The following is a 141,296-nucleotide window of genomic DNA, read 5'->3' as shown; positions in this document are numbered from 1 at the left end:
TCAATGAATGAAAACACACAAGAGAAAAATTTAAAAGCATCATCTGCCCTTGGATTAGAGTTTATTGATTAGTGACACCACATGGAAAAGAAAGTCTGATGCACAATCTTGTTCTGTGGGTCAGCAGGCTGATGTTGTAGTAGCCAGGGAGATTCTGGCTTCCAACCTTCAAGGTGCTTCCAGCTGTATTTAGTACACAGCCATCTTGCACAGATAAGCCAGTTTCATCTCACAAAACTGGTCATTCCATACTTTATAGTCTAGAAGAAATCAAATAATTGATTAGACTTTTGTTGCAATTTTTGTAACAATCTTATAATTTGTATCTAAGAAGACAATATTTTGTCACAAAAGGATTAACTTTTTTGGATAGGAACATTTAAACATATACCTTTGCCATTATAGTTTACAGGTAGTTCTTAACTTACAACCATTCATTTAGCGACCGTTCAAAATTACAACAGCACTGAAAAACATTGATTTATGACTGGTTTGACATGACTGTTGCAGTACTCTTATGATCAAGTTAACAAAATTTGGACATGTGACTACTGGCATATATTTATGACTTGCAGTGTCCTGAGGTCATGTGATCCTTTTTGTAACCTTCTGACAAGAAAAGGAAATGGGGAAGCCAGATTTGCTTAACAACCTGAGACAGCTGATGCATCTCACGGGATGGCACTGCTTGGTTTCTATTCCTCTGAGTTCCATCCCTGCGTTCCTGCCCTCCAGTTACTGATGACAGGCTGTCAGCTTGCAACATGCAGCTTAGCAAAAGAGCAGCCATGACACGAGTGTTGTTGAGATCTTCAGAGAAAGGAGTGAGGAAGGACAATAGGTGGCATTACACCAAGGGCAAAATGAATATGTCCCATTCTGATGATCTTGGAATTGAGATCATCAATGAGCTTCATTGAGCTTAACTGGGTTCAGCTTCTTTCAAGGCCTCAATACAGGTTTTATGAGTTTCCCTTCTCACACCTAAAAAACAACGCCATCACTTCAGTCGTGATGCTGTTGGGAATATTGAACTCTCCAGGGTCAGGACTTGGAAGAGGGGGTAAAGTAAAAGTAAGCTAGATGATAAAAGTAGGAAAAACGTATCTCTGCATCCCATTGTGGCTGGGTGAGCTTTTTTTGCTCAGTCAATTAAGGTCTTAACTGGATTTGTGCAATAAACTTCATGCATATTGGCTGTGGAAGATTGGAAGGTTGTACTTTTTCACACATCTGGAGAACTCATGCTTGAGAAGTCTGATATACTAGAACAAAAAATCTCCTTACCGTTGGAATATAACTCGACACAATTCTGCCTCTCTTGGCAGTTAGAAGGTTGATTTTGTGCCCAAGGCATGTAATCTGCCACGGATGCGTCTACCCATCTCATTCGTATCTGTAGGGAGAGAAAGCAGTGTCATCTCCCCAAGTGTTTTTCTGAATCTTGCAGAAAAGAGGATATTTGTTCTCAAATGTACTTCTTAACAGCCGTAGGGTCAAATGTAAGAGGGATCAAGTTGTCCTAGGGGACAACAGGTTAAGTATAAGCCAGCAGTGCGCTTCAGCTACCCCCCCAAAAATAAATAAATAAAACACCAAGATAGGCTCAAGATCAGAAAAGGTTGATAGCATTGCTTAACACTGCACTAGTGGGGCCACAATTAGAATACTTAGAATCCAGTTCTGGCCACCATGATACAAAAAAAAATGTTGAGACTCTGAAAAGAGTGCAGAGAAGAGCTAGAAAGATTAGAGGGTGGGAGGCTGAAACATGATGATCACTTGCAGGAACTGAGTATGTCTATCTAACGAAGAGAAGGAATGGGGTGATGTGATAGCAGTCTTCCAATATTCGGGGGACTGCCACAGAGCAGAGGTGACTATTCTTCAAAGCACCTCTAGGTAGGACAAGTAGTAATGGGTGGAAGATTATCAAAAAGTAATCCACCCTAGTGTGAAATTTTCTGACAGAACAATGAATCAATAGAACGGCTTGCCTCCAGAAGCTGTGTGTACTCCATCGCTGGAGGCTTTCAAAAATAGACTGAACAACCAATTGACTGGGCTTCTACTGGGCTTCAACCAATTGATAGGGCTTCTACTTTGAGCAGGAGGTTGTACTAGAAGACCTGAGATCCCTTCTATCCCTAGGGTTCTATATTCTACATTCTGTTCTAAAACATGAGAGAATAAATTCAGGCTCAGGTGATTACATGCATACAGAGTTTCAGGAAAACTGAAAAATATAAGTCCAGTCCAGGACAATACCACTGAAAAAGAAAAAAAAAAATCCAAGAAGAAACCAGCATGGTTACATGAATATCTCTTCAATAAACTGAATGTTAAAAGGGACAGTACAAAAAATGTAAAGAGGGACACATAACTAAGGCAGAATATCAGCAGGTAGCCCGAATCTGCAAAGATAAACTCAGTAAAGTAAAGACTCAAGAATCTGATTGATTATATCCCACAGTTCTGAAGCTGCTGTCTTATTGTTATTTCAGAACCATTGTACCATATCTTTCAAAAATTCTGGAGCACTGGGAAACTACCAGTGGATTGAAAAAGAGCTGATGTGGTTCCCATCTTCGAGAAAGGAAAAAAACAGATCCAAGAAATTACAGATCAATCAGCCGAGGATCAATATCTGGGAAGACACTGGAAAAAATAAGAAGAAAACAGATCTCCAAACATTAAGAAACAAAGTTATAACTAGAAGCCAGCATGGGTTTGTTAAAAACATGTCATGCCAAATCAATCTTATTTTATTCTTTGACTAAATTAGCAGAGCAGCAAAATGCTCTGAACATGGTATATTTAGACTTCAGTAAGGCATTTGACAAAGTAGACCACAACCTACTTCTTGGAAAGCTAGAAAAATGTGGGATAGACAGCATCACCCCCAGATGGATTTGTATCTGGCTGACAAACCTTACTCAATGAGTAGTCTTTAATGGTACCATATCCACATGGAAAGAAGAAAGCAGTGATTCCATCTTATGCTCAGTACTTTTCAGTATTTTCATAAATGATTTAAATGAGGGAATAGAAGGAGAACTCATCAGTTTTACAGATGTCACTAAGTTGGCAGGAATATCCAACATCCAGAAGAGAAGCACAGGATCCAAAAAGATCTTGACAGACTTGAATAATGGGCCCTATCCAACAAAATGAATTTTAATGTGGAGAAAAGCAAAGATTTACACCTAGGCAAAAGAACCCCAAAGGTAGAAGTACAAATTATGGTTCAAAAACAATAACTGTGAGACGGACCATCCTTTAGTCAGATCTCATCTGGAATCCTACATTCAGTTTGGGTTACCACATTACAAAAAAGATGTTGAGACTGGAAAAAGTGCAAAGAAGAGCAACAGATGATTAAAGGCATGGAGATAAAAATATATGAAAAACGGTTACAGGAATTGGGTATGGTCAGCCTAGAGAAAAGAAGGACTGGGGTGACATGATAGCAGTATTTGAGGGGCTGTCACAAAGAAGATGGGGCCAACCTATTCTCCAAAGCTCCCGAAGGCAAGACAAGAAGCACCAGATGGAAACTAATCAAAGAAAGAAGCAATCTGGAATTAAGGAGAAACTTCCTAACAGTGAGAACAATTAAGTAGTGGAACGGATTGCCTACAAAGTTCTGGATGCTTCATCACTGGAGGATTTTAAGAAGAAACTGGACAATCATTTGACTAAAATGGTATACCGCAGTGATGGCTAACCTTTTTGCTATCACGTGCCAAAAGTGGGGGGGGGAGCTCGGAGTGGTCATGCGCGCGCGTACCCATACCCATAATTCGATGTGCCCCCCCCCGCATGTGCGTGCGAAACCCCCCCCCGTGCTTTCCCCACTTTTGGCATGTGATGGCACGGTGGGCCCAGGAGGCCCATTTTTCACTCTTTCCAGGCTCCAGAGCCTTTCTAGGAGCCTGGGGAGGGCGAAAACGGCCTTCCCCACCTCCCGAAGGCCCTCCAGAGGCCGAAAACAGCCTGTTTGCCAACTTCCGCTTGGCCCGGAAGGCCCGAAAATCAGCTGGTGGAGCTGAGCTCGCGTGCCCACTGATATGGCTCTGCGTGCCACCTGTGGCTCGTGTGCCATAGGTTCGCCATCACGGGTATAGGGTCTCATGGTTGAACAGGGGTTCAGACTAGAAGACCTCCAAGATCTCTGCCAACTGTGTTATTCTATTAACTAAGTATGGTAGCCATTGGTTTTTGGAGCTTCGTACAGTAGGTAATAAAGGGCAGATTCAAAGCTGTTTTTTGGTTCTTCAATGGGCCAATTATTTCCATTTCCATTTTCTGCGAGACATGAGCCCTCCATGACACTTAGATAGATCTTGGATCAAGTTAGTTCAGGGCTAGAAGCATGATTATCATAATTTAATCATCACTAGAAAGTTGCATGTTTCCATTTTCCAAATGGATCTCACTCAAAACGTCTTAAGAGATCTCCCCGAAAGGAAGAGACATAGAAGAGAAAGCCACAGAGGTCTGGAAATACCTCCAAAAGATCCCACTTCACTTAAGGGCCTTCTTTCCAGTCATAGCTGTTGATCAGCATCCAAACACAGGTGATGTTAATGAAAGTTCCTATGTTGAACTGTGTGAATTGGGACACGGGTGCCCTGGGTATGCAAAGACTATGAGGGAGTTTGGAATTGTGACAGAGTTTGTTAAAAATGCTTATACTCACTGATGAGGGGAAACGATACAGATATTTTTGTAATTCCTCTGTTTATCTACTCTTGAGCAATCAGCTTGTGTTTCCTTACTTATTCTACGTGGTTCCTAGCCAGCCTTGTGAGAGTACCAAAAGGACACTATTGCTCAGATCTGAAGAAACGTGTCATTTAGAGAGAATTGGGATCTGTCCCTTTGTCCATTCCGGGCTCAATCTAGACTGTGTGTAACATAGCCATGGTCAACTTCTTAAGATCCCAAAGTTGCACTGAGATCCAAAACTGAATGTGTTGAAGGCTCTCCAAGGAACCCCCCACATACTAGGATTGCTATCATGCTGTTGTTAAGTCCTTATGGAATTGTGCCGTGTAAATCCATTGACAGATTGGCCTATTCTTGTCACTTCCCCCCTCCCTCCCCCCAAGCTTTTCATTGTCTTCAGATATACCACTCGCTCCCTTTTCTCCCAAACGTCTACTCACCTTCCCGCCCCTGACTTTGTACATTCCAATCCAGGTTCTATATGCCTCTCCGTAATTAGTGAGTATAGCAGAAGCTATGCTGTTCATTTCCCGTTCGCTGAGGATGGAAGCAAGGTGGGCATGTTTGCCATGGGAACTGCATTCTGTCTGGGAGACACCAAGCAGACACAGGTTTGGGCTTCCTGCTTTAGATGCTGACCCTGTCCTTTAGACCAGGATCTTCAAACCTGGCCACTTTAAGACTTGTGGACTTCAACTTCCAGAATTCCCCAGTCAGCATGGCGGAGTGTCGTCAGTTTGGTGACCCTTGCTTTAGAGCCCTCCCTCAGTTCCACCAGTCTATCCTTGTCCTTCCTGATTCCCCAACTCCATCACCCAGCGCCTGTCTTCACGACATCTAAAATCTATAGCATGGAATCAAAAGCAGGACCTAAAAAGCAATCACCCAGGCTCACTGCAGTATTTATCCCTTCTAACTCTGTGATTCTGTATTTTAAACTGCATAAATATGCGTAATCAGCAAATACCTAGCTACTTCCCTTCCCATCTACTGTTACTATCCTCAAGAAAGAGTCTTAATAAAGAGAAACATATCAGTTATGCTGGAAAAGATAAACCATAGAGAACTGAGGACTTCAAGGTTGCCTCACTTAGCACATTCCTTTTTTGTTTCTGTTTTGAAACAAAATTCCTCCAGTAATTTGTTTCCCTCACAGTAGAAGCTTCGTCTGGCAACATCCTTTCTCTGCTGTGCCCCTATGATGTTACTTTCATTGCTCCTCAGTCCTACCATTAGACAACCCTAAGCTATGCTTTTCTATACTGAGGCTTAACTATATGAGGGGTCCTTGGTGGTCTCAGAGCTTGTTGCCGATGATATTACCTAGTTTGAGCGATGCAGGAAAATAACCAAGCTCAGAGAGCACCAAGACCCCTCATTTCAACCATGATCGCATTATTGTGGCCACCAAATTGCCTTATTTTTTACCATAATCTTTGGACAACTCTGCTCACTCCTCCCTCCCACCTTCCCTTCCATCCATCCTCCCTCCCTCCCTCCCTCCCTCCATTCCCACAGGAAAGCATTATGCTCAGAAAGCAATCCAATAGTCTGAGCTGGAACCGGACATCCAAACATGGAGGTGGATGGGGCTCCTCTTACCTCTGCATCGTTCCAGCTCAGTTTATTCTCGAAAAATCCGTAGCAATGCTGCTCATAAAGAAACCAGTTCAGGGGACAAGATACTGCTTCCAGGCCTGTTGGTGGAAAGAGAAGGCGTTGTCAAAGAGGAGGAGATGGGGGTCACCCACCCTGAACCCATAGATTCAAACTGAAAAGAGGGGGAGGAGAAGGGACTTGAAAAAGGGGAAGAAAAGAGACACCCTAGAAATAAGGGCAGGACGGTGCCCAGCTGGAGGGAAGCCAGGACGTGGATGGGGTGCAAAGTACGGCGAGAGGCTGGGAAGACAGGTGGGGGCAGCCTCCCCTCAAGTAACAGGGTCAGAAGAAGAAAAGAGAAGAGCAACTCAACAAGGACCGATATCTGGACCAATGGGCTGGGAAGGGTCTCAGGACACCCTTTGCTTAAATACCAATGGATGGTTGGGTGGATTTTCTGCTCTTCGGTTTCACAAATTCCTTGACCCATTGTTTACTAATTCATTGTTGGTCTACTATTAATCTTGGTTAATCTTTGTTTACCTGTTGTTGATTGCTGGCAAGGGAGTATTTGGGGTTTTTTGTCTCCTTTTTGGCTTTCTGATTGTCTCTCTTGAATGGTGTGTAAATGTTGTTTGTGCTTAGCTGAATGTTGGTGCCCAAACCCTTTGGTTAATTTGGGGTTCCTTTAACCCACATAATGTCACAACACATATCTGCCAGAATATGGCTTTGATTGCATGGTTGGGCCCACATTCTGGCTCTGACTCCCATTCCTGTGAACCCCACAATTTGTCCAGGGTGAATAACATTGCCTCTAGAGCTTTTCCTGACCTTCGTCATCTCAATACTTGAAGATCTGAGGAGAGAGCTTAGCTTACATTCCATTTTGTGATGGCAATCTTTATATTTTCCTGCCATGACGGGGCATTTTCTCCCCAATTAGTATGGCTGGAACTACAACCATTTTTTGAATTGTCCATCAGAGAATCCTAGGGCTGGAAGGGACATCGGAGGTTTTCTAGTCCAATCTTGTGTTCAAGGTAGGACACTTTATAGCATCCCAATCAAATGGTTGTCCTGTATATGGGTGTTTTCATAAAAGAGAACCTGAGCTGAGGCACTCACATTGCAGCCCTGGTCAAAAGGGCCCAGCAGAGATTATACTATCTGAGACTTCTCAGGAAACAACAACTGAATGGAAAACTGCTGGTGACCTTCTACCGCTGCACCATAGAGAGTGTTTTAACTTACTGTACCTGTCTATGGTTTGCCAATGGCACAGTGGCAGATAGGATAGCACTCCAGAGGGTCAACGTCATTGCCCAGAGGATCATTGGTTGCCCTCTCCCCTCTTTGGAAGAGCTTTATAGCTCCTGCTGCCTTAAGAAAGTTCATTCTTAAAGATCCATCTCATCCTGGGCACTCTTTTTTTGAACTATTACCATCTGGCAGATGTTACAGGATAATAAAAACAAGGACAAATAGGTTGAAAAACAGCTTCTATCCCAGGGCAGTAACTATATTGAATTCTACTGTATAGTGCAATATTAATGCAATATCTGGTTTTTAATTGAATTGTATAGAATGTGAAGGATGTATGTTTGTGTTTTATTTTTATAGATATAATGTACACTGAAGATGGCATTTAATTTCATTGTATGAGGTGCAATGACAATAAAATAAAGTAAACTATTTTTGAAAACCTCCAGTGATGGAGCATCCACAACTCCAGGAGGCAAACTATTCATTTATTAATTGTTCCCACCGTCAAGAAACTTTTTATGAGTTTTCACCCATTGGTTCTTCTTCTGCCTTCTATGCTTTGTAGAATAAGTCAACTTCCTCTTTTCTGTAACAACCCCTCAAGAACTGGAAGGCTGTTATCATGTCACTCGTAGTCCTCTTTGCTAGACTATACATATCTAATTCTCTTAGTCTTTCATCATAGAATTTAGCCTCCAGACCTCATACCATCTTTGTGGCTCTTCTCTGCCCTTCTTCAGTATTTTTTTGCATCAACAAAGACCTACCTTGTATGAAGAAAGAGGCCACCAGGAAGCCCAAGAAGGGCACACGAAAAGAGGCAAACCCCATCTGGAAGGGAAAAGAAAGAGCAAGCTAACTCAAGGAGCTGCTGTTACCAGATGTATTGATGTCCTCCAGCTGTGTTGATTTCAGAAGGAGATTGGATAAATTCTAGGAGGAGGATGGGATCTCATCGACTCCTAGTCTTTCTGGCTGTTTATCCCCTCCTGAGTCAAGACTGTTGGGCGAGCAGGCACAGAAACAGCCAGGGAAGTGATTGAAACCTGGGAAACGGCCCCCTCCTCAGTCAACAAGAGTGCTGATTTACCACCAGTTGGTCAAATACTTGGGAGGCGAGGGCTTGGCAGCACAAACTTCAGCTAATGACTTAATAGCCAGCCATCAATACCCCAATCAACATCTAACAAGCCACATACAATATGCACCATATAAATACCACAAACAGAACAACCCAAAGCCCACCCTCTGCTAGAGAGAAGTTCCCTGAAGATGGGCTCCAGCACAAGTCCAAAAGCTCAGGAGGCAAAACCTCTGGTCCCACTGACTGACCCAAATTAGTTCCCACAACATTATCCTGGAACACATAGATTCACCTTCATTTGAATATCAATAAATTACAGTAGGATCCTTAACTGTCCAACAGCTTGCCACCCTCTTCTTGCTACTGAATTGCCTAAAGACTCTTGGGTTGACCTCTGTGGGACTTAGAATGGTGGCCTGGATGGACTCCACTCTGTCCTTCCATCTTTCTGTTTTTAGATAATAAAAAAGAAATCTAGATGTCCCTGAGAAACAGTTTTTCCTTTTGTTGGCCTTTTGGTAAATTGCAGAAACATAAAAAGCCACACATGAGGAGAACTTCAGGAGAACCTGAACAAGTCAATCCCCCACCTGTAATACCTTAACTGGCACTGGTTTAGCTGCTTTTAAAAAAAGGAACCTGTGGTTAGCATCTCGTTATTAAATGCTATGGACCAGCCAGACGTGTCCCCTCTATCAATCGGTGGCTCCCCCTTGAAATATCCTAGAGACTGCTTTCGGATGGAGGCTACTTACAGATCAGTCTTTGTATGCTGTAGGAGAATTGTGAGCTTTTGCTCCTTCTGGGTCAATGATGGTTCTTTCTGAACTATTTATTTATGAGCGGGTTTGGGAGTGGTGTGTAGGTGTGGCAAACAGGCACTACAAGGACAAATATCTACTGAAGCCAGAAGCACATCGAGATCATTTTTTATGTGGAAATGCCACGGCTGAGCAATGATCCAGGCAATGGGAAATAAATGATGCTGGAAAGAGGAAAACATGCACCAGCAGATCCCAAAGAGTTGAGGAAAATCTTCTCTAGAAGAAGATAAGACATAGGAGGAGAGTGATAGTCTATGGTAGGAAAAGGAGGCTGATGTGAGAAAGGGACAAACGTTGTGCGGACAAATTAATGGACAGGAAATTGACATAACATCATGGACAAAGTCAGATCAGAGCATTTTAATCCCCCTCTATGACAGACCCAAAGTGACCATTTTGGAAAAAGGAGATTTTAGAATAAAGAATCCTAGGTCTGGAAGGGACCTTGGAGGTCTTCTAGTAGTTCAACCTCTCCCCTCAAGTGACGAGACCATACGCCATTCCAGTCAAATGGTTGTGCAATCTATTTTTCAAAACCTCCAGTGATGGAACACCACAACTTTAGAATGAATTGTTCTCACTGTCAGGAAATTTCTCCTTACTTCTAAGTTGAATCTCTATCAACCTTCCATGCACTTCTTCTTGTCCTGCCCTCTTGCTCTGGAGAATAAATCAATCTCCTCTCCTCTATGATAGCCCTTCAAGTACTGGAAGGCAGTTACCATGCTATCCCCAAGCCTTCTAAAAACAAAAATCATGTAAACATACAGTGGAAGGACTGTAACAGCCATTATGTAGGACAAAGAACACCAACTAGCAGTCCGACATGATGAAATCTCCTCAGTTGCACAACAGACTTCACCAATTGGGAAAGTGAGCATCCAAGTCAAGTCCAAAAATGTCAAGAGAATTCCTGGAAGTTTGGCACTCAATCAAATCAGCCATCAACAGGCACACAGAGATAACCAACACATGCACACCATTCAAAAGAGATAACCAAAAGGCCAAAAAGGAAACCAAAAGACAAAACACCACCTCACCAGCAATCAATAATAAGCAGATAAGCAGACCTTAACCATGATTAATACCAGATCAACAATAAAGCAATAAGGAATACCCCAATCAAGGAACTAACAATACAAACAATGAAACAGTTAACAATAGCTTAAATCAAAGAACTACCAAGAATGCTCCCACCCACACTACCAAGCAAGCCCCTAGTATATAAACAGAGAGTAAATCTCACTTCTTTCTAGCACTGATGATGTTTCCTAGTTGGGTCATGTCTGCAAGTAAACAACCAAGCTGAGAAAGCACCAAGGAACCCAAGAGACTTCAACATCTCCACTTAGTGATAAATGGCTAAACTCATACAATCTAATGCAGAGATGACAAACTCATGCCCACTCCCAGTTTAGTGAAGGGGAGGAAAATCACGATATGTCACCATGATGATGACGTGAGTTTGACACCCCTGGTTTCAAGACATCGCAGATGGTCTCAACAATCACAATGGATTTTTCAGTTTCTTAACTGATAAAGTGATGATGATGTTACATTCAATCATGTTCAACTATTGGTGAGTCTATGTGCCAGGTCTCTCCACATCTTCCAATCTTGCAATACTTCCTTGAGTTTTTCTATGCTCTGGTTGGTTGTGTCTTAAAAATGCTTTTTCCACAAAAAAGCAACTGGGCTTTCTTGTCTTTTTCCCCCCTTTGAAAATATTTCATTTCTCATCCAACCTAAAAGTAAGGAGAGATTTCCTGGCAGTGAGAAAGATTACTGGAGGTTTTCAAGAAAAGATTGGACAACCATTTGACCAGGTTGGTATAAAGACTCTGCCTTGCTCAGGAGGCTTCGACTCGGACCTTCAAGGTCCCTTCCAACTCTGGGCTGGGACAATCACATTTCCACCAGACTTGTTTAAAAAGGGCTACAAAGAGAAAGGACCTGTTCCTTGCTAAATCTTGGGCATTTTCCAAATCATCTTTATTATACCACATCAGCCTTCGAACCTGTGTTGTGTCAAGCATTGGGATGGGGACTCCCAGCATTCCTAGCTGAAGGAGAAGAGGATTGGAATTATGGGGGCTGCAGTCCCAATGCACATCACAAGCATTTGGTTAGGGCAGACTGTCCCAGATCACAGCAATGTCTTCTGTTCCGGACATTGCTGATCAATTGACCAAGAATATCAGTCAATATATCTATGACTTGCCTTTCTTGTTCAGTAGTTTTATTTCAGGAGGAAATATCTCCATGATTCAGCCGGCAGAAGGAAGCCTCCAATCTTTTGTACTGTGATAAGGATTTCCTGAAGTAATTAGTTTCATCAGAATGAACTTCATGTCTTCAGCATCTCTACTGCTCAAATGCTTTTGTCTCACTTTGGAAGGGCACTTTTGATCACTGGTTGTCGAGCTGCTTCTTTAATAGAATAACAGAGTTGAGAGGGACCTTGGAGGGCTTCTAGCCCAACCCTCTGCTGAAGCAGCAGACACTGTGCCATTTCAGACAAACGATTGTCCCATCTGTTCTTGAAAACCTCCAGTGATGGAGCACCCACAACTTCTGGAGACCAGTCGTTCCGCTGGTTAATTGTTATCACTATCAAGAAATTTGTTAAGTGAGTTTTGCCCCATTTAGGACCTTTCTTCCCATAGTTCTTAAGTGAATCACTGCAATTGTTAATAACATGGTTGTTAAGTGAATCTGGTGTCTCCATTGACTTTGCTCATGAGAAGGTTGCAAAAGGGGATCACGTAACCCCAGGACACTGCAACCATTGTAAATGTGAGCCAGTTGCCAAGCATGTGAATTTTGATCCAGTGACCATGGGAATGCTGCTGTGGTTGTTAAATATGAAAAACGGCCCTCTATCACTATTTTCAGTGCTGTCGTAACTTTGAATTGTCATTAAATGAAGAGTTGTAAGTTGAGGACTACCTGTGGTACATTTTTTTAAAAGGATTTGACAAGCTGCTCTAATATCTCAGGTGTCTTAGAAGCCCAAAATGTTGCTGGTCCAAAACAGTCTTGTTAACAAAGGTTGTGGAGGTAATGATAGGTCATTTAAAGACTGTTCAAAACAATGACCGACACCTCAACTCTCATTTCAAAGTTATGACAAATTTGTCCTAAGTTCAGATAGAGGGGTACTGCAGCATACACCCCCCCCCCCCGCCTTCCCCCCGAATCCCCTGGAGGACTTCATCTTGCTTCCCATTCCTTCTGGCAGCATCTGCCCTTTTCAGCACCCCGACAATTGTAAAGCCGATCGTACAAAATTCAATTTTGTAACAGAATTGTCTGGAATATCTTATCTGATTCAGTTGTCTCAGAAACTAACTTTCACAATTTTAATTGTAACTTAACTTCTCTGGACCTCACTCCATAATTTAAGAGATCCCTAAGGGAGGGAGTCCATAATTGCACTGCTGTGCCTAAATCACAACTTGATTTTGAATTGTTGGCTTCCAATGTTTAATATTTGGCAATCAGTAAGCACACTGATAAAAGCTTTAGATCAGAAAACTGAGTCCTCTCTCATTAATTGGTAATTGCATTTTTGGTAAAGATATTTTCAGAATCAAAGAACCCTTAAAAAATTTCTAAACAAAGAATTTTCTGAAGATAATTTCCAGTACTGAAGAATTTATCTCAGAATATAACCTAACCTAGAAATAATATTCATTCTGAAATGAAAAGATGAGGCTTAATATCTCCCATCTATCAATATCTGAAGAATAACAGAATATAAGATAGTTGGAAGGGATCTTGGAGATCTTCTAGTCCAGAGGTCTCCAACCATGGCAACTTTAAGCCTGGAGGACTTCAACTCCCAGAAAGTTGCCAAGGTTGGAGACCAGTGGTGAGTTGCCCCCAGTTTGGACCAGTTCGCAAGAACTGGTAGTAAAACCGGAGGGAGGCTCTGCCCACTGACCTGGACGTCATCATAGGCAGAAGCTGAAATGCGGGCAGGATGCGAACCAGCAGTTAAGGTAAGTAGAACCCACCCCAGTTGGAGACTCTGTTATAGTCCAACCCCTGCTTGAGCAGGAAACCCTATACCATTTCAGACAAATGGTTGTCCAATCTCTTCTTAAAAACAATCAGTGATGGACAACTTCTGTTCCATTGATTAATTGTTTTCACTGTCAGGAAATTTCTCCTTAATTCTCCTAAATTGAACATAGAATCATAAAATTGGAGGGGGCCTTGGGCATTGTCTAGTGGTCCAACTCCTGCTCAAGCAGGAGACCCTATACCAGTGGTGGCGAACCTTTTACTTACTGAGTGCTGAACAGGAACACACTTTGCGTGTTGCGCACACATGCATGCCATCCACAGTAACGCACTGCTCCCCATGTGCTGCGCGTGCAACTGCACCATCTGCATATGCGAGCAGCTTTTGCGCATGCGCACTAGTGGGTGCTGTGCGCAATCTCACCATATGTGCATGCGCACAGCTTTTGCGCACGCAATGCACACACGCAAATGCTGTCTGCATATGCATGCATTGCGCACCAGTCATCCCGTGCACATGCTCAGGAGAGCTCCGAAGACCAAGCTGGGTCCCCTGAATTGCACACATGCGCCCTAGAGGCCTAAACACTAGTTGGGGCGTGCGCATGCGCAGTTTCAGGTGAGCTTGGCGACAGCTCGTATGGCCGGAAAAATGGCTCTGCGTGCCACTTCCGGCATGCGTGCCATAGGTTCGCCAACACGGCCCTATACCATTCCGGACAAGTGGCTGTGTAGTCTCTTCTTGAAAAGCTCCAGTGATGGAGCACCCAGAACAGCCTCCATGGAGATATGACTCCACTGCTGTGCAGATCTTATCTCCAGGAAGTATTCTCTTACAGTTAAGTGAAATCTCTGAAGCTGGAAATTGTACCCATTATTTCTGATTCACTAATTTGGGGTCATCTCACAAACAACACCGTTTATGTACCTTAACAGGAATATCTCCCCTTGATCTGCTTCTGGCTTCAATGGGTAGCACATTGTAGTCCTGCTGTGAACATTGAGTTGCAGGTTGTCCATTTGTTCTGCTCAATATCCATCAAGAGCCCCTTTGCCTCAGAAGCTTTTTCCTGGAAAAGAAGCCACTAGTTCAGACAAGTCTAATGGTAGAAACTGAAGAAAAACTAAAGAGCTTCTTGATGAGTGCAAAAGTTGACTTGAAACTCAGCATTGGAAAAAAAATAAGATCATGGCATCCGATCCCATCACCTCCTGGCAAATAGAAGGAGAAGAAATGGAAGCAGTGACAGATTTTATTTCCTTGGGCTCCAAGATCACCGCAGAAAGCGACTGTAGCCATGAGATTAAGAGATGCTTGCGCCTTGGGAAGAAAGCTATGAGAAACCTAGACAGCATGTTAAAAAGCAGAGACATCACCTTGTTGACAAAGGTCCATATAGGCAAATCTATGGTTTTCCCAGTAACAATGTATGGCTGTGAGAGTTGGACCATAAGGAAGGCTGAGAACCAAAGAATTGATGCTATTAAGAGTTGTGGTGGCGCAGTATTAGAATGCAGTATTGCAGGCTAATTCTGCTGACTGCAGACTGCCACCTGTTTGATAGTTCAATCCTGACTGGTTCAAGGTGGACTCCACTTTCCATCCTTCCGAGGTTGGTAAAATGAGGACCCAGATTGTTGGGTGAAAGATGCTGACTCTATAAACCACTTAGAGAGAGCTGAAATGGTATATAAGTATAAATGCTATTGCTGTTGCTTTCAAGTTGGGAACTCTTGAAAATCCCTTGGATTTCAGGGAGATCCTATCAGTCAATCCTCAAGGAAAGCAACCCTGGCTGTTCTTTTGAAGGACAGATAATGAAGCTGAAGCTCAAATACTTTGGCCACCTAATGAGAAGAGAGGATTCCTGGGAAAACACCTGATGTTGGGAAAGGCACCAGAGAAGGGGATGGCAGAGGATGAGAGGGTTAGATAGTGTCATCAAAGCAATGAACAAGGAAACTCTGGGATACAGTGGACAAAGACCTGGCATGCTACAGTCCATGGGTTGTGAAGAGTCAGACACAACTTAACAACTGCTCAGACAAGAGGGAACATGTTGGCTTGGCCAAGTCTGAGAAGGCCACCTAGACACTCTGCAACCGACAGAATTGAATGTTGAAAAGGTCCAGTCATACAAAAAGATGTTATTGTCCTTACACATCTATGATGATTATTTAAGAGAAGTAAACATATTCACACAATCCATGTAACTATATACAACACCTCTTAGGGGGTACAGCAATGGCCTCATAACTGGACATCCAGGCGATCACCTCTGGTGTGGCTTCATGCAGATTTTCTAGGGAATCAGAGAATGCACCTGGTGGGGACATCTTACACAATATGTTTAATAGTTTGCATATCCACCCTGTACGTTGGTTATCAGTACTTAACAATAACATATTGCCCCAGATTAAAAGACGAGCTCTTGTTCAGCTATGGTCAATGATGTTGAAAAACAAGCTCCTCCATATTCACCATCAATGTGCAGTCCATCCAAAGATTGAAATTCCAGAGGCCAGCATGTCTATGATGACATGGGCACTTTCCACCTTGCTCATAAATGATCTTGACTTCAGTGATCTTGACACCGAGTTGGCCAGATTTGCAAATGGTGCTAAATGAATCAGGGCGATGAATAAAAGGAAAGGGCTCCAGAAGAGTTTGGAGGAAAAGACAACCAAGTGGTGATCTTGTTAGAAGGGTAGGGAGGCTGTTCAACCTATGTAATGCTAAAGTAAGGCGCATTTAGTAGAACCTTTACATTTCCATGCTGGCAATCAATCTCTCGTGCTCTCTCTCTCTGTTTCTCTCTCTCTCTCCCTCCCTTCCCCCCTCTCTCTATCACTGTATAGCTATATATAGATATATGGATATATAGATTAGGTACCTATATCTATTTGTATCTATACAAAGTATTTATATAGCCACCCATCTTTTATCCAACTCTGGGCACTCCGAATCAAAAGTAAAAAGACTTACAAAATTGTTTTAAAAACTATGAAAGACTATTTAAAATAAAAATCATTAACAGCAACAAAACACGGGTGAAAATGTGTTCTAATGCATGATCCTCTAATCTTCTCCCAATGCTTGGGGAGAAAGCCAGGTCTTTCTTATGGAAGACTAAAAGGGTGGAGGTCTGCCAAACCTCAGAGTGTATAGTTCAGCTCCTGCCCCAAGGTGTTCCATGGGGCAGGAGTTGCCACCAAAAAGGCACCCTTCCTAGTTCCCATCAGATGGCAATATTTAGGGGAAAGGATCAGGAGCCTGCCCACCCTATCTGATCTGGTAGGATGGGTAGATGTCCTGCAGGTCACCTGTCTCTCTGCCCTGGGGGGCTTTAAAGGTGAGGACCTGCATCCTGAGTGGCACCTGGAAAGAAGCTGGAAGCCAGTGCCGTTTGTACAACAGAGTGTTACATGAGCAAACTTTTTGTTGTTAGTTGCAAAGCCGTGTCCAACCCATCACGACCCCCATGGACAATGTTCCTCCAGACCTTCCTGTCCTCTACCATCCCCCGGAGTCCATTTAAGCTCACGGCCGACTGCTTCAGGGACTCCATCCAGGAACCTCGTTCTCTGCCGTCCCCTTCTTCTTTTGCCCTCCATCGTTCCCAGCATTCGGCTCTTCTCCAGGAAGTCCTTCCTTCTCATTAGGTGGCCAAAGTATTTGAGTTTCCTCTTCAGGATCTGGCCTCCTCAAGAGCAGTCAGGGTTGATCTCCTCTAGGACTGACCAGTTGGATCGCCTTGCAGTCCAAGGGATTGCAAACTTAGGGGCCCTCATTACTGTGCATGCTGCTGCATTCTGGACCAATTAAAGGTTACAGATGGTCTTCGAAGGTTAACTCTGACCCCATGTAGAGCACTTTGAGCTAATCAAAAGTTGTCTATAACTAACCACGGGGAAAAAATAATGGGGCCATCCTCAAAAGCTATAGAAGAGATGGCTGGGAAGATAATATTCAACACTCAGGAAAACAAGACTGTGTGAAAAAAACTCGAGATGGCTCTGCTTTGACTTTCTTTGGTATAAGAGGGAAGGAAAGGGGAATGTGCTTTCAAGATTCTATTATTATAGCCTAGATTTTGAAAAGCTGAGTTTTAGTGTGTCTGTTTTCTGACTTAGCCTACCTCAAAGGGCCAAGAGAAGCACAGTGAAGATGCTTGTCTCGGTATGCAGAAGTTGTGGGGGGAAAGCAAATCCTTGCTCAGAATCATTAGGAAAGAGATGTTAAGGCTACAACGGGACTCATGCTTATAGCTTTGATTGCCATGTTGGAGAAAAGACAGAACAGATCTGGGAAAAGTGCTGAAGAGAACATCCAGAAGCATCAGGGGTAGACTATAATACTGCACCAGACAATTCTAGTATGTAATCTGAGGGTCCTCCTAGACACAACTCCTGCTTGAGGAACAGGTAACTAGGAGGGGCTTTGCTCAATTCAAGGTTGTGCACCAGTTATACCTCTTCCTGGATCTGCTATCATGTCACTCTAGTCCTTCTCTTCATTAGACTTGACATACCGAGTTCCTGCAACAGTTCATTGTATGTTTTAGCCTCCAGTACCGTAATCATCTTTGTAGCTCTTCTCTGCATTCTTTCTGGAGTCTCAATATCCTTTTTGTATCATAATGACCAAGCTGGATGTAGTATTCCAAGTGTGGTCTTACCAGTACAGTATAACGTAGTACTAACACTTCATATGATTTTGATTCTATCCCTCTGTTAATGCAACCAAGGACTGCATTGGCCTTTTTGGCTGCTGCCACACACTGCTGGCTCATATTTAAGTGATTGTCCACTAGGACTCCAAGATTCTTCTCACAATTACTACTACTGAACCAGATACTACCTATTCTATACCTGCGCATTTGGTTTTACTTGCCTAAATGTAGAACCTTACTTTTTCACCATTGAATTTCATATATCTTCCTATATCTTGAGCTTATCTTCTGGAGTGTTGGCTATTCCTGCCAGCTTGGTGTTGTCTGCAAATTTGATGAGTTCACCACCTATCTCCTCATCTAATTCATTTATGAAGATATTGAAGAGTACTGGGCCTAAGACAGAGCCTTGAGGTACCCCGCTATGTATTTCTCTCCATGTAGATTCAGCTCCATTGAGGACCACATGTTGAGTGTGGTTGGTCAGCTAGTTATAAATCTATCTGATGGTGATGTTGTCTATCCCACATTTTTCCATTTTACCAAGAATAAGGTTGCGGTCTATTTTATCAAATGCCTTACTGAAATCCAAGTATACAATGTCCTCAGCATTTTGCTGGTCCGTGAATTTAGTCACTTTGTCAAGAATGCAAATGGTTTGTCTGGCATAATATGTTTTTGACAAACCCATGTGGGCTTCTAGTAATAGCTTTGCTTGTTTGTAGGTGTTCGCAGATCAGTTGCTTATCTTTTCTACGATCTTCCCAAGTATTGATGTCAGGCTGATTGATCTGCAGTTTCCTGGATCCATTTATTTCTTTTTGAAAATAGGAACCACATCAGCTGGAAGGAAGGAAGGAAGGAAGGAAGGAAGGAAGGAAGGTTGGTTATGTGTCTGTGAAACTGTGACTTATCACTGGTTGCTTTGTAACTATTCGTACTTATGACAGATTCCCTTATACTTATGCTACTTACAGTCTGATTTCAAAATTACAATGGGTGTGCCTCCTCTGCCCGCCCAACTCATGTGATTGCATTTTGGTTGTTCGGTAACCAGCTCACTTTGAACAGGTTACTTTGCAACATCCCATAATCGTTTGCATTTTTTGCTAACTTCTGACATTTACTTCCAATTTCTAGCAAAACATGCTGGCTGGGGAATTCTGGCAGTTGAGGTCCACATGCTTAAAGTTGAAGATGCTGAGGAATACTGAATCAGATGTCATTTCTGCCTCCCGGTTGTAGCTTGTGTGTTCCTTGTACTCAGTCCCAGCCTTCTGAAGAACAGGTCCCCATCTTCTATTAAAGGAAGCCTAACTCCCATCAGAGCCATGTCTGGAATTGTTTTCCTTGAGGAAAAGACCAAGGCAGATGCCCCAGATGTCTACCTGCTGGGTACATCTTCTCTAAAGAGGCAAACTCAGAGTCACAAGTGTTATTTGGAAGGGTGTTTTATTCAACAGTATCACAGCCAAGAAAAAGGTCAATCAGATATACAACAGAGCTGCAAACATGGACTGGATTGAACTGGAGGCCCTGGAAAGAAAAAGCTACCATTCAAGTCAGTGCCATTTGCCTTTGGAAGAACAGCTGCAATCCTTCGGGGTCACATTTCACACACATAGTTGAATGGAAGGGAACAATTTTCAGCATACCACTTCAGGGCACCTAGAAGAAGAGAGAGGGGTGGGGTTGGTCAGACTTTCCTAATTGTTCTTTCCTACTTACTTCCCAAATAGTGGAAACCCAGTGAGATGGAAAATGCAGCTCTCACCTCCTAAAAATGTGTTTATTCAAGGAGTGGACATCTTGCTTTTGTACGAAGCCCGATCTAGAACTGAAACCGGCTGCAATATTTATTGCATTTTTCTAAGAAGTGGAGTTGAGTTGGATACATCTCTTCCTCTCTAGTTGGTTATAAAAAGATGTTGAAGACTTTTGCCTTCAGCTCCTCTGGCATTCTGAAATTTTGCCATATTTTCTAACTGTTTCATCAAGGATGGGTTCTTTTAATGTTTGTGGTTAAGCACCACAGGCTGAAGTGGTGACTGGGAATTGATGGTTATAAGTATGACTGGAAAGTTGAAGAGGACTCACCATGTGGGGGCTTCACCTCACTTTTTCTGCTACAGGATCAGTTTCCCTCCACCTCCGCCCCCCATTCCCCAGTTTCCCCTGCATCAAAGTTTGGAGACATCCCTCTTGCCTACATCTGCAAGACTTTCACCCTCAATTCAGGAAGACCCTGAAGGTACGTTCCTTCTGGACTTGGAGTTTGCCCTGAAGGCTGCCATGCCAGGCCCAACCAAGACAAGACAAGCCAAGCCATATCAAACCAAGACAAAACAAATCAAGCCGTGCCCTGTTCCCTGCCTTGCACCTCTCCTTTTCCTCAGCCATCCCAACCCAATCAGGAAATCCTGATAAATACATTGGACAAAATATGCAGACAAAAGGCAGGGTTCGGGCGATCCCCTAGTCAAGGATCGCTGGGGTTCGGCAAACCCCCAAATGCCACTCCTGCTGGCCACGCCCACCCTGCCCCTCCCCTCCCAGGAGTCTTCACGGGACTTGTTCATCATTCTAGGTAAGTGCAGGGGCTGTGCAGAGGGTCATCATTCTAGGTAAGTGCCTAGGGGTCGTGGGAGGGCAAAAAACGGAGGTTCCGGTAGTCCAGAAATGGGCCTGTTTCCGGCCTCCGGACCCCGGGGAAGCTGTTTTTGCCCTCCCGGAGGTTCAAGAAAAGCCTCCGGAGCCTGGGGAGGGTGAAAAATACCCCCCCCCCTGCTGTGGTGCAGGTGCCCAACTAGGCCATGCCTACCATGACCACACCCGCCCAGCAACGGGGCAGCTGAAGGTTCTGAAGCTCACCCCTGCACTGACCCAATTCACCCTAGAGAGGGGCAGACTTGGTTTAGCCTTCTTGGCCAAATAATAGAATAACAGAGTTGGAAGGGACCTTCTAGTCCAACCCTTCTCAAGCAGGAAGCCTTATACCATTCTGGATAAATGACTGTCCAATCTCTTCTTGAAAATCTCCAGTGATGGAGCACCCACAACTTCTGAAGGCAAGCCGTTCTACTGATTAATCGTTTTCACTATTGGGAAATCTCTCCTTGTTTCTAAATTGCTTCTCTCCTTGATTAGTTCCCATCCATTCCTTCTTGTCTTGCCCTCAGGTGTTTTGGAAAACAGATTGATTCCCCAAAAATGTTTCTCAAAGTTAGGACTCACCATTAGCTCAGCGAATTGCCCTGCTACTGAAAAGGAGAGTTTCCTCCAGAGATCTTCCTTAGGGCAGAAGGTGGGAAAAGATGATGCACTGGAGAACAGACCCTAACTCTTAGCTACGTGGAGTCTAAAAAAAGGCCAGATGCCTGCCTTCCATCTGGGACAAAATCATGGGATTCTTCTCTTTAGAGAAAGCTAATTCTCTTACATCAGACTCAATGAGAACAGATAAGAAAAATATGAGGAAAAGGGTTTCTCTCTCTGGCCCTGAGGCACCACTTAGATGGGATCTTGATAATTCTGATCCCATTTCAAAATCAAGCACCATCCCACACAATTCCCTCCCTTAAAATGTCCTTCTCTGAACCAGCCCACTCCGAATGTTTAGGAATTGCTGCAACCACCCATTTTTTTGGCTCCAGGAGCAGAGAATAGCAAGGAATTCTGGGAGGGGGCACGGCCACATGTCTGTAAAACCCAAGCTCTTTCACTTCTTGGAAAGGTGGCCTTACCTGCAGTGTAGGCCATCATGACACAATTCTTGTCCCTATTATTATTGGCGTCCTTTAAGTTGTTCCAGTTTCTGTAAATTGATGTAGACATATCTGTCCATCGCCAACGTCGCTGCAAAGAACAAAGGTGGGGAGAAAATTGCTATGCCTTCAGCTGCCTTTCTGGCCCCCAGAATCAGGGAGTGGTTGGGAAGCTTCTGTGCTCAAAAGTAGTTTTTGGGGAGACTCCTCCCCGAGATGGCTGCTACTGGGTAGGAAGAATTTCTTTTCCTTACCATGATCATCTGTTTTTGCTGCCAGAGCTGGTTTTCTGGCAATCTTGCTCCCTGGAATTGAATGGCGCAACAAGGAATGGCCTAAGATGAATTTTGGATCATTGTGGACACACCCAGAAGGGGCAACCTTGAAGATTGCAGCTACCTATGGAAGCAGCTGGAAAGTCATTTTTTTTTCCTATCAGCCAAACGTTCTTGTAAACAATGAAACCTTCTGAATGTTTGTTTTGTTTTCTATCTTTAAATGTTAATTGGCTGGTGCTGATTTATTTCAATCCCCTGCTGGATTTTATCTATTTTTTTTTCTGCTCTTGCTTTTTGATCTATTTGACTGTTTTTATCAGCTTCTGCTGAAAAAACACGGCACCTACCTCTGAATGATGAAAGTGCTTCTATTTGAATTATACTTTATTGAATATTCACTGCAGGGAATTTGTATTTTATCAACTTGCAAAAAGGTTATGGATTAAAATGTTCACAATTATCTATGGTTTTTAAGGAAATTTCTGCTTTCTGGAATGTGCTTTCCAACACAGGGACAAATCTGTACCATTTTGCAGCTGCTCCCTGACCTTTTTTGAGAGACTCTTCTGGCAGCTGAACCCGTACTGACCCCCCACCACCACCACCACCACTGGGCACTGCCAGTCATGACAGCCCCTACTGACCTTCCCTCCTTTGAGGTTGTACAGTCCGATCCAAATGGGCTGTGAGATTTGAATAGGAAGAAGCCACTCGTTTATTTTGCTCATCACTGTTTCATCGGGGATAGAGAGAAGATGGCTGTTCCTTTCAGAAACTATGCAGTCTACCTGCAGGAGACCAAAAACAAGGAGAGGATTTCATCCTGAAGAACTGGTGGGAGGATTTGTCATCTCTCCACGAGCTTTAGCAGGCTTCATCAACATCCACTGGCTGTGTTGGCCAACCTTATACCAACATCTCTAGACAGTGCTTCCCAGCTTCGATTGTGACTTGGAATCTACCAGAGAGAAATAAATGGAAGAAGTCAATGTAGAATGATATCTACTGCTGATGAGCTGAAAGCAATGGGCATGGGGTCCTTGAGAAAGAGGTTCAAGAGTCTTTGGGTGCTAAAGGAATTGAAGACAAAAGGGGGGGGCTAGAAGAAAGAAAGAGTGTAGGACAGGAACATCAAACTCAAGACCTGGGGGCCAGATCTGGCCCGGGGAGTGCTTAGATCTGGCTCGTGGGGCCACCCTGGAAGCAGCGAAGGACCCGCAGTGCTTCTGCCAGCAAAAATGGAGCTTGGGAGGGCCATATGCACACACACACACACACACGAGCTCCATTTTCACTGGCAGAGGGTTGCAGGAAGCTGTCACAGCCGGAAATGGAGCTTGGGAGACCGTTTTTACTGGTAGAGCTCTTGGGCCACTAAAGGCGTCCCTGACACGCATGACGTCAAGCTGGCCATGCCCAACCTGGCCACACCCATCCCGGCCTCCCAAGGTCAAACACAACCCTGATGCGGCCCTCAATGAAATCAGGTTTGACACCCCTGGGGAAGGAGGATATAAATGAGGTTTGCAAGGAAGAGATAGCAGAATGGATCAAGAAGCAAAGAAGACCAAGAGAATGGTGATTGGGTGGAGATGGCCAGTAAGAAGTTGAAAGAAGCAAAGACAGCATTTGATGCACCTGCTAATGTTTGCTTTTTTTTTTCTTTTTTTCTCCCATCCTTCCTTCCATATTTATAATTTACATTTATAAGGCTATTCAACCCAACACGGACTCTGGGTGGCGATTTCCATCTGTAATTTTTTAGCTAGAACGATGTTTCTCAACCTCAGCAACTTCAAGATGGGCAGGGTTGAATTCCCAGAATTCCCTCAACCAGACATGAGAATTCTGGAAGTTGAAGTCCACCCATCTTCAAGTTGCTGTGGTTGAGAAACACTGGCCTAGAATGTTTCAGGACCTGTATGAAGAAAAGCTTCTCTTTGTCCACCTGCTCTGATTATCCCTGATGTTCCGGTTCCATCATGACCATCCTTCATTATTTTCTCTTTCAGTTGCTACATCTCAGGTGCTCCAAAGGATCTCTTGTCATTTTGGTGAAATTGTTTTGTCTTCAGATGATGGCCTGTCGGCTGTCGGCCCCTCCAACAGCCGAATCAGAGGAGGAGGAGGTGTGGGAATCAGGGTCAGCATCAAGGCAACCTGAGAGCTCCAAGAGGGAAGAGGGAGAGAGAAGGAGACAGAGGCGGAGCCTGGGCCATCCGTCAGCCCTCAGGTGGAGAGTCAACAGCCCTCAGGTCTGGAGGTGTCTGATGAGGAAGAGGAGAAACAGCTGAGTCCAGTGCCTGACGCACGGATGCGCAGAAGGCAGAGGAGAGGAGAGCAGTGGAAATCTATGGGCCAGTCCTTGAGATGGAAGAGCCACCGCTGCTAGCGAAGCCCCACCCTTGCTCTTGGTGTAAAAGGCAGGGGGCGGAGATGAATAGGTGTGGTAGACAACTATTCATCTCCCTGCCAAACAGACTTTTTATCCTGCAGTGAAAGAGAAATTTTTTGCTGGTGCTGCTGGTGCTCCTAATAAAGGAATCTTTTGAGTTCACTTCAGAAGGTTTGTCCTGTTTGGGGAGCTGGGTCAGAACAATGGGTCAACACCTGGTTAGTACTGACCTTATCAAGGACAATGGGATAGAAATCAACTGCCAAAAGACCTCCTCCATAATTTGCATTGGAGTGGAACGAGATCTTTTATTTTTAAGCAGCATCCAAAACCTACTTAGAACTTTCCTCCCAGTCAACAAAGTTCTCCCAAGTTTGATTTCTCACTAGAGAACAAGCATGAAATCAAATTTACTGGAACGATCATTGAACCACAATTGCAAATTTTAGCTTTTTCTGGGCTTTAACTTTCGTATTTCAATTCAGTAGAAGGTGCCATAGCAAGACTGGGTCCCTTAAAAGAAACCACCCGGTCACTACCCAGTGTTTTGTTGATCATGTATAATTTATCAGCCAAAAGCTATCTGTACGGCTTCGAAATTCGTTGTTTTTTAAAATCATATTATTTTAAAATTTAGAAATGAAAAAAAATGACATCTAATAATATATTGAAGTGTTCACCTGAAACCTCAAGACATTTTTATATTGCTCCCAATAATTCTCTGGTTTCAATATTCTACCTCAAACTTGATATTCAGCAAGAATGTGAGATTTGGACAACAGGTAGTCCTCAACTTATGACCATAATTGAGCCTGGCAAGTACAATTGCAAGTCATCAGGTTGTAAAGTGAATCATCACTTTATTTTAATGTTATGACTTTTTTTTACAGCAGATGTTAAGCGAACACCACAGTCGTTAAGAGAATTTGTGTTCATTGTGGGGCAGTTTTTGCTGAAAACCAGAAGTAAACACCGGTTTCCACCAAAAATTTTGTAAATTCTGGTCACATGACTGGGATTCTGCAAATGGCTGCAAATGAGCCACGGTGGTGCAGTGGTTAGAGTACAGTACTGCAGGCTACTTCTGCTGATCACTGGCTGCCAGCAGTTTGGCAGATCGAATCTTACCAGGCTCAAGGTTGACTCAGCCTTCCATCCTTCCGAGGTCGGTAAAACGAGGGCCCAGATTGTTGGGGGCAAGAGGCTGACTCTGTAAACTGCTTAGAGAGAGCTATAAAGCTCTATGAAGTGGTATATATGTCTTAGTGCTATTGCTATTGCTAAATGCATGACTGCTGGATGGAAATGTCCACCCATCTTAAAACATGCTGGCAGGGAAATTCTGGGAGTTGAAAGTCACCCATCTTAAAGTTGCTGAGGTTGAAAAATATGTTTATCGATCTGGTGAAGCTTCTCCCTGTCTCACCATGTTCATGCTCGGCCTTCTACCTAAACTCAAATTCAGAACCAGCCAAAGGAAAAACTTTCTCACACAGCACTGGGTTTAAATGCAGGATTGGCAGGCAGCAGTTAGGATAATAGCAGCCAGTTAAGGGGGATCTGGGAAGAGGACAGGAGAGATTTATGGGGGTGCAGACTCTCAACAGCCACCACATATGAATGTGGATGTCCTGTTCTAGAGCAAGGGTGTCAAACTCAATTTCATTGAAGGCCGCATCGGGATTATGTTTGACCTTGGGGGGGCCTGGTGGCTGTGACCAGCTCGACATCACTCATGTCGGGGGTGCCTGTGATGGTCTGGGCGGGGCTGAGGGGATCCATTGTCTCCAGCAGAGGAAGGTGAGACCAGGGAGACACAGGCTGTCCAGAGCCCTAGGCAGCGGAGGACAAGCAAGTTTATTTTGCTAGCATTCTGCCAGCAAAAACGGAGCTCGGGAGGGCCATGCACGCCCCTCCTGTGCTCCATTTTCAGCTGCAATGGCCTCCTGCAGCACTCTACAAACAAAAACGGCCACCACCAGGTTGTAGATCAGTGCCTGATCAGCCTGGGCCGGGCGGAGAAACCACGAGCTGGCCATTTGCTGTTTCCAGGATGGCCCAGCAGGCCAGATTTAAGTACCCTGTGGGCCAAATTCAGCCCCCAGGCCAAATCCGGCCCCCGGGCCTTGAGTTTGACACCCCTGTTCTAGAGAAAAAAAAGGACTAAGGGTGATATGTTATCAGTATTCCAGTATTTGAGGAGCTGCCACAAAGAAGAGGGCAGGACAAGCTTGGCTCTCCAACCACTCACAACCATCACTTACCTCTGCCTGAAGCCAAGGTAGAAAGTCTTCAAAGAATTTATAGCAATGGTCTTTATAGGGCATCCAGTCTTCAGGGCAATGGAACACAAATGCTGCAAAGAATGGAACAATGGAACAATTCAAGATGGATGGAACTTCCTGAAAGATTTCAAGATCTTAAGAGAACATCCACACCTTGAGGAAAAGAAAAAGGAGTGAAGGGCAGTGGAAAGAGAATGCAAGGAACAAGTTGGAAGGGTGGACAGAGCAGACACGGAGAACAATGGCAACCATAGTCCAATGTCCAATATCTACAGAGCTACCACAAAGAAGAGAGGGGCTCACCAGAACACAGAAAGGCAGAACAAGAAGCAATGGATGGAAATTAATCCAGGAGAGAACCAATCTAGAAGTAAGAAGAAATTTCCTGACAGGGAGAACAATTAATCTGTGGAATGACCTGCCTCCAGAAGTTGTGGGTGCTCCATCACTGGAGGTTCTTAAGAGGAGGTTTGTCTGGAATAATATAGTATTCTCCTGCTTGAACAAGGGGTTGGACTAGAAGACTTCCAAGTTCCCTTGCAACTCTGTTATTCTGTTACGTTAACCTCCAAGATCCCTTCCAGCCCTGTTACTCTATACTCTAGGGTGAGGCCGGCAGGAACCCTGGAAATTGGAGTTCAACGTGAGAGGAACAAAGGGTCTCAAAGTGAGTCTCAAGGAGTATGCTGGGGGTGGTGAGATCCATGAAACTGAGGCAACATGTATTACGAAGTCTGGGTGGGTGTATCTCAACGATAGATCAAAATTGAGGTCAAACTCATGGACATACTGGAAACCAACATCTCAAGAACCTGGCTGTTTGAAGGAATAGCGGTTGTTATGTTGTTATCTGAGATGGTATTGAGCAGGGAGTTGGATCAGAAGATGAGAAGTAGCTGGAGCAGTGAGGTTGTGCAGTGAGCCAGAACACACAATTGTGGTTGAGTGAAGAGAGCTGGCTCCTGCATGAGGCAATCTGCGCTGTGATTGGTTGCTGTGGATGTGGAGGAGGAGTTTCCCTTTTCCTCCCCACCTTTTTCTTCTGTGTGCCTTGTGTGCCCTGTGATTTATCTCATGATGCTCCTGTTCGCCTGACTGTCTAGTTTGCTGTTCGCCTGACTATAGCTTGCTATACATAGATGTAAAATAAATTTATGTATATAAAACTGCTGGTTCGTACCAGTGTCTCTGACCATTTGGATACGTGCTGCGCAATTCCCTGACATCATGCCACCAGTTTTGTTTTTTTATATTTTTAAAAAACATTTTTATTAAGTTATAAAGTATTATAAAATGTAAAACTTTGAGTCCATTCATATAGCTGGAGGCTTCTTGTTTAGCCCTTTTCAACCGACCACAAAACAATGTTTTATTTCCATCAAAAAAAAGATACTGTTTTTAAGTATTCCTGGTTCTCTCTGACTTCACAGTTTACCAGTATTTTTCCACGTACACTTTATAAAATATTGGGGGGGGGGGGTGTTTCTATCTCTTGTGTGCATTTTCCCATCCCCTTCCTTATTTTATCATTCCACCAGATACTCCCCATGCTTCTGTAGAGAATAATAATTACATACTTCCAAGTATGTTCACTTCCCTTCTCCCTTCCCTTTCTCCGTGGTATTGTAGCCTCCTCTGCCATACTGGTAGTCCTCAACTTACAATTACTTGTTTAGCAACTATTCAAGGTTACAACACTGGAAAAAGTGACTTAGGACCAGTTCTCACACATACAATTGTCATAACATCCCCACAGTCATGTGATTAAAATTTGGGCTCTTGGCAACTGGCATGTATTTTTCATGATTGCAGCATCCTGGGGTCATGTAATCACCATTTGTGATCTTCCCAGCTGGTTTCTGACCAGCAAAGTCAATGGCCGAAGTAGATTTGCTTAACAACCATGTGATTCACTTAACAACTGCAGCGGTTTGCTTAACAGCCATGGCAAAAAAAAGATCATAAAAATCAGACGTGACTCATTTAATAGCAGAAGTTCTGGTCCCTATTGCGGTCATAAGTTGAGGGCCACCTGTCTTGCTACTAGAGCCGTGGTGGCACAGTGATTAAAGTGCGGTATTGCAGAATAACTCTGCCGACTGCCAGCAGTTCGATCCTGACCGGCTCAAGGTTGACTCAGCCTTCCTTCTTTTCAAGGTCAATTGTGCTTCCAGATGCCTAAGCTCAGTGGGCAACTTGCTTTCCATGAAGCCAGGACTGCGTTTTCAGAAACCTGCTGGCGTCTTACCATGTTAAGATGGCCTTGCATGTCTGCAGAGCTCAGCTGCCAGAACCTACCTTGCAAAATGGAGGAGAAAATCAGAAGAACCAAGCAGCCATGGAAGAAGGAAGTCACTCCCATCTGAGGAGAAAGCACAGAGAAAGAAGACGCTCGGGAGAAGGGAAGGGAAGGAGCTGAAAGAAGAACCAAGGCTGAGCCAAGGATCATCTGACATGGCTGCAGGATTTGAGCTGAAATGCAAATGAAGGGTTGCAAAATGAACTACCGTAATTTGAGGACGACCTATATCTTAATTTTTCCCACACTGAAAGTTCAAGCCTGTTTATTTCATCTTCCCAAAGGGAGGTTCATGCAATAATTTTCAAACGGAGTTGGGAAAACGCAGAGCGACCCAAAGTCTCTCCAGAACTGAACCAGGAGCCCAAAGTGAACGTGGCTCACCTGCCTGGATTCGGATGGGGTGTTTTGGTATGACGGCAGCCTCCCTTCCTTCTGGGCAGGACACGGCCTGCTCCTGCCCCATTTATAAGTCAACTGGTCAGAAGGAGGTGTGGACATAGGGTGCAGATTGGCCCACAACCGTCTTTCCTAGCAAAGAGTTTATGGACATAGAACGGCGATGCATTGGGATGTTGCAAGGGAGAACAGCAGGTGCATGGGAGCAAATTAGATGTTGGTGCACATCAGTTTGTAAATAGAGTAAAGTACAGTAGAGTACAGTAGAGTAGAATTCTTTATTGGCCAAGTGTGATTGGACGCACAAGGAATTTGTCTTTGGTGCATATGCTCTCAGTGTACATAAAAGAAAAATAAAATATATTCATCAAGAATCATAAGACACAACACTTAGTGATAGCCATGGGTTACTAATAAGCAATCAAATCATACGAGGAAACAAAACAATATAAATTGCAAAGATGCAAGCAACACGGTTATAGTCATTAGTGGGAGGAGATAGGTACTAGGAAGGATGAGAAGAATAGTAATGCAGTCTTAGTAAATAATTTGACAGTGTTGGGAATTAGTTGTTGGGAATTAGTTGTGTATATGTAAGTGGTGTGTGTGTGTGTTTGTCTAAGAAGGGAATGCATTTTCCCAGAATTGCAAGGAAGCCTTCAGGTTCTGTTATCCTCGAGGGTTAATCTTTCTGCTTACATCAACAAACTCAGGTTTGGTTCCACAGAAGGGAAAATAAACACTAATCCACAGCTGGCTGGGTTTGTCCAACTCCTAAATCCAGGTTAAGAAAACCCATGGCCTGTAGTCATGGATGATTTCATCCACAGGCCCAAACCAATAAACTAGCGTGATTTAAGACGAAAACATGGTTCACACAACCTGTGAAGACAATAGTTGAGTTCCTAGACGACACTTGCCCCTAACAATGCTTGCAACTGTTTTGACCCAAACTGGCCCACATCTGTTTGGATCACTTGTGTGATGGCATTGTGGTGGATGCAAAGCCTTTGTGTCTTGCACCCAATGCCTACGCATTTGTCTAATGATGTCATTACACATATGACATTACTCCCCCCCACCCAAAAAATCCCAAACATGCTAGACTAATTTTATTTTTTCCTAACATTTGCAATTCCTTCCTTCCTTTCTCCCTTCTTTCCTGCCCCCTCCCTCTCCTTCCTCCCTCCCTCCCTCCCTCTCCTTTCTCCCTCCTCTCTTCTTTCCTTCCTTCCTCTCCTTCCTTCCTTCCTTCCTCCCTCCCTCCCTCCCTCTTTCTTTCTTTTTAAAAAAAATGCTGAACAACCCACTAGAGGCAAAATATCACTTTCCCTCCTTTTAATGCACCAACCAAATATTTTAATTCTGTACATTCCTCTGCTCTTTTTTCCCCCCCTCCTCTGCACTCCAGTTTTATAAACCCTCATCTAAGTTTTGCAGGCTAAGAAAGCCTCTGCTGAATTTCTACTCTTTCTACTCACCCTTTGGCCCTTTTTCTTTAAAGGGTTGTCATCTCTTTCTTTTGGGAGTTCTTGATGTTACTTTTGGGGGAGGCAGGACCACTTTTCCCTCTGGCTTTCTGACATTCAAACTGTCCCCCAATTCCTGAACTGAGTGTCCACTGGATGAAACTGTCGCTCTAATGAATTGGGGAAGAGAGCAGCCAGCCTCAAATAAATGTTGACTGTTTGTACCATAGCAAGGGACAAACATTTCTAATTTCATTAATTGCTGGATGTCCACTTCATTATGGGAACATTTGTGTGTCCATTAACCAGAATGGCTGCCTTAGCAGGAAATTTCTGCATTCCCCCGTGGGCATAAACAGATGATTAATTCGGTTTGCCCAAAGATTATAAACCATGTTAAGTTGTTGAACACTTCAATAGGTTTATATAAAGCTTCACCTAAATTTAGCCTAACTTCCTTGGTTTAATAGGCATCAGGAAATGGACAGTGTGTTCTTCATATTTATCTTTAATTCTGACGCTCGACGGACTAAAGGCAATCCTCTATTTACAACCATAATTGAGCCCCAAATTTTCTGTTGCTAAGCAAGACAGTTGCCTCCGTTTTACAACCTTTCTTGCCGCAGCTGTTATAGGAATCACTGTGGTGGTTAAGTGAATAACGTGGTTTTATTAAGCGAATCTGGATCCCCCCACTGACTTTGCCTGTCAGACAGTCACAAGAGGGGATCACGTGATCCCGGGACCTTCCAACCGTCATAAATACGAGTCAATTGCCAAGTGTCTGAATTTTGATTACATGACCATGGGGATGCTGCCATGGTCATAAATGTGGAAAAAAATGGTTGAAGCCAGGTATTTCAGTGCCCTGGTAACTTTGAATTGTCACCAAATGATCTGTTGTAAGCAGGCCAATTTGGCTATCCAAATAGAAGCAAAAAGTTTGGTTAGGTCCCCTTCCTAAGTCTCTTAATTTGACTTCTGACATTTAAGACTTTTTCCAGACCAGGAATCTGATAAGGAAACCGTTTTAGTAGTTCATAATCCCTAATTAAGTCATTCCCTAATGACAATGCCAGAAATTTCCCTTCCATCAAATGGTTCAAAAGCAACTTTCATGTAGGTGTCAAATCTCATTGGGACTCGTAAGTACTTGGAAAGGGGTCCATCCTAACTTGAATGGCCAACACCTTTTACTGTTAACAGAAGCACCAGAGATGGCTGAATCGATTGATAGCCGATTCTGACTCCTTCGGAGGGTTTGGATAGAAGATACGCCTTGAATTGGAGTCAGAATCAAATGGGAAGTCGGGATAGTTTGAAGAGAGATCAGTATTGATGGATTACGTCAAGGTTTCTTAACCATGGCCACTTTTGTGGTATGTATGGACCAGGGGTGGGTTCTACTTACTTTTACTACTGGTTCACAATGGGGCTGCGCGCATGCACAGAAATTTCTGCACATGCACAGAAGTGTTCTGATGACGTCGGGCTCGGTGGGCGGAGCCTCCCTCTGGTTTTACTACTGGTTCTATAGAACCGGTCCGAACCAGGGGCAACCCACCACTGGTATGGACTTAAGGCAGGTTAGCAAAATGATGCCTGAACTGAGACAGGGTGTGACATTGTGTCTCTCCATTTTTTCAACCAAGTCAGCAACTTGGGGGGGGAGGGAAACGCTCCTATAGTCAAAATCCTTGGGTGATCTCCCAGTGAAGGTCTCCACCTCTGAGTTGAGCAACTGGGAGACTCCTTTGACTTTCAGACCCAGGAATTCCAGACAAATTTTTTTTAAAAAAAAAAAATGGATGAAAGAGCAGCACAGCTTTCTCCAACAGACAGTGGATCAACAGAGAAAAGTTGGACCATCCCAACACAACGATCCATCAGTTAGAGCCAAAAAACAAATCTTTGGGAGAGAGATACATTGAAGAACTCCACAAAGAAATGCACATGGTCCCTGGCCAAGGAGTCTTCCCCCAATGTGAGAAGGGCTGCCTTTCAGAAAGCCCTTGGAGAGGTCTGGAACCTTCTGAAGAACTTAAGAATCCCCTCCAGAGTCCACAGTATGAACTGGCTGAGATGGACCATAGTTACCATGTGGAGAAAAGCCACTCCAGCCAACTGAAGGAGAAAGTCACCTCTCTTCAAAATGTGAGGGAAAACAAGAAGCATAATTAAAAATCTGTATCATCGTCATCATCGTCATCATCATCACGACCATCAACAGCAACAGAAGACCTGTTCTACATAGCCACAGAGAAGGATTGGACATGTACAGTGGTCCAATTCTTCCCCCTGTACAGTGGGATAGGCCCATATTCAATCAAGCTGATTTGCAGCGATCCCCAAATCTTACATTTGCATCAGAGCATGGAAGAACAACAAATAGTACGAGCTGGAAGGAGAAACCTGGGCCAGAGAGCTAAAAGTACTAAGGTGTCAAAATGGACAAAGGTCTTTTGTTTTCCTTATCTCATACCAAAGCCCTGCTTATATGATTGCTTCGGTTGAGGAGAACTTCAAGCCATCTCAGAAGTCCTTTCCTCAAGGGCCAACTAATATGCAGACTAGTTTTGAGAAGATCCCTCAAGTTCAGGAGTGTGCAGCTTTCCCTGAAGGCCACCCTTGGACCTGCCTGAGTTCATCTCATGGAAGTAGGTGGAGACAAGGCAATGAATATGAGAATCCTTCCATGTGATTCCATTTACCTAGAAGTGTAGCTAAAAAGGCCTGTGATAGAGTTGACTGTTCCTCATGCAGGGAATACTTTCCTCAGATAAAGGAACAGATACCAGATCTATATCCCTCATTAATGGGACCCACAATGTGCCCTGCCTTCCCATCCTGATGGACCAGGTGGATGAAATAGGGGAGAAGTGGTCCTTCAAATAGCCTGACCCCAAGCCATGTGTTCTCAGAAGTCTATATTTTGCTACAGAGCTGTTGTGTTGCCGGTTAGACCCGGTGCCTTCTCCTATTTGCCACAGAGCTGTCTCTTTCGCCCATAGGTTAAACCCAGTGCCCTCTCCAACCATGACCCTGTGCCAGTCCTGGTCTTCAGTACACACAGAAGTGGTGGTAATGCTATGGAAGAACATCTCAAAAAGAACACCTCAAGATGTTGTATCAACCGCTTTCTCCTTGTGAGCAAGAGGATGGAGGTTACCTTCATCACTATGTTTTGAGATCTGTGGTGGCCGCCTTATGAATATCTTAACAGAACGAGAGACAAATCCGGAGCACATTCATAGTTGGAATAGAATTGATTCATTCATGATGCAGCAGAGAGAAAAGGAAGTTGGGCCCATATATTCATGGAGGAGATGTCCCACTGGTATGCAGTGGAGAGAAACATTTGTGTGACAGACAGCTTGCTTCCATTCCTTGAACTGCTGGGAATTATGGGAGAACCTCCTTTACGCTTCATATTTCAAATTTACACAGGTAGGGAAGATAATTGTTACACCATCGAGTAACCCACAGTTTGTAATCTAGAAGATAACAGGTAAAGTTATCGACAAGTCCACATAACTGTTCACAGTTAAACAATAGCCCGATAAGGAACTACCAACTAAACAAACAAAATAAGCAACCACCAAATACATTCCCACCAAGACTGACAAGGCAGGCAACTTGTGTATAAACGGTGCAAATCCCACTCCCTTCTGGGAACTGATCATGTTACCTAGTTGGGTCATGAAATGTCCGCATGAAAACAAACTAGCTCAAAGAGCACCAAGGACCCCACAGTCCCCCTCTGCTTCCTCCTCCTCCTCCTCCTCTCTTCAAACCCCACTCCCTTCTGGCACTGATGATGTTCCCTAGTTTGGTCATGAAACGTCTGCAAGAAACCAACCAAAGTCTGAGAGCATGAAGGATCCCTAAATCCATAAGCATCCAGCATTTACCATATTCTTGATGTTCCTCTGTTGATGTTGCTCTTCAACTGAGATAACAGCTGAAGTCAGATCAAGGTATCTATTGAGAGATGCTGGAAAATTGACTTTATATTTGACAAATTACACAGCTTGAGTTTACACTGGCTAAGATGACTTAAATGTCTGGACACAGCTCCTTTGTGTGCGGTGGATGGTTGCTTGATTGTAGTTACTCTAAACCATCAAGAGTGTCATGACTTCAACAGGTATAAAAAGAATGGGTAGATAGGTGAATGAGCTATGACCAGTGGTGAAATCTAAAATTTGTTACTACCGGTTCTGTGGGCGTGGCTTGGTGGTGGTGGGGGTAATGTGGCTGGGTGGGCATGGCCAATTTTTTTTTTTTTTTTTTAAACTATTCGGCAAAGAGGTTGTAAAAAAATGCTTTCAAAAGGCTCTGACGATGCCAGCTGAGTTGCCTGATCGGCAGAGAGTTTTTTTCTTTTAAATGCCTCTGACGATCAAGCAACTCAGCTTGGATCGTCAGAGGCATTTAAAAGAACCCCCCCCCTTTTTTTTTCTTTTAAATGCCTCTGACGATCCAAGCTGAGTTGCCTGATCGTTAGAGGCATTTAAAAGAAAAAAAGTCTCTGCCGATCAGGCAACTCAGCTTGGATCATCAGAGGCATTTAAAAGAAAAAAAGGGTTTTTTTCTTTTAAAAGCCTTTGATGATCCCAGCTGAGCCGCGCGATCATCAGAGGCTTTTTTTTTTTTACTTTTAAAAGCATTTTTTCGTCCGAAGAGGTTGTAGAAAAAATGCTTTTAAAAGTAAAAAAAAAAAAAAAGCCTCTGATGATTGTGCAGCTCAGCTGGGCATGGGGGGAGGGCAGGGATTTTTGCTACCGGTTCTCAGAACCACCCGCCTCCATCGCTACCGGATCGGGTGATCCGGTCCGAACCGGAAGCATTTCACCCCTGGCTATGACTATCATTAAGTGTTGTACCTTATGATTCTTGATGAACGTATTTTTTCTTTTATGTACACTGAGAGCATATGCACCAAAGACAAATTCCTTGTGTGTCCAATCACACTTGGCCAATAAAAAGTTCTATTCTATTCTATTCTATTCTATTCTATTCTATTCTATTCTATTCTATTCTATTCTATTCGATAGATAGATAGATAGATAGATAGATAGATAGATAGATAGATAGATAGATAGATAGATAGATAGATATGAGAGAGATGATGGATGGATGGATGGATGGATGGATGAATGGATGGAGAACAGGGAGAGGGAGATAAAGGTAATAAAAGTACTGCAAACTCAGCCAGCATGGAGTTAGCTTTTCAGGGGCTTTATGATCCCATCCCTGCTGGATGCCTTAGAATGGAGGTTATTTAGTTTGGACTGGGAGCTTCCCACCGGCATCACCTGATCAACGAACTGAACACCCCATCAACACTCTTCCAATTTGTGCCCCTGTGTGAACAGTCAAGACCCTTCAGCTGGTCTTGTCAAAACCATTTCTCTGGAACTAAGGATTATCCTGGAATGATCCTAACTTCCCCTCTGATATTTCAGTTTTCCAGGTGTACATGTTAAAAGATCTTCTGCTCACCTGGTTTGCCCAGGACGGCACAATGTTTCTTTAAGTGGTGCGGTTCTCCTGGTGCCCAGGATGTATAATCGACGGAGGTCCCATCCATCCACTCAAAGTACCTCTTCTGAAGAAAGTGAATGTTGGAAAGAATCATCAGAGGGGGTCAAGGCAGATTATATGATACCTTTCTGATCCTGAGTTGGTCCCTGACGTTTTCATCCTTCTCATCCTTCCTATTAGCTATCTCCTTTTCTACTTATGACTATAAACTTTGTTGCTTGTATCTTTATGATCTATATTGTTTTATTTAATTTCCTAGTATGATTCATTGCTTATGTTGATTATCATTCATAATCATTGATTATGTTGATTGCTTATTTAGTATGCTATGTATTACAACTAAGTGTTGTATTTTATGATTTATGATGAATGTATTTATGTTGACTACGATCATGATTTACCACTTATATCTTTTATGTACACTGAGAGCTTATGCACTGAAGACAAATTCCTTGTGTGTCTAATTACACTTGGCCAATAAAGAATAAAGAATTTTATTTTGGAATCCTGGTACTCATAACTGCATTCAGGATCCCAAATTGGGTCTAGTCAAAGCAGAACAGAGCAAAGGATAACCATGTCTTCTCGTGAGGAGGACTCTATGTTTCTACTCATCCACTTACTTAGAAGGGTTGATGGCCATCACCTTATTTTGGGGACTTCAATTCAAAATCTCAAGACTTCTTTTATAATGGAAATCAACAGAATAATTAGTGTAATTTTGGACGGATCGTTCGCATTAGATACACAGGTGCTTCTTGGCATGGAGAAGCTATCAAGCCAGAAAGGCTCCCAGATTGGGGCTGAAAGGCGAAAGCGGAAGCAGGATGCTCCGTCCCATATTTGGGTAGACCAGGTAGCCCTGATAGACTGGTCTCACAGGAAAAAACAATCTCTCACCTGGTATAGCTGACAAAGCGAGGAGAGCCCATGGCTTAGAGGTTAACACATCTACCTAATATGCAAGGAGCCCAGGGTTTGAATCCCAGAAAGGGTATGGATAGCTGATGAGAGCTAACTAGCTTGAAATAGATCTATACTATAACAGAACAGAATAACAGAGTTGGAAGGGACCTTGGAGGTCTTCTAGTCCAACCCCCTGCCTAGGCAGAAAACCCTATACCACTTCACACAAATGGTTATCCAATATCATCTTAAAAACCTCCAGTGTTGGAGCATTTACAACTTCTGGAGCCAAGTTCCACTGATTAATTGTTCTGACTGTCAGGAAATTTCTCCTTAGTTCTCCTTAGTTGCTTCTTGTCCTGCCCTCAGGTGCTTTGGAGAATAGCTTGACTCCCTCTTCTTTGGGGCAGCCCCTGAGATATTGGAAGGCTGCTATCCTGTCTCCCCTAGTCCAGGGGTGGGTTCTACTTACCTTTACTACTGGTTCACAATGGGGCCGCGCGCATGCTCTTCTACACATGCGCAGAAGCATTTTGATGACGTCGGGGTCGGTGGGCGGAGCCTCCTGCTGGTTTTACTACCGGTTCTATAGAACCGGTGCGAACCGGGGGCAACCACCACTGCCCTAGTCCTTTTTATTAAACTAGACATACTCATTTGGGTATGTCTAGTTTAATGAAAAGAAGACTAGTATAGTCTTCTATATAAGAAGACATATACTTCTATATAAGACTGTACTTCTATATAAGAAGTATAGTCTCCTATATAAGAAGACAGTTCCTGGGCATGCTAGTCTGCCTTTATTTCTTTGTCGGTAAAATATAAATTCAACACAAAAAATATCAAGCCAGAAATCACGGTGTTTCTAGGGCCTGGCCAAAATAGTGGTGGCACTTCCCAAAGTTGCTTTTTTTTTCAAAAGGCAACTGAACTTGAGAAGCGAAACATTTTCAAAAGAAGAAAAAATAACAAGAAAGTCCAGTTACTTTTTTGGGTGAGTGGGGGGAAGCACCTTGTTTATCATTAATCAATATCACACTGGAGGCAACTTCCGGCACAGGTGTACCTTTGATACAGTGGTGGGTTTCAATTTTTTTTACTACCGGTTCTGTGGCCGTGGCTCGGTGGCCGTGGCATGGTTTGGTGAGCATGGCCTGGTGGGTGTGGCATGGGAAGAATACTATAAAATCTTCATTCCGTCCCCACTCCAGGGGAAGGATACTGCAAAATCCCCATTCACTCTGGATCAACTGGGAGGCAGAGACTAGATGGGGGCGGGGCCAGTCAGAATTTTTACTACCAGTTCTCCGAACTACTCAAAATTTCCCCTACCGGTTCTCCAGAACTGGTCAGAACCTGCTGAAACCCACCTCTGCTTTGATATGTTGTTGGTCTTCTGTGAGTTGGCCTGACTCACTTTTTTTCAGTGCCGTTGTAACTTTGAACAGTCACTAAACAAGCTGTTGTAATTTGAAGACTGCCTGTAGTTTCCTTAAAGTAACTTTGCTGAAGTTGCTTATGTTCATTAATGGGAGGAAACAAGAAGGATATTTTAATAATTTCTTCGTTTCACAGGAAATAATGTCTTTCTTCTGAAATTAGCTTGTATTTCCTTAGTGATATAACTCATAAAGTAGAAATATCTGCCGGAAGATTATACGGGGTCCCTTCCGAGTCTCATGGGAGGACCCCGCCTTTACAGGCAGTCTTTGACTTACAACAGTTCATTTAGTGACCTTTCAAAGTTACAACACCGCTGAAAAAAAGTGACTTATGACCATTTTTCACACTTACGACTGTTGCAGCATTCCCACAGTCAAGATCAAAATTCAGAAATTTGGCAGTTGGTGCTTATTTATGGCGATTGCAACATCCCGGGGTCACATGATCCCCCTCTTGCAACCTTCTGCCAAGCTAAGTCAATGGGGAAGCCGGATTCACTTAACAACCGGATTACTCACTTAACAACTGCAGTCATTCACTGAACAACTGTGGCAAGAAAGTTCGTAAAATGGGGCAAAACTCGCTTAACAAATGTCTCGGTTGGCAGCAGAAATGTTGCGCTCAAGTGTAAGTTATGAGTCAAGGGCTCCCTTACTTTGATTGGAGGTTTCTTTCCTACGCGGGGCTTGGCTGGATGGCCTCAAGGGACTCTTCCAACCATAGAGGTCAAAGTCAAGACCCTTGGGCTAAGCAACCTCCCCAAAGTGGACATCTCTGCACACAACAGATCAGTCAGAAATAGGGCTATCAGGCACCTCCTGATCACTTGCTCACAAGGATGAGACCCTCCCTCTTGGAACGGACCACCAAAGCCTCCAAAGCCAGCGGCAGTCTACCTGAAGACCCAGCAATATTTGTTTAACAAATGTCTCAGCAAAAGAAATTTTGGGCTCAATTCTGGTCGTAAGTGGAGGAACCTATGGTAAATACTTGCCGGAAGATTATACGGGGTCCCTTCCCATCCTCATGGGAGGGCCCGCCTTTACTCGGATCCAATCAAATGGGTTATTTTAAAGAGAATCTGTCGCTTTCTCCATGCCAGGCCTGACCCGGAGAGCGTGCAAGACAAATTATCCCTAAGAGAAGGAGGGAATTTCCAAACTCGCCTCTGGAGTCCCGATTTTGTTCTCGTACATCCCAATCCAGACCGATGACTGTTGAGTGTAGGTTTCATCAAGGTACTTGGCCAGTAGCTCTGCCTCTTCCGCATTGACGATAGAAGCAAGGTGGCTGTTTGACATTAAGGACTGGCATTCCAGCTGAGGGAGATCAAAATGAAGAGGTTTCATCCTACAGAACAGGTGTCCCCAACCTTCGGGCCACAGCCCGGCTCCCCAAACACGACAAACCCTCTATAGTTGAAGCAATGATTCCTTTATTAGGAGCGCCGGCAGCCCCAGCAAAAAGTTTCTCTCCCATGTCCGTCCAGCTGGGAGATGAATAGTTGTCTGCCACATCTATTCATCTCCACCCCCTGCCTTTTATCCCCAGAGCTAGCGTGGGGCTTCGCTAGCAGCAGTGGCTCTTCTGTCCCGAGGACCAGCCCATAGATTTCCACTGCTCTCCTCTCCTCTGCCTTCTGCGCATCAGGCACTAGACCCAGCTGCTGCTCCTCTTCCTCATCAGCCACCTCCAGACCTGGGGACTGTTGACTCTCCATCTGACGGCTGACGGACGGCCCAGGCTCTGCCTCTGTCTCCTTCTCTCTCCCTCTTCCCTCTTGGAGCTCTCAGGTTGCCTTGATGCTGACCCTGACTCCCACGCCTCCTCCTCTGATTTGGCTGCTGGAGGAGCCAGCGTCCAACAGGCCACAACATGCAGCCTGTTCAGAACCGGGCCGCATGAGTGGCAGGTAAGCACTTGCGCCGGTCCATTTGTGCAAGTGTCGCTGCTCACACAATCGGAGCTATGTGTGTGTGTGTTCACCGCTCACGTGGAACTATTTCCGCTTTCCCCCCCCCACCCTTGGCGGTCTGCACTGGAAAAAGTTGGGGACCACTGTCCCAGAAGACTGGACTTCGCTTGGATCAAGAAGAGCTCCTGATTTGATCTTGCCTTCTCTGTCATTTCTTTTTCAGATGGCCATTGCTTCTTCCTGACCAAGCATGGCCCAGCATGGCCGACACAAGACATTTCAGTAGCGCAGGCCACGTGTGGTATCAGCGAGTCAAGGAAGAGGCAGCAGGTGTCCATGTCAGTCCCAGAATCCCCTGCCACACCATTGATGACTGCAGGGTTTCATGTGGGAAGTAGGTGTACATATTACACCTGTCCTGCTATTCCCTTTCTGGGTAGGTGAAACAACCAAGCTCAGAGAGTAAGCCCCACTCCATTCTAGCACTGATGGTGTTCCCTAGTTGGGTCATGAAACATGTTCAAGAAAACAATCAAGCTCAGAGATCACAAGGACCCCACAGTCATCGTCCTCATCCTCCTTTTCCTCCTCCACAAACTCCACTCCCTTCTAGCACTGATGATGTTCCCTAGTTGGGTCATAAAACGATTGTAAGAAAACTACGAAGCTCAAAGAGTGCCAAGGATCCCATAGTCATCATCTACTTCTTCCTCCTCTTCCTCCTCTCTGCAAACCCGACTCCCTTCTACCACTGATGATGTTCCCTAGTTGGGTCATGAAACGTCTGCAAGAAAACCACCAAGCTCAGGAAGCACCAAGGACCACAAATTCATCATCATCATCCTCTCCATGTACTCCACTTTCTTCTACCGCTGATGATGTTCCCTAGATGGGTCATGAAACGTCTGCAAGAAAACCACCAAGCTCAGAGAGCATCAAGGACCCCTTATTTCAACCCTAAACTACAAATATCGAATAGTTGTAAATACCTGTACCTGGGATTAAGCAGTTTGGGAACCGTGCCTACCTGTTCAGCCTGGCCTTTTCCTTACCTCCGCTCTCATCCAAGTTACTTTCAGGTTGAAGAAGCCATAGCAGTATCCTTTGAGCTGCCTCCATCCTCCGGGACACTCGGGGGCTTCGGCACCTGTAAGCAGAGGACAGAAGCTCGATCTGGGCTGAAAGCAGACGGGGCTGATGAAGAAGCAAAGGGGTGAAGGAAATTCACTCAGGCCATGTTCAGGGTGGGGCAGGGGTGAAGTGCTCCCGGTTCGAACTGGATCTCCCGATCCGGTAGCGATGGAGGCGGGTGGTTCGGAGAACCGGTAGCAAAAATCCCTGCCCCCCTCCCATGCCCAGCTGAGCCGCACGATCATCAGAGGCTTTTTTTTTTTACTTTTAAAAGCATTTTTTCTACAACTTCTTCGGCCGAAAAAATGCTTTTAAAATTAAAAAAAAAGCCTCTGATGATCACGCAGCTCAGCTGGGATCCTCAGAGGCTTTTCAAAGCATTTTTTTTCTGCAACCTCTTGGCCGAAGAGGTGGTAAAAAAAATGCTTTGAAAAGTCTCTGGCAATTCCCAGCTGAGTTGCCTGATCGGCAGAGGCTTTTCAAAGCATTAGAAAAAATGCTTTGAAAAGTTAAAAAAAAGTTGGCCACGCCCACCCAGTCACATTACACCCCCCCCCCACCAAGCCATGCCCAAAGAACTGGTAGTAACAAATTTTACATTTTCATCCCTGGGGTGGGGTTACCCGCATTCCCAGCATTAGCTTATGGTCCCAGCCCAAGTGAACAGCCACACTCGGATCAGATTTTTTTTTTTTAATTTGATTTATATGCCGCCCTTCTCCGGAGACTCAGGGTGGCTTACAATGCGCTCAGCAATAGCCTTCATCCTTTTGTATATTTATACAAAGTCAGCTTATTGCCCCCACAAACTGGGTCCTCAATTTACCCACTTTAGAAAGGATGGAAGGCAGAATGATAGAATAACAGAATGACAGACTGACAGGCAGGATAACGGTATGACAGAATGTTAGATTAGAATGACAAAATAACAATCAGAACAGAATAACAACGGAATAAGAAAATGACAGAATAACAACTGAATGGCAGAATGGCGGAATGTTAGGTTAGAATAACAGAATGGTAGAATAATAGGATGATAAAATAATAGAATGACAGAAAACCGGTCCTTGAATTGCGACCACAGGTGAGCCTAAATATCTCCATTGTTAAGCGAGACACTTGTTAAGGAAGTTTTGCCTTATTTTACAATCTTTCTTGCCACAGTGATTAAGCGAATCACGGCAATTGTTAAGTTAGTAACCCTGTTGTTAAGTGAATCTGGCTTCCCCACTGACATTGCTTGGCAAAGGGTCACAAAAGGGGGCACCTGACCCCGGGACCCTGCCACCCTCTTAAATATGAGCGAGTTGTTTTTGATCACAGGCCAGTGGGGAGGCTGCAATGGTTGGAAGGGGGGAGAATGGTCCTAAATCACTTTTTTGTGTGTGCCATTGTAACTTGGAAGGGTCACTAAACAAATGTTTGTAAACTAAGGATTACCTGTAATCTCATCCTGCAACTAGACTGATGATCATGCTCCCTTCTCTAACTTCTCTTAACTCCTTAAGCACGCACTCATATTCAGATGAATAGAATAGAATAGAATAGAATAGAATAGAATAGAATAGAATAGAATAGAATAGGATAGGATAGGATAGGATAGGATAGGATAGGATAGGATAGGATAGGATAGGATAGGATAGAATAGGATGGGGGATAGGATAGAATAGAATAGAATAGAATAGAATAGAATAGAATAGAATAGAATAGAATAGAATAGAATAGAATAGAATAGAATTAGAATAGAGTAGAATAGAATAGAATAGAATAGAATAGAATTAGAATAGAGTAGAATAGAATAGAATAGAATAGAATAGAGAATAAAAGAATAGAACAGAACAGAATAAAATATAGAATAGAACAGAACAGAACAATAATAGAGAATAGGATGGGGGATAGAGGAGAATAGAATAGAATAGAACAACAGAACAGAACAGAATAGAATAGAATGGAGAATAAAGATTAGAATAGAATGGAGGATAAAGAAGAATAGAATAGAATAGAATAGAATAGAATAGAATAGAATAGAATAGAATAGAATAGAATAGAATAGAATAGAATATGTTGGAAGGGACCTTGGCAGTCTTCTAGTCCAACCCCCTGCTTGGCAAGAAACCCTATAAGATTTCAGACAAATGGTTGTCCAATCTCTTCTTAAAAACTTCCAGTGTTGGAGCATTCACAACTTCTGGTGGTGAGCTGTTCCACTGGTTAATTGTTTTCACTGTCAGTAAATTTCTCCTTAGTTCTAGGTTGCTTCTCTCCTTGAATAGTATTAATGAAGTATTTCTGTAGATGCTTCTTAAGTTACGCCGAGGATCTAATGACCAGCGACATCCCTACTTTCTCTGTCCTCCACCCCAGGAAGTTTATTCTGATTTCAGAACTTTGCCATTGTAAGGGCAAGAAAAATATTCCTCCCATCTCTCATCCTAACCTCCCTGACCAATATTTACTTTTGGGGCTTTGTGCTTCATCTCACAGTTTACAATGTTAAAAGCCCACTGAGCAACAATCCCGTTTCAGCGGTGCTTTTATGCGGCTCGGTCTTCTACCAGAATTCGGGGAGGTGGGCAGAAGGACCTACCTGGTGGAAGGGAGACGGCCAGCAGGAAGCCACCTAAGAAGAGACGGAAAGTCGAGAGGGCCTCCATCTGCAGGGAGCAAAGAAAGAGAAAAGGAATTTTAGGAGGAGAAATTGTATTTTTGCCTCTGAATCAACCAATTGCAGGCCAATAACAGAGTTGGAAGCTTTGCTGGCTGAGGAACTCTGGGAGTTGAAGTCCACAAGTCATAAAGTTGCCAAGGTTTGAGCCCCCTGTTCTAGTCCAACCCCCCCAAAGAGGATTGCTTTGACTTAAATGGGAACAGCTGCTGGACTGTCCTGTGAGATCCATATCCAAATAGACCAACTGACATCTCCATTTGAATTACAATAATTTACAGGTAGTCCTCAATTTAGGGCCACAACAGAGACTACAATTTCAGTCACTAAGGAAGGCAGTCAGTAAGCAAGCCATCGTATCTGATTTTGCAGCCATTTTTACCATGGTCGTTAAGCAAAACTGGCTTCCTGAAATTGCTTGTTGCAAACCAGCTAAGAAGGTCACAAATGGTGATAATGTGTCTTGCTTAGCAAAGAGATACTTTGGACTTAATTGTAGTCGTTAAGTTGAGGACAACCAGTATAGATTTCCCTTTCTGCTCAGCACGATGTTCCAAACTTCCGCCTTATGACATGCTCAGAAACTGCACACACCAGGAGCTGTGGTGGCACAGTGGCCAGCATGCAGTATTGCAAGCCAATTCTTCAGTCTGCCAGCAGTTCGATCCTGATCGGTTCAGGGTTGACTCAGCCTTCCATCCTTCCGAGGTGAATAAAATGAGGACCCAGATGGTTGGAGGCAAGAGGCTGGCTTGGTAAACTGCCGTGAGCAGGCTGCAAAGTACTGTGAAGTGGTATAGAAGTCCAAGTGCTATTGCTAAGTGGGAAGGAAGGAAGGAAGGAAGAGCGGTGGTGGCGCAGTGGTTAGAACGCAGTATCTAACTGGCTGTTCCTTCCGCCTAAAAGGCTCAAGGTTGACTCAGCCTTCTGTCCTTCCGAGGTTGGTCAAATGTGGACCCAGATGGTTGGGGGCAAGATGCTGGCTCTATAAACCGCTTAGAGGGAGCTTTAAAGGACTCTGAAGCAGTATAGGCTATTGCTATTAGCAGGGAAGACCCTTAAACAGAGCATCAAGGATCTCAGCAAGCCAACCTGGGCAGGTGGCCGAAGAAGACTCAATCTCTGCTTCTCCTAGCAAGGTGGTATGAATTTGCTCCCCCAAAGACCAAACTTTGAAAGCCACTCACTTGTTCCTCTGCTTGGTGATCTCTGGTTGACTCCTTTGAAGTGACGCCACCTCTCTTCTTCCTCTGCTAACCCTCCTGGAAACCTATATAACCTGGCTAGTCAGAGAGGAACATGTCCTACTGCGAGTTTCAAAAACTAGGTGGAATCTGAGAAATTACGTTCACCTGAAATTACCCCGGGTTGTGGGCGAGCAGAGTCCTTTCTGAGAAACAAATCAGTAAGGAATTGCTGGAGAGGGTGGGTGGAATAGATGGCCGGCGCCTTTGTTCCTGCTGGCTTTTGAAGGACATGTTCCTATCAATCTTCTTGAAGAGAAGGCTTCACCCACAACTGGGTAACATAAATGGTGTTTCCCCATTTATTTTATGTTATTTTTATTTAATTAGTAAATGTATATGGCACCCATCTAGACGCCTTTATTAAATATGCCACCCATCTTTGTTTTACTTTTTCTTATTTATTAAAAGTATTTGCCACCCATCTAGAACCAATTTAGTCTGTTGGTAAAGGCACCAGGCTAGAAACCAGGAGATGGCGAGTTCTAGTCCTGCCTCAGGCATGAAAGCCTACTGGGTGACTTTGGGCAAATCACCAGGGGACTGTGAGTTCTAGTTCCCCCTCAGAGATGAAAGCCACCTGGGAGACTTTGGGCCAATCCCCAGGAGACTGGGAGTTCTAGCCCTGTCTTAAGCATGAAAGGCAGCGGGGTGACTTCCTGCCAGTCCGTCCTTCTTAGCCCAAACCCCCTCACAGAGTTGTCATTGTGGGGAAAATAAGAGGAAGGTATGTTGTATATGTTTGCCACCTTGAGTTATTTGTAAAAAAAAATATGTGGGATACAAGTAGATAAATAAGTAAAATTTAACTCTGAAAAGTGATTCTGGGCAGCTTGCATCATTCCAATTGGTGTGTCCAATAAACAATTTGTATCTCAAGAGATAATATTGAGATATGAGTGAGATGGGCAGCATATGTTTAATGAATCTATATACAGTATATAAAAACAAAAACCACTCACGCCGTAATCACGAAATCTCCAGAACCGTAAAGCCTACAAACTTGAAATTTGCCACATATGTTCCTCTTAACTTCTAGGTGCTCACTAAGAAAGGATTTTTCAAAATGACCATCAGAGCATTAGTATTTCCTCTATTATTATTATTAACAGGCTCTGATGCTAAGGAGTTCTACTCCCCCTCCCACCTGAAAAGAAATCTGTTCCAAATGCAAAACACAAGCAGAGGAGAGGAGTTTCACTTTCAGTTTTACTTTCATAGCAGGAAGCAGCTTTACTACAGAACAGTTGAACTAAGCCACAGCCAGGCTCCTTTCTGTTTCCTTGCTCAAATACTGTTTCACTTTCCAAACAGCCCTCTGATGCTAAGGAGTTCTACTCCCCCTCCCCACCTGAAAAGAAATGCAAAACACAAGCAGAGGAGAGGAGTTTCACTTTCACAGCAGCAACCAGGGGATAGGATAGAGGAGGCATCTGTGGGGCAAGTCTGAGGATGAGAAGGGGAGAGGAGAGACCGATTGTAACTACTCATTAATTTTCAAGCTGTGTCAATTTATCAAGCCCCATCACATAGTTTCATAGTGAAGCATGGGCATCCAGCTAATAATAACAACAAAAACATAGGAAGACAAAGCATTACATGGTGAGTACATTTTAAAAAAATAGCAGGGAAAGCATATAGTAACAGTACCTGGCAATGGCTAAGAGCAGGAAAGTTAAAGAAAGAGACCAAGGGATTAATTCTGGCTGCTTAATTAGACCAAACCTTAAGGACAAATGTATACAAAGCCAGAATTGAGAAGACAGTAACGGATAGTAAGTGCCGCCTATGCAAAGAAGCTGAGGAAACGGGGGAACACCTGGTAATCTGCTGCCAGAAGATCGCCCAGACTGACTACAAGCAGCAGCATGACAAAGTAGCAACAATGGGGCACTGGAAGATCTGCAAGAAATATCACTTGCCTGCAAGCAAGGACTGTTGGGACCATAAAATAGAGAAAGTCATAGAAAATGAAGAAGTTAAATTGCTCTGAGGGACTTTAGAATTCAGACAAACAGGCACCTGCCACATAACACCCCATCGGACTTAACAATTGTCGATAAGAAAGACAACGAGTCTGTGGATAGAGGATGTGGCATGTCTGGAGACAGCAGAAGAGAAGAGAAAGAACTGAAGATCACAAAATACAAAGACCTACAAATAGAAATAGAATGACTGTGGCAAAGGCAAGCAAGGGTAGTACCATTAGTAATAGGCACCTTGGGTGCAACCCCAAAACATCTGGAGCACCACTTGAACACCATCATTGGCATTGACAAATTCGCCATCAGTCAATTGCAGAAGGCGGCTTTACTTGGAACAACTTCCATCCTGCAACGAGATCTGTAACACCATCAAACATCCAGATTAGAACTCCCCATCTCCTGGTGATTGGCCCAAAATCACCCAGCTGCCTTTCATGCCTAAGATGGGACTAGAACTCACAGCCTCCTGGTGATTGGCCCAAAGTTACCCAGCCGGCTTTCATGCCTAAGGCGGGACTAGAACTCACTGTCTCCTGGTGATTGGCCCAAAGTCACCCAGTTGCCTTTCATGCCTAAGGCGGGACTAGAACTCACTGTCTCCTGGTGATTGGCCCAAAGTCACCCAGTTGCCTTTCATGCCTAAGGCAGAACTAGAACTCACCGTCTCCTGGTTTCAAATCTGTTGCTTTAAGCATCGGATCAAACTGGCTCTAGATGGATGGCATATACATTTAATAATCAAATAAAACTAAAATAAATGATAAAACACTATTTTATTTCTTCCCTTTGGACTAGCTTATGGTTTGCTTTAGGAAAAAAAATGCCCAGAAACTCGTTGGCCAAGAAATGAGTCTATGTTCCTTGGGTTGGGATGTTACCCAGTTGTGGGTGAAGCCTTCTCTTCAAGAAGATTGATAGGAACATGTCCTTCAAAAGCCAGCAGGAACAAAGGCGCCGGCCATCTATTCCACCCACCCTCTCCAGCAATTCCTTACTGATTTGTTTCTCAGAAAGGACTCTCTTCGCCCACAACCCGGGGTAATTTCGGGTGAACGTAATTTCTCAGAGTCACCAAGTTTTTGAAACTCGCAATAGGACATGTTCCTCTCTGACTAGCCAGGTTATATAGGTTTCCAGGAGGGTTAGCAGAGGAAGAAGAGAGGTGGCGTCACTTCAAAGGAGTCAACCAGAGATCACCAAGCAGAGGAACAAGTGAGTGGCTTTCAAAGTTTGGTCTTTGGGGGAGCAAATTCATACCACCTTGCTAGGAGAAGCAGAGATTGGGTCTTCTTCGGCCACCTGCCCAGGTTGGCTTGCTGAGATCCTTGATGCTCCGTTTAAGGGTCCTCCCTGCTAATAGCAGTAGCAGTTAGACATATATACCACTTCGTAGTGCTTCTGCAGCCCTCTCTAAGCAGTTTACAGAGTCAGCCTCTTGTCCCCAACCATCTGAGTCCTCATTTGACCCGCCTCGGAAGGATGGAAGGCTGAGTCCACCTTGAGCCGGTCAGGATCGAACTGATAGCAGTCGGAAAAATTAGCTTGCAGTACTGCATTCTGACCACCGTGCTACCACAGCTCCTGATGTGTGCAGTTTCTGAGCATGTCATAAGGCCTAACTTTGGAATACTGTACCATGCTTAGCAGGAAGGGAAATCTATACCAGTTGTCCTCAACGTATGACTACCATTAAGCCCAAAATATGCCTTGCTTAGTCAGACAGTTGTTCAGTAAGTGTTGCAACATTTTACGTCCTTTTTTTTTTTGCTATAGTGGCTAAGTGAATCACTGCACTTGTTAAGTTAGTAACTTAACTTGTCCCAGCTTGGGCTTTTAGGAAAGAAAGAGCCTCGACTCCATTTGTAGGGAAAGGTATAGTTTGACTAAAGCCAAGTGTTTACAGGATAAGCAAAGCTGGATCTGGATATTTCCATGAAAAGCCTTTCCCCCTTTTCCCTTCTTCCGGATCCTCCCCCCTTCAGTGCGGTGTCTAATAGTATTCAAATTTGGTGTTTTGGTAACAGCTTTTAAGGTTGGTGGTTTTTTGCTTGAGTTTCTCATTCCATTCTCACGCTCGCGTGTGTCCTTGGAGCCACTGGTCTGTTCCGGATTGGCACCTCTGGTTCCTGTCAACCCTTCCCCCCCTACATTCCCATTCTCCCCACCTCCCCACATTTCATGGCAGGATGCCAGATAAGCGAAGTCAGGATGAAGCATTTACGATGGAAGACCTGACATTCCGCCCCCCTCAAAAAGAAATGGTTGGAAGAGAAAAGAGAGAGGGTTAGAGACAGTGGTGGGTTTCAAAAAATTTTACTACCGGTTCTCTGGCTGTGGCTTGGTGGACATGGCATGGCTTGGTGGATGTGGCATGGGAAGGATACTGTAAAATCTCCATTCCCACCCCAATCCAGGGGAAGGTTACTGCAAAATCCCCATTTCCTCCCGATCAGCTGGGACTCAGGAGGTAGAGAATAGATGGGGGCGGGGCCAGTCAGAATTTTTACCACCGGTTCTCCAAACTACTCAAAATTTCCGCTACCAGTTCTCCAGAACTGGTCAGAACCTGTTGAATACCACCTCTGGTTAGAGATTGGAAATGTTTCAATGGGGTTTGAGTGCAGTTTGTCAGCCAGTTACAAATCCATCTGTTGGTGATGCTGTCTATCCCACATTTCTTTAGCTTGTCAGGCACTAGCTAGAATTGTGTTTCAATCCTCCGCAACTATAAGTGATGTGGACTTCAACTCCCAGAATTCCCCAGCAGGAATGCTTTAAGATGGGTGTCAAGGGCTGTAAAGGCACATAGACTGGTGAAATAGTTTCACAATGAGTATCCCCAGAAACCTAAGGGGCCCCAGTGGGAGGAAGGGGAGATTAGACTGAGCCTTGGGTAACATACATTTTTTTCCCCTTTGCAGGAATTCCTTTTCAATTAAGGGGGGCCGCCTGTCAACCCTGAAGCTGACCAAGGCCATTTTGATGCTTCAGTGCTGCCACACTGGAGTTGGGGGATAGGGAGGGGGGGATATTTGGGGTTTGTAGCCAAAACAATATACTTTCTCCCAAGGGTGAAAACTACATACCTTCCCTACTGGTTCAGAAGTGCATGTGCTCCGCGTGCGCATATGATGCGCCTATCTGACCCTATGCACATGCGCAAACCCTTCTGCGCATGTACAGTAGGTAAAAAACAGGTTACTTCCTGGTTAAAAATAGGAAGCAACGACGACCGGGTGGGTGGGCAGAGCTTTGAGTGCCATCGCTACCAGTTCTCCGAACCACCAGCTGTCATCGCTACCAGTTCAGCTGAGCCGGGCCGAACTGGGAGCATTTCACCCCTGCTTTCTCCTGGGAACCAAGGACATTCCCAGCCAACTTCTAGTTTAATGAAGAGAGGGACTAGAGGTGACATGATCTTCCAATATTTGAGGGACTGCCACAAAGAAGAGGGGGGGCATCTATTCTTCAAAGCACCTGAAGGCAGGACAAGGAGCAATGGATGGAAACTCATCAAGGAGAAAAGCAACTTAGAATTAAGGTCCTCACTTCCTAACAGTGAGAACGGTGGAACGACTTGCCTCCAGAAGTTGTGGGTGCTTCATCACTAGAGGTTTCCAAGAAGAGATTGGACAACCATTGGCCTGAAATGTTGTAGGGTCTCCTGCCTGAGCAGGGAGTTGGACTAGAAGACCTCCGAGGTCCCTTCCAACTTCTATTCTTGCTGCAGCCAACTTGCCCTGGCCAACTCACCACAGAACAAGAGTTACACTAATATCGAAGAAATCGCGGAATAGGAGCATTAAGGGAAGGATGCCAAAGGAAGAGGCAAAAATGAAACGTGAATGTCCACAATCAAAATAATTATTTTAATTATTTTAAATCATTAAATTGAATTGTTGAATTGTTCCACACCGAATTGGCTGTGGCAAGTTGTCCCATTCCGTCTCAATCGAGGCTTCTGAGGAGCGCCAAGAAGGATCAGCGACGTTGATACTTCAGCTCATACTTGCAAAGGTAAGCCAAGTCTCTGATGCAGTCCGTTTCTTTCCAGTATTTATAATCTGAAAGGCAGAGAAAAGGGGGCCTTAACAGACCTCGATGTTCTAGTTCGGCCTTCGCACCCCAAGGTCCAGTTTTGAGGGTCTGCACCTACAAGGTTCTGCAGCTACAATAAAGAGCCTTGGTGGCGCAGCAGACTAAAGCACTGTTAAGTAACACCAGCTGCCTGCAACTACTGCGAGTTCAAATCTCACCAGGCTCAAGGTTGACTCAGCCTTCTATCCTTCCGAGGTAGGTAAAATGAGGACCCGGATTGTGGGGGCCATAAGCTGACTTTGTATAAAAAAGAACACCGCTGGGGGGGGGGGGGCGTGAAAGCCCTACTAAGCAGGTACAGTATATACAAAAGTATGAAGGCTATTGCTTAACGCATTGTAAGCCACCCTGAGTCTCCGGAGAAGGGCGGCATATAAATCGAACCAATAAACAATAAATAAATCATTAGAATGTCCCCTCCTGTAATCAGCCAGACCTTCCAGTATTCACCACAATGAGCTTTGACACCTGAGTGAAAATTGTTGTTTGAATCGTGGTGGAAGGGGGATTTTGGGCACCTTCAACTTAGGGAAATTGGCTTACTAAGACGGTTTATGTAGTGTAGATTGTTTATGTAGTGTATACTGTATATTAGAGGTGGTGATCCTTTGAGAGCTGTATGCAAAGAAATTTCATTTTAATGTATGCCAATTAGTGTACATTCAAAGTGACAAGTTAGTAGTCTAGTCTTAATTCTTTATTCTGTTTTGTTCTGCTCTTTTCTATTGCTATATTTTATTCCTATTTTCTATCCTATCCATTTTCTCTGTTCTATTCTATTCTATTCCCATTTTCCTATCCTATCCTATCCTATCCTATCCTATCCTATCCTATCCTATCCTATCCTATCCTATCCTATCCTATCCTATCCTATTTATTCTATTCCATTCCATTCCATTTTCCTTTCCATTTCCATCATTCTATTCTATTCCGTTCCGTTCCATTCCGTTCCGTTCCGTTCTATTCTATCCCATGTTCTGTTCTGTTCTGTTCTGTTCTGTTCCTTATCAGAATCCTGGACTGGAGAAATCTTAAATGCCGGAGGTCAAATTAAGAGAATTAGGAAGGGGACCTAACCAAGATTTTTATATACAGGTAATCCTCAACTTACAACCACAATGGAGCCCAAAATCTCTGTTGCTAAGTGAGACATTTGTTAAGTGAGTTTTGCCCCATTTTACGACCTCTCTTGCCACCGTTGTTAAGTGAATCCCTGCACTTGTTAAACTAGGGACAGGATTGTTAAGTGGATCTGGGTTCCCCGTCCAAAGTTACGACAGCACTGAAAAATGTAGCTTATGGCCATTTTTCAGACTTATGACCTCCCCAGGGTCACGTGATCCAAAGTCAGCCGCTTGACAGCTGACTCACATTTATGACAGTCGCAGCATCCCAGGGTCAAGCGATCCCCTTTTGCGACCTCATGATAAGCAAAATCCGTGGGGGAAGCTGGATTCCACTTAACGACCGTGTGACTCATTTAATAACTGCGGTGATTCCCGGAGCAACTGTGGCAAGAAAGGTCAAACTCACGTAACAAACCATCTCACTAAACAATGGGGATTTTGGGCCCGAGGATGGTCATAAGTCGAGGACTACCTGTAGTAGCTGAGCGGCCATCTTTATGGGAGACGCCTTACCGTATTCCTCTAAGTAGACACAGTACTTTCCGTACGATATTTTCGGTAAGCCTTTTATCCAATTGGAATAAAGAATTTTGTAGGAGTCTATCCACCACCAATCTCCCTGAGGGGAATTCTGGAAAATAAGAAGATCTCCTTTTACATAATGGGGAGTCTCCCTGCCCGCTCGCCTGCCCAAAATCAGATTATTATTTTTTTTTAATGATTCAGCAAAACAAAAAAGGTAGATTGAGACAATCTCTCCACAGGTGTGGCTCTCGAGTGTCTCTCAGCTCCCCTCAGTCTACGGGGATGGTTCCCATGAGCTCCAGAAGGCTCCGCCATTTTGCTGGGCCTTTGAAGTTGCAGGTTTTTATGGGTCTTGCTGAGTCTTCTACCTCTCCTGACTCACCATCTGTGGTCAGTTGGTTGTTGCTGGCCTTCTGAGGATGAACATTTTGGGAGATCTGCCTGGATGAGGGAACTTCCATAAGATGGCTTCTTTTTCCTTCTTTCTTGCTCTCCTTCCTTCCTTCCTTCCTCACCCTCATTTTCCGTTCTCTTCTTTTCTTTTTCTCTTCCTTTCTTCTCCTTTCTCTTCTTTCACTTATTTCTTTCCTCCCTCCCTTCCTCCCTCACTCTTATTCTTTGTTTTCCTTCCTTCCTCTGTCACTCATTCTTTCTTTCCTTCCTTCCTTGCTCTCTTTCTTTCCTTCCTTTCTCTTTCCTTACTTTTCTCCTTCCTTCCCTCTATCCTTTCTTCTTTCTCCTGCCTTCCTTCCTTGCTTGCTCTCCTTCCTTTCTTCTTTCCTTTCTCCTTCCTTCCTTCCTTCCTCCCTCTCTCTTTTTTTCTTTTTCTTCCTCACTGACTCTGATTCTCCCCTTCCTCCTTCCTCCCTCCCTCCCTTCTTTTCATCTTTCTTTCTTTCTCTCTCTCTCTCTTCTTTCTTTCTTTCTTTTTCCTTCCTTCCTTCCTTCCTTCCTTCCTTCCTTCCTTCCTTCCTTCCCCACTATCTCTACAAGAAGTCTGACCTGTAGCCTGGCAGGTATGTAGCCTAGCCCACTGTATACACATGTGGACCTTTAATAGTGTTTTTTCCAGTGTTCGAGAGACAGATCCAACAGTCTGACCAGCAAACGGATTCCTGACTTGTCCAAGCAAAACTCAGAAAGGCCTGAAAATCCCTCCATTTATTTGTTCAATCTCCGGTGGGACCTTCATAATCAGGTCCGGCCTCCAGAAACAGGAGTCCTTCCAATTCTCCTGAACAACGCTCATTTCTGACTTTGCCTTCGCACAAAATGCTTAATCTGAGTCCAGAATTCACCCACAATCTGGGTTTGCACCAGCCATTTCATCATCAATTAGTGATCTAGGCTTGCAGAAAATAAGCCAGGATTGGAACTAATCACATGTGGCCTGCTATTTCTCAACACCCCCACGGGGTTAAAAATGAAAGGAAAAGAATATTGACCTTTCCCTTGTAAAACATTCCGATCCAAACGGGCCCCAGGTCCTTATTTGGGGATGAGGTAATGTAGAGGGCCACGTCCTTTGTTTCTTCTGCATCGAGAATGGAGGCCAGGTGGCCACGTACACCAAGGCTACGGCACTCTCTCTGTGGGGAATCAGAAGGGGCTGTGTTACTCTGATCACTCCCAGCAAGGGGGCTCCTGCCTTGCCTTGATCTCGTGAGAAAAGGGAAGAGCAGAAGAGCATTGCGGAATCCATTCCTCCTCCTCTTCCTTCACTCCATGAAGCCCTTTCTCCTAGCACTGAGGATGTTCCCTAGTTGGGTCATGAAATGTTGACAAGAAAACGACGACCCTCAGAGAGCATCAAGGACCCCACAGCCCTCCTCCTCCTCCCTTCCTCCTCCTCCTCTATTCCACCAACCCCTCTCTCCTAGCACTGATGATGTTCCCTAGTTGGGTCATGAAACATCTGCAGGGAAACCAGCTGACAGAGCACCATGGACCCCACAGTCCTCCTCCTCCCCCCTCCTTCTCCTTCGCCTCCTCCTCTCCTGCTCCTTTTCCTCCCCTCCTGCTCTTCCTCCTCCTCCCCTCCTGCTCCTCCTGCCTTTCTCCTCCTCCTCCACTCCACCAGCCCCTCACTGATGATGTTCCCTAATTGGGTCAGGGTCTGCAGGGAAACCATCCAGCTCAGAGAGCACCAAGGACCCCACAGTCCTCCTTCTCTTCCTTCCTCTTCTTCCTCCTCCTCTTCCTCGCCCTCCTCCCTTCCCCCCCTCCTCCTCCTCCTCCTTTCCAGCACTGATGCTGTTCCCTAGTTGGCTCACAAAATGTCAGCAAGGAAACCATCCAGCTCACAGAGCACCACTGATGGAAAGCATCCAGCCCACCGTTCCAACCCTGAGCGACTGATATTCTCTTCCACCGATTTAAATGTGTGGGTTCCAGGTTGGCTCCTTGGCACCTGCGGTTTGCAGTTCACATTGAAGGAGCGTGACCCTCAAGGGCTCCACCTTACCTCTGCCGCTTTCCACGTCCGTTTCTCTTGGAAGATTCTATAGCAAGCTCCCCCGGAGGTCATCCATCCCTGAGGGCATCTTTCCCTGCCAGCATCACCTATCGCAGAAGAGAACCTGGATCAGAGGCCAAGCAACGCCTAGCATCTAAATATAGAGAGTCTTCAACTCGTACAACCCCCACAGCCATTCCCTGAGGGAGAAGGGCGGTTCAGAAATGTGAAAAAATGAATGGATGGGTGAATTACAGAATAACAGACCTGGAAGGGACCTCAGAGGTCATCTATTCCAACCCCCACTCAAGCAGGAGACCCTATACCAGTGATGGTTAACCTTTTGGGTGCCCAAGTGCCCAAAGTGCGCACATGTGTGCATGCCATAGGTTCCCCATCACGGCCCTATACCATTTCAGAGAAATGGCTGTCCAGTCTCTTCTTTAAAAATCTCCAGTGTTGGAGCAGACTTCTGCTTCTCCAAAGCACCGGAAGGCAGGAGAAGAAGCAATGGGTAGAAACTAATCAAGGAGAGAAGCAACTTAGAACTAAGGAGGAATTTCCTGACTGTGAGAACTACTTGCCACCAGAAGTTGTGGGTGCTCCAACACTGGAAATTTTTTGAGATTGGCAACCATTTGTCTGAAATGGGAGAGGGTTTCCTGCCTGAGCAGGGAGTTGGACTAGAAGACCTCCAAGGTCCCTTCCAACTCTGTTACTCTCAATCTCAATCTTTATTTATTGATTAGCCCTTGGGCCACATCAAAGCGCAGAGTTCCAGAAACAAATTATTACTCAAATTTGATAAAAGCAATTTAAAATGGAATTGGATAAAATTTAAAATAAAATTGGAATAAAATATGATTTAAAATGAAATTGGAATAAAATACAGTCTAAAATGAAATTGGAATAAAATACAATAATTTAAGATTTAGATAAAATATGATCAAATTATATTTTGGTGTCACCCCTGCAATCTACGCCAATTAGTCCCACGTATGCAGATCTCAGCTGAACCATTTTGCTTAAGTACTGTGCTGGGTTAAATGTTATTTTCAGATATTGGCCGCACATAAGTTGTTTCGATATGGGGACCCCAATGTCATTCGTTTGGTATATAATTCTGTTATTCTATTATCAACTCTTCCTGGCAGGTTTGCATCCAGAACCTGCATTCCCCCCACCCATTTCCTCAACTCAGACCCAGTGTCCGCCATGTGCTAAGTTTCGGGTGTGGTCCTTCACGCATTGTGCACAGGATGATGGTTTTAGCACATCATGCAAAACTGGCTTGTGACTTCGCAGCTCCCTTCAGGCAGCATCAAAGCTGCTAGCAGGAACTCACATCTGTGCAATGGATGGATGGAAACCAGTGGTGGGTTTCAAAATTTTTTACTACCAGTTCTGTGGGCGTGGCTTGGTGGGCGTGGCAGGGGAAGGATACTGTAAAATCTCCATTCCCTTCCCACTCCTGGGAGAACGATACTGCAAAAATCCCCATTTCCTCCCGATCAGCTGGGACTCGGGAGGCAGAGAATAGATGGGGGCGGGGCCCATTTTTACTACTATTTTACTACTATTTTTTTACTACTATTTTACTATTTACTCTGAACTACTCAAAATTTCCACTACCGGTTCTCCAGAACTGGTCAGAACCTGCTGAAACCCACCTCTGATGGAAACCAAAAGGCCGAGGCACCCGAGAAGGACGGTCCACATCTGGATGGAGAAACAGCAAAAAGCAATTTTAAAATGGAGAAATTGAAGGACGCCATTATGGAGGCCCTCACACAAACAGAGAGAAAGGCCCAAGGAATCTCGTGTCCAAAACAAACATTTCCCTGAGCCTACAGATAGTCCTCGACTTACGATGACAATTGGGGCCAGAATTTCCGTTGCTAAGCAAAGCATAAGTGAGTCATGCCCAATTTTGCAACCTGTTTTGTCCCGGTGTTAAACAAATCACTGTAGTTGTTAAGCGAATCACACAGTCATTAAGTGAACTTGGCTCCTCCCCACGGACTTGGCTTGTCGGAAGCCGGCTGGGAAGGCTGCAAATGGGGGTCACGTGACCCAGGGATCCTTCAACCGTCATCAATCCACGCCAGTTGCCAAACGCCCAATTTTGATCATGTGATTGTGGGGGACGCTGTGATCTGTGGTCTTGAGTCACTTTTTTTAGTGTAACTTCGTAACTTTGAAAACTTTTAGTTTGATTTTTTTAAAAAAAAAAAATCATGACAAGAACATTCGCCTGTCCCACGTGTCCAATTTTTCAACTTTCAATTTCCAAAGGTTTGAGGCGCTCAAAAGTTTGTGACCTGCCATATAAAAGATGTTTTGGTTACTTTATTTTTATTTTTTAAAAATATTTTTTATTGAGTATTTTACATTTTAAAACCAAACACACAATAGCAAAAGAAATCAAGAGACAAAAACAAAAACACAAGTACACCAGATGTTAAAATACAATACAACATCTCTGGTTTAAAATCTATCTTTTGGAGTGTATTCTCTTCCAACCACCCTTTAATTTTATACCAAAATTTCCTCACCTTAGGGCACATCCACCACATGTGGTAGTATGTCCCTAGTTTGTGACCACATCTCCAACATTGGGGTAATAAATTGGAGTACATTTTTGCCAGTCTCGCTGGTGCTAAATGCCACCTATAAAACATTTTATAGCTGTTTCCTTTGTATGATACTGCCATGGTCAATTTGTAATTTTTCTCCCACAATTTTTCCCATTTATCCAATTCTACGTTTTGGTTACTTTAATATAATTTAGATGTGCTTGGTAAGGAATTACATAAACATCATAACTTTTTAACACTTTCTTTGTTTCGTTATCCCAGGTCCTTGGAAAGGACTCGATAGGCAGAGAGAAATGCCAAATGCAGTCTGAACATCTGGATGACTGTCTGATGAACCGATGATGATGATGATAATAATAATGGAAATTTTGAAATGATTAGACCTGAATATTCTGGCTTTGCAAAAAAAAATACCACCCTCCTCAGAGCCGCCTATGGCATTACTTCAACAATTCTTAGGTCTTTGGTTAGGACTTGAACTGTTAAATTTTTACCAGTTCCAGACTGTGAATCAAATCGAAGATTTAATGAAGTGCAAAAGTCTCTTTTCGTAGTCAAGTTTATTTATTTCGTAGATGTATATAGATAGACCACCTCCTGTATGTGACTCTGGGCAGACCCCCACGAAAAGAGAATTTTAAAAAGTACGAAGCAAGCAGAGTTCCAAAGAACAAAAATCAGATTAAAAATAGCAGCTGAGAAAATTCACCGGCACTTCAAACAAGCCAAGTTGTGGGTTCCCTCACATTCTCAGGGCCCCCAGTTCAACAACCAAGCCAGGTTCTGAATGCTTCGAGACACACTAAAAACTGGTTTCGAATTGGAGTAGCATTTAAAGCCAGATCAAGGGCCGTTTGCACACCCCCGAGGAGTAACGCAAGGGAGAATCGAGATGGAGAGTGTACATTGCGAGTGTGTGGGAATGCACGGTGTGTTAAGCTAGGAAAAACAGATGGCCAAAAATACAAGGATCGCACAAGCGTGAGTAATTGGAGCGTACAGCAGGGGTGAAATCCAACAGGTTCTAGAGAACTGGTAGCAGAAATTTTGAGTAGTTCGGAGAACTGGCAAATACCACCTCTGGCTGGCCCCAAGAGTGGGGTGGGAATGGAGCTTTTGCAGTATCCTTCCCCTGCCACGCCCACCAAGCCACGCCCACAGAACCAGTAATAAAAAATTTTGGATTTCACCACTGGCGTACAGGTAACCCTCAACTTAAAAGCATTTGTCTAGTGACTTCAAAGTTACAACGGCATCGAAAAAAGTAACTTGCAATCAGACCTTGTACTTACAACGGTCGCTATTTGTGACCTCCCCAGCTGGCTTCCAACTGGCAAAGTCAAGGGGGGGGCGGATTCGCTTAACGACTGCAGCCATTTGCTTAACCATGACAAAAAAAAGGCCGTAAAATCGGGTGTGATGCACTTACAAGCAGCTCACTTAACAACAGAAATGCTGGTCAAGACTGTTGTAAATTGAGGACTATCTGGATTCCAGATGTTTGCAAGACTTTGCTCTCAAAAGGGTGGGTTTTTCAGCCATGAAATCTGGAAGGTAAGGAGGCTAAAGGTAGAAATGTCTTACCTGCCTCTTTTCTGACATTTTTCTTTCTTTTTCTTTTTTCTTTTCTAAAATGCTGCTCCTTGGGGGGCATTTATACCCCAATCAACAGGAAGCATCCTGAACTGTGGAGAGGTTTGAGAATTTATTGGCAGCACCAGGAAACCGTACTTCCCATTAGAAAGAGGCACTCAAGCAAAGGAACCGAAAGCAAGAAAGAGCCAGAAGGCCCATTGGAACTCCGAGAAACCCCAAAAGATTTTAAAAAATAAAAACCAAGCACAGATAAAATAAAATAAATAAAAACCAGCATTTCTGTTGCTAAGCAAGGTGGCGGTTAAGCAACCCGCATCCAGTTTTAGGACCTTCCTGCCGTGTTAAATTTTGGGTTCGATTTTGTCAAATTTGTTGATAATAAAATTCTGCGTTTCATTGCCACATCAGACTTGCAGCCTGTTTGCAGACAATTTTTATTTTATTTTATTTTATTTTTTTCCCCCAACAGCTTCCTCCATAATATTGGCTATGAATTTCCAAGAAAATACCAGCAGCACCAATAATAATACCAACGTGTTCCCATGTTCCTGAGCCTCCTGAAACGAAAACAAGTCGGGGGCTGATTGAGAGATGGTGAAGCCTGATACCAGGCCCCTGGGACGTGGAGAAATTTCCTGGTGACTTTTGATGAAGTGGATTAGATGAATTAGTACCGCCTTGTAAAGCCTGAGTCGGGCCAGACCTGGAATGCTGCATCCAGTTTTGGTCGCCACTTTACAAAAAAGATGTTGAGGCTTTGGAAAAAGGGCAGAGAAGAGCAACTGAGATTATCAAAAGGCCTGGAAACTAAAACTTATGAAGAACGGTTGCAGGAACCGGGCATGGCCAGTCTAGAGAAAAGAAGATCAGGGGGAACATGAGTATTTAGTATTTGAGGGGCTGCCACAAAGAGGAGGGGAGTCAGTTTATTTTCCAAAGCACCAAAAGGGCAGGACGAGAAACAAAGAATGGAAACATACCAAGGAGAGAAGCAACCTGGAATTAAGGAGAAACTTCCTAACAGGATAATTAGCCAGTGGAACAGCTAGCCACCAGAAGTGGGTGCTCCAACACTGGAGGTTTTTAAGAAGAGACTGGAGAGCCACTTGTCTCAAATTGTATAGTCTCCTGCTCGAGCAGGGGGTTGGACTAGAAGACCTCCAAGGTCCCTATCTATTTTGATTCTGGAACTCAGTGCCTGCTGGATGCCCCTCAGCTCCATTGCCGAGCCATGCCTGCGCTGCAGAGACGGCAGTTGTGTTTCCTTAATGCATTGTGGAGTTTGTTGTGTGTTGTGTGTGTGTGTGCCTCTGAAGAGACCTCACAGGCACATAACAGTCTTGGAGACAAATCAGCCCCAATGAAGTCCTAAACTTCCCCTTCTTTCTGAGCTGGTCACTTGTGTGTGTGTGGGGGGTGTCTTCAGTTAAAATCCTCCAGGAATTTCCACTTCCTTTGGACAAAAAAATGCAGGGAAATTAGATTAGGTTGAGAGAGTCCAGCTGGCCCCCTTCATGCTTCACCAGGACCCTTCCAGCTGAAGATGCCTCTGAAATTCTGGAGGCGGAATGAGAAGATCTGGAGAACCTTCAGTCCCACCTCCCACGCAGACCAGGAGAAGAACTTCATGTGAATGCAGCCCTTGAGAAACCCCGGGGCCAAGAACCATCCACTGGAAACGCCTGCAGGGGTGGACTAGATGATCTACAAGGTCCCTTCCAATTCTGCTATTCTAAGTACTCCTATATTTTCCACAACAACAACCCTGTGAGGTAGTTTGGCCTGAGAGAGAGAGACTGTTCCAAAGTCACCCAGCTGGTTTCCACGCCTAAGGCAAGATTAGAACTCACTATCTCCTAGCTATTGGTCCAAAGTCACCCAACCAACTTTCATATCTAAGGGCAGGACTAGAACTCACTATCTCCTGGTGATTGGCTCAAAGTCACCCAGCCGGCTTTCATATCTAAGGCAGGACTAGAAGTCACAGTCTCCTGGCGATTGGTCCACAATCACCCAGCCAACTTTCATATCTAAGGGCAGGACTAGAACTCACCATCTCCTGGTGATTGGCTCAAAGTCACCCAGCCGGCTTTCATATCTAAGGCAGGACTAGAAGTCACAGTCTCCTGGTGATTGGTCCAAAGTCACCCAGCCGGCTTTCATATGTAAGGCCGGACTAGAACTCACAGTCTCCTGGCGATTGGTCCACAGTCACCCAGCCGGCTTTCATATCTAAGGGCAGGACTAGAACTCACAGTCTCCTGGCGATTAGTCCACAATTACCCAGCCAACTTTCATATCTAAGGCCGGACTAGAAGTCACAGTCTCCTGGCGATTGGTCCACAATCATTCAATTGGCTTTCAGGCCCAAGGCAGAACTAGAACTCACCATCTCCTGATGATTCACCCAAGATCAGCCAGCCCAGGACTAGAACTCCCTTAAATTCATAGCCTGGCATGCTTAGGCGTGTGGGATCTGTAGCATGGGTTGTGAAACTCCTCCAATCAAAGACACCCCCCCCCAAACCAAGAATAAGGTACAGGGATACATAGCTGATTTTTAGGTTTTGCATATACAGGACCCTGCAAAGTGTATTTTTGGTGCAACTTACAACAGGGTTCCTCTCAATTAGGGACGGGCCAAGCCTATCCTGTGTTTTCCCAGATTTGATTTGATTTTTTTTACATTTTCTGGTGTTCTGAATAACGGCTGGTTTCAATTAACCCTCCTGAGGTGGAGCCGCGCCTAGTTAAGTGCCTTGCCGCCGTTCGGCCAGCAGATGTCGCTAAAGCCTTTCTTTCCTGGGCATCTTTCGCTCCCTTCTCGCCTCCCTCGCCAGGTGAGGTCCGGGGGAACAGGTGAAGCCCTCACCTGCAGGACAGGTGGCGGCGGCAGCAGCAGACGGAGGGGCGGGGCGTGTATCCCAAGGGGGCTTCGGGGAACGGGCCTCCCCACCTTTCCCCCTCTGGGGCTCAACCGCGCCGCCACATCCCCTTTGGCCGAAGAGCCCAAGCGGGGTCCGAGGGAGCGTCGGAAGACCCCCAAAGAGGCGTCGGGGCGCCCCATCAACCAAATTGGGTGGGTGGGGGCTACTGGGCAGAGGGAGGGCAAGCGAGGTGGAATGGCAGCTTGCAAAGACTTCTCTTCGGGAAAGAGAGACCCCCCCTCACCTGCTTATGGGGAGGGGGATCCCGGGAGGGGCATGAGCCAGCCCCCGTTTCAGCCTCTCCGCGCGCCTCCCCGCCCGCCCCTTCCCCCGCGATCCGTCCCGGGACTTCGCTCCTCCCGCCTGGGCTCGCCTCGCCCGCCCACCCCTCTCCTGGCAGCCAGGGGGGCGCCGGGGTCTCCCTCCGAGACCGCCCCCTGGACGAGGCAGACCAGCCATCCCGGCGAGCGGAGCGCCGGAGCAGAGCGGGCATCCCTGGCTGGGCATCATGCGGGGCTGCTGGCAGCTGTTGGCGCTGCCCTGGGCGGCGCTGGCCCTGCAGGGACCCTGGACGGGCGCCGAGACCACCGCCGGGACCGACTCGGAGCGCCGCGACTTCGGAGACGACGGTGAGCGCCGGGCAGCGGTGACATCCAGATTTTTTTACTACCAGTTCTATAGGCGTGGCATGGGGTGGTTTGGTGGGCGTGGCAGGAGAAGGATACTGCAGAATCTCCATTCCCGCCCCACTCCAGGGGAAGGATATTGCAAAATCTCCATTCCCACCTCACTCGGGGGCCAGCCAGAGGTGATATTCGCCGGTTCTCCGAACTGCTCAAATTTTCCTCTACCGGTTCTCCAGAACCTGCTGGATTTCACCCCTGGCACCAGGACTTTGGGGTTGTGGGCCACGGAGACTGGCAGGGGGGGGTCTGTCAGGAGGGCAGGAGGAATGCCCCATGCATGCAGCCCACCCCGCTTGGTTTGGGTTGCTTTGCGCTCAGCTTGAGCCCAGCTTGTTCCGTGGAGATAGGGCTTCGGGTTGGAGGGTCTTCAGGTAGACTGCCGCGGGCTGTGGAGGCTCCGGTGGTCTATTCCAAGAGGGAGGGTCGCAGCCTTGTAAGCCAGTGACCAGGAGGCACCTGTTTCTGACCCATCTGTTGGGTGTGGAGAGGTCCTCTTTGGGGAGGTTGCTTAGCTCAAGGCTCTTGACTTTTGACCCCTAATGTTGGAAGAGGCCCTTGAGGTCATCCAGCCAAACCCTGTGTAGGAAAGGACCCTCCAGTCAAAGTAAGGAAGTCAGGGTTAGGGTTGACTTACAACGCACAACAATTCTGTTGCTAAGCGAGACAGGTATTAAGTGAGTTTTGCCCCATTTTACAACCTGGCTTGTCAGCGTTGTTACGCGAATCACTGCTGTTGTTAAGTTAGTCACACAGTTGTTAAGTGAATCCGGCTTCCCCCTTGACTTTGCTTGTCGGGGGTGGGGGTCGCTCAAGGGGATCATGTGACCCCGGGACAGTGCAACCGTCATAAATATGAGCCAGTTGCCGAGCATCTGAATTTCGATCACGTGACCATGAGGAGGTTGGCAACGGTCGTAAGTGTGAAAAATGATCATAAGTCACTTTTTTCAGTGCCGTTGCAACTTTGAACACTAAACGAACTTTTGTAAGTAAAAGGTTTATCTGGATATTGATGACAACTTACTGAATATGGATTTTGAGTCAGCTACAAGCCCATTTAATCATCATCTCATCCAAACCACACTTAACCAGTTTGCTAATCCAAATATCATGATTTACTTTGCCAGAGTCCAACTGCCTAACGGTGTAAATGTCCCTGCCAATGAAATCAAGATATACAGTATTATGTCTACAGCAGTAGTGAAAGCCAATTTTTTTTACTACTGGTTCTGTGGGCGTGGCTTGGTGGGCGTGGCTTGGTAGGCTTGGCAGGGGAAAGAGAAATTTGTTAAGTGAATGTTGTCCAATTTTCTGACTGTTCTTGCTGCATTGGTTCAGTGGATCACTGCAGTTGTTAAATGAGTAATACGGTTGCTAAGTGAATCTGGTTTCCCCCTTGACTTTGTTTGTCAGAAGGTCGCAAAAGGGGATCAGGTGACCGCGGGATGTTGCAACCGTCATAAATATGAACCAGTGGTCAAGCATCTGAAAATAAATCACATGACCCTGGGGATGCGGCAACGGTCGTAAGTGTGAAAAATGGTCCTAACTCACTTTTTTCCATGCCGTTGTAACTTTGAATGCTCACTGTACAAATGTTTTTGTTTGTTTGCAAAAAAATATTTGTAAATTGAAGATTGCCTGTAACCTGACTATGCCCTTGCCAATGAAATCAAGATATATTATGTCGACAGCATTCCCACAATCTACTAAGAACTTCCTCCAGTTGAACAATAAGGAAAAGCAAACTAAGTAGATCTTTTTTTTTTCCTTGGCCAAGCCAATGTTGACTTTGGCTTCCTAGGACAGTGATGGCTAACCTTTTTGCTGTCGTGTGCCAAAAGCAAGGAGAGCGTGTGGGAATTGGGCGCACACATGCCCGCATCCATAATTAAATGCGCCCCACCCCGCGCATTCATGCGCGATCCCCTGCGATCCCCCTGCTTTTGGCATGCGATGGCATGATGGGCCCAGTAGGCCCATTTTTCACCCTCCCCAGGCTCCAGAGACTTTCTTGGAGCCTGGGGAGGGTTAATACAGCCTTCCTCACTCCCCCCCTCCCCCGAGGCCCTCCGGAGGCCATTAACAGCCCGTTTCCTGATTTCTGGTGGGCCTGGAAGGCCCGAAAATTAGCTGGCCGGCACGCACATGCGCACTGAAGCTGAATTAGGGCAATGCTCGTGTGCCCACAGATATGGCTCCGTGTGCCAGTTCGCCAACACGGTCCTAGGACATGGCTTTCCCTGTGCTAACACTCTTGGCCTCTTGACAATTTGTGGAAAATTACTCCCAGATGTTGATGCCACACTGACTGCTGGGTAATTTATCTGATCCTCCTTGTAGCAGACAAGGACAATATTTGCTCTCCTGGCGTTTGACGGGCCCACCGGGATTTCTCAAAAAAAAAACCGACACAACTTTTCATCCAGCAAGTTCTTTTGAAACTTTGGGGTGTCATTTCATCATCCAGAGAAAATCTGTTTCTTCAATAAATCTCGTCTGAAGCTGCCTTCTCCTCCTGCCCTTCACAATGTCCACTTTTGTGTCCGAGGAGACCAGACGAAAATGCGTCCGCCTTTTCTCGGCTCGCTGAACGGCTGGTCAATTTGGTTAACTTTTCACAACACTTTTTTTTAAAAAAAGAATATTTTTAGCATTCTTCACGGATGCTGAGGATTAGGGGTCAGGCCTTGTCCTGAGAATATAAGGTAGTCTTCGATTTACAGCAGTTCGTTTAGTTTGAAGTTGACAAAAAAAAATTAGCGACCATTTTAAAGTTAGAACGTCATTGGAAAAAAGTGACCTAGAACCAGGGGTGAAATGTAAAATTTGTTACCACCGATTCTGTGGGCGTGGCTTGGTGGGGGAGAGGGGGGGTAATGTGACTGAGTGGGCGTGACCAACTTTTTTTTTTTTTTTACTTTTAAAACCATTTTTTCTACAACCTCTTCGGCTGAAGAGGTTGTAAAAAAAATGCTTGTAAAATCCTCTGACGATCAGGCAACTCAGCTGGGATCGTCAGAGGCTTTTAAAAGCATTTTTTTTCTACGATCTCTTTGGCTGAAGAGGTTATAGAAAAAAAATGCTTTTAAAAGCATTTTAAAAAGCATTCTGATGATCCTAGCTGAGCCACGAGATCAGTAGAGCTTTTTTTTTTTACTTTTAAAAGCATTTTTTCGGCCGAAGAGGTTGTAGAAAAAATGCTTTTAAAAATTTAAAAAGAAAAAGCCTCTGATGATTGTGCGGCTCAGCTGGGCATGGGGGGTGGGTGGGGCAGGGATTTTTGCTACCGATTCTCCGAACCACCCACCTCCATCACTACCGGTTCAGGCGATCCGATCCGAACCGGGAGCATTTCACCCCTGGGGTGGGGACATTTCTCAACCCTCCCATTGGATCCAAATCAAGAGAAGGGGACTCAGGGTGGGGCTGTGGGGGTCCTTGGTGCTCTCTGAGCTGGGTGATTTCCTTGCAGCCGTTTCATGACCCAACTAGGGAACATTAACAGGGCTGGGCCTGGGAGGTTGTGGGGTTTGCAAGGAGGAGGAGGAGGAGGAGGAGGAGGAGGAGGAGGAGGAATGTAGGTTCCTTGGATGTGGGGGTCCTTGGTGCTCTCTGAGCTTGGTTGTTTTCTTGCAGACATTTCATGACCCAGCTAGGGAACATCATCAGTGCTAGAAGGGAGGAGGATTTGCAGAAAAGAGGAGGGGGGGAGGCGGCAGGGCTGCCTTAACGCATGGGCACATAAGCATAGGGTCCCCATACTAATCTGTGTATATTAACCCTTCAATGTACCTTGTATCATATAAATACAGCAACGTATTTTATTACATTTTACCGCATTTCTTTATTAATACTAACATGCAAATTTATGTTTTAATTTTATCGACCATTTACATTTTTATTCCTGTGAGTAGTTGTCGTAGAGGCCCCAGTACACTGCTTTGCCCAGGGCCCATAATGCTGTTAAGACAGCCCTGGGAGGAGGAGGAGGAGGAGGAGGAGGAGGAGGAGGAGGAGGAGGAGGAGGAGGAGGAGGAGAAATGTGGGTTCCTTGGTGCTCTCTGAGCTTAGTTGTTTTCTTGCCAACATTTCGTGACCCAACTAGGTAACAACAGCAGTATGGAGTTTGCTCTCTGTTTATATTCTAGAGGCTTACCCTGTCACTGTTGGTAGGAGTAGTCCTGACAGTTCCTCGATTAGGGCATTGTTTACTCGGCGTCTGAAGCCAACCAGCAAAGCCAAGTTTAATCCCCTTCCAGAAGGCCAAAAGCATGGGAGCCATGTTCCACGGGGCAGGGGCCACAGCCGAAAAGGCCCTTCTCCTGGACCCCACCCACCAGAACTCCTCAAAGAACGGGCTCCCTGCGAGGCCTCTTCTGCTGGCGCGAGTGGGGCAAGCTAATCCCATTGGGGTGAGATGGCTCCTCAACATATTATTACATATTATATCTAAGCAAACACAATGGGATAGTCTGCAAACTTCCCAGGGGCTAAACGCCAACTCCGCCCCCCCCAAAAAAATTCTCTCCTGAGCTTCCAGCCCTGTTGTGGCCTGTCAGCAGCCTGTGCAGCTAGTAGCTGATTCCAACAGCGAGGAGGCTGGTGTGGTGCTGCGCCAGGAGTCTGTGCAGCTGGCGCTTGAGTCAGACAGTGAGGAGGCTGGAGAAGATGTGGTGCCAGAGGTGGGGATTCAGGGCCTTCAGAACCTCCAGAAGCTCCGTTAAGTGAAGAGGACGAAGAGGAGGAGCCTCTTCTCGATGGACGGGTGTGCAGAGCTGCCAAAAGGCAGGAGTGGCGCCTCAGGAGGAGGTCTCCTCGAGAGTAAGGCTTGGGGCTAATTGGCCACTCCCTTAGCCTATTTAAGGAGGAAGGCCGATTGCAGCAAGCTGTAGGGAACAACTTTAGTTCACTCTCCTTCGCGTTTGGATTCTCTGTAAAATTGCTTCTGGGCTTTCTGCCAACCCTAGTAAGATTGTGATTACCTTATCTTAGGATTCTTGTAGGCTGTTAAGAAAGTTTATTAACAGCCTTTGTTTGAAAAAGACTGAGTTATTTTAGTAAATTAAGTTTCATACAGATTTTGCGTGTGCTGTGTTCTTTGGGGTCCGTAGCTGGGGCAGAACAAGCCCTGGGACTCGTGGAGATGCGACCCAGCCTCTAACCCTCCTGCTCTTCCATTACAGTCCTTGATCTGCTGGAAGCCCTCAACATCAGCCGCTCGGTGCCAGGGGTCAGCAAGATCAAGGGCCCCGATCCGGGCATCCCGGCCTGGAAGTTCCGCCGGCGGGTGCCCATCCTCACCCTGCCTTGGGACTACTCCATCTACCTGCTGTCCACGGTGCAAGCCGCCCTTGGCTTCCACTTCGTGGCCCGCCAGAGCCCCGGCTCAGAGGGGACCCTCATTTCCCTGGCCTCCCCGGCGGCCTCCAAGCGGGACGGGCACCCCCTCCTGCAGCTGGCATCCAGCACCCAGGAGAACCAGCTCCGGCTGGCATACCGGGCAGTGCATAACATGGAACCAGCCTCGCTGGTCTTTCCCGGGAGCACCCCTTTCGCCCACGGCCGCTGGGCACAGCTGGCCCTCAACCTGGAGCCACGGCGCATCTCCCTCTACGTGGACTGCCAAGAACCCTTCGTCTTTGAGAACGGCCGTGGGGAGGACCTGCTCAGCCTCCTGCTGCCCCTCGACCTGCAAATCACTTTTGCCAGTCTAGCCGGAGATGAATCTAGCAAGTTCCTGGTAAGTCCAGCCAAGGGGCACTTAGCTGTGCCCTACATCCAGGACATTCCCAAACAAACCCACTTTGTGATTACCCTTAAACCCCAATCCTCAGTCCATTTCACCAGGCCGGTTGGGGTTCCTTCATGCCAGGGGCAGGACTTGGTTAATGCCAACTTTTCTTTCACATTTCTAGAACTGTGTTAGAACTACAGGTAGAGCTCGGCTTACAACCACAGTTGAGCCCAAAATTTATGTTGTTAAGGGAGGCATTTGTTAAGCGAGTTTGGCCTCATTTTGCGACCTTTATTGGCACGGTTGTTAAGTGAATGGCAAGCTCAGGATCCGAAAAGATCATGACAGACTTGAACAATGGACCCCATCCAACAACATGAAATTTAATGCGGAGAAAAGCAAAGTTTTACACTTATGCAGGAAAAGCCAAAGGGAGAAGTACAGGCTCCAGAACAGGAACTGCGAGAGGGACCTTGGAGTCTTAGTGGACGATCCTTTAAACGTGAGCCAGCCGTGTGCAGCAGCAGCCAAATAAGTTGATACGATCCTTGGTTGTACAAACAGAGGCAGAGAATCAAGATCATGTGAAGGAGAGAAGCAACTTGGAACTAAGGAGAAATTTCCTGACAGTTAGAACAATTCCTCAGTGGAACGACTTGCCTCCAGAAGTTGTGAATGCTCCAACACTGGAAGTTTTTAAGAAGAGGTTGGATAACCATTTGTCTGAAGCAGTGATGGGTTTCCTGCCTAAGCCGGGAGTTGGATTAGATGACCTCCCAGGTCCCTTCCAACTCTTCTCTTCTCTTCTCTTCTCTTCTCTTCTCTTCTCTTCCTATTCTATTCTATTCTATTCTATTCTATTCTATTCTATTCTATTCTATTCTATTCTATTCTATTCTATTAGTACTGCTTTATAAAACCTTAGTAAGGCCACATCTGGAAACCTCCGTCCATTTTTGGTCATTACAAAAAAGGATGTTGAGACTTTGGAAAAAGTGCAAAGAAGAGCAATGAAGATGATCAAAGGCCTGGAGACTAAAACATATGAAGAATGGCTGCAGGATTTGGGTTTGGCTAGTCTAGAGAAAATAAAGACTAGGGGAGACATATAGAATATATATAAATATATATATATATATATATATATATATATATATATATATATATATATATATATATATTTGTTTATATATATTTCGCGGGTGTTTGTATGTAGGTCTTTGGTTATTCGGGTCTTCTCCCACGTAAAATTGGAAGTGTCTTGGCGATGTTTCGACGAAAACGGAAGCACGAAGCCGAGAACACCAGCCTGAAGATGACGAATGAGACTTCGTCGAAACGTCGCCAAGACATTTCCAATTTTACGTGGGAGAAGACCCGAATAACCAAAGACCTACATATATATATATATGTATATATAATATATATATTATATTGGAAGAAATATAGGTCTTCCAATATTTGAGGGGCTGCCCCAAAGAAAAGGGTATCAACTTATTTTCCAAAGCCCCTGAAGGCAGGACAAGAAACAATGGATGGAAACTCATCAAGGAGAGAAGCAACCTGGAATTAAGCAGAAACTTCCCAACAGTGAGGACAATTAACCAGTGGAACTCCTTGCCACCAGAAGTTGTGGGTGCTTCAATACTGGAGGGTTTTAAGGAGGCCCTGGACAGTCTCCTTGCCTGAAATGGTCTAGGACCTCCGTCTTTAAGTAATACTGCTTCCTCCTCCTATTCTCCCCACAACAACAACCCTGTGAGGTGGGCTGGGCTGAGTGACAGTGATTGGCCCAAAGTCACCCAGCTGGCTTTCATGCCTAAGGCAGGACTAGAACTTCCCGTCTCCTGGTGATTGGCCCAAAGTCACCTAGTTGGCTTTCTCGTCTAAAGAAGGGCTAGAACTCACCATCACCTGGTTTGTAACCTGATTCCTTAACCATTAGACATTTATGACGATGATGCTTCTTTTATTTATGTATTTTGCAGGGCTCCTGGCAGACGGCCGAGATCTCCCCCCATGGCTTCCCCCATCGCCCCTGGCACTGTGAGAACCTGCCAGGTAAGGTCTCCACCCAAACTGCACATCAGCATTCCCTGGGCTGGCAGGGTGTGTGTGTGTGTGTGTGTGTGTGTGTGTGTGTGTATGTGTGTGTGTGTGTGAGAGAGAGAGAGAGAGAGAGGGAGAGTAGGTAGTTGCCTAGTGTTGCAGTTCGGCAAGATCGCTTCCCCGGCCACCCACCGACCCAGAGCTGGGGAGGGTCACCCGGAGGGGACCAAGTCAGAGGGGGCAGCTGAGAGGCAGAGATCAAAGGAGTCCCAGCAGTGGGAAAGGTTTTCTTCCCACCCGACCCCCGGACGTCTGTGCTGTGGGCCAGATGTTCCCCCTCAGGGGCGGCTAAGAGCCGTGGGCCTCAGCTGGGCTCCCGCCAGACAGGAGGCAACAGCTGTTGGGGGGGCAGGCTGGACCCCCACCGGTGCCAGGGTGGCACGATGCCAGGGAGGGGAGGAGGAAGGGAGCCCTCCGGAACGAGCACGCCAGGGGAATATTTTGGGCTGGTCCAGTTCTGAGCCACATTTGAGTAGTGGACATTTGGACCGGATATGGAAGGATATCAATCATTCTGGCAAGCGACAAGGGCTCTCTCTCCTGGCTTCACACTCCCGTGGGGTGGCATTTTGGTGTAGGTGCATTTCCTAGATATATAGATGAGAGCGAAGGGACGGGGGGAAGAAGCGACAGATAGATAGATAGATAGATAGATAGATAGATAGATAGATAGATAGATAGATAGATGATAGAATAGGATAGATAGAGTAGATAGGTAGGTAGATAGGTAAGTAGATAGATATGTAGGTAGGTAGGTAGGTAGATAGATAGATAGATAGATAGATAGATAGATAGATAGATAGATATGGATGGATGGATGGATGGATGGATGGTGGGTGGGTGGGTGGAGGGAGGGAGGGAGGGAGGGAGGGAGGGATCGATCAATCAATGGAGGGAGGGAGGGAGGGAGGTAGGGAGATATGTAGGTAGATAGGTAGGTAGATAGATAAATAGATAGATAGATAGATAGATAGATAGATAGATAGATAGATAGATAGATATGGATGGATGGATGGATGGATGGATGGATGGATGGATGGATGGATGGATGATGGGTGGGTGGGTGGGTGAGTGGAGGGAGGGAGGGAGGGATGGAGGGATGGATCGATCAATCAATGGAGGGAGGGAGGGAGGGATGATGGATGGACGGACGGACAGACAAAGAGATAGATAGAGATAGATATTCCCTTTCTCCTTTCTTTCCTTCCTCCTTCTCCTCATCCATCTCTTCCCCTCCTCCTTTCCTTCTCCCTCTACTTTTCCTCTACTTCACCTCCATCCTTTCCCCTTCTCATCCTCCTCTATCGTCGTCTTCTTCCTTTCCTCTTCTCTTTCCCCCTTCTCCTTTCCTTCGTCTCCTCTTTCTCCTCCTCCTCCTCCTCCATCTCTCCTCCTCCTTCTTCTCCCCCCCCCTTTTCTCAGCCCTCCCCACAGTGAAGGGGCTGCCTGGGAAGAGCGCTCTCTCTGCCAGTGGCCCAGGCGGGAGGGTTGAGTTGTGGGGAGGGGGCTTTGTGGCCCTGGAGCAGCCCAGGTCTCTCTGCCAGAGCAATTCCTTCCCATCTCCCCCGGGGGACCACCGAGGGTGAGCCTCGATGGCGGAATCTTCTGGTTGAGATCCAGGATCCCGAGCTGGAAATAAACAAAACAAGACATCCAAAAGAAATCAGGCGTAGGAACAACTTTCGCACAAGGGGTCCCTTTGTTGTGGTTTGCATAATTTGGCCTGGTTCTGCTGAAATCAATTAGATTCAGATTGCGCAAAGGCCGTCTGTCTGGGAGAAGCCGGGGGGGGGGCGGGGGGGGGGAGTTTCTGGCTGCACAGCCCTTGGCGCTTCCATCTGACTCCTCGCAAATGTGCAAAAGTGCAAATACACATTTTTCCATCGGACAAACAGCTTGCTCAGTCGGTTTCTCAGGAAGTGGGTTTCGGTAACGTAAGAGCCAGTTTGGTCTGGTGATTAGTGCTGGTTTAGAAAGCAGGAGGCTCCAAGTTCTAGTCCCACCTTAACCATGAAAGCCAGCTGGGTGACTTTGGGCCAATCACCAGGAGACGGTGAGTTCTAGTTCCATCTTAGGCACGAAAGCCAGCTGGGTGACTTTGGGCCAATCACCAGGAGATGGTGAGTTCTAGTTCCTCCTTAGGCATGAAAGCCGGCTGGGTGACTTTAGCCCAATCACTAGGAGAGGGTGAGTTCTAGCTCCATCTTAACCATGAAAGCCAGCTGGGTGACTTTCAGCCAATCACCAGAAGATGGTGAGTTCTAGTTCCACCTTAGGCATGAAAGCCGGCTGGTGACTTTGGACCAATCACCAGGAGGCGGTGAGTTCTAGTTCTGCCCTGGGCATGAAAGCCAACTGGGGGACTTTGGGCCAATCACCAGGAGATGGGGAGTTCTAGTCCCTCCTTAGTCATGAAAACCGGTTGAGTGACTTCTAGTCCCACCTGAGGCATGAAAGCTGGCTGGGTGACTTTCAGCCAATCACCAGAAGATGGTGAGTTCTAGTTCCATTTTAGGCATGAAAGCCGGCTGGTGACTTTGGGCTAATCACTAGGAGACGGTGAGTTCTAGTTCCCTCTTAGGCATGAAAGCCGGCTGGATGACTGGGCCAATCACTAGGAGATGGTGAGTTCTAGCTCCATCTTAACCATGACAGTCAGCTGGGTGACTTTCAGCCAATAACCAGGAGATGGGGAGTTCTACTCCCCCCTTAGGCACAAAAGACAGCTGGGTGACTTTGGACCAATCACCAGGAGATGGTGAGTTCTAGTTCCTCCTTAGGCATGAAAGCCGGCTGGGTGACTTTAGCCCAATCACTAGGAGAGGGTGAGTTCTAGCTCCATCTTAACCATGAAAGCCAGCTGGGTGACTTTCAGCCAATCACCAGAAGATGGTGAGTTCTAGTTCCACTTTAGGCATAAAAGCCGGCTGGTGACTTTGGACCAATCACCAGGAGGCGGTGAGTTCTAGTCCCGCCTTAGGCATGAGAGCTGGCTGGGTGACTTTCAACCACTCCTTCTCTCTAAGTCCAGCCTACCTCACAGGGTTGTTGCTGTGGGGAAAAGAGGATAAGGAAAGAATATTAAGGATGCTCGTTGGCTTGAGTTACTTCCAAAGCAATAAAGGCAGGATAAAAATCTAAAATAAATTAAAGGTTTACCGCAGAAAGCCTAAACATGAAAGGCCTGAGCAGTCCATCCCTGGAAAATTGAAAGAAAATGTTGCATGGCCAACCAACATCCCATCCTGGACATTCCACTGCATTGATCTTCATTGGCCTGGCCTGCTGAAAGAATGAGGGGCCCCAATAAACACCCACCCACCCCATTAATGGGCCCAGGAAACGAGGGACGGGGACTTATGGAGATTCCTCCTCACCTGTATCAGGTAGTTCTGACCTCATGTGTTGCTGATCCACAGAGTTGGACCTCTTCTCTCTGCCCTACGGTCTGTCTGAGGACCAGTATCTTGATCTCCCAGAAGAATCTTCTCTGGATCTGGGGTCCTTGCCACCCTTTGGGCCGTTAGCCCTGGCAGAAACTCACCGCTACCAGCAAGAGCCCAGCCAACCAGATTTGCCACCCCTGGGATCTTCACGCTCTGGCGTGGCCAGCCTGGAAGACCAGATCCAGAGACTGGAGGAGCTGGTGGAAGGATTGGGAATCATGCTGGATATGGTGAAGGAACAGGTGAGGACTGTACTGTACCAGCCAATTCCTTCTAATGGTTGTTCTGGAGACAGAGCTGACTGACTGGAAAGCAGGTTGGCAATCCATCCCTCTAGTACCGAAGGCGAGACCCATCAAGATAGACGTGCCATTCAGAGGACTTACTTTTATTCTGACCTCGGCTTCCTGAGAAAGCATAAATCACAAGTTTAATCCCAAAAAAACTCTTTTATTGAAACGGCTGTGAATTACGGTCATTCACAGCCCGTGCAGATTCCGACAGATGTCTGTTCGAGTTGACACAGTCGTTTAGGGTAATGTGGATAAGCACCCACCTTTATCTCCCTTGAAATGCACCAGAGACCTAATTGCCAATTAGTTTTGCAAGGCCGAACGGAGCACAGAGTCAAACAGGACTTCTCAGAACTTGAATTGACTATATGAACTAATTGCTTCCTGCAAAGGCTCACATCCGTTTGCTCCTCTTTTTATGTCTTATGGGAGGGACCAATCAACTCCAAGCCTTACTCCTGAGTTGTCCCTTTTTTTTTCTTAATTGTTATTGTCTTCTGGCAGCTCTGCGCATGCGCACACTGGGAACAGGCTCACACTGTTCTTCTGCCTTGCTGATGTCAGATTCCAGAGGCTCCAGAGGCAGCACTTAACTACCAGATGGCTCTGGCCCCCTCCCTGCCTCTGATGCAGAGTCCTCACCCGAGCCTTCCCCAGAGTCCAGGACTGGCCCACGTTCCTTCCCAGCCTCCTCACTGTCCGACTCTCCTGCCAGCTCCGTAGGCCGGCAGCAGACCACAACAACTTTGGCCAAGAAAGGTTTAGTCCAAGGGATCCTGGATTCAGTACAATTTAGTCCAACTGTTTTCAAACTCTGGTGACTAAAGATGCTTTTTTCAAAAGGCAATTGGACTTCCTTGGTTTTTTTCTTGAAGACGTTTCGCTTCTCATCTAAGAAGCTTCTTCAGTTCCGACTGAATGGTGGGGAAGGGAGGGCTTTATATTCCTTGCAGTCATCTGGTTATTTGCACTCTCTTTGAGAGTCGTTGAGGCCACTTGGGAGTAGGGTTTGCTGAGTGGAGGAGGAAGAGGAGGATTGTGGAGTCCTTGGGGGTCTCTGAGCTTGGTTGTTTTCTTGCAGACATTTCATGACCCAAGTAGGGAACATCATCAGTGCTAGAAGGGAGGAGGGTTTGCAGAGAGGAGGAGGAGGATTATGGGATCCTTGGTGCTCTCTGAGTTTGGTTGATTTCTCGCAGACATTTCATAATCAAACTAGGGAACATCATCAGTGCTAGAAGGGAGTGTTTCTCTCGGTTTATGTACAAGTGGTTTGCCCTATCAGCGTGAGTGTTCTTGGTGATTCCTTGATCAAACCAAGTCCAAAAACTTGAGAAAATTCCTAGAAGCCTGGCACGCAGACAAATCAGTCATCACCGGGCACATAGAGATAAGCAACATCTACACACCATTCAAAAGAGAGAATCAAAAAGCTATAAAGGAAACAGAAAGACTGAAACAGCTCTTCACCAGCAAACAACACCAGATAAACAGAGATTAACACCAAGATTAATACTAGACCAACAATCAAGTAAACCGTGCCCAATCAAGGAACTACCAAGTCAGAGAAGCAGTCAAAGAGTAAACCACAGCCTAATCAGAGCCACCAAGAACGTGCCCACAAACCCTCAAACAGCAAGCCTATATAAGCACAGAGTGAACCCCATTTCCTTTTAGTACTGATGACGTTCCCTAGTTGGGTCATGAAATGTCTCCACGAAAACCACCAAGCTCAGAGACCACCACCAACCCCACTGTTGTTCTCCTCCTCCCCCTCCTCCTCCTCCTCCTCCTCCTCCTCCTCCTCCTCCTCCTCCTCCTTTCCCCAAACCCCATTGCCTTTTGGCACTGACAATGTTACCTAGTTGGGTCATGAAATGTCTCCAAGAAAACCACCAAGCTCAGAGACCACCAAGGACCCCACAGCTCAACCCCGAATATTCTCTTCTATTGGTGATTCTGTTGTTTTGCTCCCAGGCACCCTGAGCTGAAGGAAACTTGCCATGGATCACTAAACACAAAGCAATTGGCAAGGACGATTTTGATAGTCCTCCTTTGTCTGTTTTTACGAGGGTCCGTCCATGGAATTTGCACACAGTTGTGCTCTGTAACCACGAGGACTAGAAACCTGTTCCCAAAAGAGTAGAGAAGCAGCCTTACCACCTTAATAGTTAGTTCTGGGGGGGAGATGACCCAATTGTGTGTTGACGTACAATCCTGATTCTACAACTCTGTCTCCCCCACCCACCCACCCACCCCTCCCCCCACCCCTCCCCCGACAGAATTCCGACCTGCTGGGCCGGGTGAAGACTCTTGAACAATGCGAGTGTCGGCGAGCGACCTGCTTTGCAGATGGGCGGCACTACGAGGTGGGGGCTTCCTGGGACCAAGACCCCTGCACTTCCTGCATGTGCGTGCAGGGCAAGGCCGAGTGCCAACTGCAGCCCTGCCAGGGTGAGGAAATGCCCGAGGTTCGAGACTCACCATGCCAAGTGCCCTTTGAGGGAATTGGGCCCAGGGAAGCAGGGGGCATGGGATGGTGGCCGTTTTTCCCTTTCAGCTCTTGCCAAGATCAACCTAGAAATCAAGAGTGCGTGATCTACAGAGTGGATTTCTGGATTTCCACCAGTCAGGACTGTCCACAAGTTGGAAGAAGTCAAAAACGTCAAGATGGCAGCCTCAGGTCTGCCCGAGGCCACCATCTTGACGTTTTTGACCTCGAAGTCTTGGGCCACGATACACAAGAGCCACACTGCCTCTTCTCTTGCATGCCCTGCCTTGCCCCAATTGCCCTTCTCCCTTTGATCGCTTCTCGGCAGGCAGAAATCCAACAGGTGCGCTTCCCCCCTGTCCTACCTGCAGGCTGCGCTGACGGCAGGAAAGATGGCGAGAGCTGGAAGCCAGATCCTTGTCGGAGATGCCAGTGCGAGGTGAGCGGGCGGGCGGCCGTGCCAGTACAGATGCCAGCTTCCTGATTTGGAAAAATGGTGCCCTTCCCTTGGCAAGAAACGGTAGCAAAAAAAAATCTCATGGAATTGGGGTCTCTTTGCACCCACCCAGGATGGCAGAGTGACTTGTGAAGTGGAGGATTGTCCCCCCGTGCTGTGCCAGCATCCTGCCACCCCTGAGGATAGGTGTTGCCCCGAATGTGGGGGTTGCAGGTACAAGGGACACCTGCTGAAGGACAGAGATGGTTTCCTGGAGGATCCGTGCACCCACTGCACCTGTGAGGTGAGGGGGGGGCAGGTCCCGTGCTGTTCCACTCACTCGCGCACACCCACACATGTAATTTGCCTTCGGAAGTTGTGGGAGCTTCATCCCTGGAGGCTTTCAAGAAGAGGTTGGACTGCCATTTGTCAGAAATGGTGCAGGATCTCCTGCTTGGGCGGGGGGTTGGACTAGATGACCTCCAAGGTCCCTTCCAACTCTGTTAATCCATAATGAAGATTTAGTGGGTTTTATTATTATTCCCCAGCAATAGTGGACAACCATTTAAATATTGAGCCAGCTGCCTGCAGCAGCTGCCAAAAAAGCCAACGCAATTCTGGACTGCACAAACAGAGGGATAGAATCAGGATCACCTGAAGTGTTGATACCACTTTATAAGGCCTTGGTAAGGCCACACTTGGAATCCGGCATCCAGTTTTGGTCACCACGATGTAAAAAAGACGTTGAGACTCTAGAAAGAGTGCAGAGAAGAGCAACAGAGATGATTAGGGGACTGGAGGCTAAAACATATGAAGAACGGTTGCAGGAACTGGGTATGTCTATTGTGATGAAGAGAAGGACTAGGGGAGACATGATAGCAGTCTTCCAATATCTCAGGGGCTGCCCCAAAGAAGAGGGAGTCAAGCTATTCTCCAAAGCACCCAAAGGCAGGACAAGAAGCAACGGATGGAAACTCATCAAGGAGACAAGCAATTTAGAACTAAGGAGAAGTTTCCTCACAGTCAGAACAATTAACCAGTGGAACAACTTACCTCCGGAAGTTGGACTAGAACAGGGGTCTCCAACCTTGGCAACTTTAAGACTTGTGGACTTCAACTGCCAGAGTTGAAGTTGCAAAGCTGGCTGAGGAACTCCGGCAGTTGAAGTCCACAAGTCTTAAAGTTGCCAAGGTTGGAGACCCCTGGAGTAGAAGACCTCCAAGGTCCCTTATCAACTCTGTTGCTCTGCTCTGCTCTAAATTCCCTTCATCAAAAACCCAGAACTGTCCCAATGAAATCCAGCCAAAAGCAGACCAAGGCTAGTCCGCAGAGCAATGGCCAGTGGAGACTTGTAACTTGTAAGATCCTTGTAAGTTCCCCAAACAAGATAAATCCAGCAGGCAAAATTAAACCCACGATACGAAAGGGTTCACGAGGCACGATCCAAAGTCAAGGCTTGGAATCACAACGACCAGGAAACACACAGCTAGGAAATGTACACATTGTTCCCACTGTGAGAATTGGAAATGCCAGTCCTGCAGCTGGGTGCCCCCCCCCCAGTGATGCCAGGGAAGAGCGCCCTTAGCCCCTCCTTTCTGTTCAGGTGCCACTCTAGATCAATCTTCTTTTATCTCTCCAACGGTGCCAGGCAGGCACAGTCCGGTGCCAAGTGACCGAATGCCCCCAGCTTTTGTGCCAGGACCGCTATACGCCACCTGGGCAGTGCTGCCCCGACTGCCGTCAAGGTAAGAGGTTTTGTGCAATACGTGGGAAAGCCGCGGAGTTGTGTTTGTGTGTCAAATCTGATGTTTGAAGCTGCGTTTGTGTTCCCATAGGCGGGTTTGGGCAATTCGCACACAGAACCCATTATCTACTGGTTTGAGCATAGCAGGATATGGGGAAGTGTTTTCTTAACCCAGTCTGGAGCTTTAAAAAATGGTGGGTGGGCAGCTGTTGATGAATTCATTCATTGATTGATTCATTGTTTCAATCATTCATTGATTCATTCATTGATTCATTTATCATGTCAATCATTTGATTCTCATTGATTGATTGGGTCAATCATTGTTTGATTCATTCATTCGTCAATTCATTGAGTCAATCGTTCATTGATTGATTGATTCAATCATTTATTCATTTATCAGGTCAATCATTGACTCATTGATTGATTGGGTCAATCATTGATTCATTGAGTCATTCATTGACAATTGTTCATTCATTCATTCATTCAAACAATCAATCATTTATTCTTTTATCATGTCAATCGTACAGTACCTCATCGATTGATTGGGTCATTCATTCATTCATTCATTGAGTCAATCGTTCGTTCATTCATTCATTCATTCATTGGTCCAATCATTTATTCATTCATTCATTGGCTCATTGATTGATTGGATCAATCATTGTTTCATTCATTGATCAAGTCCCATCACGTTCAGGTCAATGCTTAGAGACCTAATAGATAAGAGTTCCTCCATGCCAGCCTGTCCCCATCCTGGTCTTTCCCCATCTTCCAAGAAGAGAGAAGGGAAGGAAGGGATCCTCCTGCCCCATGGGCTAGCATTGGGCAGCATTCCTGGTCCCAAGAATCTCAGCCCCCTTCAGAGGACCATAGAGGGAAGTTTCTGTAGCCCTTCTCTGCCACCTGATGGTCATCCGGATTTTTGCAGGTGACACACACACACACAGAGAGACAATCAGAAACTTTATCTCCAAGTTGGCCTTTTCTTTTCCGATCTCATCCCTCTGCAGCTTGTGAGCTGGATGGCCGCCCGGTGCAACCTGGGCAGGAGGCGACCTCGGCCGACGGATGCCAGCGCTGCTCCTGTTCTGTGAGTGACAGGAGGGGAGAGGAAGGGGGGTGGGCTTCAGGGCTGTGCACCTTTGCAATGGAAAAGGGGGCAGCTGTAGGGCGTGGGGCACATGCAGATGCCTCCGGGTTCTGTGGGTAAGTTTTCCCATGCTTGGGAGTGCCTGCACAGAGTGGTCAAAAAATTCAACATGGCGTCCTTGATGGTGCGATCAGAGCTCCTCCTGGTTGTTTTTTTTTTTAAATGTATGTCAGACTATAAAATAATTCATCAGGTAAACGGGATCAACCAAATCCAATTTAGGTTTAAGCATAGAAGAAAATATCATGTTGATGATTCCAAGTAGATGCATCTGTGATGTTGTTTGATTATAGATGTTGTTTTAATCGTTGCTTGGTAGCTGCCCAGAGTTCGATGTAAGCTATATAAATGTTTTTGGTGCATAAATATTTATTTATTATTTAAGGAAATAAATAAAGGGTTTGATGAAGGATTTCTAATTGCACTCTTCAAAATAAGACATCTCATCCTTCCTTCCTTCCTTCCTTTCTCTCTCTCTCTCTCTCCTTTCTTTCTTTTTTCCTTCCTTTCTTTCTCTGTTTCTCTTTGTCTTTGTCTTTCTTTCTTTCTTTCCTTCCTTCTTTCCTTCCTTCCTTCCTTCCTCTTTCTCTTTCTCACTCTCTCTTTCTTTCTGTTTCTCTTTGTCTTTCTCTCTTTCTTTCTTTCTCTCCTTTCTTCCTTCCATCCTTCCTTCCTTTCCCTTTCCCTTTCCTTTTCTCTTTCTCTCTCTCTCTCTTTCTTTCTCTTTCTCTGTTTCTCTTTCTCTGTTTCTTTCTTTCTCTCCTTCCTTCCTTCCATCCTTCCTTCCTTCCTTTCTGTTTCTCTTTGTCTTTCTCTATTTTTTCTTTCTTTCTTTCTTTCTCTCCCTCCTTCCTTCTTTCTTTCATTTCCTCTTTCCTTTCCCACAGGATGGAAAACTTCTCTGCTCCCAGATTCCTTGCCCAGAGCTGGACTGTTCCAATCCAGAGAAGGTGCCCGGAGAATGTTGCCCCCGGTGCCAGGGTGAGTCTCTCATGCCTCTGTTAGATTTCTCTCCCATTTCTCCTCTCGGGACCCAAGTGGCCTACGGAGCATTTTTGCCCAGAACAACAACCCTACAGGGTAGGCTGACCTGAGAAAGAATGACAGGCCGGAGACACCCAATTTGTGGGTCTGGGATGGGGTGAAGGGCAGTTATGCTCCAGGCCTGAGTAATTGAGATGGGGGGGGGGCTTTTCATCCTTTATTCTCCCTTTATAACAATCCCCTCCCCTAAGCATACAGACTAAGAAGGCAGACAGGGTATCCAGATATCCCTGGCCAGCTCCTCAACTTTACGATGGGCGGACTTCAACTCCCAGAATTCCCCAGCCAGCTCAGTGACTTTAGGACGGGAGGACTTCAAGGCTTCTGGGAGTTGAAGTCCACCCATCTTAAAATTGCCAAGGCTGCAGAAACACAGCTCTAAGAAAGAAGGGGCTTCTGGGAAGTGTTGCATCTTCTTCCAGGTGGTCCCCTGTCCTCAGCTCTTAAAGAGACAGGCGTCTCCATCAGCAAGGGGGAGGGGCCTTTTCAGAAATGAAAATCTCTGAGTCCTGCCTTCCTCCTAGCCCCCCCCCTTACTGGTACCGAATGTACTTTCCCACCTGAGGGTAAGGTTCCCCCTCGACTTACGACCACAATTGAGCCCAACATTTCTGTTGCTAAGCGAGACGTTTGTACAGTTTGTCCCATTGTACGACTTTCCTTGGCCACGGTTGTTAAGCGAATCACTACGGTGGTTAAGTAAGTCGCACAGTTGTTAAATGAATCCGGCTTCCCCATTGACTTTGCTCGTCAGAAGGGGAATCACGTGACCCAGGGACACTTGCGACCGTCATAAATACGAGCCAGTTGCCAAGCGTCCGAATTTTGATCACGTGACCGTGGGGATCCTGCAACGGTCATAAGTCATAAGTCCCTTTGTTTCAGTGCCGTTTTAATTTCAAATGGCCACTAAGCGAACCGTTGTAAGTCGAGGACTGCCTGTGTTGAATGCCTTTTCCTACCGCCGGGTGGGCTTCCCCGCATTCAGTCCTCCCTCCCTCCCTCCCTCCTCCACGGCGCAGGTTGTGCGAATGGAACCGCCAGGCACGAACACGGGGAAGAGTGGACGCCTCCCACGGAGCCCTGCCTGAGATGTAAGTGCCAGGTGAGTCCCGGAAGTGGCCGGCTGTCCACCTGTAGCTTTCAGACCTTCACTAAAGGTTCTGGGACCGGGTCCCTGAAAGTCCTAGCACAGGGATGGCTAACCTTTTTCTTGCGGTGGGCCAAAAGTGCGCACAGCAGCTCATGCATGTGCCAGCACCCATAATGCATTGTGGGGGGGGGGGGCTGCTCATGCATGCACGATCCCCTCTCCCCCCCCCCCCACACATGCATGTGCATCTCCTGCATGCACCCCTCCCTCCCCACACATCCCAAAAATCAGCTGGCCGGCAGGAGGCACGCTGGAGCTGGGCTGGGGGATGGCTCACGTGCCCCTCAGAAAGGGCTCTGCGTGCCAGCTGTGGCACAGGTGCCATCATGGTCCTAGCATGATATCTATGGAGATTCTCAGTCCTCCAGGCCCTGGTTGTCAACTGGACTTTCTGGGTTTTTCTTTGAAGACGTTTCGCTTCTCATCCAAGAAGCTTCCTCAGTTCTGGCTGAATGGGTGGGGAATGGAAGGATTGAGACTCCTTGCAGAGAGCTGGTCATTTGCGTCCTTTTAGAGCACGGGTGTCAAAGTCGATTTCATTGAAGGATGCATTAGGATTATGTTTGACCTCGGAGGGCCGGGGGGTGGGGTAGCCAAGAGAGGGTGGGGGTGGTCATGCCGGGCGTTTGACACAGGCTCAAAGATGCGTTTTTTCCCACGCTTTCTTTCCATAGCAGTCCCCGGCCTCCAGAAGCACGTTGCCGGCCAAATACGGCAGAGGCCAAAAATGTTTTCAGGGAGGCTGAAAATGGGTCATGCAGGGGTTGCAGCCCCCCCCTCCCCGGCAGACCGTTTTGGCACCCCAGGGAGGTCCTTTGATATTTTCAGGCTGGCCTCGCGGGCCAGATTTAAGCACTCCGCTTAAGGGCCAAGTTACAGGTCCCAATGACAGTCAGTAAATGAAAAAAAAACCAACAAGTGGAGTTTATGACTCCATCTTGACTTTTTTGACCATCTTCTGAGTCAAGGACAAAATTCGGTGAATTTTCTATGGGCCTTTTTTTCTCGATGGCCGATGGTGCCCGCATCTCGGATCTCTTTGGTTTCTGGACCAAGGAAGCTCCAGTAGCCTCTTTAAATCTGGGGAGGGGGGGGAAGCTGCAGGAATCCCCCTCCCAGAAGTCCCTCCTTCTACACACAGCCCAAGGAACCCCCTTCTCTCCCCTTCTCCTGCAGGAGGGCAACGCCATCTGCCAACGGAGGCAGTGCGCCAGTCTGTGCCGCCACCCTGCCCGCCCTCGGCCGGGGACCTGCTGCCCCGCCTGTGATGGTGAGTCTTGGGGGGAGGGCTCTGGACTGAAAGGGGGGCACTAGGCATCCCAGACAAGCCACGATGATGTCATTGGCCAGAATGGGGTTTAGGCGTCTCAGACAAACCATGATCGTGTCATTGAGCGGAAAGGGGGTGGGCTCTGCATCCCAGACAAACCACGTTGATGCCATCGAGCAGAAAGGAAAGCTAGGCATCCCAGATAAACCACAGTGACGTCATCGGAGAGAAAGAGGGAATAGGCGTCCCAGACAAACCACGATGACTTCATTGAACAAGGGGTGCAGATTTCAAAATGCTTTGGGCCACCATTCCTTGACCCTCTTCCAGGCACCTGATTTCGCAGTAATAATTGGAGGTCGAAAAAGTCAAGATGGCATCCTATCTATGCAACAAAAGCTCTAAATCTTTATTTTTTACGGAGGTGCCGCCGTACGATGCACTTTAAAAGGGTTCAGGGGTTTTAAACTGCTGCCATCTTGATTCCCTTCACTACGTGCCTCATCCTTGGCAGGGAGGGTTGATTTAATAACAGAATCATAGAACGAATTGGAAGGGACCTTGGAGGTCTTCTAGTCCAACCCCCTGCTCAAGCATACCATTTCAGACAAATGGCTCTCCAATCTCTTCTTAAAAGCCTCCAGTAATGGAGCACGCACAACTTCCGGTGGCAAGGAGTTCCACTGATCAATTGTTCTCAGGAAATTTCTCCTTATTTCTAGCTTGCTTCTCTCTCGATGTATTTCCTGGACCAGCTTCCAGAATATTCTGGAGCCGGTCCAACAAACCCCCCTTCCCGTCTCAATCACGGAGAGGGAAAGCAGAGGAAAGCAACGGAGCCTAGCACTCCAAACCCCATCGCCCCCCATCAGCACCGCAGTGGGAAGCCTCCCTCCCCTTGGGGTGGGGCGGCAAATCTGCCAACACAGCTCTGCTGCCCCCTGCTGGCGGCTTCCAAAGGAGCCCGGGCAGCTTTGGCAGGGTAGAACATTTGCAATCTGTGCTTCGCCCCCTGCAGGCTGCCTCTGGGAAGGACGCGAGTACCGGAGCGGCCACACCGTGCAGACCGCGGACCTCTGCAAACGCTGCCGTTGTGTGGTGAGTCTGCTTGGCAGGGTAGGTAGGTGGGTGGGGGCTGAGTCTGTCCCAGGTGGGCACACAGCCACCCCCCACAGTGACCTGCTTGTCCCCACACAGGCTGGCGAGGTCTCTTGCAGACAATTGAGCTGCCCACCTGCCCACTGCAGCCATCCTGGCAAGCGCCCAGAGGAGTGTTGCCCCACCTGTGATGGTGAGTTGCTCCCCCTCCCCCCAGCAGTTTCCCATTCTCTCCATCCCCTCCCCCCCCCCGGCAGGGATGTCAACTCAAGGACTGGCTTCCTTGAGGCCCTGATAGGTGTATTGAAGGTCTGGCAGTGAGAGGTAGATGTAGAGACAGAGGAAATATTTAGATCAAATCAGTGGTGGGTTCCTCCCGGTTCAGCCCGGTTCGGCCAAGCCGGTAGCGGTGACGATATGACGTCACCGAAACGGTTCTCTTTGTTCGGGAGCTGGGCCCTCCTGCCCCGCCCCCCCATGTTATTCTTACCTTTTATTTGGTCCCGCCCCCAATCTATTTGCTGCCTCCTGAGTCCCAGCTGATTGGCTAGAAGGAAAAAAACTGTTTAAACTCTTGCCGTGGGGCTTCAAAGGGCCACCCTACAGCTGATCAGTGTTAAAAGGCAGTGTGGTGGTAGACCGGTGCCTCCAAAAACAAATGAGTAGACCGGTGCCTCCAAAAACAAATGGGTAGACCGGTGCCTCCAAAAATAAATGCGTAGACCGGTGCCTCCAAAAACAAATGGATAGACCGGTGCCTCCAAAAACAAATGAGTAGACCGGTGCCTCCAAAAACAAATGGATAGACCGGTGCCTTCAAAAACAAATGAGTAGACCGGTGCCTCCAAAAACAAATTAGTAGACCGGTGCCTCCAAAAACAAATGGGTAGACCGGTGCCTCCGAAAACAAATGGGTAGACCGGTGCCTCCGAAAACAAATGAGTAGACCGGTGCCTCCAAAAACAAATGAGTAGACCGGTGCCTCCAAAAACAAATGGATAGACCGGTGCCTCCAAAAACAAATGAGTAGACCGGTGCCTCCAAAAACAAATGAGTAGACCGGTGCCTCCAAAAACAAATGGGTAGACCGCTGCCTCCGAAAACAAATGGGTAGACCGGTGCCTCCAAAAACAAATGGATAGACCGGTGCCTCCAAAAACAAATGGATAGACCGGTGCCTCCAAAAACAAATGGGTAGACCGGTGCCTCCAAAAACAAATGGGTAGACCGGTGCCTCCAAAAACAAATGAGTAGACCGGTGCCTCCGAAAACAAATGGGTAGACCGCTGCCTCCAAAAACAAATGGATAGACCGGTGCCTCCAAAAACAAATGAGTAGACCGGTGCCTCCAAAAACAAATGGATAGACCGGTGCCTTCAAAAACAAATGAGTAGACCGGTGCCTCCAAAAACAAATGGGTAGACCGGTGCCTCCAAAAACAAATGAGTAGACCGGTGCCTCCGAAAACAAATGGGTAGACCGCTGCCTCCAAAAACAAATGGGTAGACCGCTGCCTCCAAAAACAAATGGATAGACCGGTGCCTCCAAAAACAAATGGATAGACCGGTGCCTCCAAAAACAAATGGATAGACCGGTGCCTCCAAAAACAAATGGGTAGACCGGTGCCTCCAAAAACAAATGGGTAGACCGGTGCCTCCAAAAACAAATGAGTAGACCGGTGCCTCCGAAAACAAATGGGTAGACCGCTGCCTCCAAAAACAAATGGATAGACCGGTGCCTCCAAAAACAAATGAGTAGACCGGTGCCTCCAAAAACAAATGGATAGACCGGTGCCTTCAAAAACAAATGAGTAGACCGGTGCCTCCAAAAACAAATGGGTAGACCGGTGCCTCCAAAAACAAATGAGTAGACCGGTGCCTCCGAAAACAAATGGGTAGACCGCTGCCTCCAAAAACAAATGGATAGACCGGTGCCTCCAAAAACAAATGAGTAGACCGGTGCCTCCAAAAACAAATGGGTAGACTGGTGCCTCCGAAAACAAATGGGTAGATGGGTACAGCTCTGCAAGCAGTTTAAAGCCTGGTAGGCCAGTACCTCTGCTAAATCCTAAAGAATTGTCACAAGACCATCAAACCACGCTCACCAAATAAGCCACGCCCACAGAACCGGTAGTAAAACATTTTAGAACCCACCCCTGGATCAAATATGAATGATGCATGGAGATACAAAATCCCAAAGTTTTCCCATGGGAAACATGCCAAAAAATCAACAAGAATTGAACTACTAAAACGGTCAAGAGATGACGGATAGAAATAGAATACCTCCTAATATAAGATGTGTTCTATTAAAAAATAGAATAGAGGTAGAAACCAGAGGGGGGGAAATAATATTATGCAAATTTTCCTATACAGTATTTTAAAATTAATTTGTAGGTGTAAAGATCAGAAGTTGAAAGAGGATTTAATTAGGTACACTGAAATAATATCAGTATGGTTATTAGTATTGTGTATTAAGATATTGAATAATTAAATGATGAAGGATTATGTAACATGGTGGAGCAAATATTAACATGTTAATCACTTTAATTTTAATAATTGTAATATTACTATAATTATGTGAGTATGATTAATGTAACTAATATTATCGATATTATCATTATTATCTTGTATCAAAACTAACGATGCCCAGATGACACACTGTTCATGTATTCAATATTCATATTTAAAAATAAAATAAAAATTATGTATATAAAAAGGGGGCAAGAGCTCCTGTTTAATCACTGTAAGCTAAATTCCTAATGAATACCCAACCAAATGCAAAAAACAAAACAAAACCCCAAACCCCCCCCCCCAAAAAAGGATCAGCTTCCTTGCAGGTGATCGTTTTTTATTTTGCAGGGAAATTTAAACATTTTCCCGAAATGCATTTGACCCGAATTTTATTTATTGATTTATTCAATTTGTGAGGCGGCCCTCTTGCCATTGGGTGAGTCCGAACAAGATTGGCTGAGTGGGCATAATAAAGCCTCCCCCATCAGGAACTGTCTATCTGAAGGATGCCAAAAGAAATGCAAAACTGTATTTCGTTTTATCTTACCCGGAAGAATGTAAAAGTTGAGAGAAGTTGAACGTAAAAATTGGATTGTGCAGATATTAAAAGTAACCTTATCAAAAATTGAGGGTTTCTCCACTAGCTTTTTGGGTACCAGGGAGCCCTCAACCTCTGACCACAATTGACCCCAAAATTTCAACTGCTAAGCAAGACAGTTGTTTGTAGAGTTTTGCCCCATCTTACGACCTTCCTGGCTACCGTTGCTAAGTGAATCACTGCAGTTGTTAAGTCGGTAACACGGTTGTTAAGTGAATCTCGCTTCCTTGTTGACATGGCTTGTCAGAAAGTTGCAAAAGGGGGTCACGTGACCCCGAGATCCTGCAACCGTCGTAAGTATGAGTCACTTGCCAAGCTCCAAATTTTATGGGGAGGCCGCAACCGTTGTAAGTGTGAAGGAAACGGTCATAACTCAGTGCCGTTGAACTTTGAACGGTCACTAAACAAGTAGATTTAAGTCAAGGACTATCAGTATCTATCAGAGGATTACCTTATTACAGGTAGACCTCAACTTACGTCCGGTCAGTTAGTGACCATTGAAAGTTATGACAAACCTCCCTCAGCTACTTATAACCTGGATTCAAAGTTACGGCGGCTAGCCCCCTCCCCACCTCCTCCCCCCCCCCCACAGTCATGTGACTGCATTTTGGGCACTCAATGACCGGCCCATATTTATATTCACACAACCGCAATTTATGACGTGTTTTTTCCAAAATATTTACCTCAGGCGTCCAGCAAAAACTCCCCATAGCAAACAATGGGTCTGTTTAATGACTGCAAGTTCACTTAACAACCACCACACAAAAAAAGGTCTTAAAACTGGTTCACTCGCACGATAGCTTGCCGTACAACACTCACAACTTGAAACTGTAACGTCTAGACTCCGTTACGGTCATAAGTCTGAGGACTATTTCCACATAGTTTTCTTTCTGGGGGAAAACCTCTTTTCCCATCTACCCGTCGCAGGTGTAGAAATAGCCAGGTGGAGAGCTAGTAGGTGGGGAAAGCCCTTGTCCTAAAATTACTCCGAGGTTACACCAAGGAGAGAAAAATTTGACACACACCTTCTGCGTTTCTCTTTTCCCTTCCTGAATCTCCTTTGCAAGCCTGTGAATTTGAAGGACGGTTGTACCAGGACAGAGAGAGGTTCTTGCCTGCCGCGGGAGGCCCCTGCCTGCAATGCCAGTGCCTGGTGAGTAGGGCATGATGGGTGAACCGGTCGGTCCAGGCGGGAGGCCGAATCATGAGACCAGAATTCAGAATTCAATCATTCAACTTTATTTTCCAAAGCACCAGAACCCAGGACAAGAAGCTAATCAACCTGGAATTAAGAAGAAACTTCCTAACAGTGAGAACAATTGACCAGTGGAACAGCATGCCACCAGACATTGGGGGTGCTTCATCACTGGAAGCTTTTTAAGAAGAGATTGGATAGCCACTTGTCTGAAATAGTAGAGGTTCTCCTGCTTGAGCAGAGGGTTAGACTAGAAGACCTCGGAGGGCCTCTCTATTTTATTTGAACTATCTAAGGATAACAGAATAACAGACTTAGAAGGGACTTTTGTCTTTCTTTCTTTCTTTCTTTCTTTCTTTCTTTCTTTCTTTCTTTCTTTCTTTCTTTCACTTACTTACTTACTTACTTACTTACTTACTTATTTGGTCTGTTGTGTGGATGTTTGGGTGGTTTAGGGGTGGGGAATTGTGGTAGGTGGGAGTGTGTTTGGGGATTGTTATGTGTGTTGGATCTGGTCTTTGGGTGTTAAGTGAATTTCATTGAATGGGTATACTGTGTATACACATACAATGACATTAAAGTTACTACTACTATTATTATTATTATTATTATTATTATTATTATTATTATTATTATTATTATTATTATTTCTGGTGGCAAGCTGTTCCACTGGTTAATTGTTCTCTCTGGCAGGAAGTTTCTCCTTAATTCCAGGTTGTTTCTCTCCTTAATTATTAATTTCCATCCATTGCTTCTTCTCCTGCCTTCGGGTGCTTTGGAGAATAGCTTGACTCCCTCTTCTTTGTGGCAGCCCCTCAAATATCAGAACTCTGCTATTATTTATTGGTTCGATTTATTTATTTATTGGTTCGATTTATATGCCGCCCTTCTCTGGAAACTCAGGGCGGCTTACAATGCATTAAGCAATAGCCTTCATACTTTTGTATATACCTGCTTAGTAGGGCTTTCGGGCCCCCCTAAGCGGTGTTCTTTTTTTATACAAAGTCACCTTATTGCCCCCACAATCCGGGTCCTCATTTTACCTACCTCGGAAGGACGGAAGGCTGAGTCAACCTTGAGCCTGGTGAGATTCGAACTCGCAGTAATTGCAGGCAGCTGGTGTTACTTAACAGTGCTTTAGTCTGCCGCGCCACCTAGGCTCTTATGTCTCCCCTCGTCCTTCTCTTCACTAGACTAGCCATGCCCAGTTCCTGCAACCGTTCTTCGGATGTTTTATCCTCCAGTCCCCTAAAATCCTCTTTGTTGCTCTTCTCTGCACTCTTTCCAGAGTCTCCACATCTTTTTTTGACGCCTGGGAGTTGAAGTTCACCCATTCTGAAACCGCCGAGCCGGCTGGGGAATTCTGGGAGTTGAAGCCCACCCCTCTTAATTTTGCTGAGTGGCTGAGAAATTCACTTCCCTTTCTTTTCTTCACTCAGGATGGGCATGTCCGATGCCAGGAAGAACTCTGCCCCCCACCGCCATGCGCCCGGCCCCTCCGAGACCCCAAACGCTGCTGTCCAGTGTGCACAGGTGACCATCGAAGAAGAACTGGGAATGGGGAGGAGACCCCTTGTCCAGTTTGCTGCTCATTTCCCCACGTGGAAGCTGAGTGGGCCCCGCCAGCTCAGATTGGACTAGTGACATCTTGGAAGTTTGCAGCCCGCAACTTGGCTCACTTGTTTGAGTCGTCTCCAGGGCACCTGGAATGGGGTTAATGAACCCCAAAGGGCTACTCAATCCTTTTCATATTACAGGTAGTCCTCGAGTTACAACAGTTCGTTTAGGTGCCGTTTGAAGTTACAACAGCACTAAAAAAAGCGACTTACGGCCGTTTTTCACACTTATGACCGTTGCAGCATTCCCATGGTCACCGGATCAAAATTGGGATGCTTGGCAACTGGCTCATATTTATGACCGTTGTATTGTCCGGGTGTGTGTGTGTGTCACATGATCCCTTTTTGCAACCTTCTGACCGACAAAAGTCAATGGGGAAGCCAGATTCACTTAACAACCAGGCTACTAACTTAAGAACTGCAGGGATTCACTTAACAACTCTGGCAAGAAAGGTCCTAAAATGGGGCAAAATGCACTTAACAAATGTCTCGCTTCGCGATGGAAATGTGGGGCTCAATTGTGGTCATAAGTCGAGGACTACCTGTATTTTTGATCCGAGATATGTTAATTAGATAGGGACCTCAGAGTAGTAGTTTTGGTTTGGATTTAGCTCCCAATGGGGAGATTCTGCATCATAAACCAGGATTTGTGGCTTAGACTGTCATGCAAATGCAGCTGGCGTGAGCAAACAAACTATGGCTTGGCATGTCCTTTGAGGCTATGGCTATTCAAGACTGTGAAATATTGTGGGGAAAATAGGAGGAGGGAGGTGTGTTGGATACATTCGCCGCCCTGAGTTATTTGTAAAAATAATACAGATCGACTTCAACTATTCATTTAGTGACCATAAATGCGAGAACTGGTTGCAAGTCACCTTTTACAATGCTGTCGTAACTTTGAATGGTCACTAAATGAATGGTTGTAAGTTGAGGATAACCTTGTGTCAATGCAGCCCTTGTGTCTATTCCGAATAGAATAGAATAGAATAGAATAGAATAGAATAGAATAGAATAGAATAGAATAGAATAGAATAGAATAAAAGAATAAAAAATAGGAATAGAACAGAACAGAACAGAACAGAACAGAACAGAACAGAACAGAATAGAATAGAATAGAATAGAATAGAATAGAATAATAAGCTAGACTAGACTAGAAAAATAGAATAGGATAGGACAGGACAGGACAGGACAGGACAGGACAGAACAGAAGAATAGAATAGAATAGAATAGAATAGAATAGAATAGAATAGAATAGAATAGAATAGAATAGAATAGAATAGAATAGAATAGAATAGAAAAATAGGATAGGATAGGACAGGACAGGACAGAACAGAAAAGAATAGAACAGAACAGAACAGAACAGAACAGAACAGAATAGAATAGAATAAAAGAATAAAAAATAAGAATAGAATAGAATAGAACAGAACAGAACAGAATAGAATAGAATAGAATAGAATAATAAACTAGACTAGACTAGAAAAATAGAATAGGATAGGATAGGATAGGACAGAACAGAACAGAACAGAACAGAACAGAACAGAACAGAAGAATAGAATAGAATAGAATAGGATAGAATAGAATAGAATAGAATAGAATAGAATAGAATAATAGACTAGACTAGAAAAATAGGACAGGACAGGACAGGACAGGACAGGACAGGACAGGACAGGACAGAAGAATAGAACAGAAGAGAAGAATAGAATAGAATAGAATAGAATAGAATAGAATAGAATAGAATAGAATAGAATAGAAAATAGGAATAGAAGAGAACAGAAGAATAGAATAGAATAGAATAGAATAGAATAGAATAGAATAGAATAGAATAGAATAGAATAGAATAATAGACTAGACTAGAAAAATAGGACAGGACAGGACAGGACAGGACAGGACAGAACAGAAGAATAGAATAGAATAGAATAGAATAGAATAGAATAGAATAGAATAGAATAGAATAGAATAGAATAGAATAGAAAATAGGAATAGAATAGAACAGAAGAGAAGAATAGGAGAGGAGAGGAGAGAAGAGAAGAGAAGAGAAGAGAAGAGAAGAGAAGAGAAGAGAAGAGAAGAGAAGAGAAAATAGGAATAGAAGAGAACAGAAGAATAGAATAGAATAGAATAGAATAGAATAGAATAGAATAGAATAGAATAGAATAGAAAATAGGAATAGAAGAGAACAGAAGAGAAGAAAAGAATAGAATAGAATAGAATAGAATAGAATAGAATAGAATAGAATAGAAAATAGGAATAGAATAGAACAGAAGAGAAGAATAGAATAGAATAGAATAGAATAGAATAGAATAGAATAGAATAGAATAGAATAGAATAATAGACTAGACTAGACTAGAAGGATAGGATAGGATAGGATAGGATAGGATAGGATAGGATAGGATAGGATAGGATAGGATAGGACAGGACAGAATAGAATTGGACTAAGGAGGAGGAGGAGTTAGAAAGGAACCATCTTCTACTCCAACCCCCTCCTCAAGCAGGAGACCCTATACCATTTCAGACAAGTAGCCATCCAATCTCTTCTTAAAAACTTCTACTGTTGGAGCCCCCATAACTTCTGGAGGCAAGTTGTTCCACCGATGAATTGTTCTAACTGTCAGGAAATTTCATTTGCAAATGCCTTGTAAAATATGGGGAGTGAAAGGAATCCAGGATTCTGCTTTGCAGACTGGCCAGGATGAAACCCAGTTTGACCCAACTCCTCTCTTGCTGGTGACTGTCAGTTTGTGTTTTCGAGGACCTCGAATTTGAAGACGGCACCGAGTGGGCACCAGCGAGAGACCCTTGCAGCGTCTGCACCTGCCACCAGGGGGAGACCGTGTGCCATGCCCTCCAGTGCCCACCTGTCACCTGCCAGCATCCAGCCCGGCTTCTCGGTGAGTGCCAAAACCTCAGGGCCCTCACCTCTGGGATCGGTGGCATTGAACCCGGCTGTAGAAGGAAGGCACCGAGAGGAAAATGAAAGGGCTTGGCAGAATTAGGGTGCCGGCAAATAGCCTGCTCCAGATTCTGTTGCCGTCAGAAAAAAAATCAAGCTAATATTAAAGAAAACAAAAATGACATTTTTGGAGAAGGAAGGAAGAAAGAAAGATTCATTTTACAAAATCTCACCGTAAATGAAATTCAGACATTCTTGCATTTTAATTTCTAAGAGGGCACTCTTTTTTTTTTTTAAAGATCTTATACTACAATGGAATTCAGACGTTCCTGCATTTCAATTTCTAATTCATTTTTTAAAAAAACCTCCTGCAGGAAACAATATCCAGATACTCATGCGTTTCAGTTTCTATGAGCTCATTCATTTAAAAAAGATCTTGCATGAAACGATATCCAGAACTTGCATTTCGATTTCTAAGAGCACACTTGTTTGTTTTTTTTAAAGAAATCTTGTACTAAACAATATTTAGACACTCTAATGAACCCCCTGCCCCTCTTCTCTCCCCTCATTCAGTGGCCCCCAGCTTTATTTATTTATTTTATTGATTAAATTTATATGCTGCCCATCTCACTGCCAAGGCGAGTTTTATCTCACTGCCGGGCGAGCGCTGACAACGAGCGCTCAGCTGTTAGAAATTTAAACATGGCCCGAGGGTTTCCCTCGTGCCAGGGGTCTTAGCAGCTTTCACTGTGCCTCCTCCAAGGTTCCTGCTGCCCGCAATGCCACCAGTGTCTCTACAACCAGCGCCTCTACAGCCACGGCCAAGAGTTCGCCGATCCAGACAATTCCTGCCAGAACTGCCAGTGCAAGGTGAGACCCATCAGCTCCGACCCGTGGATGATGCCCCCCAATTCTCCTGCCCACTTTCAGTTGCCTGGCAACCCAAATCCTGAAGCTGCCACCCCAAACTCAATCATCCTTTCGTTGGTTCCTTTAGAGATCTCAAATTCCTCTCAAAACTCTTGCAAGGGATAATTTTTCTTTCAAAAAAGATAAAAGGAACCGTCATAATTTAATAATGGAACGGAACAGAATAGAAGGAATGTAGAATAGGATAGGAGAGAGAATGGGATGGGAATGGGATGGAATGGAATTGGATACACCAGGAATTTGTCTCCCGTACAGAAACTCTCAGTGTACATACAAACAATATAGTCATAATAATGATACCAATAAGAGAAGGTAGTAGAAAAGGTGAGAAGAAGAATAGCAATAAAAGGATGTTTATCTCCACTGGAGCTTCTGCAGGAGGAGATGGAGAAGAAGCAGAATCAAAGGTTCCTTCAGATCTAAATCCCCGTCTATGTCCTCTCTTGCAGGGGGGCACCGTCCACTGCTCACCTACTGTTTGCCCACCAGTGACTTGCCCCCACCCAGAGCGGAGGCCTGGATCCTGCTGCCCCACCTGCCCTAGTGAGTAACTGAAGGGAATTGATGGGGCACCTCTTGCTTTCTCTTTCTGGAAGGAAGGAAGGAAGGAAAGAAAGAAGGAAGAGGGAGAAGGAAGGAGAAAGGGAGGAAGGGAGGAATAGAAAGAAAGAAAGAAGAAAGAGGGATGGAGGGACAGAAGGAAGGAAGGAAGGAAGGAAGGGGAGAGTGAAGGAAGGAGGGAGGGAGGAATAGAAAGAAAGAGAGAGAGAGAAAGGGAGGGAGGGAGGAGGAGGAAGGAAGGGGGAGAAGGAAGGAGAAAGAGAGGGAGGAAAAGAAAGAAAGAAAGAAAGGAAAGAGGGAGGGAGGGAGAAGGAAGGAAGGGGGAGAAGGAAGGAGAAAGGGAGGGTGGAATAGAAAGAAAGAGAGAGACAGAGAGAAAGAGGGAGGGAGGGGGAAGGAAGGAAGGAAGGAAGGAAGGCAGGCAGGCAGGCATTGGGGGGCCCTGCTCTGCTTCAAATCCACATTTTTAGAGATTGCTTGTAATCCTCTGTAACTTTAATTTCTTTTTATATTGATAATGGTTTTTATAGTTCTATTGCTTACTATTTTGTAAACTGCCCAGAGCCATCTGGGGCAGCAAGTTGGGCAAGCCTATAAATGTAATAAACCAATACATAAAAATAATAACTGGGGGGGGGGAGAGACGACTAGCGGTTTGCATTTGAATGTTAAGTGACTTCCTCTCCTCCCTCCCTCCCTCCACTAGGCTGCCTGCAGGACAACCAGCTGGTGCCCGATGGGGAGGAGGTCCCCAACCCGCTGGATCCGTGCCAGTCTTGCATCTGCAGTGGGGGAGAGCTGGTCTGCACCCCGCGGAAGTGCGTGGCTCCCCTCTGCGCCCACCCCTTGCCGGGCTCCTGTTGCCAAAACAACTGCAACGGTAAGATGGCAGCACCTCAAGGGGTTACCCCAGAAAACCGGTCCTGCCCTGTGTGTAACGCCCAATAAACCCCGGACTGAGGTGGAGATTTAATCAATCAGAATAGAGCTGGAAGGGACCTTGGAGGTCTTCTAGTCCAGCCCCCTGCTCCAAGCGGGAGATCTATAGCATGTCAGACAAATGGCTGTCCAGTCTCTTCTTAAAAACCTCCATTGTTGGAGCACCCATAACTTCTGGTGGCAAGTTGTTCCACTGGTTAATTGTCCTCACTCTTAGGAAGTTTCTCCTTAATTCCAGGTTGCTTCTCTCCTTGATTAGTTTCCATCCGTTGCTTCTTCTCCTGCCTTCTGGTGCTTTGGAGAAGAGGCTGACCCCCCTCCTCTTGGTGGCAGCCCCTCAAATATTAGAAGACTGCTATCCTGTCCCCCCGAGTCCTTCTTTTCTCTAGACTAGTTATACCCTGCAATCGTTCCTCATATGTTTTAGTTTCCAAGCCTTTAATCATCTTACTTGCTCTTCTTTGCACTTTTTCCAAAGTCTCGGCATCTTTTGTGTAATGTGGTCAGAGGTGGCATTGAATCGGTTCGGACCGGTTCACCCAAACCGGTAGCGGAAATCGCGGGTGTTAAGTGCTCTCTGAGAGCCCCCGAGAAGGCAGCAGAGCATGTGCAGAGTGTTGAAGCTCCCCCATTTCCCATTCATGTGCCTGCCCTGGAATCATTCTCTTTTAATGACCTCCATAATCCCTTGTGGGGTGGAATGTGGGCAACCAAATGGAGCTGGAGTGTTTACTGGCCGGATGCCCTTCCTGTCACCAATGTGGAGTTTTGTTCAGCAGATCTATTCTCATTGTGCCCCGAAAGAGAAATATCTGCCTCTACCTAGGATCGAACTCACAGCCTCCTGATTGTGAGGTGAGAACTCCACCTCTAGGCCAACTCATCACTCATGTGCCTGCCCTGGAATATCCCCCCCACCCCAAAATACCCCCGGTTTGCAAAAATAATACATCTGATTTGTCTGAAATGGTATAGAGCAGTGCACCTTTTCGGCACCAAGTGCCCAAACCAGAACTCATATGCGTGCATCTGTGTGCACACGCCGGGGCACTGGATACTCGAAGGTTTGCCATCACGGGTATAGAGTTTCCTGCTCGAGCGGGGCTGAAGGTTGGACTAGAAGACCTCCGAGGTCCCTTCCAACTCTCTTATTCTGGCATTTTCTATCCAGGCTGCAGCTACACCGGAAAGGAGTACCCCAACGGAGCAGAGTTCCCCCACCCCACCGACAGCTGCCGGCAGTGTCACTGCATTGTGAGTGCCCAGCAGTGGCAGGAGAAGCTGGCAGCCCCTTCCCCCCCGACCGACCGCCATAGAGCAGTTCAGAGGAAAATAGGGTGGATCGCTTCTGGGGCGGAGGGGGGTGGACTACATGACCTCAAGGGTGCCTGTTGAATCAAGAAGAATGCCAGCACGATTCCCTTCCCTCCCTCCCTCCCTCCCTATGGCAGAATGGCCATGTGCAGTGCCTCTCCCGTCGATGCCCACCTCTGCTCTGCCCCGAGCCCACCGTGAGACCCCAAGAGTGCTGCCCCCAATGTCCAGGTAGGACCCCCTCTTGAGCGCCTCACGCTACAATGGGCTGGGTTTCGACAGGGAGGGCAGCCACGCCCAAGGAGAGCACGCCACGCCTCTGAACAGCCCCCTCCCCTTTTTTATAGCCCCTCCGGCCGGCTGCCTCTACTTGGGGGTCTCCTACAAGCACCTGGAACGGTTCTACGACCCCTCGGAGAAGTGCCGCACCTGCGTTTGTGCCAACAGTACCATCACGTGCCAGCGCCAGCCCTGCGCACCGGTCCTGTGCTCACACCCGCTGCAGCAGGGATGTTGCCGCTCCTGTGATGGTAACGGGCAGCCTCTGCTCGCCCTCGCCCACCCCTGGAGTCCCAGCCCTGGGCAGGGGGTAGTGGGCTCACTCAGTCAACTTCAAGCAAGGGACCCCAAGAGGGTTGCACCCCACATCGTGGCCTTTCGTCTCTCCCTCTGCCCCAAACGCGGCTGGGCTCGGCTGCCAGCCGTTGCTCTCATGCCAGTTGGGTGCAGTTGGCCTCTTGTGCAGTGGTGAAATCCAATTTTTTTTTACTACCGGTTCTGTGGGCGTGGCTTGGTGGGTGTGGCCTAGCTTGGTGGGTGTGGCTTGGTGGGCGTGGCAGGGGAAGGATACTGCAAAATCTCCATTCCCACCCCACTCCAGGGGAAGGATACTGTAAAATCTCCACTTCCTCCTGATCAGCTGGGACTCGGGAGGCAGAGAATAGATGGGGGCGAGGCCAGTCAGAGATGGTATTTACCGGTTCTCCGAACTACTCAAAATTTCCGTTACCGGTTCTCCAGAACTGGTCAGAACCTGCTGAAACCCACCTCTGGGAAGGATACTGCAAAATCCCCATTCCCTCCCCACTCCAGGAGAAGGATACTGCAAAAGCCCCATTCCCTCCCCACTCCAGAAGGATACTGCAAAAGCCCCATTCCCTCCCCACTCCAGGAGAAGGACACTGCAAAATCCCCATTCCCTCCCCACTCCAGGAGAAGGATATTGCAAAAGCCCCATTCCCTCCCCACTCCAGGAGAAGGACACTGCAAAAGCCCCATTCCCTCCCCACTCCAGGAGAAGGACACTGCAAAATCTCCATTCCCACCCCACTCTGGGGCCAGCCAGAGGTGGTATTTGCCGGTTCTCCAAACTGCTCACCGGCTCTTCTCTGCCCCCTCCGCTTCCAGGCTGCCTTTACCAGGGCAAGGAGCTGCCCAACGGGGAGCAGTTTGTGGACCCCCAAGACCCCTGCCGCCTCTGCTCCTGCTGGGAAGGGGGCGTGGTTTGCAAGACCAAGGCCTGCCCTGCGGCCGAGTGCCCGTTCCCGGTGCCCGGGCCCTGCTGCAAGAGCTGTGAAGGTAAGTGGGAGGTCGGGGGTCCAGGGGGGGTGCTGCCTCCAAGGAAGGAGTCTTGCCTGGGGAAAAGTCAAAATCCAGAAGCAGCGAAATGATCTGACTGTCCAGTAGAGCCTGGCTGGAACACGTGCGGGGGGGGGGCACAACCCCACCGGGACACGTTTTCCAATCCTGACAATTCAGTGGGACTTTTGGCTGGACCTCCCAAATCAGTTTGGTTGAGCAGTTAAGGCACCAGGTAGAAAGTGGGAGAGCAGGAGATGGTGAGTTCTAGTTCTGCCTTAGGCATGAAAGGCAGCTGGGTGATTTTTGACCAATCACCAGGAGACGGTGAATTCTAGTCCTGCTTTAGACATGAACGCTGGTTGGGTGACTTTGGTCCAATCACCAGGAGACAGTGAGTTCTAGTTCCACCTTAGGCATGAAAGCCGGCTGGGTGACATTGAGCCATTCACCAGGAGACTGGGAGTTCTAGTCCCACCTTAGGCATGAAAGCTAGCTTGTTGACTTTGGCTCAATAACCAGGAGGCTGTGAGTTCTAGTCCCACCTTAGGCATGAAAGCCGGCTGGGTGACTTTGGGCCAATCACCAGGAGACGGGAGGTGATCGATGAGTGACTGCCTGTCAGAAGGGCACATTGCTCCAGGAATGGGTGTAACCGGTGCACAACTTGTAGTTGTGCAAATACGTCTTGACCACGGCTGCTCCTGAAGAAGAAGGGGACCCATACCAGCTCCTGCCTCCTCATCTTGGTGGGCCAGGAGGATGTAAGAGGGCAGAGTTGGTCCTTCAAATAGCCCTCCTCCTCATCGGAGCAGAAGAGGCCTTCTGGGACCCTCCGTCTCTGCCCTCCTCACTGCCGCAACCTCCGAGGAAGACTCACCGGGTGAGTTTCGGGGCCCCTCCTGCAACCTCCTCTTCTCTCGCTGTCCCAAGGGTGCGAATACGTCTCCCAGCGCTACCTGAGCGGGCAGGAGTTCCCGGACCCCCAGGACACCTGTGGCCTCTGCTCCTGCCTGGGCGGCTTCGTCACCTGCACGAGGAAGCCCTGTTTCCAAGCGCCCTGCAGCCATCCTCTCCGGATGCCCAGCCAATGCTGCCCTACGTGCCATGGTGAGGTCCGAGGGATGGGAGGGCAGGAGAAGGTGGGAAGCGTGATTGGCCACAAGGAAAAGGGGGTGGGCAATGACCTCACTGATCTTCGGGGTTGGCTGTCCTCACAACCCACCCTCAACCAGCTACTGGGTGCCCACCCCCTTGGCAGCTGAGCCCAAGGCTCCAGTGAGCCTCCACTAACTCCTCTTCCTCTCGCCAGATAGACTGCGCCTTCCATGGGGTCACTGTTGCCAATGGCCAAGCCGTTCCTGATCCAGGAGACCCTCTCTGCTCGGAGTGCACCTGTCAGGTGAGAATGGCAGCCGCCAGGAGCAGGTGGGGAAAGAAAGAGAAAGGAAGGAAGGAAGGAAGCAGGGAGGGAGGGAGGGAGGGAAGAGAATGGAGAGGAAGAATGAAGAGAAAAAAGAAAAGGAAGGAAGGAAGGAGAGAAAGAGAGAGAAAGGAAGAAGGAAGGAAAGTAGAAAGAGAAGAAAGAAGGAGGGAGGAGAATGGAAAGAAAGAAAGAGGAAGAGGCAGAGAAAGACAGAAGGAAGGAAGGAAAGAGAAGGGAGGGAGGGAGGGAAGAGAATGGAGAGGAAGAATGAAGGGAAAAAAGAAAAAGAAGGAAGGAAGGAGAGACTGGAGAGAAAGAGAGAGAAAGATGAAGAGAAAGGAAGAAGGAAAGAAAAAAGAAAGAGAGGAGAAAGAAAGAGGGAGGGAGGAGAATGGAAAGAAAGAAAGAGGAAGAGGCAGAGAAAGAAAGAAAGAAAGAAAGAAAGAAAGAAAGAAAGAAAGAAAGAAAGAAAGAAAGAAAGAAAGAAAGAAAGAAAGAAAACCAAAGCCTGCTCTTTTTATACATCATGTAAATCTGTCTTTTTCCAAACGTGGCAACTTTTAAGAGGGGTGGGCTTCTGGGAATTGAAGTCCACCCCTCTTAAAAGTTGCCGCATTTGAAAAAACCAGGGCTGCAGGCAAGAGTCACTATTTTCCTTGGAAGCCTGGAGTCATTCCCTGCCCGGCGGCTTCTGGCACCCACCGGGCATCCTGCGGCCAAAATAAGCACAAGGAAGAAAAACCGGAAACATTTCACGCTGCCCGGGGGGTGCAATAAAGACACGGACAGTTGCCCGTTGCACAAACGGCTGGAATCTGGTGTACGCACACGCAGACATACACGGGGCCAGCCTCGGTCATAAAATGAGCACGGTCATTAAACAAATTCTGTGGTGGTTATGTGAACACCATGGCCAATAAAGCATTCTCTTCTCTTCTCTTCTCTTCTCTTCTCTTCTCTCTCCTCTCCTCTCCTCTCCTCTCCTCTCCTCTCCTCTTCTCTTCTCTTTCTCTTCTCTTTCCCCCTCTCTCTCACACACACACATTCTTTTTCTCATTCGCTCTCTCATTCTTTCTCATTTTCTCACATTCTCTCTCATTCTCTCTATCTCACACACACACACATTCTCTCTCTCATTCCCTCTCTTTCATTCTATCTCTCTCATTCTCTCTCTCTCTTTCTCTCTCTTTCTCTCTCTCTCTCTTCCTCTTCTCTTCTCTCCTCTTCTCTTCTCTTTCTCTTTCTCTTTTCATCTCTTCTCTTCCTCTTCTCATCTCTTCTCTTTCTCTTCCTCTTCTCTTCTCTCCTCTTCTCTTTCTCTCTCTCTCTCACATACACACACACATTCTTTCTCTCATTCTCTCTCTCTCTCATTCTTTCTCATTTTCTCTCGCATTCTCTCTCATTCTCCCTCTATCTCACAAACACACATTCTCTCTTTCATTCTATCTCTCTCATTCTCTTTCTCTCTCTTTCTCTCTCTCTCTCCTCCTCCTCCTTCTTCCCTTTCCTCTTCCTCTTTCCGCAGGCGGGCTCGATTCATTGTATGAAGAAACTTTGCACGCCAGTCAGCTGTGCCCATCCGGTGCCCGGCCCATGCACCTGTCCCCTGTGCCAGGGTGAGTGATTTCAAAAGATGCTACTACCCTTTATCTGCAGGGCTACACATTCACTCATTCACTCACTCGATTGATTGATTGATTGATTGATTGCTTCATTCATTCATTCATTCACTCATTCACTCCCTCCCTTATAGATTGCTTTAAAATTTGTGGCAGAAAAAAACAAAAACAAACAAAGGAACAAAGTACAATCATGACTTCAACTCCCAGAATTCCCCGCCCTCCCAGCTTCTTAAAGGGCCAGAAGGGATTTCTTTGCTCCGACTCTGAGTGGCCTCTTTTCTCCCTTCCAGGCTGCAGGTTCCGGGGCCAAGACTACGGAGATGGAGAGAGTTTTGCTTCCCCACACCAGCCCTGCGAGGAATGCCAATGCCTGGTCAGTAACCGGGGGGGGGGAGAGGGGGCTGAGTCATTGCGACTGGAGATGGGGGGGCACAAACCACAGTTAGTCCTCAAGTTACGACCATAATGGAACCTGAAGTGATCCATTTTATGACACTGCAATTTTAAGACTCAATTTTACAATTTTTTTTTTTGCAATGGGGTCTTATGCAAACTCAGCAATCCATTGTGCTAACGTTGCAGTCGTTAAGTAAACCTTGGGGTCATTAAACGAAGCCATTGTTTCAATGGCACAGTTTTTGCCAAAAATTGTAAGCATCAGTTTTCGGCCAACTGGGAGTCCACAAGTCTTAAAGTTGCCAAGGTTGGAGACCCCTGATCCAGATGACCGAGAAACCAGTGGTGAAATGTAAAATTTGTTACTACAGGTTATGTGGGGGGAGGGGTAATGAGACTGGGTGGGCGTGGCCAACTTTTTTTTTTTTTTGTTTCCTTTTTAAAACATTTTTTTACAACCTATTCGGGCGAATAGGTTGTAAAAAAATGCTTTTAAAAGGTTAAAAAAGGCTCTGACGATCACAGCTGTGGTGCGCGATCGTCAGAGCCTTTTTAAAAAACCTTTTAAAAGCAGGAAGTAATGACACCCGGGTGGGTAGGCGAAGCCTCGCGCCGCCATCGCTACCCGTTCTCCGAACCACCTGCACCGATCGCTACCGGATCGCCCGAACCGGTCCGAACCGGGAGCATTTCACCCCATGAGAAACTCTACACTATTAACAGGACTCTTATCCTGTACTGTCCGCAGCGTGGAACGGTGAAGTGCTCTCCCACTCCGTGCCCTCCCGTGCCCTGCCAGGAACCCGTCACACCCCCTGGCCAATGCTGCCCCAAATGCCCGGGTGCCTGCCGCTACCAGGGACACCTCTACAAAAGCGGGGAGGTCTTTACTTCGCCCCAGGATCCGTGCCGCAATTGTACTTGCCAGGTGAGTCAGTACCAGACCGACAGAGGGATTTTGCGGGTTCCTGGCTGGCACACCAGTCTTTGGCCTTTCCGGCAGGGGCCACAAGTCGCAGGAGCCCAGCTTGAAAGGATGGCGTCAACCATTTGTGTGGCAACTCAGTAGAATATAAAATGAGCAAACCTCACACCCTTCTAGCACTGATAATGTTATCTAGTTGGGTCATGAAACGTCTGCAGGAAAACCATCAACCTCAGAGACCACCCAGGACCCCTCATTTTAACCCTGAACTAATATATTCTCCTTTTTCAGTACCTGTAGATTTGAAGTCTGCTTTGGGCACAGGGTTTGGGGCACCGTGTGTGGGGCGGGGGGTGTAGAGGCAGGGAGGTCTGCAGAAAAGGGAGTCGGGCGCTTCCTGGCTAGGAGGGAACTTTCGGGGTGGCTGGACCTGTGGGGCAAAGAATGACCTTTTTAGGGAGTTCTTGGGTTAGGAGTGGCACTAAATTGGGGGGTGTCCCCTGTCTTAGAAATACAAGAGACTGCTAGTCTCAGCAGGTGGAGAAGGAAGGAGCTGAGTTCAAGAGTGAACAAAAGTGGTCTAGGGCTTCTTTGACCTGAACCCCCCCCCCTCCTGCAGGTGGGACACTGATCTGCCTCTCCCTCTCCCTCTTTCTGATTCTGGGGTGCCAAGGGAACAGTTGGCTTTAGACTGAGGTCAGATCTCACCCCCTCAAGAATGAATTCAAGGTTTTGGTTACTACCTTTAGAACGCTCCATGGCTTAGGACCTAGCTACTTACGGGACCGCCTACTACCACAAATAGCCTCCCACCGCCCGGTACGCTCTCATAGAGAGGGGCTCCTCCGGGTCCCGTTGGCCAAACAGTGTCGACTGGCAGACCCCAGGGGGAGGGCCTTCTCTGTGGGGGCACCCACTGTCTGGAACGAGCTCCCCCCGGAGATACGGAGGATCCCGGATCTGCGCCCTTTCCGCCACACTCTTAAGACCTTCCTATTCCAGCAAGCTGGCCTGGCCTAACCTTTTCCCCCCTTTTCTTTTAAATTGAAAATTTTAAAAAATCTGTTTTTAAATTATTGGGATGTTTTAAATTTGTCTCGGGTTAAATTGTTTAATCTGGTTTTATTTTTGCTTTTAAATTTTTGTATTTATGTATTTTATTTTTGTGCCTGTTCACCGCCCTGAGTCCTTCGGGAGTAGGGCGGTGTATAAATCTAATAAAAGAAAAAGAAAAGAAAGAAAAGAATTCTCAACTGGGGTGTGGCCCACCAGCCTTGGCCCTCCCCACCTCTCCAGCTCCTTGCCCTCTCCCTCCCCAGGCAGGAACGGTGACGTGCCAGCCCAAGCCTTGCCCGCAGCAGTGTGCCCACCCCGTGCCCCCTGCCAGGGCTGCCTGCTGCCCCCTTTGTGATGGCTGCCTTTACGAAGGTCAGGAATACGCCAACCGAGCGGTCTTCACCCCTCCCTCCGACCCCTGCCGCCGTTGCAGCTGCCTCGGGGGCAACGTGCTTTGCGCCCCCATGGTGTGTCCACCGGCCTCGTGTGCCAAACCCAGCCGAAAACTGGGTGAATGTTGCCTGCAATGCCAAGGTAAGAAGCACCCGGGTGGTAGGGACGCTACCTGCACACTAAATAAATTTTAATGCCCAATTGCCGGTCAGCAATTGGCTAGAAAGCAGGCTGGGTGGCAGAGTGACCGGGTACCCCAAAATCTAGGAGCTTCACCTCAATTTTCCTCCTGCCCCTAGTGTGCCAGCACGCAGGTCAGGAATATCCCGAAGGAACCCAGTGGCTCTCGGCTTTGGACCCTTGCCAGGAGTGCTCCTGTGGGGTAAGACCCTCGCGTCGTCACCCTGTGGACCCCACCTCACCCAAGGGAGGTCAAAAAAGTCAGGAGAGTGGCCACGTCCATGCCACTGTGCAGAGGATCTGAAAAAAACAATCAAAATAATCATCAGCATCAAAACTCTATTCCAATATTACTCAAGCAGAGTCACTTTAAGAGGGATGGACTTCAACTCCCAGAATCCCCCAGCCAGCATGGAAGGCGGAGGAATTCTGGGAGTTGAAGTCCACAAGTCAGTCTTAAAGTGGCTAAGTTTGGAGAGCCCTGACACAGAGCAGTGTCTCTCAACCTTGGGAACTTTAAGAGGGGTGGACTTCAACTCCCAGAATTCCCCAGTCAATTCTTGGACTTCAACTCCCAGAATTCCCCTGTGAAGGGGAGCTTCATGCTGGACTGGAGGGGAGGGGCAATCTTGGCCCAATCAAGTGTTGGGCCAGGGGTGTCCATTACGTGTAGTCAAAAACATTAGGAGAGTTGTTTGAACTGGCGCTATTCAGTCGCACCATCCCGGCTGCCATTTTGACTTTTTTGATGACTTTGGGTAGATTCCCTCTGTTTGGGAACTCTTCTCACCTCTTTTGGATGGCTAGAGGCCCCTTATTCTTTTCTCTTTGCCAGCCTGGGGGCGAAGCCTCTTGCCAGCCGGTGCCCTGCAAACCTACGCTCTGCTCTCATCCGGCTCCGGGTCCCTGCTGCCCCATGTGCCACGATTGCATCTTCGAAGGGGAGCGCTATGCCCACGGGCAGGGTTTCCAGCCGGAGTCGTGCCTGCAGTGCATCTGCCAGGTGAGTGCCCACCTCTGCCCCTCGGCACGGCTTCCCAGCAGGAAAAAGACAGCCTGCCCAGGGTTACCAGCTATATCGCAGGCAGAAATCCAAACCTTTGGACTGGGTAGCTATTCAGGATTGCTGTCAGGCCTGCCCCAACTTGGACCTCTAAGTAAGAAAGACTCTCGACTCCCATTTGGTTGAAGTGATACTCTCTTTTACTAAAGTTAAGCGGTTGAAGTGAAAGTAAAGCTACATCTGAGTACAGATAGTCCTCGACTTACAACACTGCATTTATTGACCGTTCAGCCTCTCCAAATGAATGGAGACTGTAGGTAGTCCTCGACTTGCAATAATTCATGTAACGACCGTTTGAAGTTACAAGGGCACTGAAAAAAGTGACTTAGGACTGGTTTTTCACACTTACAACCGTTGCAGCATCTCCATGTCACATGATCAAAATTCAGATACTTTGCAACTGACTCACATTTATGACAGTTGCAGTGTTCCAACCTCCCCTTTTGCGACCTTCTGACAAGCAAAGTCCAATGGGGGAGCCAGATTCACTTAATGGCCACGTGACTAACTTCACACCTGCAGTGATTCTCTTAACAACGGCAGCAAGAAAAATCATAAAGTGGAGCAAAACTCACGCTGGTTTGATGCTTTGGGAACCGCCCGGATGCTTGTCGCCTCTTGATGCCGTTTTGCGTTTGGTGTCCTTGGTGGCTGGTTTATTCCAGTTTGGCACTTCCGGTTCTTGTCAACGTGTCTCCCCTCCCGCCGTTTGTGTTCTCCGAACTTTATCACCCGAAATCCCTTCCCCCTTCCGTCTTGTTTTGTGGCAAGATGCCAGTTAACCGAAGATGCTGAAGATTAGCAGGCCTGAGGTGGGCAGGGTGTGGGCTGTGCCAGCCCCCCGGAAGGAGGGGGTGGATCAGAGTCAGGGATCTGTGGGGCGGAGGGTGGCACTGATGTCCTCGCCCATCTCTCTCTGTTGCAGGACGGGAACGTCCGCTGTGAGGTGATCCCCTGCCCTCCTGCCAAGTGCGCCCAGCCGGTGACGGAGCCCGGAGTTTGCTGCCCCCGTTGCCAAGGTGCCACCTCCAGCTTATCCCTTTTTGACCCTGGAGGCACCCTGGCACTTCAGAAAGACAAAGGAAAGATCTCAGGAATGTGGCCTTAAAAGGGGCCACCGCCTTTGTGGCCGAGGCTTTGTTTCTAGTCCTCATTGTTGTTTGAGACAAACAGACCACCATCGTTGGGCTGGCCCAAACCATTAGTGTAGTGAGCAGAAAGCTGCCCTTCCCAGCTACCCTGTGGTAGGATGGGCAGAAGGGGAGGGAGGGAGGGAGGGAGGGAGGGAAGGAAGGAAAGAAGGAAGGAGAAGGGAGGGAGGGAGGAAGGAAAAAGAAAGGAAAGAGAAGGAAAGGAAGGAAAAAAAGGAAGGAAAATAAAAGAGAGAAAGAGAAGAAGGAAGGAGGGAAGAAAGGAAACAAAAAAAGAATGAGAAAGAAAGAAGGAAGGAAGGAAATGAAGAGAAAGAAAGAAAGAAAGAAGAAAGGAAGGAAGGAAGGAAGGAAGGAAGGAAGGAAGGAAGGAAGGAAGGAAAATAAAAAGCGAGAGAAAGAGAGAAGGAGGGATGGAGGGAGGGAGGAAAGGAGAAAGAAAAAGAGAAAGAAAGAAAGAAGGAAGGAACTAGAAGGAAGGAAGGAAGGGGAAGGGAAGGGAAGGGAGGGAGGGAGGGAAGGAAGAAGGGAAGGAGAAGGGAGGGAGGGAGGCAAAAGAAAGGAAAGAGAATGAAAGGAAGGAAAAAAGGAAGGAAAATAAAAGAGAGAAAGAGAGAAGAAGGAAGAAGGGAAGAAAGGAAACAAAAAAGAAAGAATGAGAAAGGAAGAAGGAAGGAAGGAAATGAAGAGAAAGAAAGAAAGGAAAAGGAAGGAAAATAAAAAGCGAGAGAGAGAGAAGGAGGGAGGGAGGGAGGAAAGGAGAAAGAAGGAAGAAGGAACTAGAAAGAAGGAAGGAAGGAAGGAAGGAAGGAAGGAAAAGAAAGAAAGAAAGAAAGAAAGAAAGAAAGAAAGAAAGAAAGAAAGAAAGAAAGAAAGAAAGAAAGAAAGAAAGACAAAGAAACCGGCCCAAGAAATGCAGACCATCCCCCAGCCTTGCCCAGAAGAGCAGGGCCCATTCCCCCACCACCCCCTACCCCACCAGCAGGCCTGACCCCTCTCTGCCCTTCTCCCCCCCTCCCTTCTGCAGGTTGCGTGCACGAGGGCCAGGATCGGGCCGATGGCAGCAGCTGGTTTGCCCCCTCGGAGCCCTGCCAGGCCTGCCTGTGCGCAGATGGCGTCGTCACTTGCACCCGGATCATCTGCGTGAACTCCTGCCCTGCGCAGGTGGAAGTGCCCGGGGAGTGCTGCCCAGTGTGCGCAGGTGAGGAGGGGGCCGAGCTTAGAGCAGGGGGGTGGACTAGAAGACCTCCAAAGGCCCTTCGGTCATCGTTTGGGCATCTGTTGACCATGAGAGGAACCCCGAACCCTGTTCTTGCCAGCCCTTCGAGGTAGACTAGACTAGACTAAGGAATCCAACACCATCCCTATTATTGCAGGTAGTCCTCAACTTATAACCATTCATGTAGTGACCGCTCAAAGTTACAACAGCACTGGAAAAAGTGACTTATGACCATTTCCCACACTTATGACCGTTGCGTCACACTTACGACCATGATAAAAACGCAGGCGCTTGGCCACTGACTCATATTATGACACTTGCAGTGTCCCAGGGTCCCATTTTGCAACCTTCTGCCAAGCCAAAGTCAACAGGGAATCCAGATTCACTGAACAACCCTGGGACTAACTTAACAATGGCAGCGATCCGCTTAATAAATGAGGCAGGGAAGGTCGTAAAAATGGAGCAAAATTCACTTAACGACTGTCTCACTTAGCAACAGAAATGTTGGGCTCCATTGTGGTCGTAAGTCGAGGACTACCTGCATTTATGACGGTCGCAGTGCCCTGGGGTCACGACGTGATCCCCTTTGCGACCTTCTCAGCTAGCTCGTGATAAGTCAAGTCAAGGGAGGAAGCTAGATTTGCTTAATGACCGCATATTCACTCAACAACTACAGTGATTCGCTTACGACGCTTTCTCTGATTACAGTTCTATTCCGGACTCAAATTTCTCTTATCTAACTGTTATGAATCTCTTCCTCTCTTCTTCCTATGATCATTCTTCTCCTTCCTTTGCCCAGATTGCAGCTACAGGGGCCGTCATTATGGGCCGGGGGAGAGCTTCCAGCCTGGAGGAGACCCCTGTGAAATCTGCACCTGTCAGGTAGGAGCCCCCTCCCGCTGGATCCGACCAGTGCAGTCCTCCACTTAATGACCACAATGGCACCCAAAATTTCAGTTGCTAAGCGAGATATTTGTTAAGTGAATTTTGCAGTATTGAAGCGTTCGGAATTACAATGGCACTGAAAAAGGGACTTACGACCAGTTTTCACACATGCACGCACGCACAAACTCATACCCTCCCTCTGCTCCCCTCCCCAGCTAATGTCCGACGGCCATCCGCACCTCCAATGCCATCGCAAACAGTGTCCCAGCCTGCTGGATTGCACCCAGGACCAGATTCAGGCGCCAGCACCTGGCGCCTGCTGCCCCACCTGTGCACGTGAGTCTCTCTCCCCCCCCACTTTCCTTCTCCACTGAGCAGGAATGGGGTTCAGGGGGGCTCTCAAGAGAAACTACCCCTCCCTCAAAGGGGGGAAGTGTCTGACCTCCACTTGAAGGAAACGCGCAGAAGTCTGGAAAACGGCCCCTTCCGAACAGGACCTGCTTGGGGGTTTTGGACTCCAGGTCCCAGTAGCCTGGTGGATAATGGGTAGTGTAGTCCGTCATGCCTTCTGAAAGGCAGCAGGCAGTTTGTCTTCAGGAGGCTAAGCTGGTAGGGCTCCATGCCCTGGTCATTTTTAGGCCTCCCCTGCTGTCCCCATCGGCAGTTTCAGGGCAACCAAAGCAGCCGGTGGGCTTAAAGGGCCCTGTGGGGACGAGTGGGGGTCCTTTTGGAAAAGAAAAGCATCCCAAAAGTTTCACTTTCTCTTCTTCGTCCCTTCCTTTCCTCTCTTGCCTTCTCTCCCTTTCATTTCTCTGCTCTCCTTCCTGCCTGCCTTTTTCTCTATTCTTTTTTCCTTGTTTTTTTTTCCTGCCTTCCTGCCTGCCTTTCTATTTTTCTTTTGTTTTCCTTTCCTCCTCCGCTCCCTCTTTTCCTTACTCTTTTTTCCTTCCTTCCTTCCTTCCTTCCTTCTTTCCTTCCTTCTTTCCTTCCTTCCTTCCTGCCTCTCTCCATTTTCTTTTCTTTTCCTCCTTCTTTCCTTCTTCCCTTTTTTTCTTTCTTTTCCTTTTCCTTTCCTCCTTCCTCCTTCCCTCCCTCTCTTTTCCCTTCCCTTCCCTTCCCTCTCCCCCTCCTCCTCCTTCCCTTCCCCCTCTCCTTCCTTTCAAAGAAGCCCTCAGCAACTGCACCTCCGACCTGCTGGGCAACGAGGTCCAAGCCACCCAGGAACCCTGCTACACCTGTATGTGCCAGGTGAGGCTCCGCCCAGGACTGATGCCGCAGCAAAGGACGGGGTTCCTGCAGAGGGGTGGGGGAGGGGGCTTGGCGTGGCAGTGGTAGAGTCAGTGATTCAGATCTGCTTCTTTTCCAGTCTTCGTGACCATGGATGGTCGTCCCCTTCCTTGGTCTCCCCTAAGTCATCCGGGGGTGTCCAGAAGACCCCCAAGCATCCCTTTGTATGGGCCACGCCTGACGTTGCCCTCTTTCCATGCAGGATCTGACCTGGGTCTGTGTGCACCGAGGATGCCCCTTGCTCAGCTGCCCCAGCGCCCAACGCTTCACCCCGCCGGGTTCCTGCTGCCCAATCTGTGACGGTGACCTATCTCTCTGCCCTTTACGTCCCCTCCCTGCCCTGTGGAAGTTTGGTCTAGGGGTTAAGGTACCAGGCTAGAAAGCGGGAGATCACCAGTTCTAGTCCCGCCGTAGGCAGGAAAGCCAGCTGGGTGACTTTGGGCCAATCACCAGGAGACGGGGAGTTCTAGTCCTGCCTTAGGCATAAAAGTCAGCTTTGAGCCAATCACTCAGTCCAACACACCTCACAGGGTTGTTTTTGCAGGGAAAATAGGAGTAGGAAGATGTGTTGGATATGTTCACTACCATGAGTTAGTTATAAATAGAATAAAGGTGGGGAGAGAGAGAGAGAGAGAAAGGAAGGAGGAAAGAAAGGGAGGGAGGGAGGGATGAAGGAAGGAAGGAAGGAAGGAAGAAGGGAGGGAGGGAGGGAGGAAGGAAGAGAAAGGAGAGAAAGAAAGAGCTGAAGAGAAAAAAAGAAAGAAAGAAAGAAAGAGAGAAGGGAGGGAGGGAGGGAGGAAGGAAGGAAGAGAATGGAGAGAAAGAAAGAGCTGAAGAGAAAAGAAAGAAAGAAAGAAGAAAGAAAGGGAGGGAGGGAGGAAGGAAGGAAGAGACTGGAGAGAAAGAAAGAGCTGAAGAGAAAAAAGAAAGAAAGAGAGAAGGGAGGGAGGGAGGGAGGAAGGAAGGAAGAGAATGGAGAGAAAGAAAGAACTGAAGAGAAAAGAAAGAAAGAAGAAAGACAGAAAGAAAGAAACAAAGAAAGGAAAGAAAGAAAGAAGAAAGAAAGAAAGAAAGAAAGAAAGAAAGAAAGAAAGAAAGAAAGAAAGAAAGAAAGAGGAGGAGGGAGGGAGGATGGGGAATTCTGGGAGTCGAAGTCCACAAGTTTGCAAATGGCCAATTTTGGAGATCCCTGAATTAGAGGAACACTGCTTTACAAACCTTTAGTAAGGCCACACGTGGAATAGTGCCACCAGTTTTGGTGACCACAATATAAAGAAGATGTTGAGACTCTGGAAAAAGTGCAGAGAAGAGCAACTAAGAGGATTAAAGGCCTGGAGACTAAAAACATATGAAAGAACGGTTGCAGGATTTGGGTTTGGCCAGCCTAGAGAAAAGAAGGACAGGGGGGACATGAGAGCAGAACCCCAGGATTTGAGGGGCTGCTACCCCAAAGAAGAAGGGGTCCACCTATTCTCCAAAGCCCCTGAAGGCAGGACAAGAAGTAATGAATGGAAACTGATCAAGGAGAGAAGCAACCTGAAATTAAGGAGAATTTTTCTTTACAATGAGAACAATTAACCAGTGGAACAGCTTGCCACCAGAAGTTGTGGATGCTCCATCACTGGGAGATTTTAAGAAGAGACTGGACAGCCATTTGTCTGAAATGGTCGAGAGTCTCCCACTTGAGAGGCAGGTTGGACTAGAAGACCTCCAAGGTCCCTTCCACCTCCGTTATTCTATGATTCTTTTTGCAGAATGCGTGATCGAGGCTGACGGACGGCGGGTGTCCGACGGGGAGACCTGGAAGGACAGTGCGGACAGCTGCGTGTCCTGTTCGTGCCACGTAAGAACCTCGCACCCCTTTCAACCCAAACCCTGCATGGTCTGTTCACTGACCAGTTGGGAGCCGATGCCGGAAATCCTCGACTTAACGACCGTGATTGAGCCCAGAATTATGGTCATTAAGTCCCACTGCTCATTAAGCCGGTGATCATGCTGGATTTTAAAACCTTTTTTTTACAGTGGTTGTTAAACCAATGTGGAAGTTGTTAAGTGAACAGCCCAGTCATTAAGTGAATGCATTGTCTGCAAAGGTTGTGAGTTCGATCCTAGGTAGAGGCAGATATTTCTCTCTCTGGGCGCAATGAGAATATATCTGCTGAACAAAACTCTGCATTGGTGTCAGGAAAGGCATCCGGCCAATAAAACACCCAGCTCCTTTCAGTTGTCCAACCTCCTGATTATGGATTATCAGAATCAAGGGATTATGAGGTTGTTAAATGATTGTCTGCAAAAGACGTTTTTTGAAGTGTGAACTTGGTTTCCAGCAAAAATGTTGTAGATTGCAGTGACATCATCACGGCACACTGCTAACAGTCGTAAGTGCAGGACGGTCCCCAAAATGCAATCATGGGGTAGGGGGGCAGCTGTCATAACTTTGAATCCAGGTCGTAAATAGTTTTGGGTAGCTGTGTTATAACTTTAAGCGGTCACTAAGCAAGCAGTCATACAACAAAGATTCCCTATAATTACCAAGGATATTGGCAGTGTTTCTCAGTTCCCCAAGTTTCTAGTCCATGTTGAGACAAGTCGTCCTCGAATTACGACCACAATTGACCCCAACATCTCTTTTTTTATATAAAAAGTTTTTTTATTTTTAAAAGCAAAAACAAAACATAAAAACATTATCATTCCAAACAGTTACAGACAGCATGTCAGTCGGTGACATTTTTTGTGCTCCTCCTCTCTTCCATTTATCACTAAACATGCTAGTTTATTTCCAAAAATGTCAACATCCATTTATTTCACAATTGACCCCAAAATTTCTGATGCAAAGCGAGACAGATGTTAAATGAATTTTACCCCATTTTACAACCTTTCTTGCCGTAGTTGTTAAGCGAATCACTTCAGTTATTAAGTGAGTCACACAGTTGTTAAATGAATCTGGCTTCCCCACTGTTGCAAAGGGGGAATCATGTGACCCCAGGAGACTACAACCGTCATAAAAATGAATCAGTTGCCAAGCATCCGAATTTGGACCATGGGAATGCTGCCGTGGTCGTAAGTCTGAAAAACGGTTGTAAGTCACTATTTTCAGTGCCATTGTAACTTCAAATGGTCACTAAACGAACTGTTGAAGGTCGAGGACAACCTGTTTTCCCTTCCTAGTTTTTACCAAGAATAAGACCGAGGGTGAAAATTGATAAATTGTAGAATGGCAAAAGAATGGTGTAGATTTGAACCCAGGGCCGGCGGTCTTATCTGCGAGAAGGTTTGGCCCACAATCCTAGATTAGAATTGCATTTCTGAAGGTCTTTCATAGCTGGCATTTTAGGGAACTGCTTTGCCATCATTAGTGCCACCCGGGGAGGTTTAGAGTGGGCAAAAACACATCCTTAGAAATGCATTTTGGGTGGCAACACAAGTTTGAGGCCGGTGTCTCTCAGACACGCAACTTTGTGGTGTAACAAGCCTTCTTGTTTGGTGTGCAGCTGGGACACGTGGAGTGCCACATCCAGGAGTGTCTGCCCTTGGTGTGCCAGGATGGCCTGGTGGAGGTACAGGTGCCAGGGCAGTGCTGCGCCGAATGCCAAGGTAAGACAATAAAACACACACAAGAAGAAAAGGGCATTGTTGTTTAGCACAAACCCTGTTAGCAAATGCATTTCGTGTTCCATGATGGCAGTCTTACAATATTTGAGGGGCTGCCCCAAAGAAGAGGCAGTCAAGCTATTCTCCAAAGCACCGGAAGGCAGGAGAAGAAGCAACGGATGGAAACTAATCGAGGAGAGAAGCAACTGAGAACGAAGGAGGAATTTCTTGATAGTGAGAACAATTAATCAGTGGAACTGTTTGCCACCAGAAGTTGTAGGTGCTCCAACACGGGGGGGGGGGGGTCTTAAGAAGAGACTGGACAGCCACTTGTCTGAAATGGGACAGGGGTGTCCTGATTGAGCAGAAGGTTGGACTAGAAGACCTCCGAGGTCCCTCCCAACATTCGGTTAAATTCGATCAGTGAAATAAAAGCAGGTTTGATAAAGGAAATCATAGGAAATTTAATCGATAAAATAAAAGCAAATTGGACCGATGCAATAAGTGCTGAATAAGTACATTCAGCTGCCTGCAATTACTGCAAGTTCGAATCTCCCCAGGCTCAAGGTTGACTCAGCCTTCCATCCTTTCTAAGGTAGGTAAAATGAGGACCCAGATTGTGGGGGCAATAAGCTGACTTTGTATAAATATACAAAAGGATGAAGGCTATTGCTTAACGCATTATAAGCCGCCCTGAGTCTCCGGAGAAGGGCGGCATATAAATCAAATTAAAAAAAAAAGTGCAAATTCGATAAGCAAAATAAATGCAAGTTCGATAAATAAAGGCAAACTGGAGAAATTAAAAGTAAATTCAATCGATAAGATACCAGCAAATTTAACAGATAAAATAAATGCAAACTTCGCTTACAGCAAGGTCCTGATTTGAGCTCTCATACAAATGGTTGTGGAGTGGGGGGGGAGAGGGAATCTTTTGCTAAGACCCTGCCCTTTCATTTGCCAATTTAAAAAAAAAATACAGATTTTTACAGCCTTAGCCAATACATTTGCACAGTGGTGGGATTCAAATAATTTAACAACCGGTTCTCTGCCCTAATGACCAGCTGGGTAGGTGTGGCTCGGTGGTCATGTGACCGTGTGGGCGTGGCCAACTCAACATCACTCACGTCGATGGGCGCTTCGCCTTAGCTGTTACAATGTAATAAGGGTTAATGGAGAGGCAGTTTCTGTAAGCAGGGCAATAAAGATTAGGCTAGAAACACCACCAGAACATTTCTTTCCTGCCTTCCTTACAGGATTAGCCCTGTAAAGTGGGGGGAAAAACAAAATAAGATTTCTTCTAACAACCGGTTCTCCGAACGGCTTAGAAAGTTAACAACCGGTTCTCCCGAATAGGTGCGAACTGGCTGAATCCCACCACTGCATTTGCACCTAGTGGTGCCTCTCCAGGGTGAGCTGGGGGTGGGAATCCAGGTGCAGCGACGTTGGGGGCAGGAAGAAGGGGCAGTTTGCAAGACGACATCACCTTCTTCCCCACCCCCACCCCCATCCGTCTCTTTCCCCAGATCCTGGCCAGAACTGCTCCCACCTGAGCCAGGTCTTCCACTCCAACCAGCGCTGGCAGGTGGACGAATGCACCTCCTGTACCTGCGTGTCTGGCCAGGTGCACTGTCGTCGTGAACGCTGCCCCCCCTCTACCTGTGCTGCGGTGAGTTGCAGAGAAAGGTCTGGATGGGGGGGTGGGATCAGACAGAGTCTGTCCCACCCTGGGGTTCCCCCCAGTTCAAGAGGGAGTTGCCACAATCACTCAGAGGGCTACCTTAAAGATAGTCCTTGACTTACAACCAGTGGTGAAATCTAAAATTTGTTACTACCGGTTCTGTGGGCGTGGCTTAGGGGGGTGTAATGTGACTGGGTGGGCGTGGTCAATTATTTTTTTACTTTTAAAAGCATTTTTTCTACAACCTCTAAAAAAATGCTTTTAAAAGCCTCCGACGATCCCAGCTGAGCCGCGTGATCATCAGAGGCTTTTTTTTTTTACTTTTAAAAGCTTTTTTTCGGCCGAAGAGGTTGTAGAAAAAATGCTTTGAAAAGTTTAAAAAAAAGCCTCTGATGATCGTGCGGCTCAGCTGGGCATGGAGGGGGGGCATTTTTGATACCGGTTCTCCGAACCACCCGCCTCCATCGCTACCGGATCGGGAGCATTTCACCCCTGCTTACAACCATTTGTTACTTTGAACTTTGACCTTTCAAAGTTATAACAGCACTGGGAGAAAGGATTGTTTTTCACACTTACGACTGTCGCAGCATCCCCGTGGTCACGTGACCAAAATACGGCCGCTTGGCAACTGATTCGTATTTATGACGCCTGCAAGGTCTCAGGGTCACATATCCCCTCTCACGAGCGACGTCCGTGCGGAAATCAGATTCATGTAACAACCGTGTGACTAACTTAACAACTGCACTTAACAACTGCGTCAGGAAAGGTCATAAAATGGGGCCAAACTGCCTTTGCAACTGTCTCGCTTAGCAACGGAAATTTGGGGCTCCATTGTGGTCGTAAGTCGAGGTTTACCTGTAGTGGCCCAAAGCCATTAACCTTGCTGGGGAGAAGGGTTGTGTCTCTGGAGGAGGGAGAGGGGAAGAGAGGGAACTCTGATGCTCCGGGCTGTGTTCTTTGCCGACAGGACGAGACTCCAGCCCTGATCCCCGGCGTGTGCTGCCCCCGTTGCGTCCCGCATCCCGCCACCTGCGTGGCCTTCGGTGACCCCCACTACCGGACGTTCGATGGCAAAATGATCCACTTCCAAGGGGGCTGCAAGTACGTCCTGTCCCAGGATTGCCATGGGGAGGACTTCAGGTGAGCCCCCTTCCTCTCCAAGCCCAGATCTTCAATGCTAACCTCAAATTTAAGGTCGGGGGTAGGAATGCCTTTGTTCTTTTGCCAGATGTCTATGGAGATTCTCCGTCACTCAGGTCAGGGTTATCCCAAAGGTGCTTTTTTTCAAGAGGCAACTGGACTTTCTAGTTTTTCTTTGAAGACGTTTCGCTTCTCATCCAAGAAGCTTCTTCAGCTCTGGCTGGATAGTGAGGAAGGGAAGGATTGATACTCCTTGCAGACAGCTGGTCATTTGCATCGTTTTAGAGGGTCGTTGAGACCACTTGGAGGTTTATCTGTGTCCTCAGGGTCACACCTGAGTGGTGCAAAATGGGTGTGGAGCCTTCTTGGAGCTCTTGAAAGGACCATGTTGTAGACTGGAGATAGATGATATCGTATCCCTCCCTCTCTGTTGAGGGAGGGCTGTTCAGTTTTGAGATAGATGGCCTCTCTGACCCCCTCTTTCAAACCAGCAGCCCTCCCTGTCCAGAATGTGGACTTTGTTGTCTTCAAAAGAGTGGCCTTTTGCCTTTTAAATGCAGATAGACTGTTGAATCTAGTCCTGATGGTTTTCTTCTCCTGTGTTGTGCCATGCGTTTATGAAGTGGTTGTTTTGTTTCCCCAATGTACAGAATAGAATATTTTTACTTTATTGTCACTTTGAATATACACTCATCGTCATACATTAAAATTAAATTACGTTGCATACAGCTCTCAAAGGGTCTCCACCTCTAATATACTGTGTTTCCCTGAAAACAAGACCCTGTCTTATATTTTTTGAACCCCGAAATAAGCGCTTGGCCTTGTTTTCGGGGAGGTCTTAGTATTTTGGGGCACGTGGAACAAGAATGGGGCTCCTCTTGCCATCTTACCTGATTTCTAGCTCTGCGTTTAAATATTTTCGAGGAGGGCTTATTTTCAGGGAGGGCTTATTTTCGGGGGGAGGCTTATTTTAGCGCATGCACTCAAAAGCCCAATTGGGCTTATTATCCAGGGATGTCTTTTATTTTCGGGGAAACAAGGTAAACGTAAACATGACAAGATCAATAAATAAATACAAAATTATGCATGTACCCACATAATATTATATGACACGGAGAAACAACACAGTCTGCACACATCTCACTGCATTGTACTGCATGTACCACGTTGCTCGGTTCCTGTCGGGGTGTTTTATCCTTGGGGCGGACAAGCGTCTGCCTTAGTGTATTTTTCAGGTTGCAATTATATTCTTGACCCGTCTCAATCAACAATAAGAGAGAGACGTTCCCTGAGGATGATGAGCTCCAGCACGAGCCTGAAAGTTTGGAAGAATAAACCTTGGATCCCGGAGATCCTGCCAAAATAAGTCAGCTTGTGGGGCACCATGCAACAAGCTGAGATACCATCCGACTTGCATGGAGAACCAATGGCGACCTTTCCAAAGGTCCAAAGTAACTCTCGAATTATTCTACTCCCTCCTCCATCCAGCATCCATGTGACCAACGAGGACCGTGGACGCCCGGGCGTGTCCTGGACCAAGGAAGTGACCGTGTTGATCGGGGACACCACGGTGCAGTTGCTGCAGGACGGTGTGGTCATGGTGAGGCGGGCAAAGGGGCATCGATTGGCCTTCCTGCACCCAACTGTTCTGCAAGAGGGGGGGAGGGCAGGCAAGATCCAGCCCCTCACCCGGACATGGTGACCTTCATCTCCCTCTGCAGGTGGACTCCCAGACGGTGACCCTCCCCTTCCTGAAGGAGCCCCTCCTCTCCGTGGAGCCAAAGGGCAGCACTCTGCTGCTAAACACCAACATTGGAGTCAAGGTAGTTGGGGCAGTGGTGAAATCTGAAGTGGTTTGCTAACGGTTCACTGGCCGTGCATGTGCACCAAATGCGCACTGCACGCACACATGTGCAGTATGCGCCAAAAGGAGGCTTGGGAAGGTAAGTAGAACAGTGAGGGGAGGGATCAGCTGTGCCGCGCGATTTACCTTTGCTAGAAAACTGCTTCCTAGCAAAGCTAAACCGTGTGACACAGCTGATCGTCGAAATATCGGTTCAGAGGTACTGGTAGCTTTTTTTTTTTTTACTACCGATTTGCCCGAACCGGAGCGAACCGGTAGCATTTCACCCCTGAGTTGGGGGGTTGAGGAGATGCCCCCAGCCCCCACAAGCAACACATTGGGGGGGGTTTTCCAGAGATCAGGGGCAGCAAGTTGGGGGGCTCAGTCAATTGGGGAAATTGGGGGAAAGGCAACCAAGTTGTACCAAAGACATTCCCGTTCTGTAACTGGTGTTTTCTGCTCTCTAACACTACAGGGGCATCCATGTTTCACTGCCCAAGCCATCTAAAACAGGGGTCCCCAACCTTGGCAACTTTAAGACTTGGGGACTTCAACTCCCAGAGTTCCTCAGCCAGAGGAACTCTGGGAGTTGAAGTCCCCAAGTCCTAAAGTTGCCAAGGTTGGAGACCCCTGATCTAAAACATGAACAGTGTTTGCAAGTATTGAGTAAAGGCAGTCCTCGACTTACAACAGTTTGTTTAGTGACCAAAGTTACAACGGGACTGAAAAAAAGGGCCTTAGGACCGTGTTTCACACTTACGACAGTTGCGGCATCTCCGTGGTCATGCGATCCAAATTCAGATGCTTGGCAACTGACTCGTATTTATGACGGTTGCCGCGTCCCCGGGATCGCGTGCGGGTTCCTCCCTTTGTGACCTTCTGACGAGCAAAGCCAATGGGAGAAGCCGGATTCACTTAACAACCATGTCGCTGATTGAACAAGGGCAGCGATTCCCTGAACGAATGCGGCCAGAAAAGTTTGTAAAATGGGGCGAAACTCCCTTGGAAAGACATTTTTCACATAGCGATAGAAATTCTGGGCTCCATTGTAGTCGTAAGTCGAGGACGACCTGTATGATTAGCCTAGACTAAGAGTGTCATCTTCATTTCGGAGACTTCTGCCAAAGGAGATCTCACCCCATCATGTGGCGGCCTGTTCCACTGACTAACAGCTCAGGAGTGTCTAGCCTGAAACTCTTTTCTTACAGTTGGTAGCTTTGGTCTAGCTCTTGGCGGAAGGGGGGGGGCAACAGCGAGTAAATCCTTTCCTTCATGCCCCAGATGTGGCACATCGTTGGGTCCTTTTGCTCACCTGCAGGTGCTCTGGAATGGCCGTTCACACCTGGAAGTCAGCGTGCCCGGAACATACAAAGGGCGCCTGTGTGGGCTTTGTGGCAACTTCAACAGCTTCCCGCAGGACGATCTGCGCATGCGGTCCGGACACCTGAGCCTGTCGGAGGCAGCCTTTGGGAACAGCTGGAAGGCAAGTCAGGGGGGAGGAAGTGGAGGGAGGAGGGAGGAGGAGGAGGAAGGAGAAGGGAGAGCAGGAGGAAGAAAGGAAGGAAGAAAAGAAATGGGAAAAAGGGAGGAACAAAGGAAGGAAGGGGGAAGGGAAGGAGGAAGGAAATGGGAGGAAGGGAAGAAATGGGAAGAAGGAAGGAAGGAGGGAAGGAGGAAGGAAATGGGAGGAAGGAAGGAGGGAAAGAAATGGGTGGGAGGGAGGAACGAAGGAAGGAAGGGGGAAGGGAAGGAGGAAGGAAATGGGAGGGAGGAAAGGAGGGGGAGAGAGAGGAATGAAGGGGGAAGTAAATGGGAGGGAGGGAAGAAATGAGAGGAAGGAAGGAAGAAGGGAAGGAGGAAGGAAATGGGAGGGAGGAAAGGAGGGGGAGAGAGAGGAATGAAGGGGGAAGTAAATGGGAGGGAGGGAAGAAATGAGAGGAAGGAAGGAAGAAGGGAAGGAGGAAGGAAATGGGAGGGAGGAAGGAAGAAGGGAAAGAAATGGGCGGGAGGGAGGAATGAAGGAAGGGGGAAGGGAAGGAGGAAGTAAATGGGAGGGAGGAAAGGAGGGGGAGAGAGAGGAAGGAAGGGGGAAGTAAATGGGAGGGAGGGAAGAAATGAGAGGAAGGAAGGAAGAAGGGAAAGAGGAAGGAAATGGGAGGGAGGAAAGGAGGGGGAGAGAGGAAGGAAGGGGGAAGGAAATGGGAGGGAGGGAGGAAATGGGAGGAAGGAAGGAAGAAGGGAAAGAGGAAGGAAATGGGAGGGAGGAAGGAAGGAGGGAAAGAAATGGGCGGGAGGGAGGAATGAAGGAAGGGGGAAGGGAAGGAGGAAGAAAATGGGAGGGAAGGAAGGAGGGAGGGGGAGAGGAAGGAAGGAAGGAGAAAGGGAAGGAAGGAAAAGAGAAGGGAAAATGGGAAAGGAAGGAGGGGGAGGCAAGAGAATCCATCTATCCATGCTGGTTGAGTTGAAGTCCACCAACCGTCAAGCGGTTGACCTTGAGAAATGCCACTCCAGGCACCTAGTCAGCCTTCAGTTACTTCCAGCCCCAGAATAACAGCGATGCGCCTTCTTCTTCCTGGCAATCCACCCGGTTCCCAAACTGCCCAAAGCGCCACTGTTCCTCTCCAGAGGCCCTTGGTCCTCAAGACCTTAACCCCACACCGGGCAGGCCCTCCACGGGACAGAGGGAGGGGGCTTCTGCAGACCGCGTGTCGCTTCCTCCCAGGTGGCCGGTGCCAACGCTACAGGGTCCCACCGCTGCGCCGACGCGCTGGATGCAGATCCCTGCAAAGGATCCGGGTACCGTTCCCGCAAAGAGGCCAACGCCCGTTGCAAGGTGCTGAAGTCGCCCCCCTTTGCGCGCTGCCATGCCGCCGTGGCCCCGGAGCCCTTCTTCGCTTCCTGCGTCTACGACCTCTGCGCCTGTGGGGCTGCCGGCACGGACGACTGTCTCTGCGAGGTCTTGGAGGCCTATGCCAGCCAGTGCCGCCATGCTGGCGTGATGCTCCAGTGGCGCTCGCCTACCCTCTGCGGTGAGAATGTGGTGGGCTGGCTGCGCCTCCCGCTCGGTCCTGGGGCGGGGAGGCAGTGTTTGGGGTCAAATGAAAGCAGGACGGGACCCTGGGAGGTCAAGTGGGGCTAAAAGGAGGAGAAACATCAATAGAAGCGAGTATTTGCAGCTCAGGGTTCAACTGAGGGATCTTGGTGCTCTCTGAGCTTGGTGGTTGTTGGTTTTTTGCAAACATTTCATGACCTAACTGGGTAGTATCATCAGTGCTAGAAGGGAGTGGGGTTTGTGCAGGAGAGGCCAATTTATTGGCCACTTGCCCAATAAAAAATTCTATTCTATTTTCTCCTTCCTCCCTCCCTCCCTTCTTCCTTTTCTCCTTCCTTCCTCCTTCCTTCCTTCCTTTTTCTCCTCCCTCCCTCCTTCTTCCTTCTCTCTTTCCTTCCTCCCTCCTTTCTTCCTTCCGTTTTTTCTCCTCCCTCCCTCCTTCTTCCTTTTCTCTCCTTCCTTCCTTCCTCCTTTCTTCCTTCCTTTTTCTCCTCCCTCCCTCCTTCTTCCTTTTCTCTCCCTCCTTCCTTCCCTCCCTCCCTTTTCTCTCCTTCCTTCCTTCCTTCTTCTCTCCTTCCTTCCTCCTTTCTTCCCTCCTTTTTCTCCTCCCTCCCTCCTTCCTTTTCTCTCCATCCTTCCTTCCTTCCCTCCCTCCCTCCCTTCCTTTTCTCTCCTTCCTTCCTTCCTCTCTTCTTCCCTTTCTCCCTTCCCTCCCTCCAGGAGTCTGGCCCTGCCCTAGTCTTACGTCAGTCCTCTGTGCTTCGTATGGCACATGGTACCCCCTGCCTCTCCCTGGAGTGGCACAGTCCTAACCTATCCGTCCCCTCCCTCCTTCCTGCTACTAATCCCCTGCCTCTCTCTTCCTCCGCAGCGGTGGGCTGTCCCCAAGAGAGGGGCTACGTCTTTGACGAGTGTGGCCCTCCCTGTCCCAAGACCTGCTTCAACCACGCCGTGCCTTTGGGGGTGCTGGAGTCCCACTGCTTTAAGCCCTGTGTGCCAGGCTGCCAGTGCCCAGCGGGCTTGGTGGAGCACCAGGCCCACTGCATCCTCCCAGAGACCTGCCCACCCATCGTCCACGGCACCCTCTGAACTGGACCATCTCAGGAGAGCTACCTACCTTCGCTCCCTTCCGGGACAGCCGTGGACCTTCGACAGGGACCTTCTCCAGCTACCGAAACACAACACACAGGTTCACACAAACCACACAGAGCTGCCTTGGTGGTGCACTCTCCCTTGGGGGAAGAGGAGGGTCAACTGATGTGCTTGGCAAGGGCAGAAGATGCCCCTTGTCATGAACTCTTGAGAAATCTGGGCCCCGGTGCTCATGAACGAGAATTTCCACCCAATGCTCCAGAACTAGCAGAAAGTTTGAATGATGAACCACGATTAATGAGGCAAAACCAAATCATTGGGAAAAAGTGTGTGATTTGTCTTGTTTGCATTGCGTTATGGGTCACAGATATACACAATTCTCCCTCCCTATCCCTTTTCTTCCTGGGCCTTCAAACGCAAATCATGTACATGCCCACACAGACACAAACACAGACACACTGGAATCTCTGGAATCTCCTTCCACCTTCCGTGTACGAAGCGGATGAGAAAATACCGCTCCTATATTGTCTAGTTGCAAAGTGCTCCTTGGTATCAAATTGGGCCCTTCTCATTGCACCAGCCTCATCCAGAGCTCTCTGGAGAGGCTCCTGGCCCTCTTGCTGGCAACTTCTGGGTGCTGCTTTCAATCAATCTGGCTTTTGCTGAGCAGAAAGTTTCCTGACACACCTTCTCTGACCAGGAGAACTTCAGATATACCTCCCAACTGTGGGCCACATTGGCTGAGGATTCTGGTAATTGTAGTCCAATATCATCAAGGCGTTCAATCAAGGTGGTGGGGGCTCTCATAGAAGCCTCCCCCATAATCACCCAGATAGTTTCATGCCCAAAGTGGGACTCGCTATCTCCTGGTTTCTAGGCTGTCACCTTACCCACTATACCACGGGTGTCAAAGTCGCGGCGTCGCATTGCCGTCACGTGATTTATCGTGACTATTTTCCCTTCGCGGAGCTGGGGTGGGCGTGGCCTCTGTAGGCCGCCAGTTTGACACCCCTGCACTACACTAAACTGGCTCTGCAGTCCGTATGAAATGACCAAATGATGTAGTTCGAAGGGATCCTGGAGGTCCAACCCCCTGTATAGGAAACCCTATACCAGTGATGGCAAACCTTTTTTTCCTTGTATGCCGAAAGCATACATGCGCTATAGTGCACATGCACGTGCCCACACCCATAATTCAATGCCCCCCATGCCCTGCTCCCCCGTGCATGTGCGCCCAACCCACTCCACCTCTGCCACACCCTGTTTTGGGCCCAGCAGACCACCCTGAAGCCTCTGGAGGCCGGAAACGGCCCATTTCCCGACTTCTGGTAGGTCCGTTTTTTTGCCCTTCCCAGGCTCCAGAGGCTTTCTTGGAGCCTGGGGAGGGCGAAAATGGCCTCCCCTGTACCCCCAGAAGCCCTACGGAGGCCGGAAACGCTCTCCCAGAGCCTCACTGCGAGCCCTGTACTTACCTGGCATCCAAAATGGGCCATGTGGAGACTCCTGGGAGAGGAGGGGCAGGGCCAGCCAAAAACCAGCTGTCCTGCGCACGCATGCACGCTTGTGCTTAGCTAGGGCAACGGCTCGCGTGTCCACAGGTATGGCTACAAGTGCCACCTGTGGCACGTGTGCCATAGGTTCGCCATCATGGTCCTATACCATTTCAGACAAATAGCTGTCCAATCGCTTCTTAAATACCTCCACTGTTGGAGCACCGACAAGTTCTGGAGGCAAGTTGTTCCACCGATAATTTGTTCTGTCAGGAAGTTTCTCCTTAATTCTAGGTTGTTCCTCTCCTTGATTAGTTTCCATCCCTTGCTTCTTGTCCTGCCTTCAGGTGGTTCGGAAATTAGGTGGCAGCCCTTCTTCTTTGTGGCAGCCCCTCAAATAATGGGAAACTGCTAATCCTTCTTTTCATTAAACAACACATTCCCAGTTCTTGCGAGCGTTCTTCATAGTCTACCCCAGGGGCAGTAGTGAAATCCAAATTTTTTTACTAGCGGTTCTGTGGGCGTGGCTTGGTGGGCATGGCAGGGGAAGGATACTGCAAAATCCCCATTCCCACCCCTCTTCTGGGGTAAGGATATTGCAAAATCCCCATTCCCACCCCACTCGGGGGCCAGCAAGAGGTGGTATTTGCCGGTTCTCCAAACTGCTCAAAATTTCCGCTACTGGTTCTCCAGGACCTGTCAGAGCCTGCTGGATTTCACCCCTGCCCAGGGGTATCAAGTTCAGTCCTGTTGCGGGCCACATCAGGAGTTTGTTTGCCCTTGGGGGGGCCAAGATGGGCATGGCCTGGTTGGCGTGACTAAGTGGGCATGGCCGGGGTGGCAGGTGCCAGTCCCTCGCCGTCTCTGGGATGGCCCCACAAACCATGGCCTATCGGTGTTTGACACCTCTGGTCTACCCAATGGGACACTGGAAATCCATCATTATAGTAGCAATAGCACTTAAGACTTATATACCGCTTCACAGGGCTTTCCAGCCCTCTCTAAGCAGTTTACAGAGTCAGCCTCTTGCCCCCAACAATCTGGGTCCTCGTTTTACCCACCTCGGAAGGATGGAAGGCTGAGTCAACCTTGATCCGGTCAGGATTGAACTCCTGGAGTGAGCCACGAGTTGACCTGCTATACTGCATTCTAACCACTGTGCCACCACCAGCAGTGGCTGTTACACCACTGACGGGTTTCCATTTGTTTTTGGTGGTACCTGACTTGAAAACTAGTGGATGCTTTAGAGCTCAGAGCTCCCTAGCGATTACGGTCAGCAGCTTCAGTGTTAACAGTGGTGCAGGATTTCATTCGTAGTGTCTTTGTAGCACTTGTCTGGTCGAACCTGTGGTGTTTTCCCAGACTACAGTATCCATTGGAGTCCTGTTGCTCAACCTGGGCCACTTGAAGATGTGTGGACAAAATCCCAGAATTCCCCAGCCGACATTGAGAGTTAAAGTCTACACATCTTCAAGCAGCCGAGGTTGAGAAACGTACTACAGAGCAACGGGCGAGGGACACAGTGGTTCTCCATTCCGATGACGCATCCCACCCATCTCATCCATGTTCTGATAAATCAGGGGTTCAAGGCCGCTGGACACCATGCGATCCAAGACCCCCAGGTTGGAGAGAAGGTCTTGACAACAAATGCGGAGGATGCCGTAGAGCACGCGCGTGTGAAATTTCCCGTTTGATCTGTGGACAGTACAGAGTCCAGGATTCGTGCCCATAGATACAAGGGATAACCGCAGCTCTATAACGTAATATTTGCGGCCACCAAATATGAACAGGCAGGCCTGAAATGGGCACAGCAGATCCGCTGTCAACGGTGCTAATCCCCCCACCCCCCACCCTGGAATAAATAATCTTTAAAAGCAAGCGGTTTTTTGGTGCGGGTGAATGTAGACATTTCCGTGCAGTCCCCATGGACGACTACAAAGAGATGATTAATCAAAGCCCTACACACACAATCTGGGACCGAGTCCCAAGACTCATGTCCCCTAATAATCCCTCTGGAAACTTGGACATGGGGGTGTATGCATGAGTGGCACCTGTACGTAAGAGAAGAGGAGAAGGGCAAGAGAAATGCTCTCGAGATTAACTGCCTTACAAAATCCAGCCTTTATTATGCTCAAAGAACCCCACAAGGACAGTGAGGTGCAGGCAATTAAAAATACAAGAAAATAACAATTTTTGGAAAGCTAAAAGTTATAACAAGATATCTGTAAACAAGCAGAAGACAAAAAAAGGAACAGGAGGGGTAGGAGCATTAGATGACGGTAGGGGAAAGGGTTAGAATATGGCACACAAAATCTAATACAACACAGAGCACTCCAGTTTGAGGAACTCAAGGGTCTCCAACCTTGGCAACTTTAAGACTTGTGGATTTCAACTCCCAGAATTCCTCAGCCAGCTTTGCTCCACAAATCTTAAAGTTGCCAAGGTTGGAGACCTCTTCATTAGATCCTCCTTAATTCTACTTGGTGGCACAAGTCATGCTCGGATGGATTTTAAGTGCTGACGCGTAGAGCCTGGCACAATATTGTATGTTGTACCTAGGTTTGTATCTGAAAACAGCAGGGAGTTGTAGAAGAGTGCACCCTGGAGTATTCATGCAATAAAGAGGGGAAGGGAAGAGAAGGAGGGAGATGTTGTCCCAAATGTTATATTGCTTTCCAGCAACACCCCAGGAAGGAGCAGCTCAGGGCTGCGAGGGGGCACCACCCATTTGGGCTGGAGCACCCCAATATTCACAGCCGGCTCCTAGGGAGAGTCGCGTGAGGGTGAGGCAAGGCCTGCCAATCAACGAGGTCCCCCTTGGCGCTTTGCTGCGATTTCGCTCAGCAGATTCTGGACAGCTCTCTCTTGTTCCATCTCGCCTTTCGAACGGAAGACCCTGGCGAGCTCTTTCAGACGCTGCTCCAGCTGCTTCTGCTCCAGAGGGTGGTCCCCTGGCACCTCCAAGCAGGCCTTGTACGCCCGCAATGCTGCCTGCCTCTGCCCCTTCTTCTGGAGGAGAAAATGCCCCCAGTGCAGATAGAAAGACTGCTGGACTCTCTTGCTGGCGGTTGGGAGTTCCTCCATCACGCCCAGGTAGACCTCCTCCTCGTAAAGCTGGCACCTTTCTCCGTACAACTTCGCCAGCTTCAGCTGGGCAAACACAGATTCAGGATTGCCTTCCAGAGACCGTCTGAAGCACCCAATGGCGTCCTCCACGATCTCCGCTCGGTTCCCCTCGGATCCTCGATCTAAGAGGTCCATGTAAATAATGCCAAGGTCGTAGTGGAGGAGATAGTAATCACCGCAGAGGGCGATGGCCTTCTTCAGGGTGGAAATGGCTTGGGAAGGAGAGTGGACCTTATAAACCTTGGCGGCCATTCTCAGGAGTTCCGGGTTGAGACTGTTCTGGACCACGTCGTCAGCAAGCTGCCAAGATCTTTCACAATCTTTCCTACAGAGAATCTGTGCCAAGTATACTTTGGCTTCATAATTTTCGGGGTGGCTCCGGATCAGCCCTTCCAGCAACTTCCGGCTCTCATCCTTTAAGTCTTGATCATCATAGGAGTGTGTCCAGGAAGCGAAGGTGGAGAAGGCCAGGCCCTCCTCCAGCTCCACGCTTGGTTCCTGCAGCTCCAGGGCCTTCTGGAAACACTCCTTGGCCAGCTGGCCGTTCCGGAAGCCCATGGCCAAGAGGGACCAGCCCTTCTGGGCGTAGACCTCCGGGATCGGGGCCGAGTAGGGCTCAGGGCTGGACAGGTCCCGGCAAATCTGGCGGATCTGGGCCAAGTAGAGGTCCACCTTGTCATAATCGGTCAAGTGGTAATAGATCCAGGCGTAGTTCCCGTACACCAGCAGGACGTGGCGTGAGAAGGTTCCCAGAGGCTCCTTCCTCAAGACCTCCTTGGCTTCCTGCAGGATGGCCAGGGCCTCTTTGGGGCTCCCCTCCAGGTGGCGCAGGTAGGCCTTCAGGGCAAGGTAGGTGCCCCGGTTGCGGAGGGGGCCGTGCTCCAGGCGGAGAGCCAGAGTAAGCAGGGTGTGTCTGATGTGCATCTTGTCCTTGACCTCAAAGTCCCAGGTGAAGTGACACTGCAGGCGCTGGAGCTTCTCCTTCAGGGGTCTGCTGTGGGGTGGGGAGCGGGGGAAGGAGAAGACAAAAGGGGAGGAGACCTGGGTGAGAGGCAAAGGACACCTGCCGTGTGTCTGTGTGTGTGTGTGTGTGTGGTGGGCTGAGATAATGTGTTGACCAGCTGGGCCAGAGCATGTGAGCCTGGCCACGTCTGGCTACTCATGGGGAAGCTGACACCCTCTGGACCCTCGATTTCCCTCGGGACTCCTGGGATGGGGGGGACACTCTTTTGGGTCTTGCAAAGAGGCTAGCTTCCAAGGAAGGGAACCTGCTTTAGCCTCCTGTCTGCAGGGAACAAGATCTCTGCTCACCCCTCTTAGAAGCTTTCCTGCCTCCCTTGATGATCCTCAGGGGACCCCCATGTGGCTGCCTTTGCTCTTCTTCCCCTTCCTCATCCCCCTCCCCCTCTCTGTATAAGGACAATCTTTGCACCTTGTGACCTTCTAAAACAGACCAGGCTGGGTATCTGGTGGGCGCAGAGTAGCCAAGGTTGCCACGGTGGGGGCTCTGCGTCCTTTGTGAACACCCAGGGGGCTCCGTAAAAAGACCCCCGTCCACCACAGCATGGTCTTTCATCCCTGGGGAGGAACAGGTCTCCCAGGAGTGGGGGGTCTCAGCTTTGAGGCTGCCCACAACTGCAGAGTCTCTTTTCATGGAGGGGAAGCAGGAGGGGGAGGCCGAGGGTTGGTGGGGCTGGAGAGGAGCTGAGTTCCAGAATCTGGCTGCTCCTTCCCGCCCCACCCCACCCCCGCAAAGCCGCCTCCCCATCCGAGGCAGACAGGGAGGTTGTTGGAGAGTTTGGGGGGAGGAAGTTGTGGGGCCCTCTGCTTCGGTTGGACTCTATGGGGATGCCACGGCTACCCAGCCTATGGGGAGCAGGTCCCTCAGCTGGGAGCAGGAGGAGGGCAGCTTTTGCAGAGTCTGCGGTGGGGAGGGGGGCTCGTGGGGCAGAAAGAGAGCGGACTTTGCCTGTTCGAGTCTCGTTGGGGGGCACGCCCGCAACGCCCCCCCCTCACCCCCCAGGGTCTCGCTCCGGCTCCTTCGGGGCTGCAAAAGGCTGCAGAAGCAGGCAAGGGAATTGTTGGGGAGTCAGTGGGGGGGGGGGGTCGGTTGTGGGGCAAGAGGGGAGCTGCCTGTTCCGGAGTCTCTCCGGCGTTCCTGTCATGCCGGGTTGTCGCTCCGGCTCCTTGGGGGCTGAAAGGCGCCGGAGAGCCGGGTTGAGCCCCAGGCCGCCTCCCCTTCTCCCCGCCCCCGAGCCCCTCTGAAAAGGCAGGGGCCACGGGCTGGTGCTGCAGCAGGAGAACCGCACTGGGGAGGGGGGGTGCTCAGGTACTTGATGGGGGGGGGGAGAGAGAGACCTGGCTGCATCAACAGCCCCCGCACCCGTTTTGCAAGGAAGAGACGCTCCGCCAAAATCCAACGCGACCCTCGCCCTTTAGGGACCCCCGCCCCCCTGTCTCTATTCCTGGGGAGGGGGCTCCGCTCTCCCCAGCCCTCACACCCCCCGCCTACCTCATCCTTGCACACTGTTCGCGCTCCGGCTGCCTCTCCCGCTTTGGAGCAAAAGGCGAAGAGACCGGCGGCCGCAGCGCTGAGTTTCGTTTTCCGCTTCCAGCGTTCTGAAAATCGAAAGTGAAAGTAGCGGGAGAGGCGATGGTTGAGAATGGACCAGCGATGAGAATGAGTTGCCTTGACTTTTTGTTGGTTGCTTCGTTTGTTTGTTTGTTTTTGTTGCTTCGATTTTGGGGCGCCGCCCGTCTCGTCTAAGGGCGACGTCTGGTTGACAAGGGGAAGCCGGTTAGACCGCGTGTTTCACGGGCAACCCGACCCTCTAGTAACCGCCTTCAGACGACCCACCGCACTCCGGGCGACCCTCGCTTCCTTTGAGCCTGTTGTATGGGGCTGGGGGCGGCAGTTTATGTGCATGTGGAACTAATCAAGGAGAGAAGCAACCTAGAACTAAGGAGAAATTTCCTGACAGTGAGAACAATTAACCAGTGGAACTGCTTGCCACCAGAGGTTGTGGTGGTTTTTAGGGAAAGGCTGGGCAGCCACATGTCTAAAATGGTCTAGGGTCTCCCGATTGAGGAGAGGGTTGGACTAGAACAGTGGTCACCAGCCGGTGGTCCGTGAGAAAATGGTGGTGGTGGAGGAGCTGCTCCGGGATGAGCACCGGCCGGTCCTGAGACTAGAGCTCTGGAATAGGGGACTGGCCAGGCAGCTCGTGGTGGGGCTGGAAATCTCCGCCGTAGAGGGCGGTTCGTGCAACTTACATCTTTGCAGCGCAGCCTTCGCCGGTCCCAATGAGGTAATGGGGGGGGGGGTTGGCGGTGCAGGCGGGCTGCAGCAATCCATGGCTGTTTCTTCCCCCTCCTGTCGGCTGAACCCACCAGTGGCTCTCCCCGCCCCTCGCCCTCTCTTCCCAGTCACTCCTCGCCTGGCCTGAGAAGGGAAGGGCGGGGGATGGAGATCCGCTCCAAATCCGCCGTGTTGCAGAGCGGGAGCGAAGCTTCGTCTCTTGCTGGATCTCGCGGCCGTTTCTTCCGGCCCTTGTTGGTGTTCCGCGCACCTCGGTCTCTCGGGGAGACACTGGCTGGCCCATGAGATGAGAGAGAGAGAGAGAGAGAAAGGGGGAGAGAGAGAATCAGAGAGAGCATGAAAAAGAGACAGAGAGAATGAGAAAGAGTGGGGGGGAGAGAGAGAATGAGAGAAAGACAGAATGAAAGACAGAAAGAAAGAGAGAATCAGAGAAAGAGAGAGACAGAATGAGAGAAAGACAGAATGAAAGAGACAGGGAATCCGAGAGAATGGGGGAGAGAGAAAGAGAGGGGGAGAGAGAGAGAAAGAAAGAGGCAGAGAGAGAATCAGAGAGAGAATGGGGGAGAGAGAAAGAGAGGGGGAGAGAGAGAGAAAGAAAGAGGCAGAGAGAGAATCAGAGAGAGAATGGGGGAGAGAGAAAGAGAGGGGAAGAGAGAGAGAAAGAAAGGCAGAGAGAGAATGAGAGAGAGAGAGAATGAAAGAGAAAGAAAGAGACAGAGGGAATCAGAGAATGAGAGAGAGAGAGAGAAAGAAAAAGAAAAAGAAAGGAAGAAGGGAGAGGAGGGAGAGTGCCATCCCGTCACTGGGAGTCCAGGCGCTTCAGCAAGAGGCGCGCTGAATTCGTATTAGTGGTCCGCGGGATTTAAAGTTAGGAACCTGGGGGCCCCTGAGGTCCAAAAGGTTGGGGGCCCCTGGACTAGAAGACCTCCAAGGTCCCTTCCAACTCTATTATTATCTTATCAGATTATAAGAATCCAGGCGGCGGGGCGGGGTCGCCACCCTGTTTCTTAGACCCTCTCCGGCGTCGGATGCCCGAGAAGGACCCGGGTTCAGCTTTAAAGCCCCCCCCCCGCCCCACCTTGCGAGGAATCCAAATCCTTCACTATGGGAGCCAGAGGGGAGGACGGCCGAGCCGTCGGGCAGCGGGGCGCTGTCAGTGGGCGTCCTCAGCATCACTCTTGCGGTTGTGGGGAGTTGCCCTCTTTGGGGAGACCCCGAGCGATGGGAGAGTTTTGCAAAGTAGAAAGAAAGCGCAGCGCATTGGAAAACCTCCGGACCCAACGGAGAAGGCGAGCGCCCGATCCCTGCCTCGAATGCCGAATCCCTCAACACGTTATTTTATTATATCTTTTTTTTCTTTCTATCTATCTACCTACCTATCTTTCTATATCTATCTTTCTATATCTATCTATCTATCTAGTCTATCTGTCTATCCATCCATCCATTCTCTATCTATGCCCCCCCTCTCTTCTATATCTATCAACTATCATCTATCAATGATCTATCATTTATATCTTCTGTCTATCTAGTCTATCCAACTACCTACCTATCTATCCATCCATTCATCTCTATCTATCTATGCCCCGCCTCTCTCTATTTATATATGATATATCTATCATTTATCTATCTCTATCTATGATCTATCATTTATTTTTTTTCCAAAAAGTTTTTTTTTATTTTTTAAACAAAAACAGCATAAAAACATCATCCTTCCAAACAATTACAGACAGTATCGGTTAAAATCATTTCGTGCTCTCAAAATTTTCAAAATCTCATTGTATGACAAATGCTCTTTCCTTTAACAAAAACAAGCATTTTATCCAAATTTCATTTTATGATCTATCATTTATATCTATCTTTATCTTTATATTTATTTGCTGCCTGTCTCGTTTCGAAGCGACTCTGGGCGGCTTCCAGCATAAAACAAAAATTAAAATCACCAAGTATAAATAAGTATTCGATAAAATGACCATACAAACAAAATTACGGACACATGATGGAGAAGGGGGGAGGCAGATTGGGAGGAGGAGGGGGCTTAGATTTATTTATTTATATTAATCAAATTCATGTAGTGGCCCATGCCGGGGAAGGGGACTCTGGGCTGCATTTAGTCCAGTTTGCACATGGAACCGTCTACCCACTCGGGAAGATTTCACACGTTCGGGCCAGCCTAGGTTTTAAATTATTTTTAATCCTGTTTTAAGGTTTGCCTTTATTCATCTATTTATGTGGTTTTATGTTGTAAACTGTCCGAAGTCAATAAAGGAGAATATCGGTAGCTGTTTTGAAATGAACAGTCCTTGGTGCTCTCTGAGCTTGGCTGTTTTCTTGCAGATGTTTTATGACCCAACTAGGGAACATCATCAGTGTTAGAAGGCAGGGGGTTTGCAGAAAGGAGGAGTGGGGGAGGACTGGTGTTCTTGGTGCTTTGTGTTTGTTTGGGGGTTTTTTGCAGACTTTTCATGACTCAGCTAGTTAACCTCAGTACTAGAGGGAAGTACCGTTTTCTCAATCCCTTCTAGCACTGATGATGTTATCTAGTTGGGTAACGAAATGTCTCCAGGAAAACAAGCCAACTCAGAGAGCACCAAGGACCCTTCGTGCCCACAGTCAGTAAGGTGAAATGAGCAAGGTAGACATTTAATAATAATAATAATAATAAAACAAAATAGAATAAAATATTGGGGGTTTTTTTCCTACTAAAAACATTTCAGTTCAAGTGCATTTACATTTCAGCCATTTCTAACTTTATATTTCTCAACCTTTGCAAATTTAAGGTATGTACCTCCCCAGGCGATTTAATTAAATTCTTCCGGACTGGGTTATGGAAACCCTTCCTGCAACCTGCCTTAACTAGGTAGCTAAAGACCTAAAGACAGGACATTCTGAAGAAATGAAACCAAGAAATCTTTGCTGAACTCTTCCCCCCTTGAGGGGTCTTCCCAAAGGGAGCATTTGCTCACAAGGGACTCTGCTGCTACTCACTGCCTCTGAGCAGCCCTGGTGTCCAGCAACGCTTCCTCAAGAAGGGGAGATTCAGGCTATAAAAAAGATGTTGAAACTCTGGAAAGAGGGCAGAGAAGAGGAGATGATTAGGGGACTGGAAGCTAAAACATAGGTTGCAGGAACTGGGTATGTCTAGTTGAATGAAGAGAAGGACTAGGGGAGACAGGATAGCAGTGTCCCAATATCTCAAGGGGCTGCCCCAAAGAAGAGGGAGTCAAGCTCTTCTCCAAAGCACCTGAGGGCAGGACAAGAAGCAACAGGTGGAAACTCATCAAGGAGAGAAGCAACTTGGAATTAAGGAGAAACTTCCCAACTGTGAGAACAATTAACCAGTGGGACCGCTTGCCACCAGAACTTGTAGATGCTCCTTCCCTGGAGGTTTTTAAGAAGAGATTGGACAGCTGTTCGACTGGAATGGAATAAGGTCTTCTGCTTGAGCCAGAGGTCGGACTAGAAGACCTCCAAGGTCCTTTCCAACTCTGCTGTTCGGTGGGCCGCCCTCCCCCCCTCCTCTCGCGGTTGGAGCAAAGCACTTGGATCCACGTGCAATTCATCAAATCCTCCGATACACGCGCACACAAACCCAGAGAAGGAAGGAGAGGGAAAGGCAAGGCAATTGGGGCGCTTCTAAGGAAGAGGGGCATCGGGAAGGGGGCTTCCTCCGGCGAGAGGCTCCAAGGGGCACTAGAAGGAGCCCCCGCCCCCGCCAGAAGGGCCTGGGTTCCCACAACTGCAGCCCCCCCTTCTCCCCCCGCCCTGCACATAAAAGGCCCCCACGAAACAAAACTCGCGCTAAAGCGGGTGGGGTCGTCCGAAACGCCGTTGGCTGGACTGCCCCTTTGCCCGCGAAGCAGGTGGCCTGAATGGGCTTTCCCTGTCCATCTCCCACCCCCCACCACAACCCCCAACCAATCCAACCTGGCCAGGCCATTGGCCACGTCCCCCCTCCCCTTCGACCCCCCCCCACCTGCTTTCATTTTCCATTTCTCCGGCAGGACCACCCCCTCCGCCCACCTGGCCCAACTCCCTTCCTTGCGCCCAAACTCCGGAGAGGGAGCCGGAGCGCGAACAGTGTGGCAGGATGAGGTAGGCGGGGAGCTGGGGGTGTCGGAACGGAGCCCCCCAAGGAACAGAGGGAGGACGGGTCCCTAATGGGGAGGGTCTCTCCCTGTAAAATTTATTTATTTATTTATTAAAATGTAAAATGGGGGGGGGGGATGCTGCTGCTGCAACCAAGTCCCTGTCCGCCCCCATCAATTACCTGAGTTTCCTTCCTCCCCCCCCCCCCTCGCTGGTCCGGTTGCTGCAATACGAGCCCGTGGCCCCTGCCTTTCAGAGGGGCCCGGGGCGCATCCTGGCTCTGCAATGTTTTTGAAGCCCGGAGGAGCCGGAGCGAGGCCCCCAGCGAGACAGGCAGCTCCCCACCTGCCCCACAACGCCCCCTCCCCCAGGCTCTCCAAGAACCCCCCCCCCCGGGTCCGTCTCTGCAGCCCCGAAGGAGCCGGAGCAAGAGCCTGGCTGGGGGAGGCGGCGTTGCCCCCCGCCCCCAGCGAGACTCGGGAACAGCCAAAGGCAGCTGCTCCCCTTCTGGCCCCCCCAATACCCCCCCCCCCCGATTTCCCAAAAGCTGTTCTGCTCCTGCCGAGGCTGCCCCCTCTCCATCCCAGCTGGGGACCAGATGGGCCCCAGCTAGAGAGCCCATGAACAACTCCCTTTGAAACCTGTAACAATGGAGCGTTAAGTTTTCCCCACAGAGAAATAAAGAGAGGCTAGTATTTATTATTTTATTTATTTATTTATTTATTTGATTTGTATACCGCCCTACTCCCGAAGGACTCAGGGCGGTGAACAGCCAACCATAAAATACATAAATACACAAAATTTAAAAACCCGATAAAATCAAATTAAACTTTTTGGCCCAGACAAATTAAAATACCCCAATAATTTAAAAACAGATTAAAATTTACATATTTAAAAAGGGAAGAGATCAGGCCAAGCCCGCCTGATGGAATAAAAAGGTCTTCACAGCACGGCGGAAGGAGCGCAGATCCGGGATCCTCCGTATCTCGGGGGGGAGCTTGTTCCAGATCGTAGGTGCCCCCACAGAGAAGGCTCTCCCCCTGGGGGCCGCCAGCCGACACTGTTTGGCCGACGGCACCCGGAGGAGTCCCTCTCTATGAGAGCGTACCGGCCGGTGGGAGGCTATTGGTGGTAGTAGGCGGTCCCGTAAATAACCAGGTCCTAAGCCATGGAGCGCTTTAAAGGTGGTAACCAAAACCTTGAAGCGCACCCGGAAGACCACCGGGAGCCAGTGCAGCTCGCGCAGGAGAGGTGTTACATGGGAGCGCCATGTCGCTCCCATTACCACCTGCGCGGCCGCACTCTGCGGCAGTTGGAGCCTCCTAGTATAGATCTATTTCAAGCTATTTAGTTCTCCTCAGCTAGCCAGGCCCTTCTTCGCCCAGGTTCGAATCCCAGAAGGGCCTGGCTAGCTGATGAGAGCTAAATAGCTTGAAATAGATCTATACCAGCCTCTCTTTGTTTCTTTGTGTGGAAAACATAAACTTAACACAATAGTTTGTCGTGAAAGCGACCACCTGCGAAGGCTCCTGGATTGGGGCTGAAAGGCGGAAGCAGGATGCTCCATCCCATAATTGGGTAGACCAGGTTGCCCTGATAAAAAAACGGTAACCGTGGAGGGCATCGGATTTAAGTGGGTTTTGGTGCAGTCCACTACACAAGGAGTTTCAAAATTGCCCCCCTCCCCCTTTCCACCATCTCCCTCCTCCTGGCTGTGAGGGGGGCCTGTTCCATGCCAGGGCTAGAAAGGGGTGAAGCTTCTATGGAGTCCCCCACTCCCCCCCCCGGACATTCACACAAGCTGCAGAGCCAGCTCAGGGGCAACTGCGGACGTTCTGTGCCCCACAGAGGCCAAGTGCAGGTAGTCCTCGACTTCTGACCACAACGGAGCTCAAAATTGCTGTCGTTAAGTGAAGACTTGTTTGTCAAGTGAGTTTGGCTCCGTTTTACAAACTTCGCTTACCGCAGTTGTTAACCCAATCTCTGCTGTCGATAAGTGAGTAACACGGTGGTTCAGTGAATCTGGCTTTCCCCGTGACTGTGTTGGTCAGGAGGTCACAAAAGGGGATCACGGGACACTGGGACCGTCGTAAATGTGAGTCAGTCACCAAGCGTCCTAATGCAAGTCACATGTCCATAGGAATGCTGCAACGGTCGTAAGTGTGAAAAACAACCATGAGTCACTTTCCTTCTGTGCCGTTGTCACTTCGAATGGTCACTAAGCGAACGGTTGTAAGTCGAGGACTACCTGTACTGTTTATTTTGGAGGTGCAAAGACTGTTCCCCACCCCCACATGGGGGTCCCCTGAGGACCATCAAGGGGGGCAGGAAAGCTTCTAAGAGGGGTGAGCAGAGATCTTGTTCCCTGCAGACAGGAGGCTAAAGCAGGTTCCCTTCCTTGGAAGCTAGCCTCTTTGCAAGACCCAAAAGAGTGTCCCCCCCCATCCAAGGAGCCGTGAGGGGAATCGAGGGTCCAGAGGGTGGCAGCATCTGCTTCCCCAGGAGTAGCCAGACGTGGCCAGGCTCACATGCTCTGACCCAGCTGGTGAACACATTATCTCAGCCCACCACACACACACACACACGGCAGGTGTCCTTTGCCTCTCACCCAGGTCTCCTCCCCTTTTGTCTTCTCCTTCCCCCGCTCCCCACCCCACAGCAGACCCCTGAAGGAGAAGCTCCAGCGCCTGCAGTGTCAGTTCACCTGGGACTTTGAGGTCAAGGACAAGATGCACATCAGACACACCCTGCTTACTCTGGCTCTCCGCCTGGAGCACGGCCCCCTCCGCAACCGGGGCACCTACCTTGCCCTGAAGGCCTACCTGCGCCACCTGGAGGGGAGCCCCAAAGAGGCCCTGGCCATCCTGCAGGAAGCCAAGGAGGTCTTGAGGAAGGAGCTTCCGGGGACCTTCTCACGCCACGTCCTGCTGGTGTACGGGAACTACGCCTGGATCTATTACCACTTGACTGATTATGACAAGGTGGAACTCTACTTGGCCCAGATCCACCAGATTTGCCAGGACCTGTCCAGCCCTGAGCCCTACTCGGCCCCGATCCCGGAGGTCTACGCCCAGAAGGGTTGGTCCCTCTTGGCCATGGGCTTCCGGAACGGCCAGCTGGCCAAGGAGTGTTTCCAGAAGGCCCTGGAGCTGCAGGAACCAAGCGTGGAGCTGCAGGAGGGCCTGGCCTTCTCCACCTTCGCTTCCTGGACACACTCCTATGATGATCAAGAGTTACAGGATGAGAGCCGGAAGTTGCTAGAAGGGCTGATCCGTAGCCACCCCGAAAATTATGAAGCCAAAGTATACTTGGCACAGACTTACCGTATGAAAGATGATGAAAGAGCTTGGCAGCTTGCTGACGACGTGGTCCAGAACAGTCTCAACCCGGAACTCCTGAGAATGGCCGCCAAGGTTTATAAGGTCCACTCTCCTTCCCAAGCCATTTCCACCCTGAAGAAGGCCATCGCCCTCTGCGGTGATTACTATCTCCTCCACTACGACCTTGGCATCTATTACACGATTCTCTTACATCGAGGATCCGAGCGGAAACGAGCGGAGGTCATGGAGGACGCCATTGGGTGTTTCAGACGATCTCTGGAAGGCAATCCTGGATCCATGTTTTCCCGGCTGAAGCTGGCGAAGTTGTACGGAGAAAGGTGCCAGCTTTACGAGGAGGAGGTCTACCTGGGCGTGATGGAGGACCTGCCAACCGCCACCAAGAGATGCCAGCAGTCTTTCTATCTGCACTGGGGGGATTTCCTCCTCCACAAGAAGGGGCAGAGGCAGGCAGCGTTGCAGGCGTACAAGGCCTGCCTCGAGGTGCCAGGAGACCACCCTGTGGAACAGAAGCATCTGGAGCAGCGTCTGATGCAGCTGGCCAGGGATTTCCATTCGGAAGGCGACACGGAACAAGAGAGAGCTGTCCACCGTCTGCTGAGCGAAATGGCAGCAAAGCATCAGGGGGCACCTTGTTGATCTGCAGGCCTTGCCTCACGCGACTCTCCCTAGGAGCCAGCTGGGAATATGGGTGGTGCCCCCTTGCAGCCCTGAGCTGCTCCTTCCTGGGGTGTTGCTGGAAAGCAAGATAATGTTTGTGACAACCTCTCTCTTTTTCTCTTCCTTCCCCTTCTTTATTGCATGAATAATCCAGGGTGCACATCAGTGGCCTAGAGGTGGAGCTCTCCCCTCACAATCAGGGGGCTGTGAGTTCGATCCTACGTAGAGGCAGATATTTCTCTCTCTGGGCACGATGAGAATAGATCTGCTGAACAAAACTCCGCATTGGGGACAGGAAGGGCATCCGGCCAGTAAACGCTCAGCTACATTTAATTGCCCAGACTCCACCCCGCAACGGATGATGGGGTCATTAAAAGAAGAAGATGATGAATCCCTGGTGGACACCTGACAATTCTACAGCTCCCAGCTGCTTGCAGATGTGAGCCTTGCTACAACAAACAGTTCTGTGGCAGCTCTACGGGTCAGCGCTTCAAATCCATCCGAGAGGGACCTGTGCCCTAAAGTAGAATTGAGGAGGATCTAGTTCGTCAGATAGAGTGCTACTAAGGCTTCATGCTCCCCTACAAGCCTCTAATGTTTCTAACCCTTTTAGATGTTGGTTTGTTTTTTATGACAGTTAGGCCTTCGGTTTTGTATCCGGCAGCTTTTTATATAGATGGGCGTCATATAACTTCAATAAATAAAATGGATATTAGTATTGTTTTCTAGACCCTGATTTATTTTCTATGGTCTTTCATTGTGTGCCCCCCGCCCTCATTTTGATGGTCTTTGACCATAAGAAACTTGTAAAATTGATGGCCTTCAGATCTTCCCTCTTTTCCTGCCCTTCCTCAATTTTTTTTTTGAAAAAAAGGTTTTATTATTTTTTATAATGAAACAAATAACATTTTTCACTTGTATATTTAAACATTTATAAACCCAACCTTCCACCCCCCCTTCCCACCCCCTTCCCCCGACTTCCCAGAAGAAAAACAGGGTATAAGTTTTATCAAACATACGCTAAAATATGCTAATAATGCAAGACTATAATTCCCTAGACCCCTTAACTCCCCTTCTACAGATTATTCATCAACCTCCCTTTAAACTCAAAATAACATATAATCCTTTAGGCCTAAGAGTTTTTAAAACATTAACAAACACTAATAGATCATTCAGAGCCTAGAATTCTCGTAATACATCTGTAAGATATTCTTAGTTCATTTTCTCAATCATT

At 47.5% G+C, this 141,296-nt stretch overlaps 6 protein-coding genes across 6 annotated transcripts; 2 read left to right on the top strand and 4 right to left on the bottom strand.

Moving 5' to 3' along the window:
- Positions 1–189: 189 nt before the first annotated feature.
- LOC139319804 (C-type lectin lectoxin-Thr1-like) lies at positions 190–8,427 on the bottom strand. Its single transcript, XM_070947842.1, has 5 exons — positions 8,364–8,427; positions 6,334–6,428; positions 5,172–5,318; positions 1,288–1,396; positions 190–260 (listed from the first exon to the last, which is right to left on the bottom strand). The coding sequence occupies exons 1-5, from the start codon at positions 8,425–8,427 to the stop codon at positions 190–192; spliced, it is 486 nt and encodes a 161-aa protein (XP_070803943.1).
- Positions 8,428–19,812: 11,385 nt separating this feature from the next.
- LOC139319809 (C-type lectin-like) lies at positions 19,813–29,290 on the bottom strand. The gene is made up of 5 exons (XM_070947847.1): positions 29,227–29,290; positions 26,908–26,999; positions 22,893–23,036; positions 21,950–22,061; positions 19,813–19,874 (listed from the first exon to the last, which is right to left on the bottom strand). Exons 1-5 carry the CDS (start codon positions 29,288–29,290, stop codon positions 19,813–19,815), a joined length of 474 nt encoding a protein of 157 aa, XP_070803948.1.
- Positions 29,291–51,912: 22,622 nt separating this feature from the next.
- On the bottom strand, positions 51,913–57,385 carry LOC139319871 (rheacalcin-1-like). The gene is made up of 5 exons (XM_070947921.1): positions 57,382–57,385; positions 56,146–56,243; positions 55,127–55,270; positions 53,670–53,787; positions 51,913–51,995 (listed from the first exon to the last, which is right to left on the bottom strand). The coding sequence occupies exons 1-5, from the start codon at positions 57,383–57,385 to the stop codon at positions 51,913–51,915; spliced, it is 447 nt and encodes a 148-aa protein (XP_070804022.1).
- A 6,379-nt stretch (positions 57,386–63,764) lies between these two features.
- Positions 63,765–124,193, top strand: KCP (kielin cysteine rich BMP regulator). Its single transcript, XM_070947919.1, has 44 exons — positions 63,765–63,885; positions 69,129–69,685; positions 71,668–71,740; positions 75,208–75,476; positions 77,810–78,457; positions 78,588–78,758; positions 80,103–80,199; positions 81,206–81,285; positions 82,233–82,326; positions 83,412–83,494; positions 84,719–84,812; positions 85,831–86,103; positions 90,086–90,171; positions 91,653–91,746; positions 94,565–94,717; positions 95,483–95,589; positions 96,099–96,192; positions 96,917–97,090; positions 98,321–98,403; positions 98,601–98,694; positions 98,811–98,993; positions 99,871–100,041; positions 100,975–101,183; positions 101,354–101,443; positions 102,996–103,086; positions 103,383–103,465; positions 104,237–104,420; positions 105,737–106,003; positions 106,162–106,244; positions 108,031–108,124; positions 109,284–109,457; positions 110,275–110,357; positions 110,576–110,696; positions 111,526–111,608; positions 111,850–111,949; positions 113,402–113,490; positions 115,139–115,241; positions 116,762–116,904; positions 117,884–118,056; positions 119,545–119,656; positions 119,778–119,879; positions 121,218–121,401; positions 122,644–122,928; positions 123,823–124,193. Exons 1-44 carry the CDS (start codon positions 63,765–63,767, stop codon positions 124,038–124,040), a joined length of 6,870 nt encoding a protein of 2,289 aa, XP_070804020.1. The 3' UTR covers positions 124,041–124,193.
- Positions 124,194–128,335: 4,142 nt separating this feature from the next.
- Positions 128,336–129,583, bottom strand: LOC139319796 (interferon-induced protein with tetratricopeptide repeats 5-like). The gene has a single exon (XM_070947833.1). The coding sequence runs from the start codon at positions 129,581–129,583 to the stop codon at positions 128,336–128,338; it is 1,248 nt and encodes a 415-aa protein (XP_070803934.1).
- A 9,210-nt stretch (positions 129,584–138,793) lies between these two features.
- Positions 138,794–140,041, top strand: LOC139319795 (interferon-induced protein with tetratricopeptide repeats 5-like). The gene has a single exon (XM_070947832.1). It carries the CDS (start codon positions 138,794–138,796, stop codon positions 140,039–140,041), a length of 1,248 nt encoding a protein of 415 aa, XP_070803933.1.
- Positions 140,042–141,296: the final 1,255 nt, after the last annotated feature.

Source organism: Pituophis catenifer, unplaced genomic scaffold (genome assembly GCF_029215685.1).
Source record: "Pituophis catenifer annectens isolate HBS135680 unplaced genomic scaffold, rPitCat1.0.hap2 SCAF_7, whole genome shotgun sequence".
NCBI lineage: Eukaryota > Metazoa > Chordata > Lepidosauria > Squamata > Colubridae > Pituophis > Pituophis catenifer.
The sequence above is the reverse complement of the archived record's forward strand: the minus strand, read 5'-3'. Positions and strand labels throughout refer to the sequence as shown.

Coding starts and splice junctions, on each gene's coding strand:
- LOC139319804 (XM_070947842.1), bottom strand. CDS start 8,427: ATGGGGTTTGCCTCTTTTCGTGTGCCCTTCTTGGGCTTCCTGGTGGCC. Junction 6,429..8,363: donor GGCCTCTTTCTTCATACAAG/GTAGGTCTTTGT, acceptor TTCCACCAACAG/GCCTGGAAGCAGTATCTTGT. Junction 1,397..5,171: donor ACAAAGTCAGGGGCGGGAAG/GTGAGTAGACGT, acceptor CTCTCCCTACAG/ATACGAATGAGATGGGTAGA.
- LOC139319809 (XM_070947847.1), bottom strand. CDS start 29,290: ATGGGAGTGACTTCCTTCTTCCATGGCTGCTTGGTTCTTCTGATTTTC. Junction 27,000..29,226: donor TTTCTCCTCCATTTTGCAAG/GTAGGTTCTGGC, acceptor CATTCTTTGCAG/CATTTGTGTTCCATTGCCCT. Junction 19,875..21,949: donor CATGATGGCCTACACTGCAG/GTAAGGCCACCT, acceptor CTCTTCTTCTAG/GTGCCCTGAAGTGGTATGCT.
- LOC139319871 (XM_070947921.1), bottom strand. Junction 55,271..56,145: donor GGACGTGGAAAGCGGCAGAG/GTAAGGTGGAGC, acceptor GATTCCCCACAG/AGAGAGTGCCGTAGCCTTGG. Junction 51,996..53,669: donor TGTCTACTTAGAGGAATACG/GTAAGGCGTCTC, acceptor TCTGCCTTTCAG/ATTATAAATACTGGAAAGAA.
- KCP (XM_070947919.1), top strand. CDS start 63,765: ATGCGGGGCTGCTGGCAGCTGTTGGCGCTGCCCTGGGCGGCGCTGGCC. Junction 98,695..98,810: donor GTGCTGCCCCCAATGTCCAG/GTAGGACCCCCT, acceptor CCTTTTTTATAG/CCCCTCCGGCCGGCTGCCTC. Junction 118,057..119,544: donor TGCCATGGGGAGGACTTCAG/GTGAGCCCCCTT, acceptor TCCTCCATCCAG/CATCCATGTGACCAACGAGG.
- LOC139319796 (XM_070947833.1), bottom strand. CDS start 129,583: ATGCACATCAGACACACCCTGCTTACTCTGGCTCTCCGCCTGGAGCAC.
- LOC139319795 (XM_070947832.1), top strand. CDS start 138,794: ATGCACATCAGACACACCCTGCTTACTCTGGCTCTCCGCCTGGAGCAC.